At 43.7% G+C, this 143265-nt stretch overlaps 3 protein-coding genes and 2 long non-coding RNA genes across 17 annotated transcripts; 2 read left to right on the top strand and 3 right to left on the bottom strand.

Moving 5' to 3' along the window:
- The first annotated feature begins 8198 nt into the window (after positions 1-8198).
- Positions 8199-34651, top strand: HTRA3 (HtrA serine peptidase 3). 2 transcript variants are annotated; one of them, XR_008308508.1, is made up of 9 exons: positions 8199-8818; positions 14726-14825; positions 16984-17206; positions 18945-19139; positions 20324-20356; positions 22571-22685; positions 25718-25840; positions 27814-27862; positions 28795-28884. XR_008308508.1 is itself a non-coding variant. In XM_053255526.1 (9 exons), exons 1-9 carry the CDS (start codon positions 8422-8424, stop codon positions 34598-34600), a joined length of 1374 nt encoding a protein of 457 aa, XP_053111501.1. In that variant the 5' UTR covers positions 8206-8421; the 3' UTR covers positions 34601-34651. The 2 variants fall into 2 exon arrangements, 1 of the variants encoding a protein (XP_053111501.1); XM_053255526.1 differs by lacking the exon at positions 25718-25840 and adding an exon at positions 34435-34651 and having other exon boundaries at positions 8206-8818; positions 28795-28890.
- Positions 9360-25800, bottom strand: LOC128327168 (uncharacterized). Of its 3 annotated transcripts, none has more exons than XR_008308511.1 (3): positions 25420-25800; positions 14472-14577; positions 9360-11984 (listed from the first exon to the last, which is right to left on the bottom strand). It is a non-coding gene; the product is annotated as an uncharacterized LOC128327168 (long non-coding RNA). The 3 variants fall into 3 exon arrangements; XR_008308510.1 differs by lacking the exon at positions 25420-25800 and adding an exon at positions 24427-24474; XR_008308509.1 differs by lacking the exon at positions 25420-25800 and having other exon boundaries at positions 14472-14847.
- Positions 34652-37396: 2745 nt separating the features above from the next.
- Positions 37397-47253, bottom strand: LOC128328067 (uncharacterized). Its single transcript, XR_008308981.1, has 4 exons — positions 44798-47253; positions 42384-42458; positions 41420-41519; positions 37397-39626 (listed from the first exon to the last, which is right to left on the bottom strand). It is a non-coding gene; the product is annotated as an uncharacterized LOC128328067 (long non-coding RNA).
- An 11191-nt stretch (positions 47254-58444) lies between these two features.
- On the bottom strand, positions 58445-96736 carry ACOX3 (acyl-CoA oxidase 3, pristanoyl). Of its 7 annotated transcripts, none has more exons than XM_053256974.1 (18): positions 96634-96736; positions 91517-91695; positions 89142-89375; positions 85805-85879; positions 84366-84455; positions 83427-83570; positions 80521-80609; positions 76453-76549; positions 75969-76151; positions 74838-74960; positions 72736-72856; positions 71070-71192; positions 69403-69516; positions 67602-67717; positions 67020-67194; positions 64555-64622; positions 60144-60230; positions 58445-58884 (listed from the first exon to the last, which is right to left on the bottom strand). In XM_053256974.1, the coding sequence occupies exons 1-18, from the start codon at positions 96719-96721 to the stop codon at positions 58765-58767; spliced, it is 2226 nt and encodes a 741-aa protein (XP_053112949.1). In that variant the 5' UTR covers positions 96722-96736; the 3' UTR covers positions 58445-58764. The 7 variants fall into 7 exon arrangements, with proteins under 7 accessions (XP_053112949.1, XP_053112954.1, XP_053112953.1 ...); XM_053256979.1 differs by lacking the exon at positions 96634-96736 and adding an exon at positions 95237-95287; XM_053256978.1 differs by lacking the exon at positions 96634-96736 and adding an exon at positions 93614-93745.
- TRMT44 (tRNA methyltransferase 44 homolog) lies at positions 95528-137168 on the top strand. 4 transcript variants are annotated; one of them, XR_008308764.1, is made up of 12 exons: positions 95528-95999; positions 102898-103015; positions 107547-107766; positions 113152-113220; positions 115846-115953; positions 122466-122537; positions 124550-124650; positions 132175-132358; positions 132603-132981; positions 133100-133245; positions 134638-134754; positions 136649-136668. XR_008308764.1 is itself a non-coding variant. In XM_053256981.1 (11 exons), exons 1-11 carry the CDS (start codon positions 95609-95611, stop codon positions 136948-136950), a joined length of 2061 nt encoding a protein of 686 aa, XP_053112956.1. In that variant the 5' UTR covers positions 95531-95608; the 3' UTR covers positions 136951-137168. The 4 variants fall into 4 exon arrangements, 1 of the variants encoding a protein (XP_053112956.1); XR_008308763.1 differs by lacking the exons at positions 133100-133245; positions 136649-136668 and adding an exon at positions 133566-133745; XR_008308765.1 differs by lacking the exons at positions 134638-134754; positions 136649-136668 and adding an exon at positions 133566-133681.
- The last annotated feature ends 6097 nt before the right edge of the window (positions 137169-143265 follow it).

The raw sequence follows: 143265 nt of genomic DNA, 5'->3' as shown, positions 1-143265 counted from the left end.
GCACGTCACGCGATGTTGCATGCATGGGCGCTACACCCTTTCCTTTCATATAGACTCTGAAGCGCCGCCATTTACAGGCGTAGCTGCGTCTAGTCGTCTCACGCCTGCTATTTAGTAAAATGTCCTTCAGAAGTTGATCCTCCAGGCGGTCATCTTCAGTGACTGCACTTCAGGGTGTAACACCCTTCCCTGTTCTCTTTGCAACAGGTCTGGAACCCGAGGGAACCTGTAATAAGTTGACCCTGACATTTGTAGAAGTGTGGCAAACCATGGCTGGCGTGGCCACCATGGGGCCAGGAGTATGCACCTTGCCTTGTCTCGCATTATTCTTGCAATTACACGACCCATCAACGGTAGCGGGGGAAATAGGTAAACCAGTCCTGTTCTCCACGTATGCTGAAAAGCATCTCCCAGTGATCCTTGGCCTATGCCCGCACGTGAACAGAAGTTGGCACACTTTCTGTTGGCAGTCGTGGCAAACATGTCTATCGATGGGACCCCCCAGGTTATGAACACCCTTTCCAGTTGTAAGGGGTTTATCTCCCACTCGTGTCTCTGATTGAAGCTGATGTCTCTGCTGAGCCTGTCGGCCAGACAGTTCTCCACACCCCTTATGTGGATCGCCAGTGGGTGCACTGAATGCTGTACGCACCAATCCCATATCTTCTGTGCTAGCAGGCAAAGAGATAAGGACACTGTCCCCCCTTGGTGGTTGAGGTAGGCAATTGCCGTTGTGTTGTAACTCTAGTTGTACTGTTCTCCCCTGTATCATTGGTTCGAACGCCCTCAACCCCAAGAACACAGCCATTAGTTCCAAGTAATTTATATGTTGGCGACTTTGTAATTGAGTCCATTGGCCCTGGACGCAGGTCCCGGCGCAATGCGCACCCCAACCTGTCATTGATGCATCGGTCGTTATCTGTGAGGTGGGTATTCTGGACACAAATCCAACTCCCATCTCCAAATTGTTCCGATCCAGCCACCACTGTAGGCTGGCAAGAGTACACGGCGGCAGTGTTAAATGCATATTCTGGCCATCCACATTGGGTCGGAAATTTCGGAGAAACCAATGCTGCAACGTGCGCATGTGGAGCCGTGTGTGTTCCACTGTCGCGGTGCAAGATGCCATCAATCCCAACAATCGTTGGATTTGAACCACTGGCTGTCATGGCGACCTCTGAAAGAGCAGTATGAGAGTCCGTATCTGAGCAACCCGTTCCTCCGGTAAGAATGCCCTTTGCTTTTCCAGGTTCAGAACTGCTCCAATGAAATCTAAACTGGTTCTTGGTTCCAGCCTCGACTTCTTCCGATTCACATTGATCCCGAGGTCCTGTAATAAGTCCAACAACTCCTGCACCAGATGAACTAGCATGCCCTTGTCGTGGCTCACCACCAGCCAATCGTCCAAGTATGGATAGAGCCTTAGGCCCCGTGTCCTGAGGTATGCCACTACCACTGCCATCACCTTGGTGAATACTCTGGGCGCCATGGAGAGTCCAAAGGGCAGCACCGCATACTGATAAATCTGTGCCCCTACCGTAAACCTGAGATATTTGCGGTGACTCCCCTGGATCCCTATGTGGAAGTAGGCGTCTTTCAGATCCAGGGTCACCGCCCAACGCTTGTCGACCAACAGGGGAAGAATGCCCTGTAAAGTCACCATTCTGAATTTCCTGGTCCGTATGTAAAGGTTGAGACCTCTCAGGTCCATTATTGCTCTGATTCCCCCATCTCTCTTGGGAATCTGAAAATAATGGGAATAGTAACCTTTCAGCCTGTCCGTCCATTGCACTGGTGCAATTGCTTGTTTTTCCAGCAACACCCTGACTTCCTCCTGGAGAACTTCTGTGGCTGGCGTGTGAACCAGCCCCGAAAAAGGAGGCCTTTTCTCGAATTCCAATGCATATCCCGTCTGAACTATCCTTAGAACCCAGTGATCGGATGTTATGTTGTGCCATGCTTGAGCACGGCTTGCCAGTTTGATGTTGTACCTGGCAACTACAGGGCCGATGTTTTGAGTCCTGGATGTCTCCTTTGGCGGTGCCGGAATTTGAAGCGTCTGGTTGCTGGGACAATAGTGCCATGGACGGACAATCCTGTCAAAAGTTCTGCTTCGTGGTGTCCTTATCACCTTGCCGAGCAGTTTTCCCTTTAGCCTTATGGTTGAATCCCCTATTGCGCTGATAGGGTTTATATTGTTTCCTGTACTCCCTTCTGTCACGATACCTCTCAGGCTTTCACTGATAGTAAGTACGGGTTTGCGAAGATGTGCTGGACCCACTTGAAGGTGTCATGAATGTACACGCCGTGAATTTTGACTTTTTCAAAGTCTCCACTGACGAGTCTGTTTCCTCGTGGAATAAACCCTTTCCATCAAAGGGTAAAGACTCCACTTTCTCTTTCATATCGGCCTGCAGGCTCGCCGAACGCAGCCATGCATGCCTCCGCAAACTTACTGCTGTCACCATTGCCCTAGATTCAGTCTCAGACAAGTGTTTAAAGGCACTTAATTGTTGGCGTGTAACAGCCGTAGTCTTTTCAAAAGTATCATTAAATCTCCATTGAAATTGCTCTGGAGATAACGATGCCGAATCCTGCATTAAAGCATCCCAAAGAAGATGGTTATATCTTGCCATGCACGCCGCATAATTAGCTATACGTATTGCTAGACAGGAGGTGCTATAGATTTTGCGACCCATAACATCGATCTTCCTGCCTTCTTTATCTCCTGGCGTGGAATGACGGTGTGCACCCTTAGATGATGATGTGCAACTCACAACCAAGGAGTTTGGCACGGGGTGTTGTAGTAGGTAAGTGTTATCCTGCTCAGTCACCCTATACAAATTTTCAATACGTTTAGAGGTCGGGGCCCCGACTCCCACCGTGTCCCATGCCACCTTGGCGGCCTTACTTACGCCCGGAATCATGGTGAGGGCAACAGGGTGCGATGTCTTGGAGCTCCTCATCATATTATAGACGGGTTCCGCAACATCAGCATCCGGGGATTTTATGTCCATTCCTAGCGCCTCTGCAACGTCCCTTAATAGGACATGATAGGCTTTCAATTCCTCAGTTGGAGAGGTTGAGAGCTTAGGAGGAACATCTGACGGTGGGTCCGATCTGCGGCTGATATTATCTCCTTCAGAACTAGGGCCAGATTCGTCATCTCCACTATCATCAGAGGGAGACGAGGATGGTTCAGAAGGCGGAGGCGTAGCTTTTCTCTTCCTTTTACCCGCAGGCTTCTCTGGCGGCCGAGGATGGATGTCTACTAGCTGAGGGTTCACCGCAAGGTAAGTTTGAGCTTGAGTTAACTGTTGCTGTACAGGCAAATTGATTGCTGGAGCCTGAGTCGGCATTGCCACCTGAGCTGGAGCTGTCAAACCCATAGGTGTTACTCGGGCAGGAGCTGTTATCTGGGCAGGAGTTGCCACCTGTGGCTCTGGTACCACCAGCGGTTGAGTAGCATCCACTGGCTGCGTTCCTGCACGCATGCCCTGCTCTGCCTTCCAGCGTAAAAACTCTGCATAGTCATTAGGGAGATTATGTCGAAACCCACAAGTATGGGTTGGTTGAATCGACGGTGTTGGGAACCCTTCCACAGGTCCCTGCTCACGTGGCTGGTTAGGCACCGGACCCTCGTCCAAGTCCATAGACACAAACACACAAAAATTTGCAGCCGAAGGGGTGCTGGAAGTCAACTCCAAGAGTTCCCGTAGGCTGTCATCTCATCCAGCCAGCCCTGGAGTCCTCGGTGTCGAGGGAGACTGAGCTGGCGTAATTGCTGGCGATAGCAGATGAGGAACAGTTCTCAACGTCGATGCCGTCAACATCAACGAAGGAGTGGAGCCCATATTCAAAAACTGTTCCGGCATCGTCAATGTCGGAGGCGCTGTATACATCATCTGGTCAAGCGTTGTAGACTCCGATAGCGGGACGAGCGAATGCGCAGCTGTCGGCATTGACCTCGACTCCAATGTTGTCGGTCTCGGCATCAATCCCGATGTCGATGTTGATATAGGGGCCATGGAGAGTTGGGTCGGTGTCGACGTCGAAGTCGATGTTGAAGACACTGTTATACCAACCGTCGACATAGATGGCGGTGCCTCAGGAGACTCAGCCGAGTCATCGTCATAGACCTGCACCGCAGCCGGTGAAGGAGTTCGCTGACGAGGCGTCTCTCGGTGCCGATCTTCCTTCTCCAATGCACGACGATCTTTGTCTCTGTGCTTTCGCTTCCTAGAGACTTCCTTCGGTTTCTTAAATAGAGTATCCACAGCGACTTTAGACTGCACCTCGGCAGACCCGCTGGAACTCGGCTTCGGAGAGCCCGATGTTTCACGTGCCTTCGACATCGAAGGCATCCCCGACATTGATCCGGAGCTGGTCGACGTCGAAGGCCTCGGCGTCGGCGGCCGAAGAGCTTCCTCATATAACGCCGCTCGTAGCCTCAAAGCTCTGTTCTGCCTTGTCTGTTTCGAGAAGGAACAGCAAATTTTGCACGCAGCCGTGTTATGTTCCTCTCCCAGACACATCAAGCAAGCGGCATGGTAATCAGTGGAGGGCAATTTTGCCCGGCATTTTTCACAGCGCTTGAAAGTTTTCTTAGTTTCCATCCCGCTCGCAACTGTTTCAGTCAGCCACAGGAAGCGAGTATGGTAACAAACAATCCAAAAACCGTTAACAAGTCCGTTTGCCGATCCGGGTCAAAGCCGTTTAATCCTTAATCTTTCGTAAAGTTAAAGACAAAGTCCAAAGAAGCAAGTCGTTTTCCGTTCCGAGATTCAATCCGAGTTTTCAAACAGTAATCGATAAGCAATAGAGTAGTCAAAAAACAGTCCTAATTTTCTCTATGAGGAGCAACAGCCAAGAGGTGTATACGCTTTGGCGGTCAAGAGAAAACTGAAGGAGAAGCGCCCCAACCGTCAATTCCAACGGAATAAGCAGAGCACGTGCAGACGGGCGGGGCGCAAAGAGGAGCTAGCTAGTCAGCCCGGGAGGTCCCTGTGCAGGCGCAGAAACCCAGTTCTTATGGATACAATGGATCACAATCCAGATCGCCAAGTATATGCATTTACATAGATAGATCTATTCACATTGATCTATATCTATCTTTAGACTACTTAAAGATTATCTCAGATGATTATCTGAGGGTGGGATATTAGTTTGGTTTGCAAAAAAAAAGAGGGTTGTGTTTCCCTCATTGCAAGGAAACGTTGCTTTCCATAGCAAAAAAACTGCTACTGCCCTTCCCCACTTGCAAGACATAATTTTTCTCTCCTTCCTTCAATATGAATTTGGTTGCTGTGTCACTGTGGAAGAGAAAATGCTCAGCTCCCTCACAGAAATCAGTTCCATCTGATTTCCTTTTGGGGAGTGGGTGTAGAAAGGCTTAAATAATTGCAGACTGGTTTAAATTTACAGCATGATGTGATGACAGTAGTTCTCCACCCCCACCCTCCAGATGGCTTGATGCTGTAGATTTAAACCAGAATTGTGGGAAGCTGAGTCCAAGTAATGCTGGGTCTCTCAGCATCAGTCCCAGAGGGACCATGTCTGTAGATCCTGCTGCAAGTCCCAGACTTGTCACTTGAGCTAGCAAGGATCACAGCAGTTGTTGTGCTCCCTGTGGATGTCTGGTGCACTTGGGGCACCACTGCTGAGATTTAAAAAACCTTTCTGCTAGAAGCCTCCTTTCAGGCCAGTTCCATCTGATTTTCATGGAGCAAGTGAGGCAGTGTGAGGGCATGGAGTATCAATATAATGTTTGGTGGTGGGATAGGAATGCCACCATATGTGTTAAGTTTTAATTCTTCTACACACACACACACACACACACACACACACACACACACACACCTCTATTCTCAGAAAAGAGAAGTTGTCAAGGGAAGTAGGATAGTGGTTAATTTCTAAAAGAGAGGTCTTGGACCTGCCAACTGCTTGGGAAAACATTCTGCACCTTTATTCAAAGTGGGGAGGAGAAAGATGCTGCAGTTACTTACTGGTGAAGAAAAAGTACTCAGTACCTGAAAAACTGCCTGAGTGAAGACACTGCGCCACCTACATCAGTATCACTACTCTGGCTGGCAGTGACTCTCAAGGTTTCAGATGGGGATTTCTCACTCTCAGGGAAATCTTAGAGAGAAACATTTGCCCCGGGTGCAGGTCTGGGGCAAATCAGCCAGTGCAGGGCTCCCTTCCAGCTAATTTTAATGGCTGCAACAAGTGTGTGGGGCCCTGGGAGGTCACCCTGCTTGCCTTGCCCTAAAGACAGCCCTGTCCACACCTACCTGGAGTCCTTCCAGATTGTGATTTTACTTTGGAAGGGCAGGTGTGCATTCACAGATCGGCCAGATTTACATCAAAGTCCCTGTGAGGTATTAGGGAGCACTCCAGACAAGATTTGGATTTTCATTGCACCTTGGAGTTTAGCCTGATTTATATCGGGGGTAAAAAATTCCACTTTTTGCATCAGGTTTGTGGGCAAATTCAAATATTGGATATGACCCTGCTGGTCCACACTGTGCTGGGTGGCCGAGTGTGATTATGATCTGTGCCGGATGCTTTTGAGACAGAGGGATGGGAATTAAGTTGTGTGTTGAAATGTTTCTGCTAATGCATATTTGCACAAATATACCTGTTTTATCTTCTTACATGCTTGTGAGTTCAGTTGCAGTTTGTGCCCACAAGAACACATGTATTAAAAATACAGTGAGGCGCTTCACACAATCGGTGTGAAATGCCGGAGGGGGTTCTGTGGGGCGGCCAGATCAGCCGCCTGCACAACTGCCGGCTCCGTCATGGAGCCAGCGGGGGCTGTGGGGATCAGAGGCTGTGTGACCCCCGTAAGTTCCAATATGCCCTGCATGAGTGTGTGGGGCATCCTGGAGAGACCCCCGAGCCCTGCTTGCAGCCTCCCAGCCGGGGGTCTCCTCATGTGTTGCCGCACGCCGTGGCTACACACGAGCAAAAAGATGAGGTTAACGGAGCACTCGCTCCATTAACTTCATCTAAGGGGAGGGGTAATTAGGCAGGCTAGCCGCCTTGGGAACACTGGGCTCGCCTGTGAGCCTGGTGGTTCCCGTGATCCCTAGAAAATGGGCTAAGGTCCCTTAGCCCGCTTTTCAGTGATCATGAGAATAGCTTCGGTGTGTGTCATGGTGTGTGTATGTGTAGGGAATGATGCTTAACTTGCAGCAGTGGGGTCTAGTGGGAGGGGCGGTCCAAACGCCTAACGGTCCAGGCTCCCAAATTACCCAAGTGTGCATCTCTGATGCTCCGTAACTGGTAGTATTCCATCCCTCTTAATTCCAGATTAAGGCCTGCTGTCTGGGAAAGGGATCTGGAGATGCTAGTGATTGAACTTTGTAGCACCTTTTGCATGCAAAGTATGCCCTCTACCCAAGCTGTGACTAGAGGCATAGCTAGGGCAGAGCGGCTGTGTTCACCCCTCTCTCCAGCAGCCCCTTGGAGTGAGGGAAATAATGAAGAAGATAGGGAGGGGTGGAGCTTGGGGGCCCTCAGGAGCTTGGGGGGGGGGCTGGGTTCTTTAACCCATTCTCTCAGTTATAGCTACACCCCTGGCTGTGACTCTTTCTTTATGTTGTTATATTACTTCATATCTGGTTTTTCGAAGAGCTTTGACTCAAGGTGAGAGAGGTAATTAGCACAATGGGGTGGGGAGTATTTGCAAGAGTTTTTCTCCCCTAATGATCCTAGGATGAGATTGTGTTGGAACACACAACAACATCTGGCTTCCCAGATGGGTTCAAAAACCCTTCTGCAGGATATAGGTGTGCGAATGGGATCCGGAGACCTCCCTGAAGAGCATGTGTCTTCCTTTTCTGACATTAAGGGCAAAGCCGCCCTGAAACGACGGCTTAGCTAGCATTGTGCTCAGCACATGGGTCTAAGAAAAGAAGACGCTCTCCCACGTTTTGAAGCGCCACCGGCGCTCTCCTTCCTTTTAGCGTCCCGGTCCCCTCGCTTGCCTCTCTCGACCTAGGCAGACCAAAAGCTGCCTCTCTCGACCTGGGCCAGACCAAAAGCTGAGGAAGCCCGCTGCCATCTGGCCGGCCAGGCTGGCAGCCCTCCCGCCTGCTCGCTGTTGTGTTTCTTTTTACTGGTTACTGTGGCTACCGAGTAAAAAAGAAAGAAGAGCGGGGGGAAAGAGGGTCCAGCCTCACCCTGCCATTTCCGTCAGCAGCACTGAACAAACCCTGAGTAGTACTGATGGGGAAGGGGCCGCGCGCGCCTGGCCTCACGGGGCGTGGCCACCCGCTGGCTGCGCGGCACTGCGCTCCGCTGATTGGCTTTGCGCTCGGGTTTGAGAGAGCTTGACTGGGTCCGGCTGCGGCTTGGCGCCTGTCAAGGGGAGCCCAGACGAGCGTCGTGGCGAAGAGCTGCGCTGAGCTGGCCATGAGGGCGCTGGCGCTGCTGGGACTGGCGCTGCTGGTGGCGCCGGGCTGGGGCGAGCAGTGCCCGCTGCGCTGCGACGTGTCCAGGTGCCCGAGCCCCAGCTGCCCGAGCGGCTACGTGCCCGACGGCTGCAACTGCTGCCTGGTGTGTGCAGCGGGCGAGGGCGAAGCGTGCGGGCGCCCGGAGGACCCGCCGTGCGGTGACAGTCTCCACTGCCGCTTCCCTTCGGCGGGCCAGGGCAAAGGCGGCGTCTGCCAGTGCAAGCTCAGCGCGCCCGTGTGCGGCAGCGACGGCAGGACCTATGCCAACGTGTGCCGCCTGAAAGCAGCTGGGCGCAAGGCCCTGCAGCAGGGGCATCAGCCGGTCCTCCACGTCCAGAAGGGAGCCTGCAGAGCCGGTAAGAGCAAGAGGGAACCCGCGCCCACCCCGCGCATCCTAAATGTGACCCGCGCTGCTGGCGGTTGAGTCTGGAGGGGTTTTCCCTGCCTGCAGCCTTGAGAACTGGTGCGCCGCCAGGAAGGATCCAGACGTGCTTCGAGTCTCCGTTAATATATCGCAGGGTTTGCATTGGTGTCGCCGCTGGACCGTACGCCATGTGATAGTAGTGTAGCAATATACTGTGACATCGTTAAAGGTGGCAGTCGGAGACCCGGATTTCCAGTTGCTCTTGACAGACCGAATGGTTTTGGTGATGGAGGCGTGCAACCAGGCTGTTGGATGCTCAAGTGGAAGGAGAGCTTCCGCTTAGTCATAGGCTGCAGCGGGGATCCTCTGATATATTCCTCAACTGAACATTGATGTCTTCCATTTACTTACTGTTAAAGCTTTTACAAGTGTCCTGTATTGGGACCTCACTTTGATGATCTTCTGCTGTCACATGAGAAATACAGAGCAGGTTAGGGCTGGAGATCAAAGATGGTTTTTCAGAGAGCTGAAGGTTGTATGACATGGGCTATTTATTTATTTATTTTTCTATTCGATTTTTATACCGCCCTTCCGAGCTGGCTCAGGGTGGTTTACAATTAAAAGCAGAAATCATTAAAAACAATTAAAACAGAAATACAGATATAAACACCAATTTAAAAACATCTTAAAAAACAAACTATCAAAACAATTAAAACCCTAAAAACCAGGTTAGCATTAAAACAATTAAAACTAATTAAAAACCCTGAAAGGCCAGGCCATGATGTACACATTTATCCTATTCAACTTAATGAAACAGGTTTTGTAGACTTTTGTGATGTGATGTTTCAAAAACCTGCCAAACCTGTTTCCCCCTCCAGAGATTATAGCAAAAATGGATGTGCTCTGTCATACCACCTTTAGCTATCTTCTTTCCACACACACACCCCCCCAGGGGCTAACTTGTATGGAGGAAAAGGCAACAAGTTTTTGAATGGCACTGAAATCCTCCACAAGGGTCATCTTCCTAACAATGAATTATTTCTAGTTCAAAACCTTGTCTTCCCTTTAACCTACATAAGCTATTTTAGTAAAAGGTATTGTATTGATTTTGCCTTGAGGTTGGCATGACAATAGTTGTCAATACCAGTTGAACAGCATGCAGCTCCTTCCTTTTCCTTTATATAATAAAGGAAAAATAGAAGGATTGAATGGTCATGAAGGCTGTACTAGCAGTGGTTGGAGAGCAGGGAGAAAGTACATACTGGCAGAATAGCAAGAAAATCCATGTCATTTATTCTGTATTAGGAGTACCAGCCAGGAACCCCTTCAGACCTCTTCATGGTCTATAATGCTGAGCAGAAATAAACATAGAGTCTCCGATTTCACAAAAGTACTAATTTAGATAATTATATTTTTGTATTGGCCAGAGTAGAGGGAGGCAGGGACTCTGTGGTCCAGAGCAAGAAAAGGGAAATAGCATAAAACTATTCCTGTATGGCCACACTGCAGCATTGCAGCGATGTGTGATAAAGCCCAAATTATTTGTTTTCATAGCAAAGTGACCTCAAGAAGAGACACTTTCCAGAGATCAGAAAGTCAAGAGGAAACGGAGTGTTTAACTCTTTCCCTGTTAGTTGCTTAACCTAAAATATCCCCCCTCCCCAATACCAAAACTCATTTTTATTCCTGTTTGTTCTTCAGACCCTTGCTCACCTTGCAAACACATATCTTGAACACCTGGCCTGAGTATAAAAACAGTAGTCGGGGGAGGGAGGTTAGGATAAAAGTGACTGGAAGGGGAAGGACAAAGCGCTTCCTTTCCCTTCTACCTTTTCTCTTTTGTAAAAACAGTGCAAAGTTCACTTAGCAACAGAGAAGAATTATTCTCCTGGTTGCAAGTGTAATGTGTAGTTTGGGCAGTAGGTCCACACTAGAGGTTATATAGGGGGGTTGAAGAGTCTCTTAAATGTGCATTTGGAATCCTGTGGTGGGAGCAGCTGGGGGCATTTTGCGTGGAAAAATAGCCAACAGAGAGGATGAGTCTTGCATCCTTTTGCTGCTTATCTGCTGTGATTCCCTGTCTTCTCAAAGCTGCTCTTAAAAATAAAAATAAAAATGTAACATGTCGTTAGTTCCTGACTTTATAGCTTACCACAATATTAACATGTTGAATGACTTAATCCAGACTGTAACAACCAACTAAGATGCATGGCTGACAACTTTTGATAATTTCATAAACCTAGTTAATATGACTTTGGTTGATGGACAATAGTAAAGACTGAATGGTGTGATTGAGGAGATGTGACTTGTTCCTTTTTCTCACCAAGCCCATTGTTTCATGATTATGCTGTGAAAGGGGGCAAAGTATCATGATAGTTGTTTGACCCATCACTAATGAATTCATTGTCCTACATACACCAGCATCATGTACAGACATCAGGCGGTAGGCTGATACACACAATGCATGCATGCCTAAACCCCATTCAGATATTACATTGTATGTGCATACACTTGTATGTACACTTGCACACACTTTTGTGTGTAATGTACATGCATTTATTTTAAAAGTGAGCCTGGATACAGGCCTCTTCAAATGCAAGGTACAATGGGGAAATGTACTACTGTATGTGCAATGAATATAATGTGTGTGAATACATGTGTGCGCATTCAGTACATACTTATGCTGTACAGACTGTAAGTGTATTGAACATAACATGTGAATAGGGCTCTAGTCTGTAGCTATGTGCTTATTTACTATGTTCTTTCATACCCAAGAAAAAGAAAACATCTGCGTGCATGAGTCTTTGAATAATGCCCAGTATATTTTGAAAGGCTTGGTTCAACTTATAGATGACTTCTTCCTCTTGTCTGTCTTTGGACCAGCTGATAACGGAAGACTTGATTTGCTAGATCAGATCGAAGTCCCTCTATTCCAACATTCCATTTCCAGCAACGGTGCTTGAATGCCTCTGCTAACTCAGAAACAGGACATGAAGGTGGTGGCCCTTCTGATGCTGATTGTCCACAACATCTCCATATATTCCATATTCTGCCTTCTGTGTGTGGGGGCTCCATTTAGCTAACATGGCTATTAGCTGTTTCTAAGTCTGTACTCTCTGGATTGGCTCATGAACCTAAGGAAACTGATGTCCAGAAATCTGTATAAACACAAAACAATCCAACTGAGGACTTAATAAGGTGTGGGGTGCAATTCTTAAAGAAGAGGATAACATTTTTGGGGCCTATCTTACTGAATATTTGGGAAAGCAGTATCAACCACACGCAGTATCAACCACACAATCTTGATATCTCTCACTGAATACAACCACCTCTGGGCTGCAATCCTGTGCACACCATAGAGCAAGGGTAGGCTACTTTGGCTTTCCAGTTGCTGAACTACAACTCCCAGCAGCCCCAGCCACAGTAAATTGCCTCAGAGTATGCACTGTGGGCATAAGTCAAACTGAAGGCAGTAGAACTTACTTCTAAGTAGCGCTGAGACAAACATTCTAGAAACTTTTGACTTGTATTTTGGGAGGCTTGGTGGGGAGATGAAATAGGCTTTCTTGTTTTGAATTTCTCCACTGCTATCTGCCTTTTTTTTTTTTTTTGGTGATTGTGGTGGTGGTTGTGGACTTCCTGGCAGTTTCTTCTGGGAGCCCCTTTGGAACATGATGTTGTTATGTAGGGATTCTGACAGTGGGATGGGGATGATGGATGCTGCTAGGAGGAGCACTGCTGTTGTGAGTAAAGCAACCTTACTGAGCAAGCCTGCTGTTTTGCCACCATTTTGAACCCTCCAGATTGCCAAAATGCTGTTTCCAGGTTGTGAAATCTGGGGGAGGGTGCTTTTCAGGTCAGCCGTACTTCAGAGTAAACAAGCCTGTAAGACCAGGCTGTAAGGCTGCAAACCTATTACACTTGCTTGGTTGTAAGCCCCAAGATTGAACTCAGTAGAGCTTGCTTCCAGAGAAACTTGGATTGGGTTACACAGTTTGTTGATGTGCACATCTGTGTGATCTTGTGGGGCAAAAATACAGCTTAGTATATTAGCTTATTTAAATGCCCAAATTATATTTGTGTTTCTGTCAAAAGATCCTTGGGATTAATGGAGACTGTTTTGATTGGGGGAGTCCACCACAAGAAATACAAATGCTCAGACTGTGAAACATTCTTTTATTGGTTGTTCTCTACTAGTTTCAGACAGTTTCAAAACATTTATTTTGGGTTCTTTGGGTAAGATAAATATTATTTGTGATTTTTTAAAAAAGATGACTGTACTTCACAGCTCTGCTTCAGAATGAACTCATGAAAACACTTGGATAATGGACTGTGATTCTTGTTAATGTGATATTATCATCTTATAAATCAGACTACTTAATGAACCTTGGTAATGCAGAGATAGAATTTCCAATTTAATACTTGGAAGCTGGGAAGAAAAAGAAGTCCATGTATTACATTAACAATGAGCCCTGGTAATATGTATATGGAAGTATGAATGGTGGTTGAATGTGTAAGAGACAAAAAAAAAAAGATGATGATGATGATGACTGATTATAATTGGCAGGAGTTTTAACTGAGCATTTGAAATTAGAAGCTACTGATTATTCTAAGGGCTCTGTGGTCATCAGGAGTCAACACCGACTTGATGGCACACTTTACCTTTTAAATTATTCTAAGTATTCTCAAAAGTAGCAATCAACATCTTGACTGTTTTGTAGCTCCTGCCAGAAAAGACTGCATTCTAATAGTATGTCCTCTCAGTTTCAGATCTTATTTTTATTTTATTATTTATTTATTTATCAAATTTGTACATCGCCCCAAACTTTCATCTCTGGGTGGTTTACAGTGACATAAAACAGGTTAAAACACAGAATTTTTTTTTAAAAAACAACAACCTTAAAATAATTTAAAACCAGAGTCAGATTTAAAATCTTTGGTGAAGAGGTAAGTCTTCAAGTGCTTTTAAAAAGTTGTCAGAGATGGGGAGGCTCGTATTTCAGAAGGGAGCACATTCTACAGCCTTGGGGCAGCAACAGAGAAGGCTCATCCCCATGTGGCCACCAGACAAGCCAGTGGCAACTGGAGACAATCCTCTCCAGATAATCTTAATGGTAATCTCAATGGGTGATGGGGCTCATAATGAAGAAGACATTCTCTTAAATACCCAGGACCTAAGCCAAGTAGAGCTTTATAGGTTATAACCAGCACTTTGTATTTTGCCCGGAAACTTATCGGCAGCCAGTGTAGCTCTTTCAATGCAGGAGTGATGTGGTCTCTCCAAGATGCTCCAGAGACCAACCTGGCTGCTGCATTCTGTACCAGCTGCAGTTTCCTGACTACATACAAAGGCAGCACATTGCAGAACTGAAGTCTGGAGGCTACCAACATATGTACCACCATTCTTCATCTCAAGAAACGGACACAGCTGGTGTATCAGCAAAAGCTGATAGAAAGCACCTCTGGCCACTGCCTCAAGCTGAGATACCAGGGAGAAGTGTGGATCCGGAAGCACTCCCAGACTGTGCACTTGTTCTTTTTGGGGAAGTGTGACCCCCATCTAGAACAGACAGATAAAAATCATCTCTGGAGTTGTGACCCTGCACCTTCATCTTAGCACTGTTTTGCTTGGTTTGGGGATCTACCTTTTTTGGAAGTCAAGTTGTAATCTTCCTTCTGTAGTTCTAGTTCCTGATTATTTCTATTCCTACTTGAATATGTGGGCAGTGGTACTCCAGTGAGCATAGAAATCTGGTCAGAATAGAAGGCAGCATAATTAGAGGAGAAATCAATTTTGGCATTTGAGGCTCATCTTATATACCATGTAGAAATAAAGGCAAGGTAAACCCGTTGCTTTCTAATTTCTTAATAACATTTCCCATTCTCTTTGCTAGTATAGGTCATCAACAGCTGAACAGCCCAAGATATAAGTTTAACTTCATTGCAGATGTGGTGGAGAAGATTGCACCAGCTGTTGTACATATTGAACTTTTCCTAAGGTAAGTTGCTTACATTTTAGGATTAAAAATCTTCCCTGACATGCTGACTAACACAGTGTGAGCACACCTAATGACAGTGCCCATGCTGCGCTAGCCCCCATGCTAGTTCCAAAGTGCAGGACTCTTGAACAAGAATGCAAATACTTTCTGAGTTTGCCTGTGTTCCAAAAGTATTTACGCTCTTGAGCAAGAACACCCATGCCTCAAGGCTAGTGCAGAGGCTAGCACAGAAGGGGCACTGATGTTATGAGCACCACAACTCAGGATGTCAACCATGGTCCAAGTACTTTTTAACAGAATAGATATAGGTGATGCCAATGGTATTGATGTATTCTATTAATCTCTTTGTGGACTTGGTTGTACCAGGAAGGCTCCCCCCAAAATACTTCCACCCAGGAGATGTAGCAAGATTGGGGTGGGCCCTGGAACAGAAAAAGAAGATGGGCCCCTAACCCTTCTTCTTCTGAGAGGCATGAGGGGGAGAGCAAAGATCAAGCTGTCATCTGACCAGTGACCCCTTCCTTCCTCAGGGGCCCAGGGACATTAGTCCCCCACCACACACACACATTTGGTTGTAGCTATGCCTCTGCTTTCACCATACATTTAGAGAGCAGATGACTATTATATACACAGGGAAATAATGCTGCTGTCTCATTGGAGTCATAATGTTCTCCTCCTTGTGCACAGTTTTTGCAAGGGCTGACCTCTGACAAATCTGCCTAATCCTTTATCTGTGTTTTTTTGAAGTTGCAATGGGGACTTTCATTGTAGTTGGGTAGGGAACTGAAAGAATAAAACTACTAATAAGCATGGCTATAATTGCTTTGTGCATAGTTAATCTGATTTGGATCATCTTCCCCCAAACTGTAATTTTGCTTCATAAAAAAATCTTCTGTGAATCAGATTTTTACAGTTCTGATAGATTTACCCACCACTTATTTTATTTTCCAGCAATGTCAGCTGGATAAATGATTGTACTGTTCTCCCTTGAGTGATACATTTTGTATTACACATAGACATCAGAGACCTATTGGCAGAGGAAATGAGGGAATGTTCTGCTTACTCACAGTGAGTCTTAGAGAAAATTTGCAAAGGGAAGAATAGAAGAAGAGCAGGACAAATATATCTCAAATTAAAATGCAGAGTTCAAGGCTTTGATCTTTCTGTAGAGACTGTTCAGAATCTACCATCTAATCATTTTGCTCAGTTAAGGTTTATCATTAGTCATTTAGACACTTACTTAAAAATTCATTACAAGGCATAAAAGCAACCTTGACAATTATAGCCTGACCTAGGTCAAACAGAGTTGAGCATCATAAAAAACAAACAAGTGTATTAGTTCAAAATAAATTTCAGTCACCCTGGAGCAAGATGTTTTGTGTCTCTCTTGATCTGAAGCATCCATTTTTCTTAATTTGTACATGTACAAATATCCAGATTCTGTTTAAAATGAATAGATCTATTCTAGCCTCCACGCTAGTAAAGATAATTGTTTGAAACAACAATCCTGTTTTTGCTCTGACATACCTAAGGCAATCCTGCACAAATGGGTTTCCTATTTTTCCCCATGGAGTTCCAGTTGCACATACAGTTGAAGTGACTGGAAAGGTGATCAAAAGTAAGCTGCTCCTGAGGGAAGAGAGCTGGTGTTGTGGTAGCAAGTATTATCCCATTTGCTAAGCAGGGTCCACCTTGGTTTGCATTTGGATGGGAGGCTACATGTGAGTGCTATACAACAATATTCCCCTTAGGGTCCCAGGTTCACTCCCTGGCATCTCCAGTCAGGGCTGGGAAAGACCTTGGAGAGCCACTATTGTCAGTATAGATAATATTGAGCTGCTAGATGGACCAATAGTCTGACTCCATATAAGGCAACTTCCTATGAAACCTTTACCTAGTGAACAACCAGTATAGATCATGAATATTTGTAGGGGCAGGTTGGGAAGTGGTCCCTGAATTCCTACAACTTTCCATGGTTCTCTTCTTGTGTAAACATCTTTTAATAGCTCTATAGTATTTGCAGCATTTCTGAAGAAAACGTACTCCCTGCCCCCTATTGTTTATGAAAAAAGAATGTAGATTATTGTTGTATCCTGCTTCTATTTTTTGGTAAGCTGTTTTAATTAAGAGATTACTTTTTTGGCTTCCCCCACCCCAGGCATCCTCTGTTTGGCCGCAATGTCCCTCTTTCCAGTGGATCTGGGTTTATTATGTCCGATGCAGGCTTAATTGTAACCAATGCTCACGTTGTGTCAAGTAGCAATACAGTGACTGGGCGACAGCAATTAAAAGTGCAGCTACAGGATGGAGACACATATGAAGCAACAATCAAGGACATTGATAAGAAATCTGACATAGCAACAATAAAGATTAATCCAAGGGTACGTAGCAAAAAGGAATGCACCCAGTATTTGTCAAATGCTGATTCCATTTGAGCCAATCAATTTGGACATTTACATCACTTCTCGGATGCATCACTCCCATCTCTTTGAATGCAAAAATCTATTTTACTAAAATAAAGATTATACTTGAAATGAACCTAAACCTTTTTGCAGGCTTCTAATAGATTGATTTTCTGAGCTTTGGTTACTCATCATTGGTAAATGAACATATTAGATTCTTGCAAAAGACCAATTACATTGTATTCGAAGAGTGGAACTGTAAGAAACAAGAAGCTGCTGCTGAGGACCCCGTGCTCTTTCTCCCCTCTTCCTGGCAATGTATAGCATAACACAACGCATGACCTGATGTCATTGCTATGCATTTTCCTGCCCCACTTCACATACCTGGACTGTTAGTGGAAGAAGTGGGGCAACACTCAGGGTGACAACATCTCACCATATATCATATTATATTACACATTACCAGGAAGAGGGGCAGAAGAAACATGGAATGGCCCCAGCTCTGTGCCTTGCAAGAGACTCTTTTTTTTTTTTTGACAAGCTGTTGGAAACTGTTTTATGTTTTCTGTGTTGTAAATTCCTGTCTGCTTGAAGGAATTGATTTTAGCAGGGTTAATGGAAGAACTCATTCAGGTTGGTGATTAGTTACAAAATAATACCAGCTGAAGAATAATGGTTCCTTTCCTTTCAATGCTGCTACACGATTTCTTGCACTTAAACATGGTTATAGTGTAGTTCTGTGGCTTGGTTTACCTTGTTCAGAGGTATTTAGCTGTCCCTTTACATCCCTTTTAAAAATAGATTGACACTGCTCTTTTATCTTATAGTAAAATATATGCAATACATTACAACTGAAATATGACACATATGGATAACATTATTTCAAAGTTTTTAGATTGGGAATAGATTTGTTGATAAATAAGTGGTCTCTGAAATCAACACAAGTACAGGTGATATGATGAGAACATTTGTGGACAAGAAGTTAGAAGCAGGGGTGGGGAGTGAAGCGATGTCCAGTCTCTAACTACTGCTTTTGTATTGATGTTCATTACTAGAAGTTAAAAGGCTAAATTCTGTGTTGTATGGTAAAGGCACAAAGAAGGAAAGTTTAATTTCATCATTCCACTCTCCCATTTCTTCTTGAATTGGCTTGGAATAAGCAAAACCATTTCCCTCCCCAGACTGGGACAGAAATTGGTAATATGGTCCGAGGCAGGCAAGAGATTATGTTCTGAAAGCAACAGTTGTAGGGGAAAGAGGCTGGAGTTTGGTCAAGCAGGATCCTCTCCAGTGAGATTAGATGCTTAGACTGAAGAACAGGCTCATCGAGCAAAGCTGGGGCTTTATAGGGCCCGGTGGACAGGCACTGGTCCTTGAGGCTCAGCTTTTTGAGTGCTCAGTCAAATGGCAGCGCTGGTACTACAGCTTATGTAGCACTCTTGAAAGGCAAAGCTTAGTCTTCAAGACTTTGGGTAGAAATACGGCATGGGAGCTAAGAGGGGTTTCAGGGATCTGTGGTCTAAGAGAGATACCACCCTCTGAAATCAGAGTCTTCCATATGAAGACCTAATTTAAAATTTGTGGCATTACAACCTTTGATCACAGGAATATTCTTTCATCCCTACCCACAACTCCCATTTTTCCTATATATTTTTGCAGAAAATCTTAATGCTACATTTTGATTTGCTCAGCTACAAGCAGGGTTTTTATCTTTCAGAAAAAATTGCCTGTCCTTCTGATGGGCCAGTCTGGTGACTTGAGGCCTGGGGAATTTGTTGTGGCTATTGGGAGCCCTTTTGCTCTACAGAACACAGTGACAACGGGAATTGTCAGCACAACACAACGCGATGGCAAGGAGCTTGGCTTGAGGGATTCTGACATGGATTATATTCAGACAGATGCTATTATCAATGTAAGCAAGCGCTCTATGACTTCAGTAAATCTCAAAAACTATGAAAGACCTGAGCTGTTTATTTGCTACTAGCTCATCCAGAACTAGCAAATAATGGAAATACTGTTAAAGCATCTCCAGTCCTTGCAATAACATAGATGACAGTTTCTGCAGTTATTGCAACCCAGCACATTCTACTGCAGTTCAGAAGGGGTCTCCAATCATGAAATAACAATTTCATGGATATAATTGATTGTTTCTTATTTTACGATGAAGATATGTTGAATCCATGTTTTGTTCTTTTTTTAAAAAGTAGAACTTGGTGCATTGTTGTTCATTAGCTTGTCTGTTTGATGGGTCAGTGTATGTGCTTTTGAGGCAAAGGACCCCAGCCCCCAATCTTTCATTCACTGTGCTCTATTCCTGTCTTCCCGCATTTCCTGTTCCTTCCAACTTTCCTATCCCAAACTACTACTGGTAGCTAAATACTGGAGACTGCATACATTACTTGCTATAGACAAATGGCACAGAAAAGTCCGGTGGGTAATAATTTGTAATATGTGCCATAATTAAATGCAATAACATAATTTAAAAGCTGTTGGCATAAATGTAAAATGATAGATGTATTTGGATAGAAAATACACCACACAAAAAAAATAGAATGTACATGTACTATAAGGTAAGATTTTTTTCCTGATTAGAAGACAATTACAAATAATGAGAGATGTACTTATTTAATGGTAAGTACAGGCATCCGTGTGTGTGTGTGTGTGTGTGTGTGTGAGATAATATGCAAGTTTATATATGCATCATCTATATATACATATATGTGGTTTCTGTTCAACCCTGGTAGATGGGGTGTGTCTGTAGGTATCCTTAAAATATCACAACTGCATTATTTAATGAATAGTGTATCTTCATGTCACTGTGCATGTGCATGATTGAATTGAGGAATATTTTTTGTTTGGCTTTTTGCACATGCCTGTCCTTTTCTTTTGTAAAGAGTAGGGCGGATATAGAGAGCAAAATAAGGTTTGGCTTCCCTGTACCTTTCAGTCTGGCCCTTAGAGAATACAAGTCAGAAGTGCAATACTGTGTCTTTTGTGAGATACAATATATGGAATTGTTGTGTAATAAAATATAAGGTGTCTTTGAAATAAGACTTTTATTTTCTGAACTAGACACTAACGCTTTCTGTTTTACAGTATGGAAACTCAGGAGGACCTCTGGTGAACTTGGTAAGAACTGACTGCATTTATCTGTTTGCATAACGTGATAGAATAGTTGTTTTTAAAAGTGGAGGTGGGAGGAGGCAGTCATAGTTACTGAAATTGTAATCTTGATACCCTTGGTTGGGCCAAATCAAGAAACTTTTCTGTGTTTATAAAAGAAAGACCAGTAGTTTTCAGTTACAAAATTGGAGTTTGTATTATTCTGTTTCAGTAACTATTATTTATCATGTTTCAGTTACAAAATCAGAGTATGTTTCCTTTTCTTTCAAACACCATAAAAATTAGTGTGAGAAGAACAAGACCACCCAGCTCTGATTCTTCTTTTCATCCAACCCAATCCCTGCATTCTTAGCCTCTATGTCTACCCTTAATAGCATTGGCTTTCCAAGGTCTCATGCAGAGAAAGGTATTTTCTAGTCCTGCTCTTTGACTCTGAAATTTCTTAACCAAAGATGCCATGGATTGAATAAGGGGTCCTATACAGGCAAAGCTGTAGTTAAACTGTAGTTAGATGCTATGGGTTTATTTTGTGATATCTGAAAATGCTCTAGAAGCCCAATTACTAGATAAAGCAAGGCAAATGGGTTGGCAAGAAAAGGCAAGTCATGGTATTGTCTATACAGTAAAATGCTAAGGACATTGCCCTGGGGTAGAAGCTCAAGAGATGGTGCAGCTCCTTGGTAACTGCATGGTGGCGGTGGCGACAACTTGCTGTACCACACATATAAATGCACACCATGATTAACAGTGTTGTGCTTCCAAAAGCTCTTCTTCAAAACAAGTTGAATCTGGACAGTGCTGCATTTTGTACTATGACTAGCTGCTCAGGAAAAAGAACTTACAGCCATTTGTTCCATCCAATGAAAGGGGTCCATAGGTGGAAACGCATCTTAAGAACATAAGAACATCCCTGCTAGATCAAGCCCAAGGCCCATCTAGTCCATCATCCTGTTTCACACAGTGGCCCACCAGATGCCACTGGAAGTCTACAGGCAGGAGTTGAGGGCACGCCCTCTCTCTCCTGCTGTTACTCCCCTGCAACTGGTACTCAGAGGCATCCTACCTTTGAGGCTGGAGGTGGTCTATTGCCCTCTGACTAGTAGCTGTTGATAGACCTCTCCTCCATGAAGTTATCCAAACCCCTCTTAAAGCCATCCAGGTTGTTGGCTGTCACCACATCTTGTGGCAGAGAATTCCACAAGTTGATTATGCTTTGTGTGAAAAAAATACCACTGTTTGTTGGTCCTAAACTTCCTGGCAATCAATTTCATTGAAACTTCCTTCTGGATCTGCTGTGAGTCTCAGTACAATACTGCGAGGGGGAAATACTCCCTGCACTTTGGTGTGTGCACCTGTATTTGCACCATTTTTATACAACAGGCATGGTATCCCTTGCTTCCCCAACCATGCTTCAGGTTATCAGGACTGTCAGAATTGACTGTGTTGAGCATTTGCATGTGTGGATGGGATATAGTGGGGGAAGAGCTGATGCTTCACAAACATAGAATTGGGGCCAGTTCCTTGGACTGACAAATACGCATTTCTCACTGGAAAACATCTGCTCCGTGTACCCAGTGCCATGACAACAGAAAACAGAATGTAAACATTATTAGGAAAGGAACAGAAAATAGGAGATTCACCATCAGGCAGTTTCTTTTGAGCAGCTTTATCTGTTTGTGGGTGAATCCCTGGGAGATCTTGTTTGCTCCAAGAGATGTCTATGTGCACTTGGACTGAAGAGGCAGGGCTGCTAGCCAATTAGTCTACACAATATGTGTAAGACTTATTGTGTAGACTAATTGGCTAGCAGCCCTGCCTCCTTAGTGTAAGGCCACGAAAGATATTGCTATTTAGTGCCTGCTTGGACTGCTAAGGTCCTGTGAATCTCTACATATTGTTCATGTTCAAAAGTGCATACTAGATGTGGGGGACAGATGACAGGGGAGGGTTATTAAATTTAAACCCTGCTTAAAATTTAAATTTAAAACCCCAAACGCATCTGTGGCTACTAGAAGAACAAATTATGCATCAATGCACATTGGCATGAACTCCATATGTATATCATTTCATTGGTCTTAGCTATGAATTGGGTCCTGGTATGACATCATCATCATAAAATATGGCAAGTAAAGCACAAGTTGTTATGAATGCATTTCTTTTTAAAGGTAAAAATCTTTTAAAACAACAAATTAAACTTGTGTCTTTATCTTATTTCAATAGGATGGTGAAGTGATTGGTATCAATACTTTAAAGGTTACTGCAGGAATTTCCTTTGCTATTCCTTCTGATCGTATTGTCCTATTCCTGTCAGAGAATCATGACAAACAAAGTAAAGGTAAAATTTGTAAGCTACAGTGGGGGATTTGACTAGAGAAGAATGCTGTGAACCAGGCATTGTGCAGCTAAATGTGTTTCCCAAGAAATGTGCCCTAGATCACCCTGGCAGTTTCTGAAACTGCATGTGGCAGCAGTATAGTAACTTACAGAGTAATCTCTTTGAAAAGTACTTTATTACAACAGTGCTTTTCTCAGCCCTGATATGACGTGTGCGCAGCTCTATAAATAAAGTCCTCTTGTCTGACTGGAAATGCTCCAAAGTCTTTCAGACATCATTCAGGATCATGGTTTAATCATGGTTCTGTACTATGTTCCCAAGACTTGGACTCACACTCCTACCCTTTTTCATGCAAAAGGGGAGGAAAGTTTCTACTTCCTACCATGGTCTAGGTTTGTTGTGACATCCATATCTGACAATTCCTGGCTTGTTCTAACCATATTGTAGAAGTAAGCCAGGACATGAAACTGGGATTGAATCCCAGTTTCTATCCTTTTCTGTTTTTCCAAACAGAGAGAAATACAGTGTGAGTTTATAATGTAAACCATAAATCTTTTTTATATTTAGTGGGAATTACCAGCAAGTCTGACTTCAGTATTGCATAGTTTTGATGATGTGCCTAAAAATCTGAATCCCCTCCTGAACTATGATGAAAACCAAAGAAATGGTTACAACAGAACAGCAGTTGAATTTATTCCTTCCGCTGCCTTCTCCATATCCAGAGTTTAGGGCTGGGTTCAAGATGACTTTTTAGGCTTAGAAGTGAATGACACAGAATTCATGTTAATGTCAAAGAGATCAATGCTGTGTCCATAATAGGATTTTTAAGGTACTTGACGTTATCAGATTACTCGAGCAATTGTAGCCTTTTAAGCCATTGTAGCAGTAGCAACACCGGGGGGGTGGGTGGGGAGAGGGGGTGGAGAAAGAGAAAGGGCAAAGTGCATTTATGGGTGGCTGAGCTATGTCCCACATGGTCGACTTCTGAAACAGAAATGGGGGGCAAACTACTTGTTGGGAGTAATTGCCCCCACCCTGGAGCTGCTCTTGCGGTGCTGGTCATTAACTGTGGCAAGGGTTCAGTGCTACAATGAACAGGATCAGTACAGGATTAGGGGAAGCAGCAACCCTTGTGCAAAACCAGCATGGTAGCTCCATCAGAGCAGGTGTGCCTGTTTTGCTTTATGCTTTGGGGCTGCCATTGCTGGGGAAACCACAATGAGGCTCCTGTGGTCAACCACATAGTGACCTTTTTGCTTTATTTTGTAGTTGTGAGGCCTCGTGAGTTTTTCCTTAAGTCAATCTCTTCAGTTTTTATTGGAATGTTTCAACTGTACTGAGCTCTGGTGGCACACAGCAGCTGTAGCATCTGTGCAACAGACTGGTCAACAGCTAAACATTTAAAGTTAAGCTTCAGTTTGGGACTGATAATGTACCAGTTTGAGGCTTTTATAATTTAAATGGCAGATGTGGGAGTATCAGAATCAAGACCTTAGGGTGGGGGGGAACTGTAATCCTGACATGGTCCCAGTGCAGACGGGGCCTCTGCTCCTATTTCCCCCAGGAGGGAAGCTCCCTCCCAGGGCAAATAGCAAGGGGGACAATCCAGATAGGGACACTGATCCTGATTCAGATGGCCTATTTAAGTTATAAAAATGCAATCACATCAGGCCCAGTCACAGGCTTAATGTGCCATGTTGTTTGGCCCTAACCTAGGATTAAAGTTTATCATGCACATCACCTGTTTTATATTAGTGTGATGGTTGGCGGCGGCAGCACCAGCGCCGTCAGTCATCTTTTGAAGTCCAAGGAACCGCCCTCCAGGGCTTTAGAATGGAGCAGAGGGGACAGTTAAACTGTCTAACCGTTAGCTCAGGGAGAGAGAGTGGTAGAGAGGGCTTGGAGGAGCCAGGGATGGGATCTCTAGAGATGGTCTCTGGGTCAGTGGATTGGATATTGGGAGGTGGGTTGTAAGTGGTACACACCAGTTAACACCTCTGTTTAGCAAGCATGATTCTTACATATGAATGTTGGATGTTGATAGGATGTTGGATGTTGATCTTCAACCAGGGTGGTTGTTTCCAGTAAAAGGGCTAAGAGTTAGGGAACGCTTGTTGAATCCCAACACAGGCATCTCAGTAACATAAGTATAGCTTCTGTTAAAGGACCAAGTTTGATACAGTGTTATAAAAACCAATATTTATGCTTGTATAGCCCTGCTTTGTTAGAGAGAAACCTCTAAGCTGCTGTACATATATAAACTTAACTTTGTTTTATTTTGAAGTTCATTCAGTGTCCTGTGAGTTATACTTCTCCTCACACAGCCCTCAATTATACTACCAAGAGGTTGTCAGGACACAAACCTAAGCAAGAAAAGATTAGTGGTGGCAGTGAAAGCTTAGAAGGAAGGAAGAGAGAAGAACACCATTTTCTATAAAACTGGTCCCCAAAGTCCTATATAATTATTAATCTCCCTAGTTTTGGGAACAGATCCTAGTGACTCAGAGTGACAGGCAGGGGGCCTTTATTTTCTAAAGCAGCTGACTTCTGTAGTGAATCTAGTATGACTCCCAGTAAATGTGAGCCATTTATTGTGTGGACAGTTGCTGAGATCCTTTTAAACTTGTCCATATTGATATTATTTCTTCATTTGCTGTTCTGTCTGCCTTCATTGGGCATCATCACAGCTAATGTATCCTATTAACTTCAATGATTAACTTAACCTGGATTTTACCTGTTGTAGCTTTTTCCTGTCACATCATTGTACAGAAGCAAGTGCTCATTCAAGTTCTAATAGCTCTGGGGAGTGCTTAGCCACAGAACAGACACAACAAAATAAGCAGTTGTCCCAGATTCTCTTGTGCTGCTCCTGAGCCAAGGTAATTCAGTCCTTCCCTCAGAAGCAGCAGAACGTGGGGCACTGAAGTACTAAAGCAGTGTGTTGAAGTCCAGACTCTGTGCAGAGCCAAACAGCAAAGCTGCCAATATTAATTGCTCTTGAGACTTTTTTTTTGTTTTTGCTTTTATTCCAGTGTGTGCCTATGACAATGGATTAGAGTCAGACTGTGGCAGCAAAGGCAAAGATACCGTAAAGCTGACATAATTTCTGATATTATTCCAGCCGCCTCCAGAAAACTCAAGCCCCAACTGTAGAAGTAATTAAATTCCCTTATGTATATTTTAATAAGGGAAGAAAACTATAGGTTTTCTAGGGAAAATGAGAAGCTAAATTACAGAACCATAGGTTTGGAAAGGACCAACAGGTTCCCCTCCTGAATGGCTGAAGAGCAAGATGTTAATGATTTGAATGGTTTTGCACGCACACAGCACCAGCTGTTAGCCTGATGAAGGGAACAGCACACACAGTGCACTTACCTTATCCAGTTGCTGGGAATATGAGTGCAGAAGCTCATATGCAGTGCCCTAAATTGGATTGGAGAAAGATGAAATAACTGCTTGGGGACAAATACCTGATTTGGGGAAACTTTCAACAGGGAAAGCATCATGAGGAGGAAGAGTTAATCTTCCTCTCCCCCAGTCTCAATCAGAATTTATTATATGTATTTATTTTTACATTTATATCCCACTCTTCCTCAATGGAGCCCAAAACAGTGTCTGCAGTTATGTTTATCCTCACTACCCCCTGTGAGGTAGGTTAAGCTGAGAGATAAGTGACTGGCCCAGAGTTGCCCAGTGACTTTCATGGCTGAATGCGGATTAGCACTTGGGCCTATTGGCTGTGGTGGTGCAGCGGGGAAGCAGCTTGCCTAGAGTGCAAGAGGCTGTTAGTTTGCTTCCCAGACTGTGCCTAGTAAATATATGTGTAGTCACCTATATTGGGCAGCAACAATATAGGAAGATATCTCATACTGCACAGGCACTGGTAAATCACTCCTGTATTCTACCAAGAAAATCACATGGATAGACAAATCCATATTTTCATTCATTCATTCATTCATTCATTCAATTTCTATACCGCCCTTCCAAAAATGGCTCAAGGCACTTTACACAGAGAAATAACAAATAAATAAGATGGAATCCTGTCCCCAAAGGGCTCACGATCTAAAAAGGAACACAAGATAGACACCAGCAACAGTCACTGGAGGTACTGTGCTGGGGGTGGATAGGGCCAGTTGCTCTCTCCCTGCTAAATAAAGATAATCACCACATTAAAAAGGTGCCTCTTTGCTCAATTAGCAGGGGTTACGATCATTAGGAATCGATACCAACTGAACGGCACAATCTTCCCTTCCCTTCCCCAGTCCTAGTCCAACACTTTTGCAGCTCCCCCCGTTGTTGTCTTGAATGAAAGAATAAGATGGAAACAAGCATTTGGCATAGCTCTTTAGCAAGAATGTGTGTGTCCTCTAGTTTGACTCAGTGAGGGTATATGCATGTTCCAGTTATCCCTTAGGGCCTGAGTCACGCATCATAAATACTTTGTGGTCATACAGAGAAAGGAAGGTTCAAAAGCTGTGTGCATATTTTTAAAATATCAAAATTAAAGTTCATTATTTATTTAACCCATTTGTGGTTTACAGCAATACAAACAAACCAAAGAAATTAAACAATTAAAACATAAAAAGATCAAATTAAAATACCCATAAAAACTACAAGTACCTTTCTGTTAACAAACAAGTTAACGTAAGTGATCTTTGGGTGAGAGTTAAATAGATGTATATAAATCGTATAAGCCTTAAGGTTAGAAACTTGGCAGATTGTCTATATTTTCTATGAGGAAACCATATCGCTTCTCCATGCTGCTTGGGCTTTTTTTGCAAGATGATGTTATGAGTTTGTGCTGCTCCAAAAGTTAAAGCTTCATCTTAACCCTGAACAAGCAGGGCAGAGGAACTTTCTGCTCTGTCCTCGTTACCTTAAAACCTCTCGCTGCTTGGGAACAGTGGTGCATGGCCCTTAAGGTGCTGTTTAAATTCTAGCCCTCTGCCTCTCCCCCTGCCCCGCAGCTCTTAGATTTCAGAGCCTAAGGAGAGGGCCCGTGTTAGGCTTAAAAACTTGGGCAATTTATCTGTCATGTAGGGCTTTTCTTTTATTCTGTGTCATGCTAAAGTTGCTCTCAGGAATGTTTAAAAACTGTTCTTGACTAAGGTTTTCATTTTTATTCTAGATGGGAAAAAACGGTTTATTGGTGTAAGGATGCTGACAATAACACCAGAGTAAGTCTCTCTTTGTGAATTCAGACACAGAATATCCTGGGCCTACAACTCCAATTAAAATCAATGGATCTCCCATAAGCAGGACTGCAGTACTGGACTGCAATTTAACTGCAGTTGTGGACAACTAATCATCCTTATCATGGCAGACTGGATGAGCATTCTCATTCACATCAAAGCAGGGTTGGCATAATGAGTCAACAGCTTCAGGCAATTGTCAAGGCTGCAGCACTCTAACAAGGCCCAGCTTGCTCTGGAGGAGAAGCATTAGCCGCCGCCATCTGCCATTTCTCTGTGGGTGGCAATGAGGATTGGGCCCCCTTCCTCTGTGCTGTGTCAGCCTCCTGCTGTGAGATGCTACGCAACAGCAGCGTGGCTGACTGCTTGCTCCAGAGGGCAGTGAGTGAGTGATTGAGACTTCCATCAATGTGAATATTCTTGTCTATTGTTTGTACTGCCAATTGAACATGTAGTAAAGCTGTTTAAAAAAATGTTTAAGGACCAGACTAGACATGACTTAGATCACATTATTGGTCCTAGTGTTTTTTCTTCCCCCTTGTAAATAGCATACATGGGGTGGGGGATCCAGATTGGGCCCATGATGAAGGATAGGGAGACCTTAACCCTACTCCCCACCATGGCTGAGAGCTGAATTCCCCCCCTCACATATATATTTGCCCTGGAAAAATGCATAATAGGGTTTTGGGCTGACAGTCTGGAACTGTGGTGGAGATAGGGTTAATCCCCAAAGAAGCAAGAACACCAAGGGCTAATGATGTGATTTATGTGACATTTAGTTTGGCCCCAAGTTCTTCAAATTTGTTCTTGAAAGAAAATAAAACAAAATATATTTGGGGATTATATTTTAGTAAGAATAGCCACAGAAACAGTAGTAATATTTCAAAAACTGAATGAAATAATTTTTTTTCTTTTAGATTAGTGGAAGAACTTAAACTTAATAATCCAGATTTCCCAGATGTCAGTGGTGGAATTTATGTACATAAAGTTCTTCCAAATTCCCCATCTCAGAGGTATGTTGGTCCAAAATTAGAAGCAATTGCTTTACTTCAGACTTGCTAGATTCAACAGAAATCAGTAGAGGCACTGTTAGATTCAAGATTTGGTTTGTGGCTGACTTGCTTTTATTTTTGTCTTCTAAAAATAATTTTGCAAAAGAGATTTATTGTTTTATTTCAGAATCAATATAACTAATAGTATTTCATTTTCAAGAGTCAGTCTGCCATCTCTAATGCTAGAGCTTAAAGTAGAAGTCCATAATGTTTACATTTGAAGGAAGAAATAAGGATTATCTGTAAGTGAGGCTACTTTCAGCCTGATTAGTTTGTTTATTCTTGTCTGTTCCCTTAGCATAACATTGTGACTACAGTTGTGAAATATCTTTACCCCAGAATACTTTTACAAACTTTATATTATCAGAACACTTTGAAGGAGAGAAGTTTGTGTTTTTTTTTGTTATGAGTTTTTGGACACCTCTCCCCACTAAAGAAAAATGTTAGTAAGATTTCAGTATGTGTGTTGGGGCGAGGTGGTGGTGAACATTTCTGTTTAAATAGTGGCTGATAGCCAGACTAACAAAGTAAGGATGCAGCTGGAGGCTTCTCCACTACTGGAGTTTGTGCTTGGAGGGAGAGGAGCCATCTTTGCTGATCTCTTCTGCCTCTGAAAGTGCTCTGTGCCTGCCATAAATGTGCTCCTGTGTGTTGTGCAGGAAGGCCTAGTCTTTTGGGAACCAACCTAATTGTGTAAGTCAAAAAGTACTTCCAAAGGCAGGGCAGATCAGCAAAAATCACTCCACTTCCCAGTGACATAACAAGCCCAGAAAGGGCATGTGTATAAGACTTGCAAATAATTTCCCCACTTTTTTGTAGTGCCCATGGCACTGCCAAATTTTCTAAGGGCAGCCCTGTGGCAAGGATTGAAGATGGTCCCATGTTTGCCTTCACCACCTGCCTCTTGCCCCGCTGTCTGCCCTAGTTGTCCACTCACTCACCTGCCCATCTGCTGCCTCTTTCACTGCCTGACTACCTTCACCACCCACCTGCTTGCTTGCCTGCTGCCATCTCCCGTCTCCATCTATTGCTGCCTGGCCTGCCACAGGGCTGTCTGATGCCAATGAGAAAAGGCCTGCCTTAAAGGGTTTGCCTGTTGTCACAGGGATGGGGCCATACCTGGCTCATAAAGTTGAGCAAACCAAGGCTAGGAAATGCCGCCTCCTCCAAAGGCCTCATGGGTATAGGCACTTGGCCTCAGAACAGCCACAGCATGGTGCTGAGTTCTCAGCAGAGTGCCCATGGCCGCATAGTCCCTTTGTGTAGTGCAACTCGTGTGCAAGACATGCCTTGGTTCTGTTGTAGATATACCACTGCCTACGCATGTGCATGAAAAAGATTTTTGTGTTTTGTTTTGAGCTTGAAACGTTTCATCAAACAGTGGTCGAGCCAGTTGTTTCAATGAAACAAACTTGAAATGTTTCAAGTGTTCCGGACATAGGGAACAATGGGGAAACTTGAAACACCCCATTGTTCCCCACTTGCCCATTTCTTTTGTGGGTTGCGTGGTAGCTAGCACACATCATGTCCTGCTACCCAACCCAATGCATTTTGTAACTCTGCCTTGAAAAACACTGTAGAAGCACACTGTAAAAGGGAATCTCTCCCTCCCAGAATAGAACACACATTTCAAATACAGTCCAAAAATGGCCAAAAAGGAATAACTGACCCTGAATCCACTGCCAGCCAGAGTACCTGCACTGCAGTAACATCATTGGCACAAGTTGCGCTATCACACACAATTATGACTCCTTACTTTACTTCCCAGCATAAGAAGCTTTATTCCTAGCATTACTCCTTACTTTACTTCCTAGCTGCCACAGCAGCTCCCTTAGCAGCAAGCATAACCATACGCTCAACTAGAACAACTTCAGCCCTATTTTGACTGAGTGCAACTTGCAATGCAGATTGCAGAGCAGATCAGAACAGTGAGTGAAGCACAAATTAGTCTTAAGGTTAGACATGGAGCTTATCACACCAATCGCCAAGAAATATTACACACACACCACACAGATCTGCCACTGTCTATTTCTCGCCACAACACTATTTCACAAACAAACCAAACCACAGCTCAAGGAAGGAGGGCACCCAAGTTCTGCCTTGGTCAGAATTAATAACCAGCAAAACCAGATAGTTATAGCAGCAATAGCACAGGATATTATATTATTTTGGAAAACCACAAAATCAAAACTTACTTCCTTCCATCCATCCTGATCTATCCATTTCAAGAGAGACACACAATAAAGGCTCTCTTTGCCTCGCAGTCTCTTTGAATACATTTTGAAATTACCTCATTTTATGTTCCCCTCCTTGCCAATGAAGGCACAGTTACATAAGAACAGCCTTACTGGATTAGGACCAAGGCCTGCCTAGTCCAGCATCCTGTCTCACATAGTGGCCCACTAGATGCCTCTGAGAAGCCCACAAGCAAGAGAGGAGGGCATTACCTTCTCTCTTGCTGTTTCTCCCCTCATTGGCGGCCAGTGAGGCTGCTGCTGGGGGGCGGTGGCAGAAGGTACCTTTAAAACTAAATTAGATCGTGCTTACTGGTGTTACTGCTGCACCTGCAACACCATGCTGACCATGCAAATGGCCTCCGTGCATGGGCCAGATGAGTTTCAGAGCCACTTCATTGCTGCGCAGTTTGCCAGGTGGCACACTGCTGCTCACCATACCTTGGAGGTGTGGCAGTAATGCTGGTAAGCACTATCTAATTTAGTTTTAAAGGTACTTCCCGCAGCACCCTCGCCAGCTGCTACTGGCTCCCCTGCAACTGGCATTCCATAGATTAATTATACTTCCTTTCGTCGGTCTGAAATTTCCTGAACTTCAGTTTCATGGGATGATTCCTGATTCTAGTGTTGTGAGAGGGAGGAAAAAAAACTTTGTCCACTCTACTCCTTGCATAATTTTATACACTTCGATCATGTACTGCATAGTTGCCTCTTTTCCAAACTAAAAAGCCCCAGATGCTATAGCCGTGCCTCATAAGGAAGGTGTTGTTAATTATCTTGGTTGGCATCTTCTGCACCTTTTCCAGTCCTACAATGTCCTCCTTATGATATGGTGACCAGAACTACACATGATACTCCACATTTGGATGACCATAGATTAGTATGAGGGCATTAGAATTTTAGCATTTTTATTTTCAGTCCCCTTCCTAATGAACCCTAGCATGGGAATTTGTCTTGAGTCAACACTTTCAACAAGCTGTCCACCACAACCCCAAGATCTCTCTCCTGGTCAGTTACTGACAGCTCAGACCCCATCAGTGTATATGTGAAGTTGGGGTGGGGTTTTTGTTTTTGGCCCCAATATGCATCACTTTACACATGCTTACATTGAACTGCACTTGCCATTTTGTCGCCCAGTCACCCAGTTTGGAGAGATCCTTTTGGAGCTCCTCACAATCTAGTGTGGATTTCACTACCCTGAATAGTTTAGTGTCATCTGCAAATTTGGCCACTCTGCTGCTTACCCCAACTTCTAGATCATTTATGAACAAGTTAAAGAGCACTGGTCCCAGTACAGATCCTTGGAGGACCCCACTTCTTACTTCCCTCCATTGTGAAAACTATTCATTATTCCTACCCTGTTTCCCGACTTTCAACCAGTTACCAGTCCCCTTATCCCATGACTGCTAAGTTTACTCAAGAGCCTTTGGTGGGGAATTTTGTCAAAAGCTTTTTAGAAGTCCAAATTTACTATATCAACCGGATCGCCTTTATCTACGTGCCTGTTGACACTCTCAAAGAACTCCAAAAAGTTAGCAAGGCAAGACTTGTCCTTGCAGAAGTTATGTTGGTTCTCCTTCAGCAAGGCCTGCTCTTTAACAATTTATGGTTGTCCATGACAAAACTTGATTTGTATGATAACAAGGAAACCAAGAAGCAAGGAGATCACAAGACAGTCAGAAGCCAGTGCCAGAAAACCAACCAGCAAGGGGAAAACAGGTCTGCAAGATGGCACTCGAAATGTTTCGATCAAAATGGTGTTTTGTTCTGAGTTTGAAACAGGCCCTTTATTTAGAGGGCATTTTGTTTCGAGTTTGAAACACTTGAAAGGGCCTGTTTTGAATAGAAACATATCGATGTCAAAGTTCTGCACATCCCTACCACTGCCCCTTCCCCCCACGTTCACATGCTCTTTAGTGTGGAACCTTCCAGCTGCATTAAGAGCAGCTTCCCCTTTCTTGTTTTATCATATTTAGATAATATATGAATATACTCTACCGTCAAAAATAACTTGGTTTAAGAGAAGAGTTAAGGTCCTTACAAATTCATTCAGGAGGCATGGAAGTTATAAGTTAAGAAACTCACCTTAAATTCTGTGCAATGTAAGCAATAAACATATTCTATGTTTGTTTGTACACAATATGCACAATATGTTTATAACCTATTGTATTCACTTACAGCTTAGCTTCCACAACACCACTTTCCCACTGATTCTAAGATCCATTCTTTTTCCATAGCACATTTGTGAAACACTAAAGCCCTTTGCAGACATGCCAAAAAGGAGAGTGCACTGGCAAGCCCCATTCTGGCACTGACATGCTAAGAAGCATCATCTTCTTTGTAATCTCCATGCTTTTTGCATTGCCTCTTATTGGCATTTGCCTCTTCAGACAAACATGAGCATGGAGAATTTGGTGATGTGAGGCTTCTTGGCATGTCAGCTCCAGAGTAGGGCTTGCCGGTGCACTCTCAGGATGCTGTACCTTCCCCCTCCTCTTTTTTTTTTTTTTTTTGCATGTCTGAAGAGGGCTCAAAATTCAGGATCCTATGGAGCAGCTGCCACGTGGTTGCACAGAGAAGCCCTGCTTTCTCTGTTTGCTTTCATTTGCGTTAGAGAGAATGGTATACATTAGAAGAGACTAGGACCAGTGTCAGAGGTCTACAGCAGAGGTCTGGCCTGCCAAGCCCAGATTCCAGCAGAGGGAGAACTGCCAAACCCCAGGACCACCTGTTCATGTTGCTCCTCCTTCTGTTGTTGCTTTTTCACCTGCCCTCGGTAAGCAAGAAGTGACAAGGATGAAAAGAAGGAGCACCATTATCCACTCAACTTGCACTCTCCCTTTGGGCAGCAGTGTGTATTGGGCCCAGAAGGAAAAGTCAAGTGAATGGGCGATGGTAACAATCACAAGGAGGGGGTGGGCCTTTCAGGAAGGAGGGTGTATTGAGAGCATCTTGTCTAGGCACCCCCTCCCAACCTGGAGCTGGCACATCGACAAGGGAGGTTTGTCCTGTGTATAAAAGTAAATGCATTATCATTGGCCTTTACCACAGGTTGGCTATGTTTAAAATGAATTAAGTCTTGGAAATTTAACAAGCAGGAAAAAGCAAGTTTGCAAGCATGATGTTCTGATAAGCACAAATGTTTACTGCTATTTTAGTTACTAGTTTACTGCCTTACAATTTTGAGGAAGACCTGCAGTCCAGATACACATGTCTGAGAAGAAAGGGATGAAGTTTAACTTTTAACTGTTGCTCTCGTTTGATAACACAGAGGTGGGATTGAGGATGGAGACATCATTGTTAAAGTAAATGGACGTCCACTGATGACTTCTGCTGACCTGCAAGAGGCAGTGATGAATGAATCACCTTTACTACTTGAAGTTAGAAGGGGAAATGATGACTTGCTGTTTAACATAGAACCTGAAGTACTTATGTAACTCAAGTTGAGGAAAACCACTGTGACACAATTAAACTCATTTATTCTGGAACATGAGATAAAGATACCTCCTTTACAGTGACCATAATTGTACTGCTGGTTGACTAATGAGCATAATTGCCTGAGCCATTGTTGGGCCTGACAGTCAATAATGAATGAAGTTTCAACAGCACAGCTTTATATTTCAAGTCATTGCAGGTATATTTAGAGCCAGGATCCTTTTGGTAGTCCTGTATATTGAGTAACACCTAATATAAGACTGCTGTATATGGAAGCAAGTTGCCTTAAGTGGCACAGCAGGGAAATGCTTGACTAACAAGCAGAAGGTTGCCGGTTTGAATCCGTGCTGGTACTATATCGGCTAGCAGCGATATAGGAAGATGCTGAAAGGCATCAATTAATACTGCATGGGAGGAAGCAATGGTAAACCCCTCCTGTTATTCTACCAAAAGAAAACCACAGGGCTCTGTGGGGTGCCGGAGTTGAAATCGACATGATGGCACACTTTACCTTTATGAAGTAACTCACAGCAGTCATCCAATTCTGTATTTTAAAACTGGGAACATACTTCTGCCTGATTAGGTAAAGTGTGCTGTCAAGTCTATTTTGACTCCTGGTGCCCACAGAGTCCTGTGGTTTTCTTTTTAAGGATTTGACATTAAACAGCAAAATATGAATTTTGTATGTCAAATACTCTTTCAGATTAGCGTGCCCCAACAGCCATCCTTCTTGGGGATGTAACCAAGACTGCTGGCTTCTATTTGGTTTGTGGGAGGCAGCCTAAGCCAATCTGACCTAAAACTGAATTCTTGGCAGACTGGCTTAAATGTAAAATAGTATATTTGTCCTAAAAGGTCTTGTGTTACCTGTGAAGAGGGTTGATAAATTATAAAGGGAAGTAGAAAGTGATCATATGCAAGGACAAGCTAAAGATCTTGGCAGACCAAGGATGATGAGTACAGGAGCTATTGTCCTTCCCCTTGCCTTTTCTATATACTAATATCAAATTGACAATATCTGTTTGATGTACATGAAGTTTTTTAGCTTCGCAAATGTACTTGATTCAGGGGTGGAAATAAACCTATGATCTCAGGAGGTTGCAGAAAAATTCTTCTTTGTAAAAACATCTCAGGAGTGTTTCACCTCCTCTCCCCTCAAAACACTAACACTGTGACATCTTATTTGACATCTCAGAACGAATTTGTGTGTCCAGCAATTCCCAGAAATGAAAAACAGCTCATGCTGGAAAAGTTGGGTTAAAAATGTCAAGCATAGTAAAGATGGAGAAACAACTCTTAGGTAGGGATGTGAAATCTGTACCCGAAACAGCCAATTTCGAGTGATTCGGCCCCGAAACGAATAACCTTCCTAGCCCCCAAAAATGTTTTGGAGCTGAAACGAATCACCCCCATTTCGGCTCCGAGTTATCTGTTGTTTCGGCCCTCCATTTTGTGGCCGATAAGTGCCGCCTTCTTTCCCCTCCATTTTAAGCAATGACGTCTATTTGAATTTCCCGCCTTTTGCCTCCCATTGACTTCAATGCAAAAAGGTCCGATCTGATAACTACTTGAATTTCGGGTCCCAGGGCCAAAAGAGTGGGGTGGGGTGGTGGTAATAATAATAATAATAATAATTCAATTTCTATACCGCCCTTCCAAAAATGGCTCAGGGCGGTTTACAAAGAGAAATAACAAATAAGATGGCTCCCTGTCCCCAAAGGGCTCACATTCTAAAAAGAAACATAAAGACACACACCAGCAACAGTCACTGGAAGTACTGTGCTGGGGGTGGATAGGGCCAGTTACTCTCCCCCTGCTAAATAAAGAGAATCACCACGGTAAAAGGTGCCTCTTTGCCCAGTTAGCAGGGGTAGTGCCTAATGGGTGGTGGTAGTGGTAGTGCCTAATGGGTGGAGGCTACCACCCCAATTGCAGAGGGATTGTGCAAAGGGCTGATTTTTGGTGATTTGTTGAAGTTTATGCATCTATAAGATTTTTCCCCATTAGGTATAATGGAGAGTGTATCGCTTCACGACGGGGGAAAGGGGTGGCCTAGAATGGTGTGGGGTTGGGGTAGGGGCAAGGAAGCTACCAGAATTTTTTTAAAAGGATTTGGGCGGAGGGCTGATTTTTGGTGAATTGTTGAAGTTTATGCGTCTTTAAGGTTTTTCCTCATAAGGTATAATAGAGGTTTCAGCAGCCCCATAACTGCACTTGGGGGGGTGCTAGGGTGGCCCAGAGCGAGTGGTGGTATAGTGCACATAGGGTGCCAACCACCCCCATAGGTTTCTAACCCATTGGGTACAGGGTTCTGTTGTTTTTGAGGTGTTCTGAGTGTGGAGTCTATGATAGCAAATGAGAGTGGATTCATGGTGTCTCATTGAAAATCTCATTTGCTATCATAGAATCCACACTCAGAACACCTCAAAAACAACAGAACCCTGTACCCAATGGGTTAGAAACCTATGGGGGTGGTTGGCACCCTATGTGAACTACACCACCACTTGCTCTGGGCCACCCCAGCACCCCCCAAGTGCACTTATGGGGCTGCTGAAACCTCCATTATACCTTATGAGGAAAAACTTTAAAGACTCAAACTTCAACAAATCACCAAAAATCAGCCCTCTGCCCAAATCCTTTGAAAAAATTCTAGTAGCTTCCTTGCCCCTACCTTGCACTACCCCCAACCCCACACCATTCTAGGCCACCCCTTTCCCCTGGTTGTTAAGCGATACACTCTCCATTATACCTAATGGGGGGAAACCTTAAAGACGCGTAAACTTCAACAAATCACCAAAAATCAGCCCTCTGCCCAATCCCTCTGCAATTGGGGTGGTAGCCTCCACCCATTAGGCACTACCACCTCACCCCACTCTTTTGGCCCAGGGACCCGGTTTTTTAATCTGAATCGATTTGGATTTGGATTCATTTGCATCCGAATCGTATCTGGGGTGATTCGGATGGGTCAGATTCGGACCTAAAAACAAATCAGGGGTGTTTCGATTCGGATCTGAATTGAAACACCGAAAATCCAAATTGCACACCCCTACTCTTAGGGAAGTCTTGTCCTGGTTAGAAACTGTTCGTTCTGGTGTAGGCAAACTTAAGTGGTATGCTGTCTGGGTTATTCCTTTCAACTTCCCAAAGCCTGCAGGGTTTGTTAAAGTGCAGGAATGTAACTGAGATTTGAAAAATATGGTTGTGTTGCTACTGCAGAAAGGGATGTGTGTGTGCACACGCACTCATGCGTGCGTGTGTCTGCATGGACAAAATGCAAGATACGTGACTGCATAGCTAAATAGAGTGAGATATAGTGTGTGCGCTGAGGGGAATGTGGTTGAGAAAGGTGTTGCAATGTGAAGAAGTGTGTGTAAATGGAGAATGAAAACGCTGTGAGTTTAATCTATCATTGCTCCTGAAAAATGGCTGAGTTACTTATATAGTAGCCCTGTCTCTGGAATGGCCACTCTTTGTTCATTCACTTTTTATGGAGCACCCAGGTGACACTGCTATCAGATTATTTTAGTCTGTTGTTTTCTGAATTAGACCAGGGCTGCCCGGCTTCGTCTCTCCTGCAGATGTTGGCCTACAACTCCCACAATCCCTGGCTACTGGTCAATCTGGCTAGGGATTATGGGGCTTGTAGTCCAAAAACAGCCGGAGGGGGGCATAGTTGAGCAGGCCTGTCTTAGACACTTGAACCCCATCTCAAAGCCATCTCATCCCAAAGCCCAGCACAGTGAACGTTAAGCTATTCTATTGTGTCAAGCACTCTTTCCCAACAGGGGAGAGATGGGATCATAGTAATAGGTACAGATGGGCAGTAAAGGCAGTTGTCCAGAAAACAATAGCTGGGAGAGATGGCAGGAAGCTGTGCACAATATTGAAACCTCACCCCTTGATCACCAGAATCCCTTTGCTGTATGAGAATTCACTAGATGAAACCTAAAGTACTAGATACTTTATTTTAACGTTTTAATGCAGGCTGAGCAATGGCTCCATTATGCTATATGTTTAATCTGGCCCTGGTCACAGGCTAGTGTTATGCTGAAGTCATGCAAAAGTGGAATGTAGTAAATGATTCTTATAGAATTATTGCCTGATAAATTCAAACAGTGTGCAAAACAAAGCTAAAACTTTGATAAAATGCACATTTTTTCAGGGGTTTACAAATATTTTTTCAGTGTATTGGAAAGCATTATTGTACAAATTGTATACATGACATGTACTGTATGCTCCTACTGTACAAAGATTAAAGTTTACACAAATAAAAGCTTTGTTTTGTTTTCCTTCCACATATTATTATTGCATACTAGAATAACATTTCATAAGAATATATCAAAGTGCTTTGAGAGAATAAGCTATAGAACTTTTGTCACTACCTTCTTATTTGACCTACTTATAAGAGTCGGTTGTGTACAACACTACACCATATTGTATACAACATAGGGTGCTTTCATATGTGTTGCCTTTTATTGAGCCAATTGCACACAGTGACTTGACAGTCTACAAAATAATCTGCAGTTTGGAAGATTTTCTGGTTATGACCTTGCTTTTGAATGGCCAGTCTGTGGCCAGGAGGTGCACAAACTGCACCTGTTCCTAGAGAAAGAACACCTGGCCCTGATTGCACATACCTGAGTTACTTCCAAAATGTGACTACAAAGTACACATTCAGACAACTTATTATAGCTACAAGTGGAAAAACCCAGCTTGGAAAATGGTATTGGGATATTGTGCCACACTATCACATCCTTCATTCATGTTGCTTATTAAAGTTTTAGAATATTCTCAGAAGTTCTGTCACCTGGGAGATATTCAGACATGGCTTCATGCTTCGGGGTAGATTTGCAGCTGTTTAATTCGGATGATTAGATGAGCCGTTCACATAGGGTTGGTTCTTGTCAGTGTTCCCTGAAGATCATCTTCCTGTGTGCATTCCCACAGTTTACTCAGGGCTTTTTCTCTAACCAATCACATCCCAGAGGAGGAGGCGAGAGATCTTTCTTGTTGTTGTTAGTTTGACAGCTAGTTGTGGAAGACCAGGGAGACAAGATGACAAGAAGCCAGATCAAACAACAGAACGCTTAACCCGAACCTGCTGAATCTGACCCAAATCTTTGCTGGTTTTTATAATGAACTTGCCTTTGTGACTGTCTTCATGACCTCATGTCCCACCACCCCATCCCAGACCATTTAAGAGGCAATGGAAGTTTAAAGTAGAAATCATTGCTTTCTCTCTCTGATGAAGAAAAATGCAGCCTCATGGAATCCGCTCGGACACAAAGGGCTCAGGTTACATTGAACCTGTAGTCTCCATTGTTAAGTTCTAGGCATTCTCCAACAACATCTGCATATGTAAAGCCTATGTTCCTGTGGTGACCAGGCTTCAATAAGATGAAGCCAGAGACTCATAAAGACTGGAGTAGCAGCACTAGCAAGGCTTGTGTTAAAACTCAGGAATTTCTCCCCCTCCCACCTCCGGCACTCACAATTGCAAATCACTCAGAGCAGACCATACCCAACACAGCTGTCAAACTCACCTTCATTTAGCCTTGTGAAGTGTGAGTTTTGAAAAAAGCTGAATTACTGGCAATGGCCACTCCACATATTGTGGGAGAAGTGGTGGGGCATACCAGAAAACCCAGTTTTTCGTCAAAACAACCCCACCCCCAAACCAAAAAAACCAAAAAACAAAGCTGCTGCAAATAGAGGATTTTCTTACCCTGGACATAATTCGGGCCAAGCTAGAATGCGTAGCAGTAATTTGGGGGAAAGCAGAATCGGTGCATACTGGTTTCTGTGTGTAATTCTTCATATCTGCTGTTTAATTTCTTTGTTGCTGCTGCTGCTATCTGCCTAGATCATTTTGAATTTTTTTGGTTCTGCTGTAATGGACTATAATCCCTTCAAATATTTGGAATGATGACAGAAGGAAAAGGGAACCTAATTGTTCGCCCTTTACAATAAGCTAAAAAGCAAATGTTTCCAAAGCTGTTTCCGGTTAAATAATTGAGAAAAGCTTTCTAACCAAATGAGGAGCCCATAGAATCTCCTTCTCTGTATACTTTTTCAAAGGAATGTAGAATGGGTATGGACATGGCCAGAGTGTAACACCCAGCAACCTATCTGCAACCTTCCAGAAGTACCTGTGTATGTGAAAGAAGTTTCTGAGTTTTGTGATCCTAAGAGGTGCTAGCAGTGCTGTTGCTCTGGGGAAATCCACTGAATTGGGCTACGGCCCAGGCTTCCAGTCCTGAGTTGCTCCAATTCTGCTTTCTAGCTGTCGTCCTAGCCAATAGCAGCTGCAGGGAATAAAGTTAGGCTTTGGAGGAACTTGTAGGCCCTGGAGTTACCTCCAAAGAACCCTAGCCCCAACAGAGCTTATAAGGATCCTATAAGCTGTTGTAGAACTTCAGTGTTGAACATGGAGAACCATGTGGTTCTCCAGATGTTGAACTACAACTTCCATCATCCCCAGCCACAAATGATTACGGTCAGGGAAAGTGAGAATTGTAGTTCAGTATAGTTCAGTAGCATCTGGAGAGCCACACGCTGCCTACTCTTGCTCTAAAGCAGGCCTGCTCAACTTAGCACCGCCCCCCCCCCCAGTTTTTGGACTATAACTCCCATAATCCCCAGCCACAGTGGCCCATAGCCAGGGATTATGGGAATTGTAGGTCAACATCTGCAGGAGGACCGAAGTTGAGCAGCCCTGCTCTAAAGCATACTGTATTAGAGAAGAAGTTGGTATAGGTGATCTATTGGGTATTCTAGTGTTAAATTATGTTTTAATTTCCTATTTCATTCTGTTTTCTTACCATTCTTTTGTAAGCCGTAGTCTTGGACAGTTAAGTACTTGGCTGCTTCTTTAAAACAAAATGTTCAGTTGATTTTTGTAAACACCCAGTTACTAAGTTTCTATCCAAGACAAAAAAAAATAGGTTACACATTAAGTCTGGGCTTTGTATAAAGGAAAAAAACTGGCAGCAGTAACTTTTTTCGGTCAAGTTTAGGTCACAAGAATGAAAGCATTTGAAATTCATTAGCTGGCTTATTCTGTTCCCAGAAAGTAGTATCAGCCCATCACATTACTCAGAATTTGATCAGAGTCCCATCACAGTTCATGAGAAAACTTTAGTAGGGATCTGATATGAGTCTTAACATCAGATAAGCCACAGTAGGCTAATACCTTTATCAGGACCAACTAAAACATCACAAAGTCATCAGTAAGCTTAGAATTATCTCCCATTCTTGTTCAGGTTGAGTTTAAGCAAAACAAGAAATGGGGAGATATGAATGTGGGTATAATGAAAAAGCCTCAATATCTGTAGTTTAAATTGCAACATTCTTAAAACAAAGTGCTGGAGCTTTTATGCAGCCTTAATTTAACTTCTGCTGGGTGTGAGACAAATTTTGGTTTGAAACAAGCAGAGCTGGCTACAGGTTTCAGTGGTCCTCAGCAAACTACTGCTAATGGGCTCCCTCCTATCTGGGTGAGCAGTGACAGTCACCAGGGATGTACCAAGGTTGGAGTGGGCCTAGAGACAAGATTTTGAAATGGGCCCCTCACTGCCTTCCTCTCCTCCTGGCCTGATGTCTCTGCTAACTATCCCAACTAGTTACAAATATATATCTATACATACACACTCTCTCTATATATTTGTGCTACTTTTAATGCCCAGAACACACTAGAAACACTAGAGGTAAGAGTATTTATGCTGCTTAGCTAGATAGATGCTAAGCTATCATGAGCTAGATATTCAAGCTAGAATTCAAACTCACTCGTTTCCTTCTCGCCTTCAACAGTCAAATGCGGCACACTGTTGTCTTCTACAAGTTCAGCAGTTTGTAACATCTCTGCAAGATTAACCCATAGATAAATCACTGTCATGGTCCTGGAATATTATCATGTTTACATGTAAGCTTATTAGCTACACTCTTCAAATAATTGACTCTTGAGTAAAAGCATAACCTGAAGCTCAGCTCATGAGGTAAAGAAATCTTTAATAAGGCTGAATAGTGGTAACAAAAAGCATAGTTAAATAATAGTAATATGTAATATATAGGTCATATATATATATATGACCTATGTGCCACAATAAATCATCATCCTAAATTATTTTTTTAAAGGTTTTGTAAATAGTGGACGATGCAAGTCATTTAATAGTACTAGAGAAAGACTTGCTGTTCTGATATTAAAAAATATTTTGTATCAGTACTTCTGAACTGATATTTGAGCAAGAGAGTCCCACTTTATGACATTAAGAGAACGTATTTATCCCTGTTAGATTTGAACTGGCATTTTGTGTAAATGAAGTATTCTTTAAAGGGATGATTTCTATAGTCAGTATACGTATTTCATAAATGTATAGAAAGCAGAGATTCCCACAGAAAAAGAAACATGTTAGTCCTCTGTAATATTTCAGATAAAGCCTGTCCCTTTTAGAATTATAAATATTATTGGAAACTAAATACATGCTGTGAATCATTTTAATTATTTTTTAACAAAATAGGTTTTTAACAAGGCAATAGGTGAACAAATCTAAAAGAATTTTGGTTTTCTTTTGTTGGACAAGAAAGAAGTACAGCTTGATATTGCTTAGTGATAAATTCTGTACTTCACTGTGCTATGCTTTTGCAAATAAACTGGCAGTTTCCATTGCTCAGCTTTGTATGATAATTAAGTGACATATTTCAAATACCTTAAACTGAAAGGAGCACCAAAGAGAAAGGAGCACTATTTTTAGTGAAGTGCTTAACAAATCACAAAACTACACTAACAAAAGCTGGTAATGTGTCTTTCTCAATATTGTTTATTGAACATTTAGTTGTATCTTAAACATCTTGATCCTCAAAGTGTTTTAGTATGTTCATTAACAAATGAGAGCATCGATTGAATTAAACATTGATGGGATCCCTGTCTTCTAAAAAGCAAAAGAAAAGAGACTTGCTTGCCTTGGGGGAGGTGGGCGGGGGGAGGAGAGACAGAGAGAAGCATCTTCTTCCTGATCTCTGTCTCTGGGATTGGAGCCCTAGGCAGACTGGAAGCGAGTGCGGGAGAGGTTTCAAGCAGGACGGAGAGAGAGAATGAAGCAATCCCCAGTGGAGATGAGGAAATGTTGGGTGTTCTGGTTGTGCTTGTAGTACAAGCACAACCAGAACACCCAACAGCCATGTAGATCCACAGACACGTATCTCTGGTTACAAGGCATTTGGCATTTGACTCTCTTCTCTCGACAACTTTGCTCAAACCTGCTCTTCCCCCCGCCTTCCTCGCTTGCCTGTGCTGTGATCACCCAAAGATTAAAAGGGCAAGGATCCTCAGATTCTCTTTACTACCCCCGGCACCCTTATGAGGGGAGGAGGAGGGTGCTGGGGGAGAAATAATTAGGAGGTGCACGTTAAAAAAGCACCAGGAATAGCCTCCTTCCTTCTGTTTGCAGGACAGGCAATAAGGGGTATGTGTGTTGGGAGCCAAAAACAATTGTGGTGGACTTGCGCTTTCCCCACCAGATCTGGGGTGCTGCAAGCTGCATCCATGTCACACTGCCAGGGGGACATGTCTGCTCTTCCCTTCCCTCTGCAACTGCTTAAAGGGAAACACACCTGCACTCGAGGACTGGGCCAATTGTGAACGACAGGACAGGGTCTTGCTCTACAGAGATAGAGCGGCTAGTTGTGAGATAATAATTGGCGGACCTGAAGTGGAGCGGGAGGGCACATGTGTATCAAAGAGCTTATTTTAAGCTTCCAATTCACCTTAACCTATTCTGAGAATGCCAAAATTCAGCCCTGGCTAGGACCTAAAGGAAAATGTGCCGTTCTTCATCCATCAGTGAGGTTGCCCACATTCTCCTCCCCCACCCCCAGCAAGGCTTCTGTGGCTTTAACTGCTTGCATGGCACAGGAAGAAAGACAGTAAGTGAAGCTTGCTGAATCATGCAGCCGTAAAAGCCATAGTAGCCCTGTGAGGACCAAACAAAGGTTTGTAACCCTGCCAGAGAGGCCAGGCACTACTATCAGGTTCCATTTGGAGTCAGGCTCCAACTAAGCAGCTAACCTGAGGAGTCAGGCTCTGTGTCTCTCCTCACAAACACACAGCAGCTGCCCTCCCTGCCTACGACACGTTTGTAACCAGTAGCAAGGTGAGAACTGTGGCCTCGATAAACTGGGGTTCACAGTGATCTCTTGCTCACCCGCCGGCGTGTTCCAGCTGAACATGCGCCTTTCTGGACTTTTCCACATGTGGCGCTGATGCATCTACCCGCCAGCCAATGAGAGCCTCTGGATGGGGGAAGGAGGAGCCTATGAGTAATGAGGCAAAAGGGAGATGGGGAAAGGAGGAAGGGAGGGAGAGAGACAGAGAGAGAGGGAATACAGTGCGGAAGGAAGGAATACCGAAGGAAGCCTGGGCGGGTGCTGGGGAGTCATGCGACTTGCCTCTGGGAGACCCCTTGAGGCAGTGGGCCAGGAGACAACTGTCTCCCCTTGCCCAATGGACAGTACACCCATGGCAGTCACTCCAGAAACCCTGGGGTGGCAGTAATCAGCAGGGAGCTCTTTTGAGGATCTATGGTACATGCCCTGCAATGCTGACCCTGAGATAAAAGAAGAAAATGGCTGCACCCCCATGTCTTTAAACAATCTAGCAGTTGGATTTTACTTGGATCTTTTTCTACAACTGATCAGATCACAAAAGTCCCTTGCAAGGCAGAAAGCAGAAGTAAAGAGAAACATGGTTATCTATATATTAGTAAAGCTAATTTTTTTTTGTAAAGATAAATAAAATGTAATTTACTTGTGATACTGTCTACCTGAAGCAATTACTTGGAAGAAAAGGCAATTGTTCTCTCTTTTTTCTTTAACTTTCAGTCATTAGGTGGAAAGAGTACATTCAAAAACACAGCATTTTAGGAATACTTTCCAGGCTCAAGCTGCATGAATTTTATCTTTATCTTCTTCACTGCCAATTCCTTTCTGAAAAATAGCGTGGCAGGCAACTGAAATGTCACTTCAGATATATCATGCAAAGAAAACAGAGGTGAGAGGGGGAAGCAAAGGCCTTACTGATGAACAAGTCTCCTGGTGCTGTACCAAGAATTAGGCAGAAAGAGCTGGGACAAATACTTGAGAAGTCCATAATACTGGGAAAAGCTGAAGGAAAGAGAAGAGGACGACCAGTAGCATGGAGGACAGACTCAATTATGACAGCAATGAATGCACCACTGAGAGACCTAAAAGGCCAAGTTGAAGACAGATCATCTTGGAGCAGGGGTGTAGCTAGGGAAGAGAGGGTCCATGTTCGCCCCTCTCCCCGGCAGCCCCTGAGTGAGGAGCACAATGAAGAAAATAGGGGAGGTGGAGCTGGGCCCCCCAGATTCTTTGAATCCATTCGCTCAGTTATAAGCCCCCACCATCCTGGAAAGAATCTATGTGGTCACTAAGAGTAGACCGATTTGATGGCACTTAATCCTAATGACACCTAGTTCTACTTGTCCTTTTAATCAGAAGGTGAGAATGTGCTGAACCTAATAGACTGAATGAAGGCTAATAAAGCAGCCTAGTTCAGGGAAGACACAAATGCTGTTAGCTGGTGATTCAATGTATCTGGAGTGGGTATACAGTTTACTCTGTCTGGGTTACACTCTGCTGCTGCCACCCCCTGCCCAAGGAGCAGGTTCATGGCTTGGGGTTGCTGTTAGAGTCAGCTTTTAATAAATGCCTGGCTGTGGCAGGAAGTTCTTTTCACCAATCTTCATTTTTCCAACTTCCTGGTCATTACCTAAACTTGTTTGCCATCATTTTTCTTTGTGTGCCTTTATCGATCCTTCTGCATACATTCAGAAATGTTGGATACACACAGTTCCAATTTTTCAGTTATGTGTTGTCATATAATCCTTTGACTCTTAGCTTTTATTATTTTATTTATGAAAGTATTTGGGAATTCTTTAGAGTACACTGCATTTTCAGGCCTTTCTGACACTAGGGTACTGAAATGAAGTTGTTTTTCCAAATAAAACAGACATTAATTCCTTTAATAGGCAGTTATGTGTGTTGGCTGAATAAAAAGCTTGCTGTGCTGGCTTTTTTCTTGGCCAGTGTTTTTCTCCTATTTTTGATGTTCAGCTACTTCTAATACTATACTCCTTGCATGTGTTCTGTAGACTGCCTTCAATTCCAGAGGCTTCCACTGGAATTGCTGAAGTGTGCAGGCACAACCTGAGAAGTATGTATTTGGGAGAGAAGCAAGCATTTGTTTTTATCCCCCCCACCTTTTTTTACAACCTAAAACATCTCTGCTGATTGTGGAGACACCTGTTTCTCTCTTGTCATTTTACTTTGTTTTAGCATCCAACATATCCGTATGTGCAATCCCTCTTTACTAATAAATAATATTAAGTGAAGAGGCAGCAGAACTCATTATAACAGCATTTCTGGTTATGCTCCCAGTTATACTGTAAAGTTATTCTTGCTCCTGTCTGAGAAGCAACTATTTAAAACAAAGCTGACAGCAATCAAAGTTAATACAAAACGGAACCATACTCCTCCCAATAAAACCTCATCATACTTGGCAGCAAGAGATGGGAAGCTCCCAGATATAAAGTGAGCAATGAGAGAAAACTAGGAATGGAAAAGAGAGAAGCCAAACAAAATGTCTGCAGACAGAAAGACATACAAAAGAGGGCAGGGCCGGGGCAAGGTTGGGGTGAGATCAAAGGAAGAGAAAAACCATTACAAATTAAACAGACATATTTGTTATCTACTTATTGACATATTCAGGACCTAAATGGCTGCCATCTGCCCAGATCCTTTGGGAGATATAATGGGGTACAGATTTGACTAAGCAGCCAATAGACAAAACACCTATTCACATTCATGATGATGAATCATTTTGCTAACTAACAGCTCACTAAATGATCTAATAAATTGTGTTTTCCAGATAAGAACCTGAAGCTGGATCTCTCTGCCTTCCATTATAGACACAGTATTTCAGGTCCATTGAGAAAAAAAATTGAAGGCCTGGTCAAGTATTTCCATATAACACAGGTCTTCCATGGCGTTTACTAGCTCCTTTTAGTCCAGGACTGTAGTTTACAAAAACTATTTTGTGGCAAGGTTTGTGAGAAATTTATATGGGTGGTTTTTGATTTGAAAAGCTCTCTAGGATGAAGAATTATGATGGTGTCACTGTTGCATGTGGGGCGCTTGTTTGGGAGGACATCATCAAGATGGCTACTGTCACACAAATACGAAACTTAATTATCTCGGTTGTGTAAGCGGTTATTAGAAAGGTATTTTCACAAGCTACAAAACTTGACCATATAATGTCTAGTGAAACATTTTGCCTTAAAAAAAAAAAACACCAAAAAGAGAAAAATATTTTAAACAATTTTGAACCTGCTGGAGATACTAACTTGGTCAGACTCAGAGTAGAGTATACTTCATATACTTAATTTAAAAAAATGTAAATCCCATTATTTCAATGGGTCTACTCTGATTTGAACTAAGTTGTGATCCCTGCCATTGTGTATAGTAAGACTACAATCCTATATACACTTTCCTGGCAATGAGCCCCGTTCTCAACAGGGCTTACTTCTGAGTCAACATGCCTAGGATTGCACTGTTAGACAGTTACATGAGTGACAACAGGACAGTTGGTGAAACTGGGTTTTCTTGCCCCACAAGTCATTGCTAGAGTCAGTAAAACTGTTCTTAATAAGTAATAAGTTTATTGTTGTGACCATAGATCATAACATAGCAGAAAAAAATACAACATACTGGAAAGTTACATCAGTTAGGTTGAACTAAAACCAAAGCTACACTTTAGAACAGAAATGTCTTTCTGAGTTTAAAAGAAAGCATAGCTAAGGTGGCAATTTGACAACTGACATATGGAATCACATCCACAAAAAGATAGGTCAAAAGGTTCTACATTCATCCCCTTAAGTTTATCTATCACATGCTTTTTCCCTGATCACATAGTAAATAGGGCAATAAAGGACGGAGTGGATGATGTCCTCCACTTGACCAGAGCCACACATACCAAGGCGCTGTTCCACTGGGAGTCTGCGAGATCTCCCTTCAAGATATGCTGAGGGCATAGTCTGGAAACTGAAAATGGTAAAAGCCTTCCTCAGTGGTGCCCTGGTACTAATAACTGTTCATAATAAAGATATTATGTAGAATAGTTTCACACAAAAAACACTACCAAAAACTTGATGTCAGCACAATATAGCAGCATGGCAGGGTTTTGTTTTGTTTTTTAAAGCGCTAACTTTGGAATGCTGTTCTAACATGTTGCCCAGTGTTAGAATTCAATTGTGTTCATCATCAGTTTCTTCACTGTAATCTTCTTGGCGGAACATATTCTCGCAAAAGAGTTCATCTCCACTGCATGCATCTCATTATATGGGAGGTTGTATGTCAAGCATTTGCAAGATGGGTAGCATTTTTTCTTAACACATGAGCATATTCTGAACAACTACGAGATCCACTCAGGAGCACACGGAATATCACACCTTTCAAATGCAGTGTTTGTCACCATTTCCCCCCCACCCATGTTCTATTGGAGAAGGAAGGCTTTTAAGTCAGGGATTACTTTCATGAAAAGAACAACTGTAAAGGCATTTTTGGTAGGGGATTTTTGTGCGTTTATTTTACAAAACAGTGTTCAAACATGTTGGAAATTCTCTGTGGTGAGAGAATCCCTTTCTCATTACAGCAGAGTGCACAGAGGCACAAAACAGTGGATTTATTGGTCTATGACCTCAATAAAGGATGACTGACTGACACAGTGGATTTAGTTAGGCATGCGTGTATGCTGAGAGTAAAGTAACTTGGAGCTAATTCATAGTTTCAAATTAATATATAAGGCATTTATTAAGGAACTCCATTCTAGATACAAAAGTGAGGAGTTAGGATCTCTAATCTATCTATCTAGATGGATGTAGATGGATTCTGCATATTCTCTGCACACATGGTGCAGGGAGAGGAGCTTGCCATGTTGCAAGGTAGAAGGGCAGGTAGGTAAGAGAGAGAGGAATGAAGTTAATCCCTGAGATTAGCAATCTACATATCCAAAGGGATAGTGTCAGAGCAGTGCAGGAATGACCAATGTCTTGACCCTCTAGCCCTCTGACTCACTAGTCTGTCCTCCACTATCTGAGACAAGAGACAGCGCAAAGTCCTTTAACTTCCAACACCCCCTCTCGATGTCTCGTGACTCAGTTCACAAAATTCATTTTCTCTCTCAGCTTTTCAAAGTGGGGTCTTGGTAGTGGCTTAGTGAGTATGTCTGCAAGCATTTCATTTGTTGGGTAGTAGATCAGCTTGATTAATCCGTCCTTCTGCAGACTTCTCACTACATAGTACTTCACATCAATATGTTTGGTATGCCTCTTTACATCTTCTTGTTTGGAGAGTTGAATGCAGCTTTGGTTGTCTTCATACACTGGTATGGGCTGTGGTACATCTGTACCTAGATCTTTCAGTAGTTGACACAGCCATTGTATCTTGTGACTGCCCTGTGCAGCTGATACATATTCCGCTTCAGTGGTTGATGATGCCACTATGTCTTGCTTTGTGCTTGACCAGCTTATCGCTCCATCTCCATAGAAAATTATGTGACCGCTGGTGGATTTCCTTTCTGTTAGGTCTCCACTGCATCTACGTATGCTTCTAGTTTTGGTTGACTGTTAGCTGGTAGCTTGAGCTTGAAGTGTGCAGTACCCTTTAGGTACCTAACAAGTCTCTTAATTGCATTCCAGTCCTTGACTGTTGGTGATGCAGTCTTTCTGCAAAGTAAGCTAACTGCTGTACTAATATCTGGCCTAGTGAGTGTACTAATGTATAGAAGCTTACCCAATGCTTCACGATATCTATGGGTGTCAGATAGTGGCTCAGTTTGATCTTCTTGCTTTATGTAGTTCACTTCCATTGGAGTTGGTGTAGGATTCGCATTTTCCAGCCTGAGCAGGTTTATCAAGTCTTTAATTTTCTGTTCTTGGTTGATGAGGAAACTTCCATCTTTCTCTCTTTGTACTTGAATACCCAAGTAGTGTGCAATGTTGCCAAGTTGCTTGACTTCCACTTCTCTGTTCAGATGGTGCATTATTTCCTTGCTGTCATCTGGATTTTCATAGGCAAGAATAAAATCATCAACATACGCCAAAATGTAGGTCCACTTTCCATCTATGCATCTCGTATATAGACAGGGATCCGCGTTGCTTCTTTTGAAGTTTGCTTGAAGCAGCATAACATTTAGTTTTATGTTCCATGCTCTGGCAGCCTGTTTTAAACCGTAAATGCTCTTTTGCAGTTTGCATACATAGTCCTCTTTGCCTTTCTCTAAGAAACCTGGTGGTTGTTGCATATAAATGTCCTCTTCTAGTTCGCCATGCAAGAATGCAGTTTTCACGTCTAGGTGTTCAACATGCATTCCTTTGCTAGCAGCAATACTCAACAGAGTCCTTACTGTGGTATGTTTAACCACTGGTGCAAAGGTTGCATCATAATCTTCTCCATATTTCTGTGAATATCCTTTTGCTACTAATCTGGCTTTGTAGCGCTGAATCTCACCATCAGCATCATGTTTGCGTTTGAAAACCCATTTGCAGCCTATAACTTTCCTTCCTTGAGGTAACTTAGTAAGAGTCCAGGTTTTGTTTTTCTGTAGAGCCTCAAGCTCTTCAATTGCAGCTTGTTTCCACTTCTGGGCTTCTGGTTGTGGTAGCTGGGATATTTCCTCCCATGATGAAGGTTCTGGTTGTTCTGCCATTCTTGCGAGGTAGGACAGTCTCGGAGCTGGAACACCTCTATTTGAGCGCGTTGATCGCCTCGCCTCACCCTCTGTGGTCTCTTCCATTACCTCAGGTGCGTCTGGTGGATCGCTGGGGGTCTCTGTGTCGACTGTGGTTGGATCTGGATCTGCTGTCTCCTCCTCCTCAGTTCCTCTGAGATCAGGAAGCATAATCCAGTCATCAGGGTGTTTGGTCTGTTTGCTTGCTTCGGTGTAGGCCCCCTCTGAAGGTGTAGCTCTTTCATTCTCATCAAAATACACTGCTCTGCTTATGGTTATCTTGTTGGTGTCAGGATCCAGAATTCTGTAGCCTTTGGATTGTGCTGAGTAGCTTACAAAAATCCCTTTTGTGGCCCTAGCCCCTAACTTAGTCCTTTTTTCCTTTGGGATGTATGAGTAAGCTGTGCTTCCAAAGACACGCAGATGCGTCATGGATGGCTTATGACCATGCCAAAGTTCATAAGGTGTTGTTCCTATAGGTTTGTGTGCATTCTGTTTTGTATGTATGCAGCAGTCATGATGCCTTCTCCCCAGAATCTCTGTGGGAGGTGTGCATCAGCAAGCATGCATCTTACCATGTCCTGTAGACTTCTGTTCTTTCTTTCTGAGATTCCATTTTGGGACAGGCAGTAAGCTACCATGGTTTGATGTACGATTCCATGTTCTCTCAGGAACTGCTGTGTGGCGTTGGACATATATTCTCCTCCATTGCCTGTGCACAGGATTTTTGGCTTCCAGCCAAATTTGTTGCTTGCCATGGTCACATGGTCCTGTAGTTTCTTGAGCATCTGTGATTTCTCCTTTAGTAGAAATACACACGTGTATTGTGAGAAATCATTTGTTATAGTTAGAAAATATTTTTGATTACCTATGGTTGCTGGTAGTGGTTCAGATATATTGCTGTGGATCAGCTCTAGGGGTCTTCTGGTCTTCCTTTTACTCTGCTTAGGAAATGGCTTGTTAACTGCTTTGGACTCAAGACAACAAACACAGTTAGTTACAATGTCACATGGTACAAAATCAATGCCATTAGCTAATCCCTTTTCCTTCATGTTCTGGATTGACTCATAGCTCCTGTGTCCTAAGCGTCTATGCCACAGTTGCAAACAGTTTTCATGCAGGCATGACTTAGCAAGGTTCACTTCATTAGGCTGGTATGCCTCAGGTTTAGACTGGGCTGGTCTTTCTCTGTCTGTCTTCGATACAGATTGCTCCTCCACACAATAAAGGCCTTTGGATTTAGAGCCTACAAGGCAAACTTCTCCATTCTGGGTAACAACACATTGTCCTTTTTAAATATACAGTTCACATCCTTGTTTCTCTAGCTTGGATATTGCAATCAAGGAGCTTGAGAAGTCAGGGATATACAAAACATCTTTAAGAAAAAATGTTTTAACAGATCCATCCAGTAACTTGCAATACAAAATTCCTTTGCCTTTCAAGCAAACATTAAAGCTTTTGTTCAAATATCTTTCTGTATGCTTAAAATCCTGATTCACATTCTTCTTAGGAAAATCAGTCCTTCTTGTCTGATTCTTGGGACAGTTCGCCACCTTGTGGCCAAATTGGTTACACAGAAAACATCTAAAGGCATTATTCTTGGCCTCATTTCAGGAGCAGTCTCCCTGCTGGCAGTCATGTGACCTCTCTCGCTGGACTGAGTTTCCTTGGCAATGAAGCCAGATCTCTTTGTATGTAAGTGTGGGGGCCCCATGTGGTTTCCTCTTGCAGCATTCCCTCCCCACCTTGGGTTTCCTCTGGAATGGCCAATTGTTGCTTTAAGAGCAAAGTTACTTGCCAATTCGCTTTCATAGCGAGAATTCAAAACTTTCCTTCTGTTTGCTTTGGAAGATAATGTTTGTACTGCTTCCTCAAAGCTTAGATTGGTGTGGGTTTCCAATTGGCCGATTATACTGCTATAGCTGGGGGGCATGCTTAGGAACAGAGCTTCCAGCTTCTGACACTCTGTCAATTGCTCCCCTGCCACTTTAAATTGAAAAAAGAAATCTTCCAGAAATCCCATATATGTAGCAAAACAGTCCCCATCTTTATACTGGATATCCTGCATTTTCTTTCTCAAGTTAAAGATGTATGCCCACCCCTTCTTCATATGCAAGCAATCTAGCTTGCTTAGCATTTCCTTTGAGGTTCCAAGTTCACATATCGTGTAATTTTTACACGTAATTTTTACTCACAGAAGCTGCGATCAAAGCTCCAGCTTTCGCATCCTTGATCAGCCAATTTTCTTTGGCAGTTTTCTCAGCAGCTGTGGTTCCATCTGCGGGGGCGGGGGTGTCCTCCTCAGTAACTTTTTGGAGTCCTTCTGCTTTCAGTGCAAGCCTCAATCGGGTTTTCCATTCCAAATAGTTGTCTGCATTCAAGATAGTCAGCCTGAGTTTTCCCTCTAGTTTAGTAGCCATCCTCACTGGCTCCAAAAGGCAGTTGCTGCAGGTTAGCAATTCAAAATGTCCACGCTAGATCTCACTGGATCTCCTGGAACAAACCTAACTCTCTGGTTGCAGTACACGCAGCTCAAAATACTGGGCTCCCATAACCTGTTGGGAATTCTCTGTGGTGAGAGAGTCCCTTTCTCATTATAGCAGAGTGCACAGAGGCACAACACAGCTGATTCTGTTAGGCATGCGTGTATGCTGAAAGTAAAGTAACTTGGAGCCAGTTCATAGTTTCAAATCAATATATATGGCATTTATTAAAGAACTCCATTCTAGATACGAAAGTGAGGAGTTAGGATCTCTAATCTATCTAGCTAACTGGATGCAGTTGGATTCTGCATCTTCTCTGCACACATGGTGCAGGGAGAGGAGCTTGCCATGTTGCAAGGTAGAAGGGCAGGTAGGTAAGAGAGAGAGGAAGGAAGTTAATCCCTGAGATTAGCAATCTACATATCCAAAGGGATAGTGTCAGAGCAGTGGAGAAGGGGTGACCAATGTCTTGACCCTCTAGCCCTCTGACTCACTGGTCTGTCCTCCACAGTCTGAGACAAGACACCATGCAAAGTCCTTTAACTTCCAACAAAACATTGGTAGAGAACTTTTAGCATTTGAATTATTTCTGATAGAAAGTCTCTTTGCCCTTTGTTATCTCACCTCTGCCAACTGTTATTACATATTGAGTATATGACAAGAAACTTTTTAAAGGACTGGGAGAAATGTTGCAATGCTAAGTAGGAACTGTGTTTGTCAGAACCAAACCGATTGGTATCCTTTCTTTGTTCAAATCAATAGTGGCCGGTATGGGCAGACAGGGAGACTGTAGACAAGCTGCAGGTCTGGCTTGTTCTCACTCTTCTCCATCTGCCTCACTCTGTCATGTTTCATCTGCTGCCGTGTTAACCCTCGGTGCATTATTCATCCAATTCCCCAACCAGGTGAATAACCAGACTACACACCAAGGGTTCACATGGCAGCAGGTGAAAGATGGCAGAGTAAGACAGCTAGGGCAGGAGAGGACAGGGAATGAAGTACACCTGTCACTCATCATACATGTCCCCACCATCCTGCCTGTACTGGCTGCTACTGGTTCAAATGAAAAGGAGAAGCACTACAAAATATTGTACTAGTGGTATTTAACACCATACCAGTTGAGTATGATTGAGAACAATGGAAACAATAAAGGCATTCACACAACCCTGTAAGCAGGGTGGGGAGAAGGCAGGCTAGCACCTACCTTCCCAACCAATGATCCTGTCCAGTCCTTTGGCCACACAGCCATCTGGAGGATGGCCTCCATACATCCCACAGTGCACCATGCAAGGAGCATGCTGCATTGGGGGATTTGCCCATTGCTGTGTGCTCTAGCTGCCTGGCTCTGTGGATGCTCAGGCTGCAGGTAGCCTGAGCAACCACACAACCAGGGATGAAGATAGAAGAGCATGCTCATGCCCTTCTACCTCAGTAAAAGCCTGGGTAAGAAACTCTGGCTACTTGGTGGGGCAGCAGCAGGATTCAGCCCGATGCTTCATACGAGCAGCCCCAACCAAGTCAGGCTGTACAAGCTCAGATAGGGCTGCTCGTGTGAACAGCCCACTGTATTGGAAAGGTGCATAATTCTGAAGCTCGTTTTATGCATGTTTGGTGGAGCTTTTCAAAGACAAAGGTCTGGGGTAAAACTATATGTCCAGTGGTTTAATAGTTAACTATGCTATCCTCAAGTGCCCATTGTTGGTTTTACTCAGATACTCAGAACACAAAGCTAAATCTGTGGTTCCTAGAGGGCTGCAAGTGATTGCAGAGGTCACTTCCGGCTGCCATTTTGTTTAACAGAACAGGAGGAGCCACTTTGTGGCTCTTAAAAAAACCCCAACACCACCAGACTTTCCCCTGTGATTTTTCTGTGGTTTCCAGGAGCATTTTGCTCTTTGAAGGGCATTCCTGGGCACATTAGGGACCATGGAACACACCACAGTGAGCTTCAGGTCATCCCAACAACTCCTCTTATGTGATTCGACTGGATCGGTTTCAGTTTGTGACTCCTGAGGATGTGGACAAGCTGATTGGAGTGGTGAGGCCTACCACTTGTTCTCTTGACCCTTGTCCAACATGGCTTGTTCGATCTAGCAGGGAGGTTGTTGTAAACAGCCTGGTGGAAATCATAAATACTTCTCTGAGGGAGGGCAGAATGCCTCCTTGTCTTAAGGAGGCAATCATTAGACCTCTTCTAAAGAAGCCTACATTAGATCCCTCAGAGTTGAGCAATTATAGGCCTGTTCCCAACCTCCCATGGCTGGGCAAAGTAATTGAGAGGGTGGTGGCCTCTCAGCTCCAGGCGGTCTTGGAGGTAACTGATTATCTAGACCCATTTCAAACTGGTTTTCGGGTGGGCTATGGGGTGGAGACTGCCTTGGTCGGCCTGATGGATGATCTCCAATTGGCAATTGACAGAGGAAGTGTGACTCTGTTGGTCCTTTTGGATCTCTCGGTGGCTTTCGATACTATTGACCATATTATCTTTCTGGAACGTCTGAGGGTGCAGGGGGTGAGAGGCACTGTTTTACAGTGGTTCCGCTCCTATCTCTCGGATAGATTCCAGATGGTGTCAATTGGAGACTGTTGTTCTTCAAAATCTGAGCTTAAGTATGGTGTTTCTCAAGGCTCCGTACTTTCTCCAGTGCTTTTTAACATCTACATGAAACTGCTGGGAGAGATCATCGGGGGATTTGGATCTGGGTGTTACCAGTATGCTGATGACACCCAGATCTACTTATCCATGTCAACTTCTTCAGGAGCTGGTATATCCTTCCTAAATGCCTGCCTGGAAGCAGTAATGGGCTGGATGAGGGAGAATAAACTGAAGCTGAATCCAGATAAGACGGAGGTACAGTACTTATTGTGCGGGGTCCTAACTCTAGAGATGATTTTGATCTGCCTGTTCTAGAGGGGGTCACACTTCCCCAAGAGGAACAGGTTCGCAGTCTGGGAGTACTTCTGGATTCACACCTCTCCCTGGTTTCTCAGATTGAGGCGGTGGCCAGGGGTGGTTTCTATCAGCTCCGGCTGATACGCCAGCTGCGTCCGTTTCTCGAGATCAATGACCTCAAAACAGTGGTACATCTGTTGGTGACCTCCAGACTTGACTTTTGTAATGCGCTCCACGTGGGGCTTCCTTTGTAAGTAGTCCGGAAACTTCAGTTGGTTCAGAACGCGGCAGCCAGGTTGGTCTCTGGGGCATCTCGGAGAGACCATGTTACTCCTTTACTGATGGAGCTACACTGGCTGCTAATAGGTTCCCAGACAAAATACAAAGTGCTAGTTATAAAGCCCTAAACAGCTTAGGCTCTGTATATTTAAGAGAGCGTCTTCTTCATTATGAGCCCCACTGCCCATTGAGGTCATCTGAGGAGGTCCGTCTCCAGTTACTGCCAACTCCTTTGGTGGCTGCATAGAGACGGGCCTTCTCGGTCACTGCCCCAAGATTGTAGAATGAGCTCCCTGCTGAGATACGATCCTCCCCATCTCTGGTAATTTTCAAAAAACACCTGAAAACCCATCTTTTCAACCAAGCTTTCTCAGCTTCCTAAATTTTGGGTTTTTTAATATCTGGTTTATTTTTAAATTAAAAACCCGATTTCGGGATTTTAATCACTCTAATTGTTTAATTGTTTAAAAAGGCTTTTAAATTGTTAATTGTTATATTGTTTTTAATCTGTTTTAGCTCTTTACTGTTTAAGTGGTTTGGTTTAATTGTAAACCGCCCTGAGCCATTTTGGAAGGGCGGTATACAAATCAAATAAATAAATAAAAATAATAAATAAATAAGTGTCTAGAAGAATTAAACTGGTCCACATTATCAAGGATGTTCCCTTTCTGGATTTCTCCCCCTGATTCTAGTGGCAATACACTTGTAGGTCTCAGACATGAAGGACAACATGGTAAGGTTCTATTGTGATAATGTGGTAGCAGTTCAAATTATTAATTACCAGATGTTCAGTTCCTCCAAAGACATGGTCCAGGCATTCATTCTTCACTGTCTCTGCCATAATATATTGGTTGTCGAATAGCACATACCTGGGTTGGATAATGCAGTTGTCTTAACTAATTTTCTGGTGGAGTGCTTTTACCACTAGTACCCATAGTACAGAAGGAACCAGACCAAATGCCTCCAGCAGAATGGAATCTTGGTTTGGAGAGACATACCAGACCAGGGAAGCATTGGTAGCACCTAGTACTAGAGGCAGCTCCATCAGGAATGCCAGGGGCTGTCAGGCATTTAGAGCTGGGCAGGGATTAAGGCACATCTAGTCAATCTTGGTTGTAAACTAGATCTAATTCTTGCTACCTGTAAGATAAGTTCTTGGCAGGGCGCTCCATGGCAGAATGTTGGTGTTTCTAGCATTTCACGCAAAGGCTGCAGGGCACCAGGACATCACCAGGGAACTTTCAGGTCTACCAAATGTTTGAAGTTTGGCCTAAGGAGAACCCGACCCACTCACCTAGATACGAGGTGGCCATTCATACCCACTGTGAAGACTCTCTGGCTAAAATTCTTCCCTCTTTCTAATGTTGGCACAAAGCATTACCCAAAAATATTGAGCAGATGTAAGATGTTTATTTAGTAACATATATTAAGTTTACATTTAACATAATTTAAACTTAGATAATCTGAATTCAGCTGCTTCAGGTACCTGCTTACTTTCAGTTAAAATGTAAATAATATAGAAGAGGATTTACAGAATTTAAAAAACCCACCACATTATTAGCATCAGTTCAACTATAAATTAAACAAGGTAGCAGAACATCAGTTGCTTCAGAGTTGCATAAAACGATGGCTGAAACATGATCTTTTTCACACATATGGACAGATTAAGCATTCAGTCCCTTCCAGGGACATTCCTATACACTTTACCTTTCACATTCTTGACCTCAGCCTACCTACAACAGGTTTATTGATACAAAATTCTGGCCACCAGGATGGTCTCTCCAGCACCTTATTGCCTTGGAAGACTGAGTTCCACAGATTTTTATAAAGCTGGGGGGAAAGGAGAAACAGGTTAGTTTAGGTTAGAGTAGCAGTCTCCAGTCTTGTCAGTCTCAGGGATCACCTTCAACCCAGAGCTGCAAGATGGGACCCACTTTCATTCATTTTACTTTACATATCTGTCTCTTCCCAATTTCTAATATGACAAAATACAGAGGGGGGGATTTTGGCAGGTGTAGTTTGACATGCAGCTGCATAGGCTGAAAATCCCTTTTCTATGCGACTGAAAGTAAAAGAGCTCTGCACTCTTTTGCATATGTTCAGCCTTTTCCCTCTCACACACTCACCCCTTCACTATTTCATCCCTGCCAACATGTCTTTATTTCCCCATTCAGGTGAATGGCAGGTATGCTGTTTTCCATCTCTTTCCCTCTTAAACAGATGCTAAATTAAAAAAGGAATGGTGATGGTACTGCAAGGGAAACCCACTTTAGCTTATGTTACCTAATTGTGGGTCCCAACGCACCAGCTGAAGACCAAGGAAATACATACTTTCCAATGGCTAAGCTAAGTTGGAGCTGTAAGCTAGAAAGTCCATTTTGCAACCGATGGTTCTGACTGCAGCTTCATATGTGTGAGGCCTACTTCTTATAACAGCGGTAGAGAAAGTAACTTGTTTATGGGCGGTACTATTTATGACCATAGGCAGAGTTCAGGTGGTTAAATGCTCTTCATACAAAAGATTCTCTGCATACTGAAAAGCAGCACATACAGGAGAAAGTGAGGATATATTCCTCTCTGACATCTGGTTTTCTATGTGAAGGAAATATTTTTGTATGAAAGAAGAGTCAAACATGTGAGCTCCACCTGCAGTATGAAGTGGTACAGCCCAGAAGAAAGTTTACCTTCTCATCTGCTGGTTATGAGAATCAGTCCTAGAGAGCCTGTGTGGCTAATGGATAGGACCAGGGAATAGGGCCAGGGAGACCCATATTCAGATCCCCACTGAGTCATAAAGCTCACTGGGTGAATGCAGGCCAGTTACTCGTTCTCAGTCTAACCCATCAGATGAGGTTGTTGTAAGGATAAAATGGAGTGGGGGGGGAGTCACATGTGCCATCCTGAGTTCCTTGAAGGAAAGGTGAGGTACATATGAACAATAAATTCTAGTCAATTCATTCTCAGACTGCAGTTAGAAATGCAACCCACCCCCTCCAATTTTTAGTTGTAACACTCAACACTTCAAAGTATAGTATTCAAAGGGTCACAGTAAACATGTGCCAGAGCTTTACAAAGAGATACGTTTTTACCTCTCCATCTGCTCTGCCAATTGGAGAGTTTAGAATGAAGTCAGGAGGAGCAATAACATCCACCAAAGCCACGGCCTCTTGCTTCAGCTGCACAGAAACAAAAATATAAATGGAACGTTGCACTGAAGTTTCTATGGCTACCAATAAACTATGGAGCACTAACATAATTTCTATTGCAAACCACTTGCTAACACACACCAACTTAGCATCTCTAGTTTGGAGAGCTCACGATTATGTCTGATTTGGCTTTTATTTCAGAGTAGTTGATTCAAAAAGTTAAATTCATGCTTTCATTCCTAAGCTCTCTAAATTATTTTACCAAAACAATAAGATTCTCTTTTTCTCTGATAATATGATCTACTATAGAAGGGGAGAAAGAGAATCTTATCGTTTTGGTGAACCAAGTTATAGAGAACTTGGAAATGACAATAACATCTATTATAGTCATAGAAGTGCAACTTTTTATATCTATTATCATGCGTATCAACATGGCTAACATTATGGCAGGTAGGTTATGCATGAAAGAAGAGCTTCTCTGTTATGAAGATTGCTGTGGGGGTGCCCTATTCTGCAGGATACTAGACAGTGGAAGCAGGTACTGCCTAGTGTCAGATGGGAGACAGGTTTTACCCTCACTGCACCAGTGGCCCACATTCTCCACAGCGTTAGGAGGGTGGGGCTGCTTTGCCCCTGCAGGGAGCCAGGACGTTCGCTGCACTGAAGGCTTGCTATGCAGCCCAGTGCATGGGGAGGGGAAGAGGAAGCAATTTAAGCTCCTCTCTTCTCCCTGCTAAAGCCATGTTTCTTGCCAGAATTATGCCCCTGATGGCTGTGCAACCCACAGGCATTTACTTCTGACAGTAAAAAGGGCTTTTGCAAAGTGAAAAGTGAAAATGGCTTCCCCTCCCCATGCACTGGGATGGGTGGCAAGCCTTCAGTGCAGCTAATGTCTTGAATCCCTGCAGGGGCAGAGTTCTTGCTCCACCCACCTAGTGCTGCAGAGAATGTGTGCCAGGGTCTCCAAGTACAGCACATTACAGGAGAATCTCGTTACTCATGGGGATTTCATTCCTATAGTGCTATTGGGAAATTGGGGTTAGGTTCTAGGGTGGAGGGAAAAAAAATTTTTTTCATGGCAAAATAGCCCCCAAATCTATCTATCTATCTATCTATCTAATTTGTATACCGCCCCAAACTTTCGTATGTTTTTGTATGTTTACAATAACATAAAACCAGTTAAAAACATATACAAAAACTTAAACACAATTTAACAAATTAAAAATAACCAGAAATTAAAACCCCAAAATATTAGGAAGCTGAGAAAGCTTGGGCGAAAAGATGGGTTTTCAGGTGTTTTTTGAAAATTGCCAGAGATGGGGAAGATCATATCTCAGGAGGGAGCACATTCCATAATCTCAGGGAAGCGACTGAGAAGGCCCGTCTCTGTGTAGCCACCAAACGAGTTGGCAGTAACTGGAGACAGGCCTCCTCAGATGACCTCAGTGGGCGGTGGGGCTCATAATGAAGAAGACGCTCTCTTAAATATCCAGGGCTTAAGCTGTTTAGGGCTTATAACTAGCACTTTGTATTTTGTCCAGAAACCTATTAGCAGCCAGTGTAACTCCATCAGAAAAGGAATAACATGGTCTCTCTGAGATGCCCCAGAGACCAACCTGGCTGCCGCGTTCTGAACCAACTGAAGTTTCCGGACTACGTACAAAGGCAGCCCCATGTAGAGCGCATTACAAAAGTCAAGTCTGGAGGTTGCCAACAGATGTACCATTGTTTTGAGGTCGTTGATCTCGAGAAGCAGACGCAGCTGGTGTATCAGCCGGAGCGGATAAAAAGCACCCTTGGCCACCGCCTCAACCTGAGAAACCAGGGAGAGGTGTGAATCCAGAAGTACTCCCAGACTGCGAACCTGTTCCTTTTGAGGAAGTGTGACCCCATTTAAAACAGGCAGATCAAAATCATCTCTAGAGTTCTGACCCCGCACAATAAGTACCTCTGTCTTATCTGGATTCAGCTTCAGTTTATTCTCCCTCATCCAGCCCATTACTGCTTCCAGGCAGGCATTTCGGGAGGATATGCCAGTGCCTGAAGAGGTTGACATGGAGAAGTAGATCTGGGTGTCATCAGCATACTGGTAACACTCAGCTTCAAATCCCCCAATGATCTCTCCCAGCAGTTTCATGTAGATGTAAAAAAGCACCAGAGAAAGTACGGAGCCTTGAGGGACACCATACTTAAGTTCAGATTTTGAAGAGCAACAGTCTCCAATTGACACCATCTGGAATCTATCTGAGAGGTAGGAGCGGAACCACTGTAAAACAGTGCCTCCCACCCACAACACCCTCAGACGTTCCAGAAGGATACTATGGTCAACAGTATCGAAAGCCACCGAGAGATCCAAAAGGACCAACAGAGTCACACTTCCTCTGTCAATTGCCAATTGGAGATCATCCATCAGGCCGACCAAGGCAGTCTCCACCCCATAGCCCACCCGAAAACCAGTTTGAAATGGGTCTAGATAATCAGTTACCTCCAAGACCGCCTGGAGCTGAGAGGCCACCACACTCTCAATTACTTTGCCCGGCCATGGGAGGTTGGGAACAGGCCTATAATTGCTCTCAACTCTGAGGGATCTAATGTAGGCTTCTTTAGAAGATGTCTAATGATTCCCTCAGAGAAGCATTTATGATTTCCACCAGGCTGTTTACAACAACCTCCCTGCTAGATCGAACAAGCCATGTTGGACAAGGGGTAAAGAGAACAAGTGGTAGGCCTCACCGCTTCAATCAGCTTGTCCACATCCACTGGAGTCACAGACTGAAACTGATCCAGTCGAATCACATAAGAGGAGTTGTTGGGATGTGTGGTTTGCTCCATGGGTCCCTAATGTGCCCAGGAATGCCCTCCAAAGAGCAAAATGCCCCCGTAAACCACAAAAAAATCACAGGGGAAAGTCTGGTGGTGTTTGGGTTTTTTTTAAGAGCCACAAAGTGGCTCCTCCTGTTCTCTGTTAAACAAAACGGCAGCCGGAAGTGACCTCTGCAATCACTTGCAGCCCTCTAGGAACCAAATACATGGGTTTTAACCCCTTCATATCTGCGGTTACTGAAAAAGTCAATGAGATATGTGGAACTGTGAATAACGAGGTTCTCCTGTACTTTCCCCCATAGGAATGAATAGCAACAATGGCTTAGATGCTGTGCAGCTAGTCATGCACCCAAGGGCGATGCAGGTTTGTTTGCTCCTCAGAACTCACCACTCTGTCGCCGCTCCTTGTGGTGATTAGAGGTGGGCATTAGAAGCCTTGAATTCTAATTCTAATTCTCCTCTCTTGATTAGAGGGGAGAGCTGGTCTTGTGGTAGCAAGCATGACTTGTCTCCTTAAGCTAACCAGGGTCTGCCCTGGTTGCATATGAAAGGGAGACTAGAAGTGTGAGCACTGCAAGGTATTTCCCTCAGGGGATGGAGCCGCTCTGGGAAGAGCAGAAGGTTCCAAGTTCCCTCCCTGGCTTCTCCAAGATAGGGCTGAGAGAGATTCCTGCCTGCAACCTTGGAGATGCTGCTGCCAGTCTGTGAAGACAATACTGAGCTAGATAGACCAATGGTCTGACTCAGTATATGGCAGCTTCCTATGTTCTCTAACTTGGATGAAAATCCAAGCCACAGAAGAATCCCTGCTTTACACCCTCCCACTCTCCTTTTAAATCCTATTTGATTGGGTGCTGAGCTGATCATGGCAGCATGAGGATTCCAGAACTAAGGAGAGAAAAGGAGGCCAGTCCTCCTCTCTCCAGTGTCTGGCATGCAACACAGCAGGGAAACTGTATTTCCCAAGGGGCAATGGGGCCTTTCATCTTAGCACTAGAGATGAAAACTTATTCTTTCTCTCATGCATTTGTTTTACTGCAGAGAGTTTACATGAGATATATTTTTAAAAATACTATAGTGGTATTTACTTGCAGGTCAATATCAGAATGATCTCATTACATGTCTAATGAAATGCCACATTCTGAGTGTCACATTTAGGATGTGGGATATTTTGTAGTACGTTTTATGTGCCCTGCATGCTTCTGAGCTGCAAAGGCAATTCTTTCTCAGTCCTTTCCCCACCAGCCTCCATCCCTCCTTGCCACTCAACCTCTGACACTGTCTGCAGACCAACATCCCAGTGTTCCTTATGCCAGTGATCAGACTGATAGTGGTTCCAAATTTTCCTGAGTGGAAGGAGCATAAGAAAGGTTTCTGTTTTATGTAAGTGTGACGCCTACCTTCAAAGCTGCAAGAAATAAGGGTTTCAGTACTGGGGTCAGGATGAGCATACCACCTTGCAAAGATGCTACAGCAGGGGTCTTGGGCTACAACTTATTTTGAATCATATTTAACCCAGTTTGGAATGTACCTTTGAACAAAGTTCCAGAATTGCATCTTGGACAACTTGACCAGCCTTCTCACCTGAAACGTAGCCTCCTGAAATATATGAACAATGATCATGCAGTTAAATAGCACCATTTGGATTTGCAGCTATGTTAGGGATATTCAGAATTTGTGACTGGGCTAAACTGAAGATGGTGATCATTGAAGCCTGGCTTTGGTCTACAATGCCTTAGAGAAAGAAAACTGTCTCCCGTATGAGCCTCCCAGTGCATGCAAGCCTTCAGTGCAGGCCTGCTATGGATGCTTTCCCTTCCTTGTCTGAGAAGAACCATAAGAACAACCATAAGAAGAGCCTTCTTGTAAGTGGCAAAACTCTCCCCTGCAAAGCCCACATGGGTTGTTTCCTACCAGCTTTTAGAAAGGACACTGAGGGGTGTTTTTGTTCATCAGGCCTTTGAAGGTGGGGAAACATTCAAACTCTGCCTCTTCATGCTGCTTTTATGTTGATTTTAGCTTTATGTAAATTTCAGCTTATTGTATTGTTGTCTTTTCATAATACATTTAAACATCTTAATGTGGAAACAGTCTAGATGTTTATTATTCTGAGCTGCCTTGTAGGTCCATCTGACAGAGATGTGAGACATAAATGAGTAACTAAAAAGAACACAGAAATTAACAAGAGAGTGAGTGTGTGAGAAAGACAGCAGTGTTGCTGCTGCATATGTGAGATGAAGAGAAGTGTGAAGCAGAGAAATAACATCAACCCAATCATTCAGTTCCTGTCTCTATTCCTTAACCCTCTCTCTGATGACATTTTCTATGTTCTTACTATAGGTGTAGGCTGTCTTTACTTAGGAACATAGGAAGCTGCCATATACTGAGTCAGACCACTGGTCTATCTAGCTCAGTATTGTCTGCACAGACTGGTAGCGGCTTCTCCAAGGTTGCAGGCAGGAATCTCTCAGCCCTATCTTAGGGAAGCCAGGGAGGGAACTTGGAACTTAGGTGCTCTTCCCAGAGCGGCTTCATCCCCTGAGGGGAATATCTTGCAGTGCTCACACATCAGGTCTCCCATTCATATGCAACCAGGGTGGACCCTGCTTAGCTAAGGGGACAAGTCATGCTTGCTACCACAAGACCAGCTCTCCTCTCAACAATATTCCTCAAGCAATATTCTCTGCATCTGTTCTGAGATCTCTGCTACTGATAAACTAGATTTGCAATCTGTGATAAAACTGTCCCGGGTTGTAAATCACTCTGCTTCAGATCTAGCCCCTTCTCTCCAAAGGGCAATATGGGGATAAAAACAATGGACTAATCATGAAATCAACTCTCAAATTAATAAAACCCAGGGATAATAATGAAAATGGCCTCAGAGGCAATGACTGAGAAAATGTATGTGAAGTGCTTTTCAAACCTTAAAGTACAGCATGAATGTTAACTAGTACAGAGCTACAGTGAAGCTAAATCCTGTCCTCGGCCATGGATTCAAGTAATTCAGTCAATTTCCTTTTCAAAAAAATAAGGGAAGTTTTCATAATCTTCCCTGAATCAGTAAGTTTTCAAATCTAAGATAGTAGTTTAAGGTTCTGACAAATACATTCATGCACCAAAAAGCATGGAAATAATCAGTTAAGGCAATTGCCGTAAAATTATATTGTTATAAATTATAAGTAGAATATAGGAAATTGCAAGTCCAAAGTTTCTCCCCCGCCCCCTGAATTTTTGCTTTTATTAGTAATAGAAATAGAACCGGTTACATCTCTGAGATTGACATAATCATACATGAATAACAGCAATTACTCAACCACAGCAAAGAAAATAGGGAAAAGGAAAAAAGACTGGTACAGAGTAATAATATTTAAGTATACTTGAATGAATTAAGATAATCTGTAAAAAAATACGGTACGGTTTTAGACGGTATGTCTAAAAACTAAATCTAATCGTCAGAGAAAAAAATGAACCTTGAACCTCACACAGAACTCTCACCTTGGCCTCAAAATAACGATTTAAAACATAAAAATTCAATGGAGAAGAAAAGCAAGTCCAAAGTTTCAATAAAGTGTAAACTTTTCTGGTTTACTAGTGGTTAAACAAAAACAAAAACTGTGCTCTGCAGCTTAAGCTAAGCTTTGTAAGAAGTTGGTTGGCACAATTAAAGGCTTAGAATTTATAAGAGCAGATCTTATTAAAGACCAACACATTACTAATGTCAGCTTTAGCATTGCTCCTAACCTGTAGAGGAAGAGGAAGAAGATTTGGGCTAAACAACCAAGAGAAAGTGTGGGTGCATGGAAGTTGTAAGCAAACACTCTATGTCAGTATGTATGTATACTGCTTACAAGGTGTGAAAGTCAAGTTGCATGCCTTCACTTGTAATTTCCATGCTTTTTGGTTCATGAATGAATTCGTAAGAGCCTTAAAGTGTTCTTAAACAAACTGAGGTTTGTTGATCCTAGGATTTACTACAAGGCAGAATACTGATCTCACCTTGGTAAAGCACAGCCATATGCTTATTTAAAGACCACAGTCCATAGAGAGAACAGAGATGCTTCAGTACCAGCCGAAGGCTTTCTGGTGTGTCGGAACTGTGAATGTAGTCATGATATCTTTGCAAAACAGTGTGTTCAATAAAAGTTATCGCTAAAGAACGACAGTAGTACACCTTGAAAAAAGGAAAAGCAGAAAGTGAATAATATGTCAGGCAAAGATTTTGCTCAAAGGCAATCAAATAAGTGACATTTAGAGCCAAACTTTGTTCTTGTTTGATATTGTTTAGAGCAGTGGTTCCCAACCAGGGTTCCTCCAGATGTTGCTGAAATACAACTCTCATCACCCCCAGCCATGATAAACTGCAGCTGGGAATGATGCGAGTTGTAGTTCAGCAACATCTGGAGGAACCTTGGTCGGGAACCATTAGTGTAGAGTATTCCTCTCTTGTGCATTCATAATGCTAGTTCCACCAGAAGCTCCAGCTGTCCTCGCCTTGTTCTGCAGAAGTATCAAGATAGCAACACGGATGAAAACAAAACATACATACAAAAAAAGTATGGAATCCTAGAATTTGTTTACCTGGCTGTTGTTCCTTGCTTCAAATTCTGTACAACCACGTTGTTCCTGGTCCCTCAGCTTTTGAAAACTCTCCCGGAGTAAGTAACAAACTAGCCACTTGTAGGCTCTTAATGGTACTGGGAAAAGCAAAGTTGAATGTAATCTCGCAAAGATTAAATATTTAAATAAGAGAGCAAACTTCACGGACAGTTTGCAACAAAACCTGAGATCCTGATTAATTGAGTGCATTCTAGAGAAGTGCAGAATATTCCATGGTCGGAATGTTCCGCCTCGAAACAGGCCATTTTGAGACACCTTTTTAAAAGGGTGTCTGTTCCAAGCTCAGAACGGAGTGACCTGTTCCGAAGTGTAATGTCCCAATCCGTTCCAAGTGCCATTTTGGAATCCAAAATGGCACAGGAGCAGAGACCTGTTTCGAGCACCATTTTGGAGGTCAGAACCACCATGCAAATGGCAGATGCACAACTTCAGAGGCCAGAAGAGTGCCATTTTGGATTCCAAAATGGCAACCAGGACATTCTGATGGAATGTGGTCGTTTTGTTGGAATAACTGGCTCGACCGGCTGTTGTGATGGAATGTTTCGCGCATTTTGCATTCCATACCTAGCTCAGAATGGAACGCGAAATGCATTTTGTGCACACCCCCAGTGCATTCTAGAGAATCTCATACCATCCAAAGCAGGTGGGAGTGGGGTCAGATTTGCATGTGGATGCCAGGGAAAGGGACAAGATGCACAAGGTAACTGGGCTTGTCAAGCCCTGTAAGCAGGTCAGTATTTTTATCCTCACAGCGCAGATATGGTTGAGGCTGAGAGGTAGTTTGCTTAATACATATTTGAACTGGAGACATCTCTTAGCTACTCTACTCTTAGCTACTCTTTGTCCAGAGCCTTGGATGGAGCAGTAAATAAGTAAATAAGTAAAGCTACACTAACTTTGAGTAACAAAACATGTGAATGGATGGACAATCTGTACAGCAGATTGCTTGGACCATATGGATCCAATTCATATTCACCTACACGGTGCGAGGAGAAATTTAATTTTTTAAAAATTGTTTGCATTGCTATTTTCAACAAGAGCTAAAAGGTAAAATGAACAAAGAAAATGGCAGGTTAAAACAAATTAAGAGGAAGCTATGAAAATGAAGGACAGCTGAGAGGAAGTGTTTGTGTTTGGAAATGGCAGCCAGATTTGCAGTGATGTCTGGAGAAAAGATGTTTTTGAGACTTAGGGATGCTGCCGTTGCTTTGGAACTGATGGGACTCCACTATTGTTCTCCAACATACAATGAAACATCACTTCCATATCCTTTCTGCAGAGGTCATGCCCAGGGCTAACAGCTTCTCATTGACCATCATTGTTCCATCGGGTTTCTGATAGGCCCACTATACTGTATTATCTTTCCTTTAGTTCTGCACATTTAGCTTAACATAAGGAAAATTGGTCAAAGTAGTCCCACTGAAATTGAAAGGGGGAAGTTAGGCATTGTAAGGCTTTTAATTTCAATGGGGCAATTTTGAGTAATCTTCCTCATGTCAGGGTCTAGTTTTTGGTTTTCTAACATATGAATATCCATTTTGGCCCTCCTTAAATGCCCTTTTTTCAGTTAATTTTTTTGGTGGAGTCAGAGAGTCACTGATCCACCCAGATGTGTAATAAAATCTATTATCATCTTTTGCTGTACTGGATGTTTAGCTTCTATGGATGCAATCCTAAGCATATTCACTGCATCAGTCCTACTTGAGACCTACTGTATTTCCGAGAAAAGGTGCAAGAAGCAGCATAAAGTAAATATAGTTACCTGAAGAATCCATGCAGTCTTGAACATTTGACACTGTGAATTTCTGGCAAAGAATCTGGTCACAGTCTTCCAAAAAATCTACTGATCCCAGTGGTGATGTGATAGGACCATTGCCTGAAATTCCAAAGATGCCAAATCCAAATACACTGTCAGATCATATTAATATCTAGGCTGCAACAGCTTTGATAGTCAATGAGAGGTAGAAATTTGCTCATCTGTGCAGTCACTGTAGATAATCTCCTCTGATTAAGCTGTTTCCCCCACTTTTGTCCACATTTAACCAAGCACTCTCAGCCAACAATTCATCTATCTCTCTCTATTTAAGAGATTGCTCTTTTATAAGATGGCAGTCTTAAAAAACATTTTTTTAATGTTTAATTTTTTAAAAAAAGAAACAAACATTTTTTTAACAGCCATTTTGAAAATGATAAACTATGTGCTCTTCTAAGCCTAATGGTATTCTGCTCTAATTGTTCAAGCAGGGATAGACACCAAGTTCCTTAATTAAATTCACTTAAACTTACTTTAGCAGAATAAAGCCAACACTGTACTAAAACCCAGAGCTGAACAGTGGTGAGCACTCCGTGGCACCCTCACCTCTGTGGCGCACATGCACACACACACTTCTCACGATCAGTGAGAAGAGCTCGCAGGCTGTCTGCGGGGAAAGAGGATTAAGCTTACCTTCCCCGCAGACCATATCCTGTTCTTCCCTGGGGAAGTGGGTCGCCTACCCAGAAAAATGGCGGCTTTCCTGGCAGCTCTGGGGGTTGGGGTGCTGCCCCCAGGACTCCCAATAATGCACCACACAAGTGCACGATGCATTACTAGGATCCCTTTCCCCCTCCCCCCGCAGCTGACACACCATCAGCCACAGCTGATACACAATCAATAAAATGAAGTTAAGGGCGCGCTCGCTCCCTTAATCTCATTTTAGCAGGAGGCTACTTTGGTGGGTTTGCTGCTGTGCGATCCCATGGTTCACATGAGCGTGCAAAACCGGACTGGGCTCCCTTAGCCCAGTTTTGCACACTCATGTGAACAGCCTCAGTATATACTGTACATGTGAAAAATGCACATGTCCTAAAATACATGTGTATACAGACATGTGACACAGGAAACTCAAATACTTAATTGTGAGACAGCAAAATTACAGGACACTCTTACGTAAGTCCATACTACAGTCTCACTTGTTAGGAGCAGAGTAAGATCCTGCTGGAATTGGATGAAAACATGTAACAATTCCTAAATAGAAACATGCCCATTTCTGATTGGTAGGTTTCTTTTAAAAATACATTACAGATGACACCAAAATTACCATCTGCCAGTCTGACAAACTCAACCAGAGATTGTTAACAACATGGCGCTTTAGTGCCAATCAGCATTTTAGCTGAAACCTTGAAAAGGAATGATGCATTCTGACCTAGTTTCCTAATAGAACTTTAGTACAGGCAGGTTGGTAAGCCCAAAGTAAGACAGTATTATGTAGTTCAGCCCAAAGAAATACAGTATTATGTTAAGTCCAATATGGAATCACAATAGTTTACACAGCTTACAGGTAATATCACAAACATTAAGCTTCATCTAACTAACTTAACCAATTCAGACTGATGGGCACTATCTACCTTGCTTTAGAGTCAGTACAACATCAAACTCTAGACACTAACCTTGGTGCTTTCTGTTCATCCAGATCAGTAAGTAGTTGCTAGTCTGCTGTAGCAGAACATTATTATCTCCTTCATATGTGCAGTTTGGGTCATTGTCGTTACGGATATCACCCAGACGATTCACTTGTGGAAAAAACACAAACACAGCATGAAATGGCTTTAGTCAATAAGCTGGCCTTGTAATTAATAATAACAACAACAACCACCAACATCTATATATTTAATTCTCTAAGGCATACCCGTGGCTATTCCCATGTGTGGCAGCTATTGTGAGAGTTCAGAGAGCTGCTGGATAGCGTCGGGATGGGTGGGAGGGAGGAAAATGGCGGCTGACAAAGAAAACGCTGGCCAGCCATAAAGTGGAGTGGGGTGGCAAGGAACAGGGGGTGGGTGGCCAGAAAGAGGTGGGTGGGCCAACCGGCTAGAAACCAGGCAGGGGGAGAGGAAGGGAGAAGAAGCTGGCCCACTTGGCAGAAAGAAAGTGGGGGGCGTGGGAGAGAAGAAGCCGGTGCCTGGCTGACCAGAAAGCAACTGGGCGGGGGTGGGAGACAAGAAAAAAGTGGTGTGCGGGCCAGCGGGGAAAGAAGACGGCGGCAGGTGGGTGGGCCAGCCGGAGACGCAGATGCTCTGCGCCTGGCCCAGCTAGTAATTATTATTTCTCCTCCTCCTCACTACTTCAGGATGGAATATATGTATTTCAGAGTGTTGTGTCTCAATTGTGTGGTTGCAGATTGTACATATAAAAGTTGCAATATATGACTAAACTACAGATTGCTGGGAGTGTTTTGAAAAAGTCCAGGCTACTCTGTTTGGATACAAAACTGGCAGCGAATGCTTATTTATTCAAAATATTTCTACTTCACCTTTCAGCTTTATACACTTCCAAAGTCTCCAAATTCAAGGTAGAAAAAGCTAAAACCACACCCCAAAATAGAAAAGCAGTACTAAAGCAGCAGAGTAGGTAAAACAATAAAATGAGCAGACCCAAGGCCTGGGGGAAAAACATAGTCTTGGGGCTCTCCTCCTGAACTCCCCAAATGCTATCAATAGGAATCAAGATGTTGGAGGCTTTTGGCCTTGTAGGGCTCCAGGGCAGCTGCGCTCCCAGCACACCCTGTTGAGCAGATTAAGCAACACAGTTCAGGATATAGCTCCATCCAAAAAAGCAAACATTTTTAAAGGCCTGGGAAGTATTCACCTACAGATTATTACATTGGTACCAGGTACATTTCTTGGAGAAGTGCATTTAAAAAATGTAGCACTATACTTTTTTAGTCAGGCTTTTACGTTTTAGAGCTTTTATCTGTACTGCTAGCCCTCGCCAATCGCAAGGGTGGTGTCCTCACAAAACCCTGCCGTTGACAAATTCACGGTTGGCGAGCATATACAGTGAAATACCACCACTGAGAAAGCATTTTTTCAGGTCACTACATGCCTAATCTCTGCCAGTGAGGATACTTAGAGAAGGACTTCAGAAGATCATCTTAATAATTAGGCAGGTTTTCCAGGTAATAGTGAGAGAAAAAGAAAACTATGCGATGTCCCCTAGAAGACTAAGGCAGACAGATGTTCAGACTTCTGCAACAGAATGACACTTGTGGCAAAGAAACCTAAACAAAGAGATGGGATGTTCATGACTGCACAGCTGACTAAGCACTTAACTTACTGGCTAGGAAGCCATGTCCCCCACAAGCTTCTCGACATTCTTGAGCTCCTTGTTGTGCAAGCCAGGAAGACAGTGGTTTGCCTGAAGTAGACAAGGCATGTATTTCCCGCCCAAGTTCAGCCTAGTAGAAAAGAAGTTAGCAATGAGCAGGGGCATAACTATAATAGGGCAAGGGGAAACAGTTGTCTGGGGGGTCCACTGCCTTGGGGGCCCCCCAGAGGCAAGTACATGACTGACTCCCCCAGCCGCACACCCGGCCGGGCTTCCTTCAGTTGTATTCATCCTCCGAAATTGATGTGAGTGTGAAGACCTGGAGCTACCAGAACAGCATGTCTTTCTCTAGTACCATTAAATGACTTGCATCGTCCATAATTTACAAAACCTTTAAAAAAATAATTTAGGATGATGTTCTATTGTGGTACATAGGTGTTATATATGTGTGTGTGTGTGTGTGTGTGTGTGTGTGTGTGTGTGTGTGTGTGTGTGTGTGATATATCTATCCATGCTTATTGTTACCACTATTCAGACTCATTTAAGATTTCTTTACTTCATGAGCTGAGCTTCAGTGGTGGCGGGGGGGGGGGGCATTTTAAAATCTTGTCTCTGGGCCCACTCCAACCTTGCTACACCCCTGGCAATGAGTAACGAGCACAAAAGCCAACATACAGCTTTATCCTTTACAAAGACCCTCTTGCTACTTCAGGTATGCCTCCTTTACAGGGCAGAGATACGTTCTGGTCCATCAGTAAAATAAATGCACAAACATTCTGTTTTTGAACAAAGTGTTTCTAACAGCAAAGTCAAAACCACTGCTGCAATTCCATTCCAGACTTTTTTTATTCATGACTGGAAGCCAAGTTGCCACCAGTTGTTGGAAGAGGAGGGGATAAGTACAGAGGGTTGGCCTTCAGGTTCTTCATGATCTTAGGAGAGGAGAGCTGGTCTTGTGGTAGCAAGAATGACTTGTCCCCATAGCTAAGCAGGGTCTGCCCTGGTTGCATCTGAATGGGAGACTTGATGTGTGAACACTGCAAGATATTCCCCTCAGGGGATGAAGCCACTCTGGGAAGAGCAGAAGGTTTCAAGTCGCCCCCCGGCTTCTCCAAGATAGGGCTGAGAGAGATTCCTGCCTGCAACCTTGGAGAAGCTGCTGCCAGTCTGTGAAGACAATACTGAGGTAGACAGACCAATGGTCTGACTCAGTATATGGCAGTTTCCTATGTTCCTCTCTTCCAAAATGTTCCAACAACTGACAATGTCCTGTATATTGAGGGTCTGTGCTTGCATGTTTAGAACGTGCAATACTTATTAGAGAGAGCCCTTGTCAATCTAATAATTATACTGTAAATGAGTGGACAACAAAATGGCAAATGCGTTCAATGTAAACAAGTGTGCATTTTGGAGCAAAAAAACACCCAACTTCACATATACACTGATGGGGTGTGAGTTGTCAATGACTGACCAGGAGAGAGATCTTGGGGGTCATGGTGGACAGCTCGTTGAAAGTGTCAACTCAATGCTGTGAAAAAGGCCAGTTCCATGCTAGGATCATTAGGAAGGGGACTGAAAATAAAAATGTTAATATTATAATGCCCTTGTACAAATCTGTGCTGTGGCCATATTTGGAGTACTGCATACAGTTCTGGTCACTGTAGCTTAGAGGTCATTGTAGAACCAGGAAAGATGCAGAAGAGGGCAACCAAGCTGATCAGGGGCCTGGAGCACCTTCCTTTTGAGGCAAGGCTACAGCATCTGGGGCTTTTTAGCTTGGAAAAGAGGCTACAGGGAGACATAGTAGAAGTGTACAAAATGTTGCATGGAGTAGACCATATTACCTGCCATATTATTATCCTCCTCTCCCTCTCCCTCCGCCAATCCCCCCCCCCCCATTTCTTATGGTGACCTACTGAGCAGAACCACTGCTTCATCTCATGAAGTAAAGGACAAATATAATTTTCTGGGCTCTGAAATTTTTTTGGAGACCAGAGACAGTTGGGGTGGAAAAATACACTCTTCACACAGGGATGTTTTTGTAACTGTGGAGGAAGAGGAGAGGCCCTCTCGTGCGTTATACAATGTGTTATTACTGAGGGAACTCTCACCTGCTGTGGACTCTTGTCCTTCATTAGAAGACCTATGTGGAATTCCATGAAGCTCATGAACAGTGTCTTGGAGAAATAGTCTAAGGCATAAGCAGCTGCTAAATAGGGAAGCAAGCGCCATTGCTGGAATGAAAATTGAGTCTCCATGAGTGAAAATTATATACATTACTGGAACACTTTTCAAACACACACAAAGAAAGCATTTCTCTCCACAACTTCTAAAAACTGAAGCTTTTAGAGAAGTCAACAATGGCTTAAGTTCTACAGTTTTGTTTCATTCTTCCACCCCAAAGTATACATTTGCTTCGGTCTCCTACGACCCAATTGTTTCGACTGTAAATGAACAAATTTCACAAATATGAGTCAGTCTTAATAACTGATAATACATTGGAAAAATGGACAATCCTTTCATAATATTCTTTATTTCAAGCCTCCTTTATACTCCTAAAAGTGTACTCAGACTATTTCACCTCAAAAAGTCAGCTCTCCTCACACAACATGGAGCTGTGCTGAGCTGAAACCTCTTTTTTCCTGACAACTCCTGGCTATTATTCATTTTCAACCAAACAGTCATTTTTTGCTCATGAATAAGCTGGTGCCTGCAGATCTGTATCACCTATCCTCAGTCTTTGGTTTAGCAGACCAATGATTAACACTGGCCAGTTTTGCAGCCTTTGAAAGTAAAGAATATTACATGAGAATATTAGAGGTAGATCTATTGAACTATCCCAGTGTTTCATATTTACATGGGGCCCTTAATATATGAGTTATAATAGGCTTACAATTTTCTGGGCTGCTTCACATGATTAAAATAATGTCCAGTAAATATTAAATCCTAGATTTGCATAGCATGCATGCTCCTGATTTCTGGTCATGTGAACCCAGAAATTATCAGTGATGTGAGGTCACATTTACCCAAGGTAAAGTGCTATACTTCAGATCTAAGATTCATGATCCTGGGTAAATATCAGGCTGGTGCAGTGCCATCCGGACATCGCTGAAAATTTCCAGGTTCACACCCCCGGAAATTGGGAGTGGGCACACCACACAAATCTAGGATGTAATCTTAGTGGATATTCTTTTAATCGTGTGAACTATGTCAGATTTTAACAGAAAGGTCCATATTCTCACCTGCATTTGGTATTCGAGGACTGGTATTTCTTCATTGTCTGTTGGTCCAAATTGGAGTCGAGTAGCTGAGAAGCGAATTGCTATTGATATGGCAAGCTTTAAATTGACCACAGACATAACTATAATCATAACCCTTCCACTGGATAAAGTACCCAGGGAAGCTCCTAAACGCTGTCTGGAATCCTGGGGAAATAGGATAGAAATACAAAGACTTGATTTTAACAACTTAAAAAAAAAAAGTTTTACATCAACAGCAAATTCTCCCAGTATACCAAGTGTTAACATTCAAAGGATAACATACTGTTTCAGCTTCCTAATCTCCATTTACTGTAATAAGCCTTGGTGAAAATCACCCAGAAAGCATGTGAGGAAGAACTAAATGGATTAGTGCATAAAATGAACTAAATGGATTAGTGGATCTCTTTCTGATAGAGATTAAATGCGTGCATTAAGCACACAGACGTTAATTAAGCACAATACATACCTTGAATGCACTTGTATATGTTCCCTCAGCTGTGACATCTCCAATTTGGTTCAGCAAGTTTTCTTTGGGTATCCTGACATTATAAAACATGGCAAACCTGCCAATAAAACAAAAGAATTCCATCTGGGGATAACATTTCTGGATCAGATGTTTAAATACTGCAAAACGGTTCTAGATAAGCAATCTGTCTCCAATGTTCTTTAGGTGGTCTTCTGGGCCACTTGAAGTGCGTTTTGTTTTAAGCTTGAAGCAAAATGCAGGTGGATGAAACGTTTTGTCAAAACAGCAGTCGACCGGGTTGTTTCGACGCAAAAAACCCTGAAATATTGAATGTTTCAGCCACAGGGAATAATGGAGGAAGGGCACACGAAACACCCCATTGTTCCCCATGGGTAGCAATGCTCCTAGGGACACCAAAGTGGGTTGGGTGGTAGGGCATGATGGGTGCTACCTACTACCCAACCCACAAAAGAAATGAGCAAGCAGGCAATTCTCAAATGTTTAATCTTTCTCCAAAAATCCCATAGGATCCTACATTTTAAGCAGCCCATCCCTACATTTTTAAACTCTATCCTTTCATCTACCCCTCCAGTCAATGGGGACACCATTGCCCATGACATCCAATTTGTATAACAAGTCAACCAAGAAGCATGGAGATAACAATAAGAAGAAGCAAGAAGAGCCAGTGTGGTGTAGTGGTTAGAGTGCTGGACTACAACCGGGGAGACCCGAGTTCAAATCCCCATTCAGCCATGAAACTAGCTGGGTGACTCTGGGCCAGTCACTTCTCTCTCAGCCTAACCTACTTCACAGGGTTGTTGTGAAGAGAAATTCAAGTATGTAGTACACCGCTCTGGGCTCCTTGGAGGAAGAGCGGGATATAAATGTAAAAACAACAACAAACAAGCCAATTATAAGCCAGTGCCAGAAAACCAATCAGCAAGGGAAAAACAGGCCTCCAAAATGGTGCTTGGAATGTCAAAACATTTTGAATCGTAATGGGGTTATTTTATTCAGAGCTCAAAACAGGCCCTTGATTTAGATGGTGTTTTGTTTCGAGCTCGAGACAGGCTGTCTCAAGCTGAAACGTTTCTATGTCAAAACGTTTTGCACATCTCCAAGAGGAAGTGCATGCAGTACATAGTAGTCATGCTATCTACTGTAATCTGAACACTACAAATTCCCAAAGAAACAATGCTAATGCATGATGTTGCCAGAAATAGCAATGTATTGATACACATACTTCAGTCCAATGAGGTCTAAGCTCTGGGAGAGCTGTAACGTGCTCATCAGTCCCAAAGGCACATGCCTATGCCTAATGACCTCACTATCAGAGTCAGTAGCTGGGAGTAAAATGCCTTTGTAGAATTTCTGTACTCAAATCCATAAAAGCTCATATAGAGGTTCTGTGCTTAAGTTCACAAAACCAAGAAAAAAGGTTTGAGAGTTTGTATACATAAGCATGCATGACGTACTACACTACAATGGTAGTCAATAACCCCATGAGGAACTGATTTGGATTTGTGTGTTTAAGTGGAAGATGGTGGTGGTGGGGATATCACTTCTAGGAAAGGGAAGTAAATGTGACCCAGACAGGGTTCAAGATGGCTCCTTGGAATTGAACACACTGTTCGGGTTCCAATTGTGACTTGGCTCCATTTATATACAAGTCTAGAGAAGATAGTAGATAAGGAGTGGCATTGGAGTGGTCATCAACCAATTAACCAGGTAGGGACACACCATTCCACTTATCTGACTGGTACTGTAATTTTAAGAATGCTAAAAAGATTGGTGCATATATAATTTTGTATTAGGCTTGTCTGCAAACTATGGATCAGGTGGTGTGCACTGGATGGTAGTTAGCAGCATGTAGGTAAACACATAATCGGTTTCTGGCATAAAGTGGGTATTTTAAAGTTCATTGCATTGCTACTGTGGTGTTCAGAAGGAATGTCTGGTGTGTGGACTGATCTAGGCTTAGGCAGATGGTGGGACAGAAGTTGTTGAAGTCCCAGTTGCATTTTCCAAGGGCCTCTTTCCCATGAGTCTAGAAGATAGCCATCATTATTATATCTCAGACAGAAGAGAAATACGTGGAGACAAGAACTGAGGAAGTGTTCTAATGCAAATATATTGGCATTCTGTGGCACCATGTGTGTGCATCTCAATTCATGATTAGGTTTAGAGTGCCAGTAAAACTTTGTATGTTCTCTTTCGTTACTGTGCAAAACCTAGCAGCTAAGAGCTACCTTACCATTCAAAACAGACTGATATCAAATTCAAAAGTCCACAGACTACGATGACAAAGCACAAGGTACATAAAGTTAATTTCGCCACCTGCTGGCTATTAGTTGGTGAAACAACCTTATGAAAATACCTGAAAACCCTGCATTGAAGTATTTAGTAATGGAAAGGAATCAAGAGAGAAAATATACTGAAGTTTATACATTGGTATACACACATGAACCTGTGTACATGCTTGAGTCTTCTCCTCTCAAGACATATATATAAAAAGGCATATACAGAAACAGGGGGAAAGTCAATGTAATAGAACATTTATTACATGTTGGTGGGCCCAAAGAGAATCTGTGGGTAACATAGATGTTAAACAACACTGGAGACAATTTGGAGCTCTGAGAGACACCATATGAAAGTGCAGATTTAATTTATCATTAAAAGATTTCAAAAGCCTCTCTAAACAGATGAGTTTTGAGATCGTTTTAAACAGCTCTTCTCTCTTGGGAGTGTGGCCAAGTTCTTCCAGTAGGCAGAGCATTCCATATCTGAGGGGCCACAATCGAGAAAGCCCTGTCTCTTGTCCCCGCCAACTGAATCTCAGTCAATGGCAAGGCCGCGAGCAAGGCTTGAGATGATGAATGAGGCGCCCTGACAGATTCGTATGGGCAAGTGTAGTCTGACAGAGACTCCAGCCCCATGCCGTATAGGGCTTTCAGAGTCAATACCAGCACTTTGAATTGGGCCCAGAAGCCAACGGGCAACTAGGGAAGCTGCTGCAGGATAGGTGTGATGCTCAAGGAGTGACTAGCACCCACAAGCATCCTGCTAGCAGCATTCTAGACCAGCTGAAACTTCCAAACCATCTTCAAGGGCAGCCCTACGTAGAGCGCATTGCAGTAATCCAATCTGGATGTTACCAGTGCATGAGCAACTGAGGTCAGGTCCAGCTTATCCAAGTAAGGTCGTAGCTGGCATACAAGCCGTAGCTGGTAAAAGGCACTCCTGCACACCGCCACCACCTGTGCCTCCAAGGACAGCACTGGGTCCAGAAACACCCCCAAGCTGCCAACTTGGTCTTTTGGGGGATTGTGACCCCATCAAAAATGGGGGTCAGAGGAGTGAGGCTCTCTGGCTTTCAATTATTGCTTGCTGGTCAACAACATACTTTAAAGCTGTAGTTTTGAAGGCTGAAGTAATTTCTAAAATTCAAGAATGATGCTGGACTGTAGCTTTCATTGGTGAAAATGTGCGAAAGGGTGCCATGTGGAATTTCATATGGTGAAACAGTATCATGTAATTTTAGGATTAAGAAGTTAAAATGCTCCTATTGTACTCAAGAGGCGAGATTGTGAGTGGGCAAGTTATGCAATATGTTACACTGTTGAAACCTGCTTGAGAAAGGAAGAGCGGCAGAGGCATGGCAAAGCCTGCAGCTTGTGTCCCTTTATTCTGGCAGGGTGAAGTGGAGGACAATGCGGTTGTAGGAGGCAAGCTCTTATCTTAAGCATATGTCACATAGGCTCCATTCCTACTCCCAAAACTGAATTGAGTGGGGAAATTCCCTCATCACAGCACTACAGTTGAAGATTTGGGGTTGGATGTGCAAGCTTGCTGGGCATCCAAACTTGAAGAAAACTTGCTCTTGTGTGGTTTAACTCAACAGCAGCATTATACACAGCATGACCCCCTATCTTCTCATGCCAAGAGTGGGGATGTTGGGGCTCAAGCAGACCTTGGTTAAAGCACAAGGAGAACAGCTGAACTCCCCCACCCTCCATCCTTGCAGAAGCAGCATGCAAGAATATGGAGAGGATTTTGGTATACACTTACCCATTATCTAGACCATTCTGTCCAAGTTTCCTACCAATATCACCCACCAGTACACCTGGCATGGAAAGCAATGTTTTTGGATCCCGGATCTGAAACAGAAATCGTCATTACACACCCATGAAAACATTTTGAAACTGCAAAGACATTTTCAAGAAGAGACTGAATTCTTCTTTTGTTCAGGTTATGTAAATGGATGTGCATATTTATTTATTTATTATGATGAAGGTGCAGTGCATGTAACAGATGTATCAATCATACCTGTAAACGCCAGACTCCAGGCTCAATCATACTCTAGTACAGGACTGCTCCACTTCAGCCCTCCTGCAGATATTGGCCTACAATTCCCATAATACCTGGCTATTGGCCACTGTGGCTGGGATTATGTGAGTTGTAGTTCAAAAACAGCTGTGGGGCCTAAGTTGATCAGGCCTGCTCTAGTATAACCAAAAATGAAAGCCAGGGTTGGGTTAGGAGTGTGGCTATACTGGTAGGGGTTAGAGATGTGTACAGAACCAGGCAGGGTGGCTCGAGGGGGTTGGGGGGTCTCACTTTAAGGGCAGGGGAAGGGGTGGGTACACTTACCCCTCCCCCCACCGGTGCTTGGTGTCAGTAAAAGCCCTTGGAGAGGCAGTGTACCTCCTTGCCACCCCTTCCCCCTCTTCGGCCTGAAGTACTGGGTGCTCATGTACATGCCAGATGGGTGTGCGTGTGGCATGCACATGTACACCTGGTACTTCTGGCCACTTCCGGCTGAAGAGGGGGAAGGGGTGGCAGGGAGATACACTGCTGCCCCAAAGGCTTTTACCGACACCAAGCACCAGCAGGAGTGGGGGGGAAGTGGGCAGAGGGTTAAGTGCACCCACCCCCACCCTTAAAGTGAGACAACCCCCACCTTTGAACTTCGGCACACCCCCCCCCCACACACACACCCAGTGTTTAAACCTGTTCGGAGGCCCGTAAAAGGGCCTCTGAACAGATTTGTGCACATCCCTAGTAGGGGTGACTGAGTTTTCAATGGTATGTTATCCGAGACATAGTAAACAAACTACTATATGCAAGATAGGCTGAACACAGGGAAAACCTGCCCCCCTTTCCCAGACACAGGGGCACCACAGGCTGGGGACAGGCTTAGTCCCCACTCCAGTGGTTCCTCTGAGGGGACCCATTTACTTTCTCTCATATGAGGGAATGCACTTGGGGATAGTGTTGTAATAGGGGTAAAACTTGCCCACAGTTACTGACACATGGTAACCTAGCATCTACTAAAAGGGATCCATATGGGGGCCACAATGCAATTCTGTACCTTCATTTGTTTTGTCAGGAAAAATATTTATCTGAATAGGGTCTATTTAGTATAATTAACATACAGGAACGTGCCCATGTCCTCGTCCTCCTCCCCCGGAAAACATGTGATCCCGAACCATAGAGTACCATGTTCTTACATACCTGCAGTCTCCCTGAACTCACTATCTAAACCTGGATTAAAGGAGCAAGACAGATAGTAGCTTCAGGCATGGGCATCTTGGGTACAGATAGATCCACTATGACTTTTTGCTTGAGGAGAACAGATGGTAAGCTCGGCAACTAAGTCTCTCACACCCAGAAGAAACAGGTTTGTCTGAACAGGGCCAAAGACTTAATAGTGATGTTGTGCAGTTGCTATACTGCCATTGTTTTCCTCACTGCAAAGCAGCAGCATGAGTTTATCCAAAAAGCGGTAATAGTGCAGTGGCCAAGGATGACACAGAGGAGAGCTGGTCTGACAGAGGAGATCTGGTCTTGTGGTACCAAACAGGACTTGTCCCCTCAGCTAAGCAGGTCCCTGGTTGCATATAAATGGGAGACTTGATGTGTGAGCACTGTAAGATATTCCCCTCAGGGGATGATGCCGCTTTGGGAAGAGCAGACGGTTTCAAGTTCCCTCTCTGGCTTCTCCAAGAAAGGGCTGAGAGAGATTCCTGCCTGCCACCTTGGAGAAGCCACTGCCAGTCTGCGTAGACAATACTGAGCTAGATGGACCCATGGTCTGACACAGTATATGACAGCTTCCTATGTAGCATTCTGCAGTAGCGATGTGCATGGGCCTCCGAACAGGTTCAAACACTGGCCGGCTCAAAGGTTTGACAGCGGAGGGTGTCTGCCTTTAAGGGCAGGGAGGATGTACTTACCCTCCCCACACACACCACATTTCCCCCACCGGCGCTCGATTTACTAAAAGTCCATCAGGGTGGCAGCGTACCTCCCTGCCCACCATTGCCCCCTTTACTGGATGTAACCGGAAGTACTCGTCGTACCTGAATGCTGCATGTGCAGGCGCGTCAAGTACTTCCAGTTACATCTGGTAAAGGGGCGGGAGGGCAACAAGGGGGCAGGGAGGTACGCTGCCGCCCTGACAGACTTTTAGGAAATTGAGCGCCGGCAAGTGGGGCGGGGGGGGGGAGAGCAACCTCTCCCACCCTTAAAGTTAACCCCCCTGCCACCAAACCGGCCCCAGCCGGTTCCGTGCAACATCCCTACTCTACAGGCCAGTAGGCGAGGAGAAAAGGGAAAGCACAATCATTTGCAAGTTAACTGTACACCTAAAGAAGAAGGCCCAACAGAGATTGAATACACTATAGTCCATAGTTCAGTTGATACCAGCTGAACTATGGACTACAGAGAGAATAACCCTTCTACTCACTCCAGTGCTGCATACTTCAGTTAATAAATCTCACACAATGTAAACATTTGCATTTTCTACTTGTAGCAAATATACATTCCCCTGTGATAATTCTTCAAAACATGTGGTGTTATAACCACATGTTTTGAGGGAATTTAAAACATGTAAATGGCATAAATGATACAGCTGGTGGAAAAAAACTCCAAAAATCCCCAAATTCTAGAGAGCCATCATCATCTATTCTCACCTGTACAATGAAGGCATGCAGTCCATGGCACTGTCCATCTGGGGTGTACAACTGTGCATAGACAACTGCATGCGTGGCGTTCTTTCCCATGTTGCCAACCCAAAACTTGGCAGCTTCAAAATCAGGTGAATGGACAACAAATTCCTATGCAGTTAACAAAAGAATATATATGCATATAAATCTTACAAGACACTTTATATCCACTCTCAAAGTACAAAGTTGAAGGCATATATGGAAGATCTCTGTTTTATGCTGTCAGTGCGTAAACCCAGAAGAACCAGAAGTTCTCAGAACAAATCATGAACATATTTTAAGCAGTCTTTGCATATATTTCAGGACCTAAATCTGACTGTCAGAAATAGATCTAAAATGTCAGACCCCCTTTACTATCTTAGGTGCCCTCCTCTGGATTCTCTCCAGTTTATCAGTGTTGTTCTTAAAATGCAGTGTCCAGAGCAGGACACAGTGAGCAGCATCCAGACTAAACTAGAACCACCCAAGAGTTATTCTGTAGGATTACATAATTGAAGTATAATTATCCAGGAGTAATGTAGTCTGGATGCTGCCTAGTATTCCAAGTGAGGTCTCACCAGTGCAGAACAGAAGGCAACTATTCCTTCTCATGATCTTGACACTATGCCTCAGTTAACGCATTCCAAGATTGCATTAGCTTTTTAGGCTGTTGCATCACAATGCTGGCTCATGTTCAATTTGTGGTCCACTATGAATCTTAATCAGCACCATTAACACTACAGCCTTAATTCCAGGCAGTAGGACTCTTGCTTTCCCTCCTATTGCAGTATTGAGGCAATGTGACTCTTAATTCATCATAAATAACTTTGGCAGGTCCCAGTTCAGAAAGGATCAAAGTACCTGGGCTATTAAAACAAAACATTAATGATAAAATACTAAAATGTTTTTAATGGATTGTGCACTAACTTGTGTAGCGGGGTCATATTTAGCAGTAGTCCGCATATTCTTGGTATTGCTACCATGGCTAACTTCAGTCAGAGCAAAACACCCAAAAAGCTGCAAGCAAAAATAAATAAATTCAATTTTGTATATTTAACACATACACAAGTCCCTGGCAGTCCACAATCGAAACCCACAACTAAAACACCACAATTAAAACAGTTCAAAATGCAGATGAAAACTCTAAAACTTAAAGTTCCGCATGTGTAATTTGAACATGGAGTACAACAGGAATATGCTGGCGCCAACTTATAATCTTCTAGCCCTTACCACATAATGACTCAGGGTTCACCGACTGCCCTGTAGATGGGCAGAGGTTGATGTGTGGCTCCACCATGGGGAAAATGTACCACAGAGTATACGCCTCTACAGTGCTGCCAGCAATATGGACGGAGCATGGGCATTCTGTGGCTGAAAAGGCTTCATGGTGAGCCTTGAAATTGTACTGAAGGGCAGCTTATTCTCCCTCACTTCTCCAAGGGAGGAGGGGAGGGGAGGGGGCTAAATATATGCATTACACTCACATACTTGTTTGGTTACTCTGCTGTGGTTGTTATGGGAGATACTTTACTTTTAGGATCAAGACCAAGGTTAGGTTAACTGCAGTTCACTTCAGCAAGAGACAAAATCCTTATTCTAGACAGTATATTAATGGTGGTGGGGGAAACAAAAAGTAGGAAAGTAATAAAGTGGATGCAATTTCATATTAAGAAATCAGCTAGAATAAAGAGATATTTTCACTTGATCTAAAGGAACATGCACATAGCTCTTTCAAAAATGCTAAAATTCCCTCAATCCCTCAAGTTACCCCTGCTAACTTGGCAAAGAGGCACCTTTTAACGTGGTGATTCTCTTTATTTAGCAGAGGGAGAGTAACTGGCCCTATCCACCACCAGCACAGTACCTCCAGTGACTATTGCTGGTGTCTATCTTGTGTTTCTTTTTAGATTGTGAGCCCTTTGGGGACAGGGATCCATCTCATTTATTTATTATTTCTCTGTGTAAACCTCCCGGAGCCATCTTTGGAAGGGTGGTATAGAAATCGAATAAATAAATAAATAAATATAATAATAATTATTATTCCCTCAGTCCAGCTCCTTATCCCCCTTCTGATCAGCGAACTTTACTCTTTTTTGAAAGCTGCTCGGCTGTTGGATAAGGAGGGGGCATGGTATGCAAATTGAGCCAAGGTCCTTATCAATATGTGAAAAAGCTAAATAATTTTTTTAAAAAGAGTAGAATGACTGATTTAAAATGAAATAGCTCCACATTTTAACACAATATTTGCAGATTTTGCTCAATAAAATGTATAGGTAATCATCTTACATCTATTGATACTTAAGCTTGTTTTTAAAAAGAAAAACAGTAGCTTGAATTTAATTTAGAATCAGAATAATGATCAGTACCTCCATATTTTCATTCTGCGTAAGGAACTCTCTATGTCTTCCAGAACCTGAACTCTCAATTACACTTCTGAATACCTGTAAGTTTTAAGACAAGGAGCTGATTTACATGAACAGTTTAAATTAATCAAAATGCTGGTAGAGAACTAGACAAGCCAAGGAAAGAAAGGAGTCATGATAATCTGTCCAAGAAAGGCTGAATATAGTGAAGCCACACTGTCTACAGGTTGTCCCCCAACCCCTCCCCAACAGAAAGTGTGTTATATTATTCAATGGAAGATAGTTACAGGACAATAGCTTCTATTCAGATTTTATTTTTTCTAGATTCACTATACTCTGAAAGTAAGTACTTAATGGAATCAAAACACTTAAAATATTTCATAGCACTCTGGAGTGCTCTCAAGCAACAACTTTCTTTCTGTGTACAGTATGTCCAAAAGGCCAGGAAATGACTAAACTTTCCATAGCAAGTGTAAGGAAGGGCCGAAAAAAAATGAGAGGCAGTGGTATGTCAGTTACTCTGGCCCCTCCTTGTGCAGTGGGTAGTTGAGGAGGAAACTGATTCCTCTGAGGAATCAACAGGTGATAAACAGTCAACTGGCTCCTGTTAGAGGTTGCTGCCAGACTTTGGGTGAATGTGTAATGGAGAGCAAAAAGTGAAACTGAAGAGAACAAAATATATATATTGTAGGAACTAGAAGAATGTCAGAAAAAAGAATAAACTATCACCACATAAACCAAGGCAAAGGAATTGTTTTTTTTTTTTTAAACCCATAAGATGTTTATAGGTTTTTTAAAAATGGACAAAATGGCAAATGCGGTTCAGTGTTGGTAAGTGCAAAATGATGCATATTGGGGCAAACCCCCCCCCCCACAACTTCACATATACACCAATGGAATCTGAACTATCGGTGACTGATCAAGAGAGGTATCTTGGAGACATGGTGGACAGCTCATTGAATGTGTCGACTCAATGCGCGGCAGCTGTGAAAAAGGCCAATTCCATGCCTGGAATCATTACAGATTGGAAATAAAACTATTAATATAATAATGTCCCTATACAAATTTATGGTATAGCCACACTTCGAGTACTGCATACCATTCTGGTCACCATCTCTAAAGAAGGACATTGTAGAACTGCAAAGGTGCAGAAGAGGGCAATCAAGATGAGAGCACCTTTCTTATGAGGCAAAGCTACAGCATCTTGGGCTCTTTACTTTGGAAAAGAGGCGACTAAGGGGAGACATGATTATGCATGGTATGGAGAAAGTCGATAGAAAGAAGTTTTTCTCCCTCTCACATAACACTAGAACCAGAGGTCATCCCATGCAATTGATTGCCAAGAAATTTAGGACCAACAAAAAGGAAGTACTTTTTCACACAACACATAATCAACTTGTGGAATTCTTTGCCACAAGATGTGGTGACAGCCAACAACCTGGATGACTTCAAGAGGAGTTTGGATAACTTCATGGAGGAGAGGTCTATCTACGGCCTGTAGTCTGAGGGCTATAGGCCACCTCCAGCCTCAGATGCAGGATGCCTCTGAGTACCAGTTGCAGGGGAGTAACAGCGGGAGAGAGGGCATGCCCTCAGCTCCTGCCTGTGGGCTTCCCAGCGGCATCTGGTGGGCCACTGTGTGAAACAGGATGCTGGACTAGATGGGCCTTGAACATAAGGTCCAACAGGGCTGTTCTTATGTAAGGTTGCTAATACATATAAACGAAAGCTCTAATCCAAAATGCAAGTAAACAGTTTTTACTGTTTACTTTTACTGTTTGTCAGTGATAAATTATTAGCCAGACATGTTTCAACCTCTCCCTGTCTTCATCAGCAGCCCCATCAATGAGTTAGAGGAGGTGTGCAAATCTGTTGACTTGCACACTCCTGTTTGTTCTCACCATCACTCTTTGCAACAAGTTCTTTTCTATAACTAATCTCTTTCAACTGTCACTTCTTGTAATAAATTTCAAAAGATACATCAGCAGGTTCTCTCCACTGAGAGACTATTTTCCCCAGTGACTACTTTCCTTAAAGTCCCAGATTTCTTCTTTCCAAAGGACTTTAAGGAAAGTAGTCACGGGGGAAAATAGTTTCTCAGTGGAGAGAACCTGCTGATGTATCTTTTGAAATTTATTATTACACACACACACACACACACACACACACACACACACACACACACACAAAATATCTTCAGGTTTTATGGTTATATATTGGTGTGTGTGTGTTTTAAAAAACAACTCTTTTGCCTTGAGTTCTTTGGTGAGATTTTACATTAAACAAGGTTTTTTTTACATTTTAAATTTTAATAAATACTAGCTGGGCCAGGCACAGAGCATCTGCGCATCTAGCCGCCTTCCCCGCTGCCACCTCCCCCCATTTCCCCCATTGCCGTTGTTTTCTCTCCCATCTACCTCACTCAGCTTCTTCCTTCCCCTGTCCGCTGGCCCACCACCATAGCCCCCTTCTTCCCCAGACACCGTCACCGCCGTTTTGCCCGTCTGTCCTCCTGCCCGTCCCCTGCCATTTTGCCCGCCGCCATTTTGTCCTCCCACTCATCCAGCCGCTGGCCGCCTGCCCGCCACAGTTTTCTTTAGCCGCTACCATTTTGCCCTCTTCCACACTTCCCATGGCTAGCCTATCTGGCATCTCTCTGAACTCTCATAAGAGTTGCCACACATGGGATTAGCCAAAGGTATGTCTTAGAGAATTAAATATATAAATTATTGTACATTTAGTGTATAATTTTGTCCCAGTTTTGAGTGCTTCATTCAGTTGGGCCAAGTGTATATTGCTGTTGGTTCTGCATGTGATCTAGAAGTAGGCCATGAAGGTGAAACAAGGATTAGATTCCAAGTAAGTAGATGCTAACTCAGCAAAGAGACAACTTTTAAAGTGGCGATTCTCTTATATTTAGCAAGGGAAAAGCAACTGGCCCTATCCAACCCCAGCAAAGCATCCCTCCAGTGGCTGCTGCTGGTATCTGCCTTATGTTTTAGACTGTGAGCCCTTTGGGGACAGGGGACCATCTTATTTATGTATTATTTTGCTATGTAAACCACTTTGAGAACTTTGATTGAAGAGCAGTATATAAATATTTGTTGTAGTAGCTGTCTTTAGAGCAGGCAGGACAGGAAACTGGGAGGGCTCTCCTCCCATCGGGCCTTAGTGAGTTTAAATTTAAACTTAAATTGGCCTATGTCCTGCATTTAGAGTGAGTGGCTGGAGATAACTCATTCTGGATGCCCTCCACCACTAGAGAAATAATAGGATGTACATTGTTAGAGGTTTTAAGTCTGTTTAAGTATAGTGAGGATTGTACTTGCATTGCACCTACCTGGGAATTTAGCAGATATTTGGTTCCAAGAGACCAATCATACATCCCCAGGCAGCTAATCAGCACGATGATTCTTAATGGTTGTTCTGCAATATCTTCTAGTCTTAGAAAATCATATTCAAAGAGTCTTCTACAGCGAAGGAAGGTTAGCTCTCGATATTTCTCAAGGGATAGTTCTTCTCCAGGAAGACGCGCAAAGAGAGGATCACTTTCAAAAGCTGAGAATATCCTGTTCTTCATGGAACAAAAGTGTCAAAATAATGACTTTAAATATCAGAACAGTTGATAAAATCAGACCTAAACTTCTCACTAAACCGAAATATGCTTATCTTATTCATATAAGTGCTTCATAGACACTTTCTTATACAATAAGCATAGAGCAAGAATAAAAATCAGAAAACAGTTAAAAGTTACAAACAAGTATGAACATGTCACACAAACACATGCCACATCTTATATCTCTGCAGAAAATCATCTGGCAATTTGAACAAAAGTCTCAGCCAGATCATACCTCAGTGATTATAAGCTTTTTGAGAAAGGAAGGAAGGAAGGAGCCAGACTGTGGACAGAGGAAGAAGAAGACTGTCTTGTACCTTGAAGCTGCCAGCCTGGGAAAGGTGGGAAGCAGGAGACAAAGGGGAGTGAGTCTGAATGGACCAAACCGACCCCATTGGAATGTAATCACAGAACAACTCCTCGCTACTGATTGAACTGGCACATTGCAAACCCATCTGCTGTGTGTCCTGCCTCACCCATTCAGTCCTCAGAACCTACTAACTAGATTATCAATGTACATACTGTATCCCTGGCCTTTTGTCACTCAGGAAGCCTCTGTTCGGAAGCCATCCCTCCCTTTTGCTTTATTCCCAATAATTAACCTGAACCAATGCAAATTAGTGTATGTGTATTAGTGTATGCTGGTAGACACATTGCCCACTACTTGTCCTCTGAAGCTCCCAGCCAAGTGCTGGCACTCAACCCTGCACCCAAAACTCAGTTTGTTGCATATGCTGAACCTAAGCCGAGACTGGAATCTTGAAACTGGGTGCTTGGCAAACTTCCAGACACTATTGAATCCCATTGGACAGGTGCCAAAGCAAACCAGCCCAGTGATGGCCTCATTGAGGTATGGAAGCCAGACCTTCAGCCTGAGATCCACCCCTCCCCTTTCAAAGTTTCATCTCTTATTGGCAGACGTGTAAATGACTTTCCCTCCCTTCTCCCACTTTCAAACTCTACTTTCATTTTCTTCACAGAAACTTGACTTGGGTAATCCCTGCTCCCTTTCCCCATACTGACACAGCCTTCAGATCCACTCTGTTACATCTGCTCGACTACAGGCAATATTTAATCCCGGATTATGGTTCCGCCTTCCTTATGAAAGGTCCTGGCCTCCTGACTGTTTTTTTTTCCCTAGGCTGCCTTACAGTGACACTTCACTATGTAGACCCGATCAAAAATTAAACATGCTTGTTGATTCAGTTAGATGAATCTGCTCCGTCAAATGAATAGTTGCCTGCTTCCCCCGATAGTCAAAGTTGGCTGCAGAAGGGAAGTGTTCCTCTAAGCATCCAAGTAATTCCCCTAGCTTCAAAGAGTAATTCCTCCAGAAGTGATTGCTGTCTGTCCCAGAAATAATAACTAAATGCACATGTGTATAAGATATATGCATCAGAACAATTGTAGTATTACCTCCACCCTATTGCTGACCCCATGGTGATATTAGAGACACTTCTCCCAAGGCTCTGTCTTTCCTCTCTCCCTGCATTCTGAATCTATCAACCTAGGTACATCATGGGGTGTTTCCCTGTTGTCATATCTGGATCGGCTCTTTTTATGCATGGCTGTTATAGGCGCTTTATAGTCATATCGTTGCATGGTTGATGTGTGCTGGTTGTGTTGCTGGGCATTGCTGGGGGAGTAGCCGGCGGAGCTGCTGCGTGTGCTGTTGGCGTTTTCTCCATTTTTCTGCTGGAAGTGCATAGGGTTCCAACTAAATTACACTGACATGAGCTGGCTGCTGGCTTGCCAGGACCATAGGGTTGCCTGGCGAGGCTGTCTGCACACCCATTTTAACCTTACAACAACCCCACGAGGTATTTTAGGCTGAGAGAATGATTTTCTCAAGGTCCAGCCAGTGAACTTCATAGCTGAGTGGAGAATTGAACCCATCCTTCTACCACAACTTCAGCTCCCCAGGTATTGTTGGGCTACAACTCCCATCCCAGGATCAGTCACAGGATCCCTTGGCCAGGATCCATACGAAGAACCATAATTTCCTGATACATTTCATGGCATCAGCTATGCGTGAGCTTACAATATTTTTTAATTCAATTTGCAAGTTTGTTTCAACAGATACTCTTCTTAAGCCTTACCTTAAAATGGATGAGATCTTCATTTTCTATGAATAATACCATCTCCTTCCAATCGAAGGATGCTTGCTTCCGGTAGGCACAGAGCGGTCCACTAGGCAAGTCAGGTAGCAGTGACGTGTTGCTAGAGTTGACCTCTTCCAGATCACCAGTAGATGCCATCTTGATAGAAAATACTTGTTCTGGAAACAAAAATACAACATATTCATAACACGCACATATATGTTTAAAGGAGAAAGATAGCTTCCAGATCCCTATGAAAAAAGGCCAAAGCGATGTGTTTAGTGCGGAAAAGAGAAGACTGGAAAGGCATGGTAGCACTTCTCAAATAATGGAAGGGCCTCTGTATTTGACCTCTGCTGCCCCAGAAGGCAGAAATCTAACCAGCTGAAGTTGCAGGAGGATAGGTTTCAGCTAAGCATTTGAAGAGGCTTCTTAGAAGTTGACAATGGAACCAGGGAGATGGTGGCTGCTCCCTTGCAGGAGGCCTTCAATGGGAGACCGGAAGTCATCTGATGGGGATAGCCTAGTTCTGGATTTCCTGCATCAAGCAGGGGTTGAACTAGACTAGATGACCTACAAGGTCCTCTTCAACTCTGTGATCCTCTCAGTTCATCACATGAACAGCTGTTCAAAGTTTTAGAGAGGCAATGCAGGCAGTCACAGGTAAAAGTATGACTTGACCACTTTAAACTTGATACAATAACTGCTCTTGGTCTGTATAAACAACTTTGGGTCTTACCCAGCCCTTACACAAGAGGATAAAGAAATACAAGTGTGCCAGTTCTATCAAGGGGGTTGAAATTCACCAGGCTCCACCCTGGAAGCTTAAAAGATTCTGGAAGAGGCCGGGACATTGTGTCGTGACCATCCTAATTTAAGCAATTAGTGCATGGCTGTACACTCCAGAGGGCCACTTTGTAATTAGGCCAAAACAAGCTGTTATGCTTGCAGTTTGTGGGTGATCAGCACTCTGAACTCACTTAACCTGAAGTGAGGGAACAGAAGATCTCCACTCCAGCAGCTGCTAGCTCAGGTAAAGCACTAGAATCATTACTCAAGGAATGCAGGGAGTTGCTTCTTTCCACGACAGATCTAATACCAAGGTGTTTCTATAGAATGTGCAATGCACTCTTTTTACAGATGCACAAAGACAGTTCATAGGAGAGTTGTTGGATGAGAAGAGCAGCAAGTTTGCTGGCTCTGTTCTTCCTGTTCAGATTCAGGCTGCAATTCTAAACACTTGGCACTGAGATGCAGTAGGGATTATTTCTGAGTAAACCTGTGTTGCACTGACAGTTCCTCTGGCAGCCATTAACTTATTTCATAATCCAGATAACAATTATTTAGTTCAGATGGCTCCGAAGTCCAGGTTCCATGCCTCTGTCTGAGTGCCTGGCAATGCTCTAACTATGGGGGCAAATAAAGGAAGGGGGCTGCCTGGGCTCTTAATAAAGAACAGAAGCCTGACTAACCCCATTTTAGCCGAACCATGCGGCCCACCCCCAGCCCGGGGGGTCTTCTCAAAGGAAGAGCTGCTAAGACACGGGCCAAATATGCCCCCCTGTAATTCCAACACTAGCCCGTTCTGAAACAGGAACTTTGCGGGGCGTTTAGGTCCCTCTCCCCCAGGCTTCTGCGCTCCTCCCATCAAGCTTCAGAGTATTCGCCTTTCCCAAATGGTAACATCCACGGCAACGCAATACGATGAGGAACTGCGGAACCAAACGCGATTCTCCCGCACTCACCCAGCAGGGCAGTGATGCCCCCGGCAGACCTGACGCCTCTTAAGAAATGCCAGGATTTCTATGGGGAGATTTAGGACTTAAGCTGCTGGACCAACCAATCAAGCATTCTCCTATAAGCAAAGAAAAGAGACCAAAAAGCCTCTGCCTTGCTTCCTCACCACCCTCGCCCCACTTAGGCCTGACCAATTCAACGCTTTGCTTCGCTTTCACGGGCAACGCAATAAATGAACCCACAGGATGCCTCCGTCGCTGCTACCTTCTCCTCCAGCTCTCGGCTCAGCCCTGTATCGCAGCAAAGCAGCCTTTCATCCACTCGCTTCACCCTAACATAGACTTAAAAAACAAGACTCACCAACACTGTCAAGGTCCGGACTGCCTAGGAGTTTTCAAATACTGCTGTGCTCAGGGGTGACATCGCAAATACAGAAGTGCAGGCACTCACAATGCCAGCCCAAGTAGCCACACTCATCCAGCAGCCCCGCCCACGTAACCACACCCCCATGCAAAACTCACCAAGCAAATGACCACTTTATACTATTCGCGTTTTAAAATGCGGTTTGTTTTCTGCGCAAACATGCAACCTGTGGGGGAAAAACACTTTAAAAAGACACCTGTCCAAAGTATACTGGACTGTATTAGCATCACCAATCATTACTATTCTAAGAGAAAAGGATAGTGATAAAAACATAACACTATACAATTGGGTGGACAGTGACTTTTTACTAAGTCATCTGCCTGCTGATTTAAGCGGCTAAGAAAGTCGCTTTTGCCTGCGTCAGCTTTAATCCACTGGATCTTGATTCCCCCTTCCCTTTTTCGCCACTGATCTAGGATTTCCTGCCATTGTCCGAGGCCAGCCAAGCATTCTTAGCCCACAGAAACATGTAAAACTGTGACCCTTTCGCCACGTACTCACTATCAGAAATTATATCTACTGTTTGGCTGGTATTTTCTTGGCTGTCTTCCCAGCGAAGAACTTCAATCAGCACCTGGATTTATGCATCCTGTGCTGATTCCTGGCTGAGATCCCCTCATAGAGTGTGGCCTTCTGTACTGACTGCTGCCCATCTAGTAAAGTGGTGTCCCTGAACATAGAAGCACCACTGTTTCGTGGTTGTTCTCTTCAAGGAACAGGCAGAGCTGTTGTATCAGCTGAAGCTGGTACAAAGTGCTCTTGGCATAGTCTCAGCCTGAGACATCAAGGTGTCAGAATGGGGGGATTCTAAGGGGTGTAGCTAGGGGAGAGGGTGTGTGTGTTTGGCCCCTCCCCGGTGACCCCTTGGAGTGAGGGAGATAATAAAGCAAATAGGGAGGGATGGAGCTTGGAGGCCCCCTCAGGAGCTTCTTTGAACCACCAGCTCAATTTTAGCTATATCCCTGCTCCATATATAACTGCTCCTGTTTTGAAGAGCAACGGTCACCAAGCATACCATCTGAAATCTACCCAAAAGGTAGGAGTGGAACCCACTGTAACCTAAAATTGATGTGTGTGTTTTGAAGGGATTTTTTAGGCTGGAAATTCAAACCAGCCACAGATTTATGGGAAGAGAAAGTTTTCCAATACAGGGTTGTTGTTGTTTTTAAAAAGTTTAAGCCGCAACAACCCTGAGGTTCAATCACCTACTCCAAGAGGGAAACCTGGGAAGCGGAATGATTAGGAACATAGGAAGCTGCCATATACCGAGTTAGACTATTGGTCTATCTAGCTCAGTATTGTCTTCACAGACTGGCAGCGGCTTCTCCAAGGTTGCAGGCAGGAATCTCTCTCAGCCCTATCTTGGAGAAGCCAGGGAGGGAACTTGGAACCTTCTGCTCTTCCCAGAGCGGCAGCTTCATCCCCTGAGGGGAAGATCTTGCAGTGCTCTCGCATCAAGTCTCCCATTCAGATGCAACCAGGGCAGACCCTGCTTAGCTACGGGGACAAGTCATGCTTGCTACCACAAGAAAACAAGATATTTCAGCTGCGGACACACACACCCAAAAAAAGCCCCATAATATCCACATGAAATAAGACTTGGGCATGAACTCGGATCTTCACTGTAGCCTTCCGCGCGGCGTGTTGTGTGTGTGTGAGAGAGAAAGAGTTTGTCCTCCAGTATCAGGTACGCGAAAGTCCTGGATTTCCCTATTGCTTTCTATGAGTAGCTGGCTGCCACTTCCGTCCAGAATAGAAAAAATTGTGTCCAAGGAGAACCCGGAAATTCCATGCCCAGGCAATCTCCATCTCGTTAGCTTAAGTCTATGGGACTCAAGGCAAGAGACACTCCGTTAGCAGCCGGGGAAAGCGACTCGCGTTTGGAGCCAACGTCATCATGCTGCGCCTGCTATCCTGGCTTCGTTCTTCCCCATGGAGCTGCTGGGGGAAGTTCCTCTGGGGGATCCGCTGCCGCTTCCCGGGGGCTTTTGGGCGGCCGTGAGCGTGTGGCTGGAGAAGCCCCAAGTGGCCAACAAGCGGCTTTGCGGCGCCCGCTTAGACGAAACTCGGAAGGTGGCGCGGTCCGGACTCAGAGTAGCCGGGAACGGGGACCCCGGAAGGGCGACTGTAAAGCCTCTCTCTGACGCCCGGCTGCCACTGGGGGAGGCTGCCTGGGAAGCCCTCTACAGCCTCTTCCAGGACTGCGAGGCGCCCCGTCTTTGCCTGGCCGAAGGTCCCGCCGAGGAGGAGCTGGAGGTGGTGCTGCGGACCCTGGTGCCCAAAGGCAGCCCCCCCGCGCCCGCTCAGGAGATAGTAGTAAAAGGTGAGGTGACGGGGGTGGGGGGAGGCACGGCATGGGCTTCTTCCGCAGCCTGAGCGAGCCCAGCTCTTAAGAAACGGCTGCTGGAGGAGTGTGCGGGAGGAGATGGGATTCCTCTGCCCGCCACTTGCTCCCTGCTGCGGCTGCTGGGCTGCGAAGGCTGGTCGGACTGCAGCTGGGCGGGGTGGGGTGGGGTCCTTGGGCCTGGCTTTGTCCCCCCTGCCGCCGCCTAGGTCGAACTCGGCCGGCCTGCCTGCCTGGAGATGCCCTGCTGCCAGTCGCCGTCCCTTGGGGAGTGCCTGCGCACCAAAGTCCCTTGCACATTGCTGCCGCCGCCGCAGGCAGTGTCAGTCAGGAAGTGCCTCCCCTCGCCTCACCTTAAGCGCACGCGGGCTGGTGTGGAGAGGAAAGGGGCGCGCGCCTGCAGAGATTTCTGCCCCCCCCCCCACTGCCTTTCTCAGTGGCCTCCTGGGGATTTGGAAAGGGGCAGAGTGTAGGTCGCGAGCCCAGCTTCGCCCCCGCCCTCCTTCTCCTCTCCCCTTCAGAGTGCGGAGGCGATAGCAGGCAGGCATTCTCTCCAGCGGAGGAGGTGGAGAAGGGAATTGCTCAGATGAGAAGGGAATCCCTGGCAGCTCACCCGACTGCCTCAGACACCTCCGGGTCGACGGGGAAGGAGAGTGGCATTCTGCGTGCATTGCTTTGCCAACCTCCTTCCGCTTGGACATTTCCCAGGCTGATTTCCCCAGCCCCTTGAGCCCGCGAGGCGCTGTTCCTTGGGCTTAAAAAGACCCTCAGCCCCCCGCTCGCTCCAAGGGGCTAAGCAGAGGAATTAGGTGGGCTGAAGTGGTTCTGGATTGCGCAAGAGGATTCACCTCGCCGCCTCTTGGATAAGCGTTAGGTTTCTTTAATCTTTGGTTTCCCTTTCCTCTCCTCCTCGGGTCGCCCTTATCAACCGAGTAAAGCCACCGTCAAAAACTCCCCTCGTGCTCCAGCCCCTCTGGCCGAGCAGAACAAGGCCAGGTTGCCCCGTCTGCCCTGCAGGGAGGCTGGGGGTGGGTGGGTGGGGCTTGGTCACCAAGCCAAGCGTCCACTGGCCACGTACAGTTGACCCTGGCCTCGGAGCATCCCGCCGCAAGGAGGGAACCATCTAGTTAGCAGAGACATCCGGCCAGAGGAAGGAGAGGTAAGCGGTGACGGGGGGGGGGGCATTTAAGATTCATGTCTCAGGGCCCACTCCAACCTAGTTACGCCCCTGGGCATGGCACGTAACCGGTTCTGCTTGTAGGGTAGCGATGACGCACGCACTCTAGAGCGAGCTGCTTGGAGCGTGAGAGGAGGAAGGGGCCAAAACTTTCTGGGCGCCTTCCCTGTTGTTGTCAGTACATGAAAAGGTGCCCTTTATTGCGATTCAAATAAGCAATAGCACTTCAAAGTAATATTTGTCATGGCCCCTAGGTGTGTAAAAGCCAGGACCTGCATCAGCTCTAGAGGAGTGTTTTGGTATCAGTGTAGAAAGCTCACTGAACCTGTTAGGAACATAGGAGGTTGCCATATACTGAGTCAGACCCTTGGTCCATCTAGCTCAGTATTGTCTGCTCAGACTGGCAGTGGCTTCTCCAAGGTTGCAGGCAGGAATCTCTCTCTGCAGCCCTATCTTGGAGATGCCAGGGAGGGAACTTGGAGCCTTCTGCTCTTCCCAGAGTGGCTCCATCCCCTAAGGGGTATATCTTATAGTGCTCACACATCAAGTCTCCCATTCATATGTAACCAGGGTGGACCCTGCTTAGCTAAGGGGACAAGTCATGCTTGCTACCACAAGACCAGAACAGAACAGGAATGCCATATCGGCAGAGGTGCACCTAGGTCATTTTGGAGCCTGGACCTAAAGGTCTCACCCCACCCCGCTGCTGCAATGCATTATTTTTTACACCAGAATATGTTCAGGGAAAACTGGGGACACTATTTTTTATTTTAGAAGAGATTCTAAATAAGATACTTCCCACTGACTTGCAGAAGAATACCACATTTTGAATCCTCAGCATTTGGCCTCCAGGGCCTGTGCGGGACTGGACCTCTGTCTGGAAGTCCAGTCCAAAGAGCTTCACTGCATATCAGGTATTATAATAAGGAAAGGGCTTGAATTATAGTATCCTATTGCCGTGATACAGGGCCTTTCCCCACATTTGCTGTAAAAGGCAGATTCTCGCATTTCCACCACTGAGCTTTCTGGGAATCCTGGACAACTGGGGGTAGGTAGGGTTTGTACTCTTTTTTTTCAACACACACACTCCTTTCCGGTGCTTCAGAATATATTGGATAAAAATGTAGGTGCTACCTGTCGCTTCTGTAATGTGTGACACACATCAATATTTAGAATACCAAATGTGGTTTTGATTGAAAAGGAGCCAGTGTGGTGTAGTGGTTAGAGTGCTGGACTAGGACCGGGGAGACCTGAGTTCAAATCCCCATTCAGCCATGATATTAGTTGGGTGACTCTGGGCCAGTCACTTCTCTCTCAGCCTAACCAACTTCACAGGGTTGTTGTGAAAGAGAAACTCAAGTATGTAGTACACCGCTCTGGGCTCCTTGGAGGAAGAGCGGGATATAAATGTAATAGTAATAATAATAATAATAATTGTGTAAAAAGTTCTCCTCTAGCAATTAACCTATTCAAAATGTTCTCCCAATACTTTTTAGAACCATTGGTTTAAAGTAGCAATATATATTATGTTTTCCATTGGGTTCAGAATTAATGTTATGAGGGTTGTTTTACTGATTTCCTGCTTGTGTCAACTTTGTATCAATCATATTTAATTTTGTAACATTGGGACTAGTTGCTATCTCTCAGTCTAACCTATTTCAGGGAGGAGTTGTGAGGATAAGATGTGGTGAGGTAACACCATATATGTTTCCCAGATCTTGATGGATGGAGGATGAAATAAAAATATTATAATTTAAAAAGTAATCATTAGATGGACTTGTATTCTGTGGCAAAGTTAGTGCTGGATATTTCAGTATTTTGTTTATTTTATTACATTTTTATCTTGCCATTCCTCCAATGACCTCAGGGTGGTGTATATAGGCCCGTTTTCTATCTTCACAATTGCACTGTGCTGTGGGTTTTCTGGGAAGAAAAAATATGGAAAAATTTCTAAAGCTCTAAATAGACGGAAATCTGATTTAGAATGTTTGTTTATCAAGCTTTGGATTGTACTGTTTGTATGTTTTTAAATGGTCAAATTAGTTACAGTAAGTTTTAAATGATGTCATGACTCCTGCCAGAAGAGGAGGGGTGAGTTCACTGATGTTGAATCCTTGTCTGTAAGGGATTTGCGGTAGGCTGCCACCATTCACTTCATTTTAATGTAGGACAAACCACTCTTTCCACATAAGATTCCTGGGGGAGGTTAAAGTGGCAAAACCCTCCCCAAAATGGCTGAGCAGTTCTAGGTCTTCAAAGATGTTGACTAAGGCAGACTCAAAATGAAGAGTAGCACACCTCAGCAACAAGGATTTATTATTAGATTAAAAGAAAAAGCTATGCAATAAGAACAATTGTCTTTTCATAAAACAGACTGTAAAAGAGAGTTTTCATGAACCTGGCATCACAGATTCCAAGCAATCGGTTTTTTTAAAAAATGACTCCCCTGACATGTTTAACTGACTTGGTCCTAACTTAATACTTATAGGCTGTGGCCTTCCTGTGTCCAGCTCAGCCCACTGCTTCCTCGGGGCCCTCCTGATACAGACTAAGTAACAAGCCACAGGTAGCTGAGCCAGAGTCCTATGGATTGGTCCCTTTGATTTGAACTTCCTGGGCTTTTTTTCCTTTTTAGGAAAGGCCCATCCTCCCAGCAGTTGCTCTGAGGCCTACTCATCCCTCCATTTCTTACTATCACCTGCACTTGAAATCACTTTTGTTGGAACATTTGTACACTTCCAGCATAACTCAGTATGGCACACTTAGTTACATTCTTAAAATTTTAAGGCAAAGGTACTGCTAAACACTCTGTTCCATCAGGTGGAGGAGCTTGATCAACTCCCTGGTTGGGAGGAATAAATGACAGCTTGAAAACAAGTTAAGGAAAACCTGATTGGCAAGCATGACCAAACATCAATTTTTGAGTGGTGAGGAAGCTGTACCTGCTCCCTCTGGTAGCAGAAGATGATGTTGAGGGAATGCTGTTCTAATCCATGGTATTTATCATTTGGGTGTCCTCAAGGATCTACCATGTCTCCTGTACTATTTGACATATAAATGAAACTAGTGAGAGGTGACTTGGGAATTAATTGCATGGTGTATCAATATACTGATGACACACAACTCTTTCTCCTTTTCATCAAGTCCATGTGAAGCTGCAGATATTCTAAACAGGGACTAGATGAGCTGGATTGGAGTGGGGGGAATAAACTAAAGTAGTTGGGATATAAAAAGATGGGGTTTTCTTTTTGGTTGGTTGCATTGATGTGAGATGTGAAATTTTCCATTTGTGTATATTTTTCATGAAAGTTTTTCCATTTCTAAAAATACACATTTTATGAAATAATGCCACATGGGTTATCAGTACAGTGCCAGGCAAATGGGACAGTTTCAAAATCGAAATTAACTTTTTTTCTGGTGATTATGCCCAGAAAGCAAGAGGATCTTCACTCAGTCAAGACAAAAAAAGAATAGATTAGCAAATATAGCAGCTTCAATATTGCACAGTTAGCTGTGGAGCCGAAGGAGAGGCATGTTTCCTTCTTCTCAGCCACTCTGTAGCCCAGCTGCACTGCTTCTGGTGGCAGGGCTGCTCCATGGCTATTAAGGAGAGTTCCATCTCATACTAAAGAACTTCATCACACTTGAGAAGCCCCGCCATCGAAAGCAATGTGGGGGGGCTGTAGAGTGGCTTGGAAGCAACAAGTGTACCTCCTTCTTTGATCAGAACGTGGTAAGGAAGCCACTGTGAAGCTAGCTTCTATTTTTTCAATACCTCTTGCTGCTGGTTTCTAATTTTCAACATCTCTTGCTGCTGCAGAATTAATTAATCCTTCATTAGCTGTGCTTGTGACCAGGATGAAGTGTGATAAGTTGCCATTACCCATCGACTCATTGGTTGACCCATCCTTCAGTGAAAGAATGTGGTTCAAACAATTCTGAATCAAATTTGCCTCCAACCGAACCAGTAGTTCAAATGCTTCTAACAGAGAAACTAAACTCTCTTGAGGTAGATGTATAACATATCATGCACAAGTATTTGGGTGTGCTAATACTAGTATGTTGCAACCGTTTTCATTGTCTTTATCCCCTACCCCATTAAAATGTAAACAAGTAAGGAAAGTGCATGCTATTCTGTACTGACTGTGCATGTTTACAAGTATTTCAGTAACATCAATATCCACTTAAACTGTAACATGTGGTGCTCCTTTAGTTTTGTTTACTAAGTACAGAAGTCAAAGACGTGCCAAATAGATCTCAACCTATTTAGGGCATCAACATTTTTTCCAGTTTGTAACTTTCTGGGAAACGTCACTGGTGGGTTGTTTTTGTTTGCTGTTTTCTATTGTGTTGTGATTTGATATGTTGTAAACTGTCTCAAAACTGTAAGTTAAGCCCGGGTGGCTGGGTGGTAATAGTACCACACTAGGATAGTTGATTCCAGATGCAATCTTGCTTCAGTTTTAGAAAACAATAGAGAATGTGTCTGCCTTCTTTCCAGCATAATTCTAAAATATTTGGCTGCAACTGGTACAATGTCTATGCACAGAAAAGTTTTTACTAGAATCATAACAGTGTTGTTGTTCTGCTGAATCCAGACCCTAGGAATTCTTCCTCTTTTATTACTACACTGGGCAGGTTCAGCTGACTGTCTGAACCAGGAAATGAACCAGGAAATGTTGGATAGAGAATGTCGGGATGCCTCTGGCACCTATCATTGTCAAACCAGCTTCAAATATTGGTTATGAATATTGGGTTGACAGAGGGGTCCTGACATCCTCCACCCAACATTTCTTGATTCAGAGAACATGGAAATGGGTGGAATACTCGTGAGCTGTTGGAGTGTGTGCTTGCCAGGAATTGCTGCTTCCTGCCCTGTGGGTTGGCTGAACCTGCCCACTGTGTTTTAACCTCCTCTCTTGTCGGTCAGTTTTTTTTAACTTTATCTGGTGTAGCATGATGAGTAAGAGACTAAGCTATGAATCAAAGGTCCCTGCTTTGAGTCTTGTCTTTGCCATGAACTTACTAGGTAACTTAATAGGTTTAGCAAGTCATTCTTTCTTGGCCTCAATTTCCTATCTGTAATGTGGGGGTGATAGTGCTGGCCTATCATAAGCCTTTTGTAAGGATTACATTGATATTTTATTTATTTATTGAAAATATTTGTATACCACACACTACCAAAGTCTCTAGGCAGCTTAAAACAATAAAACAAAACTAATGAATGCTAAATACTTTAAACTCCAAAGTATTATACAAAACCAAGTAGTGCAGTCATCCCTCGCCAACCGTTAGGGTTCCGTTCCAGCAAAACCTTGCAGTTGGCAAATTCACAGTTGGTGAGGCATTAAAGTCAATGGGAAACAGGGGGTTAGGGGAACTACAGCTACAAAAGACCTAAAAAATAAAGGGTGGGGGGGAAGCCTGCTAAAAATCACCAAAAAATTCTGTAATATCACCAAGATGAATAAGCAGATCAAACCTCTGGAAACCCCCCCGCCCCCCCCCCAAAAAAACCCTCGCCAACCCAGGATACTCGGGTCGTGGTTGGCAAGACCTGTCACAATTTCCTATTTGCATATACTCAAAACCATAGTTGGTAAAACCGTGGTTGGCAAGGGATGACTGTATTGTATATTTTCCTTTCAAAAAACAAAACAAAAACCCAATTCAAATTATACTGCTTGTAAATGTTTACAGATATTGTTAATGGGACTGTAACCTTTTTGCCGTTGGAACAAACCTATGAAGGAACATACAAGGTCAAGAAGTGTAATGTTTATCAAATTCAGCTTCTGCACACAAAAGATAATGAATGGTGAGTGCTGTGAAGATTTTTCACTTTTCCCAATGTCTTTGTGATAAGCCTGTTGTGGAATAATTGTATTGTTTGGTTATGACCTCAGATCAGGAGAACTCAAGACAGACCATACTAATCCTAAGCAAAACACTTTGCTGACTTTGAAGTTGTGTGTGTGTGTGTGTGTGTGTGTGTGTGTGTGTGTAAATAAAAATGTTTGATAGCATCCTGAGAAGTGCTTGCACTAGACAGAGTCATTTTACCCACCATCTCTTCCTCTCTGCAGCCCCTAAAAAGCCATTCCCAAGGGCCATGGGGCCCTTGGCAATGGTGTCAGATACAGTAAATGGAGTGCATGGGGGTGGGATGGGGAGGCGAAAGTGCTCCCTCTAATAGGGATTCCCAGATGTTAAGTACAACTCCCAGAATCCCCAGCTGCAATGTCTTTTGCTTGGGGATTATGGGAGTTGTAGCCAATAACATTTGGGAATCCCTGTTAGAGGGAATATAGGAGGGGATATATGCACAGCATTTTTCTCTCCCCTCTGCATATGTGCCATTGCTGAGGATCCCTCAAACCTCAGAAACATCTTGTGCGGGGTGGGGTGTGTGGGATGCTATGGGGACTGCAGGGACAGGGGAAATGGCTTGCACAAGTGCTAAGGATGCTACCCACGGAATTTTTCTGTTTGTTTAGTTCATTTATTAGAAACAGTATCTTTGTAACCTGATGATTGGTATTTAATATAAACATGTTAAAAACAAACTCATTATACATGAAGAGCTGTTTATATGAACTGTTTATATGAGAATTGTATATCACAGTATTACTGGAGCAATACCTTTTTTTACTAAGGTCAAAATGTAACACGAGTCTCTTCAAATTATATAAAACTCTTTTTTAGGCTGGATGAACAAGATTTTAAAATTATTATCTTTAATAGTATTTTTAAAAATAGTTATTGTAAGTGTAAGACATAAATAGTGCCACAAATTTTAGCCTAACTTCCTAATTATTTGTGGTTACTACTGACCTCTTATATCCTCCATGGGGAATGGGGAGAAAGAAGAGGTGTATTGTACTCTCTCCGTTCTCATTTGGTTTTTTTGCAGAAAGCACTAAAGTGCTGTTGGTTGAAATGTTGGAAGTGTGGGCATATTGAAGGTACTTTTTTTCATATGTGGTGGACCTGTGGGAGGGCTAAGGCCTATTGGGACATGATATATAATGAATTGAAGAAGATATTTAAATTGACATTTCCTAAGAAGCCAGAATCCTTCCTGCTAGGAATAACACAAGGAGCAATTTCTACAAATAATTTAACTTTTTTAATGTATGCTTCTACGGCGGCTAGAATATTATATGCACAGAAATGGAAGACAAATGAACTGCCTTCAAAAGAAGATTGGCTGATAAAAACTTTAGAATATGCAGAAATGGCAAAACTTACAACACTGATTAGAGACCAAAGTTTAGAACGTTTCAAGGAAGACTGGAAACCTTTTTTGGTTTACTTAAAGAATTATTTTCCTACTATGGATCTTACAGCAGGATTTGAAATTTGAAATGCAGGTTGGGCAGTTTAATGGTGGTGAAAGGTTTAAATTTGTGTTTTTCTTTTTAAATTAATATTACAATAAGGGTAAAACTTATAGTTGGTATCACGAAGAGAGGTGCGCAGGAAGTCAACTTGTAATTGTGTTTATCATGATTGTTATGGTTATTATTATTGTTAAAAGTTAATAAAAAATTTGAACTTGAAAAAAAATAAATAAAGTGCTGTTGGTTGTTTCTGCAAAAGCCCAGCTTGCAGAAGATAAGCCACATCTTCTTTTCACAGTAGAGAATTGGTACAGAAAGGAGATGCAATTTCTCTCCTGCAAGCAGAGCTTTCGCTAGAAGTGCAGAAGCACGTGCCACCGGTAAGTGAGTCTGGAACCCTGGATTTGATGATAAGCTCAGTTAATACTTGGCTGCAGTGGTTGCCTCCCCACCCCCCACCTCATCTTTGGTCTTCTGATAGGATAGCTAGTAGCTGCTGAAAAGTTGTGCATTGTGCTTTATGAATAACTTCCCCTGAAGAATAGTTGTAAACAAAATGTGTCAGGATCTACCTTTTTAGTAAACTGCCAGTGCGCTGTTCCTGTTTTCTTCCTGTGTTCCTGCTGGTTGGTGCTTCTCTCCCCACCCCCACCCCCCGCTGCCCCCGTGTGCTTCCTCCATGGAATGGGACAACACCTTCAGTTTTTCCAGTGGATATATAGAACCATTATTTGACAGCCTTCTATGTTTACTTCTAGTCCCAATATATCTGGAGACTAGTGGGATGCTATATTTTGTTTGGAGAAACGGAAAATTAAACTGTCTCCATGCTGCCATTCTTCTAGATTATTTTTAGATCTAAACGTGTCCCTAGAGGACTTAGAATTGATAAAGAACCAGGTATGTTCCAATATAATCATAACTTTGTTAAAAGATGCAGTTTTGAACAAGTGTTTTCGGGACCTTATGATTCTTCTTGTAGAGACTTCACACAATGAGACCAAAGAACTCCAGACTTGTATTGAAGATAAAACATCTCTGGTCAAGAATAAGGTTGCTACTGCAGAATTTGAAACCAAATTTGCTCAGTTACAAAAAGATTTGACTGTGTTCTCAGAAGAGATTAAAGAATTCAAGTTTTTTTAAAAAATTAAGGAACAAAAATGAAAATAATAGGAGTTATCCTTGATTTTAGACAAACTAGACCTCAAAACACGTTCCATTTGCAGAATTGGAAGACACATCTGATTTGTCTCAACACAATGAAGCTACATCTTCTACAGAGAACAGAGTTGTTTCTCTACATTCTAGGTCCAGCTTGTCTTTTTTTTAGTGTCAACTTGGGAGGCATGACCCTAAAGATGCATCCTGTTATAAAGAGGCCAGAAATGACCACTCTGATTCTTACAGTCTTCAAACCAAGAACAAAAGGAAACGCTTAACTTACAACTTATCAGATATTACTCTTTCCTATCTTTTATAGTCACACCTGGATATGACCCCTTGCAGATGTGGATATATTTACATAGGTTTACATAGCTTTATGTCTCAGGGAATTATTCAAAGATCAGTCTGTAAGCAATGCCATTTCTTAAACTCCCTTTAAACCTGTTTCCATGTTCACTCCTGCTTGTGTTTTATGTCCAACAGTTCATGTTTGGGGAAAAAAATGGTGCTGAAAGAACTTGACCATTTGGACCAGGGCTCTATCTTTCCCTGGTCTAATATTACTTGGGAAGAAAAATTAGCTTTAGAACAGTTGTATAATAGTCCATTTATGATTATCAAACCAGCTGATAAAGGTGGAGCAATAGTCATTCACAATAGAAAAATTATGAACAGGAAGTTCACCATCAATGATTCTAGTTTTTATACTTTATGTCCTAAGGAACCTACTTCAGATATCAGTTCTTCTATATGTCTTTATCTGAAATTTATCTTTAGGATACGTCCTTCAAGCTGAATATATATATATATATATTTTGCTAAATAATGAACCCCGAGTTCTTGTTTTTATGCTTCCCCAAGATTCACAAAAACATTCATAATCCTCCAGGTGGACCCATTATCTCTGGCTGTAACTCTGTTTCAGAACCATTACCCAAATATGTGGAGTATTTCTTAAGTCTTTCATTGCACAGTAGCCATCTTATATTCAAGACTCCATGGGCTTTATTGGGCTTGTTTAAAGAACTATTTCTCTTTTAACAACAACAACAAAAATGTTGGCCGATTGCCATGGGTTCCCCCACGGCCCCAGAAGTAGCCAATTTATTTATGGGATCTTTTGAATCCAAGTTTACTTACCACACCCATAATCCTTTCTCTGTTTTTAATTCTATTTTGGAGCCACTGTATTGATGATAGTTTGTTTATTTGGAAGGGAAATTCTCAATGACGTCATGCATTTCACTCATGGATCAATTCTAGACACATAGTATCCAATTTGTTTTACAGGCCGATTCCTTCCTGGTTCATTTTTTAGATGTGCTGATAACATTCAGGTTCACAGATGTGTACTTTTCTATTTAAAAAAAAAAACCTATAGATTGCAACACTGTGCTTAGATTTGATAGCTGTCACCCCAGACATGTCAGATACAATTTATCATATGGTTTATTTTTAAATGTCAAGCTTGATTTTCTTGCAGAATCAGACAAGTTACAGAGAGATTTGATATGCAGAGGTTGTCCCATATCAGTCATACATATAACAAGCCAGAGTCACAGCTGCTCATCAGCAACAAGAGACATTATCACATCAGAAATCTAGTTCTGATAATTGCACTAAAGTAGTATGCAGCCTTCTGTTTAATCATAATTAAAATCTACACAGTTGTGCCATAAATATGAAAGAGCCACTTTATACAAACTACTTTTTTTTAACTTATCAATGTTCTAGTGTAAGACACAAATAGAGCCATGCTTAGCGGACCTGTGGAACTACTGAACTAAAAATATTTTTAGTGAACTACTCTGATTCAATATTTTTATTTGTTTTGTAAAGGTCTGTGTCAATTTTATCAGCATCTCCAGAAAACTATATTTCAGATGGAATCTTATACCCTAAACCAGTATGGCTTGGAAGTGAGTTGCTCTCTAAACTGGCTAAATGGTCCACAGAGGTAACAAAGCGTGAATTTAAGAATACGCTCTCTCTCATTTCTGTGGCCAGATACAGCAAAATTTACCAAGATCTAAAGGAAAAATACAAAGAGATTGTTAAGGTAAATGGTCAAAAAGATTATTTTAATTCTTTTCAGTTTTTTTACTTCCTAAGAATGCTACCTTTCTAAATCACTTGCATGTGAAAGTAGTTGTGAATGCATCCTGAAAAATCTCATTAATGCTTTTTACTCAATGGAGAGCCATAGCACACTGTTGTCAGAAGATCCTTCCATAAACAGAAAGACAGTTACAGTTGTGCCAGGATCTCTTGTGTGACTGCACAGAAGGTGCTTTTGACATTGATGTGCCACTGCACCAAAGGTCTAGATGCCACCCAGTATGTACAGATTTCTGTACAGTATGGAAATTAATGTTTGTAATATCAATTGTCACAGTTGGGCAAAAGCTCTTTGAGGCAGAGATTATCAAGCAGCTTGCCACACATTTCAGCCTTGCCAATTATAGTTAAGGCAAAGAGGGACAGGTTTCACTCACAATGTGCAACTTGATCTTTTAGTTTTTGCAAATAGCTCTGTGGTCAAAGGAAGTTTACAGAGGAGGAGGACTACTGTAGTGATCGCCCAGCAACACGGTGTGCACAGTGTCTTGTGTTGAATTGATGGGGAGGGAATATGCAGACAGGTCCAGTATTGGTTCCTGCCTTGAACCACTTTAAAATATTCAGTCCCCATGTGAGGAAGTCACTGAAAAGCTCGTGCCTGCCAGCACTCCATGTAACAGCTGTAATGTGTCAAAAGGCACTTGCATCGTCTACACATCACTGTTGGTATTGTACAGGAACCTTTCTTGCACTTCTTTTCAATTTAAAAAATGTTGTGAACTGAAATTATAAGGAGATACAGAGCTTACCTTGAGGGTACACGCATCCTTAGAAAGAGGTCTTCTGAGAGAATTTTACCAGTAGGTTTAAGAAGATGCTCTATGCGGGGGGTGGGGACGTGAGCTTGTAGATGTTGAGAAGCAAGCTACCTTGCTTCTTAACAAGCCTGCTAGATTCACATGAATCCCAAGGGCCAGACTCTTCCTAAGACTGAGAGCTCTCTAGGGGCTGAATGTTTGTTCTGTCCAATCCAATCTTTATTTCGGTCATAGACCAGACTACAAAAACACAAAAAAGAACAGACACAGAAAACCAGAAAACATAAGAACAAATATATTAAGATCAAACATTTAAAAACCTGAATGAAATTTACAAATTATATAACAGTACCTGGCCACTCTATTAATAACTTTCTCATCAGGATTGGCTAATAAAAATTTCAGATAAAAATCATCGGGATGCCCTGTAAAATCAGTCAGCAAAGGGGAAATTAATTCTAAACGGGCATCCCTATAAAAATCACAATATAAAATAGAATGCGCGCTGGTCTCCACTTGGCCTGTACCGCAGGGACATAGGTGGGCAGGAAAATGAGTGCCTTTAAATCTACTCTCCAAAACAGCAGAGGGGAGGACGTCCAAACACGCCAAGGTCAAAGCACGTCTAAATTTGGGAACAATAACAAGACGCAGATAACTTGCGGGGTTAGACCTAATTGTTTGCTTGCCCAAATGGATGTTCTTGGGCAAAAGAGCAACTTCCTCCCGAAAATCTATATCTTTAATACGTTGCTTGATTTCCTTCCTGGCCCAGTCAATAACCCATTTTAAGGATTTCCTCTGTAGAGAACCCATAATATGCTAGTTTGCCACTGATCGGGGTGGACCACTTAAACCTGAACGAATCAGTTTTTATAAGAGAGGCCAGCCCCACACAAGAGAACACACATTTTAACCAAAATAGGATGATGGTTCTCCAGTAACAGGTTACCATTCTAATCAAGCCCACCTCTCTTCTCAACACAACAGTAGGAACACAGCGGGGGAAAGATAATATTGATCTAAGAAACTTCAATTGCAAAGCTTCTAAAGACGAGAAATTTCTAGCTGTTCCTAACTGGGCTCCATACAACAATTGGGGATGAACTTTGGTGACAAATAATTTAATTGCTGCAGGGATATAAGAAGCTCCCCTCGAATAATAAAAAGAGGTTATAAGATTAGTAGTACGCTGAGCCGTCATCAGAGTGGACTTAAGGTGGGGGCTACGTGAACCTGAAGAGTGAAATACCACTCCTTGATATTTAAAGAGTTTACTTAGGCTATCCTATGACCATTAATAGACCAGTTATGCTTTCTGGGCTGTTTTGCAAAAACCATGATTTTGGTTTTTTGATAATTGATCTCAATAGCCTCTTGAGTACAAAATTTTGATAAAATATCGAGAGCACGTTTCAAGCCAATTGGTGTTTGAGATAAAATTGCCATATCATCAGCATATAACAAAACCGAAATGTGCCTATTTGCAATTTTAGGGGAGTGGATAGAAGGGATGGAGACATGAGCAACTACAGAACTGATGTAGATATTGAATAACGTGGAGGCTAATATGCAGCCCTGTCATACACCCCTGCAAGTGGGAATCTCAGATGACAAAGCCCCCAAAGCATTGCAGCGAACTTTCAGCTGGGCACCATAATACAGGGCAATTATCAATTATAACAGCCTTCTACTTATCACAAGATCCCACCATTTTTGCCAGAGCCTCTCTCGAGATATTAAGTCAAAAGCAGACTTGAGGTCAATAAAAGTAACACATAGACCAGAAGATGGCTTGGTGGAATACTTTTCAGATAAAAATTGCAGGATAAGGGCATGGATGTTCCAAGGTGGACCGACCTGCCCGGAAACCAGCCTGCTCCGGGGCCAGAATATTATTCTCATAATCTAATCCGTAAGTTTTAAAAGTAAATGTTTGGCATAGATCTTACTGACAACACTTAATAGGCTAATAGGGCAATAATTATTAGGGTCGTCCCTATTGCCTTTTATGTAGATTGGAATGATGATAGCTATGCCCCAATCATGGGGAATTTTGGCCGTGGAATTGATGTATGTAAAAAGGGAAGCCAGTAAGGGCACCCAACAACTAAGGTTAACCCGCAATACATCAATGGTGACAAAATCAAGACCTGGGGCCTTACCACGAGGAAAAGAATTAATAAGCCTTTCTACTTTGGAGCATGATATGGGCTCCCAGGTAGGAATCGTGAAGCTATGTAGTGCCCTAATAACTCTGGTGTTATGCTCCAACCCAGACTCAGATCGTCTATAGAAAGTGGACCTGAAGGGAAAGCCTGAGTGGCTGCTTTTGCAGCTTTCAGTTCAAAGTGGAGCTCATGCACCATACCCACCATAAGTCCTAGGAAGATCCAGGAACTCATGGATCTCACAACAGATGAGAACTGCATTGTACTACAAAAGAATGAGTTTCCCCACATCTATAGGATATGTGAACCAACTCTTGGTAATTGAAGAGACCTGATTACCCCAGCTTTGCTTTTCTGAGAGCTGTGCTAAACTGAGGAAATGGATTAGCATGTGCTCTTAGAGGTTGTAGTGTGTAGGATTGGAAAGGTTTTTTCTGTCTTTTTAGAGTTGCCAGATAATCTGATGGTCATTTTAACTGAAGACTCTGTAAAATGAAATGAGGCTTCATGTTAAAGTAATTTTGACCAGAGCACCATCTAAACCAGTGTTTTTCTAAAACCTTTTGAACTTGAGGGGAGGACTTATAATAGCACCCATCCAAAATGGCACCATATAATTTATATTCTTGAGGGATGACCAATAGATGCAGAGATAAGATTCTTTTTGCAATAGTGGCCATTCTGATGACCGTTATGAGCCACACATGAGAGAGTGACCTTTATGTCTCTAATGAAATCTTCTGTATATGCTTGCCACTAAATTTACAACTGAATAGGCTCTTCATATGCTATGTTCCATGACTAGAGGATGTTCAGACTGCTCAGTTATTGGCTGGAGAGGAGAGAAAGCTCTATCTGCCCCTGCATTCTTTTCTTTGCCAAAACTCTGTGATGGGTGCTCTTGTCTCCTGTTTGAGAATGTATAATTGAAGGCATTTATATACTGGGATTTAATTTCCCTTTATGAATTGTATTTGGGAAGAACTTAAAGGGTTTAACTGCTGCTATCTCAATGCAAAATTCTGGCTCTTGATTAGTGATGCTTGTTGCCTTTTCCTGTACTGATAGGTTGAAGAAGGGCCTCTGGATGGTGTGGGAGAACTCCATCTTGAGTCCTGAGTATAATAAAAGGGCCAATTTTTTGTGTGCTGTCCTTAACATTTCAAGAAATGGGACCCATCTTATAGTGGGCTTGACCTGTGTATTGTTCTCTTTTCTTCCTGCACTCACCCTCTCAAAAGTGCATCCGAATTATAGGATTTGGATATAGTTTGTTATAGGATTCTGTTATTTGCATATAAACATACTGGTATCTCTTAATTTTATCAGTATAAGAAACTAATGTCTTACAGTTCCCCTGTGTGCCTAATAATATGCCAAATAGTGTAGTGATACAATTTGTTTTAATTATGCATAGTAAAAGTTTGTAGAAGATCAGCCAGGGTTATGAGTTAATATGGCTGCAGAGGAAATAAAATGTATTACTATTGGAGATATATTTTCCCCCGTGTAGCTTAACATATTAAAATAATGGTTTCCTGTTTTTGCGTGTTAAAACAATGTCAGTTTCCTTTCATCAACTCCTTATTCTACTGCTGTTTGCTTCTATCTAGTGTTCCCTTGAAAGGAAACAGTGAGGTCATTCTCATGACTAGCTCTGCCTGGGTTAGCGCAGCCCTACCCAGGTAATACTGCTCATCAGAACCACCAGGATTGGGACAGATCCTGTTGCTCCTTGGCTGGGTAGCCCCGGCTAAAGGTTAAGTAGGAAGGCACAGAAGTGCCCTTTTCCCTCACTGTCTGGTTGTGTGGGCAGTCAGGCTGTCAACAACTATGTAAACAATGGTTGAGAGAAGAAGCGACTTGGCCTCTAGCGTTTCCACAGTGCATCATGTTGCTTGTGCAGAGCATTATGAGATATCTGGAGGCTGGGTGTCCTTCTCTTGACCTACGAATCAGCACAATGCCTGCTGCAGTGTTGATTGTATGGGTGGTGCCTGTAGGGAATCAGTGATCATGTGGCGGGGAAGGTAAGTAGGAGCCTGCCTCCCCTCCCCCCCGCCCTCCCTGACCCCAGTAGGATGGTCCTGTGAATGGCCTTATTGTCTGCTAACGTAATTGGGATTCAGTGGCGGACAACTGTTTGACCTGCAAGGCTATCTTAAACCAAACCAAGTGCTATTTCTGCTGTCTTAGGATGCTAAAAGGTGCAAATATATGGAAAGATGCCCTGTGCTCTGTTTACATCTTTGTTAGATGTAAATAGATCTTTGGGGAGGCTCTCTTCAGTTCTGGATCTACAAAGGAAGAAAATTTTCATGTTTGTGTGTTATAATCAGTAATTTTAATTACTCAGAATTAATTGTCTGGTCACTTTTGCTTGTTTATCTGTAGATATGGCCTGAAGTAACGGATCCTGAAAAGTTTGTATATGAGGATGTTGCTATAGCTGCATATTTGCTGGTAGGTTGTGGTTGAAAGTCTAGTTAAAAACTAAGAGTGCGTGGTTGTGATGACAAAGTGCACCTTTGCCAAGAGTCAAACCTGACTCTGTTCAGGACTTGACAGACTATATTTGGGGCACCATGTCTGTGACATCTTAACAGTCTTAGCAAATTGATGTCTTTAGTTCCAAGAAGTGATGCATAAACAGCTGATGTTGGCTTTTGAGTTGTAAAATGCTTACTTATGTTTATATTATGTTTTCCATCTGGGAAGGAAGCTCAGCACTGATTATACTTCATTAATTTAAAAAAAGAAAAAAAATCTTATATGCACATGAGGAAATAAAACAATAATATATGAACCAAAGTGGGAAGAGGAAGCATTTGAATAACAATTTTACATTCTTCCTAAAACAGAGCATTTGTGTTAGATCATATAAAAAGCTCATCTGTCCCAGCATCCTGTTTTCCTCAACAGTCTACCAGATGGTCTCTGGGAAGCCCAAAAGTGGAATATTCAGACACACTCCTTTCATTGTTTTTCCTCTTCAGCTGGAATTGGAGAGCCAGCATGGTGTAGTGGTTAGAGTGCTGGACTAGGACCGGGGAGACCCGAGTTCAAATCCCCATTCAGCCATGAAACTAACTGGGTGACTCTGGGCCAGTCACTTCTCTCTCAGCCTAACCTACTTCACAGGGTTGTTGTGAAAGAGAAGTATGTAGTACACCACTCTGGGCTCCTTGGAGGAAGAGCGGGATATAAATATAAAAATAAATAAATAAATAAATCAGAGGCATGCTGCCTCTGAATCTGGAGGTAGTGTCTAGCATCATGACTAGTAGCCATTGATAGGCTTGTCCTCCATGAATTTGTCTATTCCTTTTTAGAGCCATCTGTACTAGTGGCCATTACCACTTCTTTTGGTAGTGAATTCCTTAACTTATGCAAGTGTGAAGAAGTGCTTCCTGTTGTCAGTCTTAAATTACCTATCAGTCAGTCTCGTTGGATGCACCAATGTTCAACTGTTAGGGAAGAGGGAGAAAAAGCTCTCTATCCACTTTCTCCCCATTACACAATAGGAAGGGATGAACTTTGGCTGTCTGCCTTAGAGAGCATATTGTACATTTAATGGTGCCGCTTCTGAAAATGCTCTGCTGTACACCCTTATTGGAATCTGGAGCAGAGTATAACTGTTTGATCTCAAAGTTCATACTGGGGATGTGCAGAACGTTCTGACTCAAAACAGGCCATTTCGAGTCGGGATGTTCCGAGCGCCATTTTGGAATCCCAAATGGCACTCTTCTGGTCTCTACGCACACATGGCAGCCATTTGCATGGTCAGCACCACTATGCAAATAGCTGCCACATGTGTGCAGAGGCCAGAAGAGCACAATTTTGAATCCAGATTGGCGCTTGGAACATTCAGAGTCGAGACACCCAGCTCAACCGGTTGTTCCAATGGAACGTTCCGGGGATTTAGCATTCTGTCACGAGCTCAGAACAGGAATGCAAGCTCAGAATGGGAGTGTCCTCCTAAGATGTGCTGGTCCGAGCCATTTGAAGTTTTAAAGTTTTTTGGTTGTTTTTTTTTTAAAAAAACTAATAGCACCTTGAGTTGTGTCCAGAAGCGAATATAGGTGTTCTAATCAGGTATGAATCACAGCCACCGGGATGGGGCCAGTAGAAGAGTGCGCCAGCCACTATTATGCTGACTGGGGTGGCAAGAGGGTATGCATTCACCCTGCGCCTGCGATTTTGACAGCAGCGCCGGCAGGGGAAACGCAGTGGGGGAGGTAAGGACACCCTCCCCGCACCTTAAAGCAACCCCCTCCCCATCTCTGAACCAGCTCGAATGCCGGTCTTTTGAACCGGTTCAGCGGTCTGTGATAGACCATCGAATTGGTTCGTGCACACTCCTAGTGATAATGAATAAAAGGTTATCTGCAGAATCTCTGATTTGATTACAAAATCTTCACAAATTTACTCAAAGTTTGTACCACGACTGACAAATCTATTATTCCCAAACAGCAGACGCCAACTCTTTTGTTACTATAATACTCCAGTTTGCCTACCTTTAAATGTTTTGATGGGAGATTTGACTGAACTGAGGACTGTATGCCTGGAATGATAAAAATGAAAGTGTAGATATAGCAAAAGCCTGAGAGGCAGTGGCATTAGAGTACTAGTTCTGACTGCAACTCTTATATAACAAAATTAGGTTGAAATACTGATGCACAAGTTCATAACGTTATTTTCATTTAAACTTGGTAGTAAGTATGTTAGGAATTTGGATCATGTGCGCAATATACTTGAGTAAATATTTTACTGTTTCTAGTTAGAGTGAAATATTTTTTCTAAATAAAAGTTGCTTATGACACAAAAGGAACAAACATTTTAAACAATTCTTAATACCAGGAGAGTATTTAGAAACATTTAAATGATTTTGTTAAATTTCATAAGATCTCAAGAAATGTTATCATCTTGTAAAAATAAAGTGGGATGTAGTCACATATCCATCCACATGGTTCCATCATAAATAATCCTTGATTTCTGTGAATCCGTATTGAAGCCTGATTACTCTCCATGTTAGCTAATGCTGTTTGTCATTCACAGTTTCTGAAACTTGGATTTTGTTTTGTTTAGATTCTCTGGGAGGATGAAAGAACTGAGAGAGGATTCTCCAGGAAACAGTCTTTTGTGGATCTTGGTTGTGGAAATGGCCTCCTGGTTCATGTATTAAGCAATGAAGGGGTAAATAGCAGCCTGGATAGCCCTTATTTTTAGCAACTTCTATTAAGTTCTGTGCAATAAATTAAACTGGTGGTTTAATTAAACTGGAGGCAGGACTGTCCTAGGGGGCTGTTCTGCCAAAGAAACGGGTTCTCTCAGGGTCAGGTTACTTTCTCTCCCCTCCATAGTACCTTTTATATATGTACCTTTACTTGCTCTCACATGTTGTTGGCTCGCTTTTGCTTCTGTGGAGGAGCAAATATTGCTTGAATGCAAAACATCTATGCACACACACACCCACCCTTCTTGGTTGAACTGTTGCCAGGGACACCTCTGGGTATTCCTTTCTCACTAGCTCCAAGGCAGGACAGATTCAATTGGTCATAGAAGTTTCAGCCACGCCTCCTTGGTGCTAGGAGGATAACCCCTCCCAGTTCTTTCTGTCCTTGCTCAGCTCCAGGCAGCCGTGTTTTTTCTCCTCCAGCTTCTTTCTCTTCCTCCAGTGTTGGTCTTACTCGTGAGTTATTACCCGTGTGTGTTTCTCTCTCTGCCATATTTTCCCTTCGTGTCCACCTTAGCAAAAAAAAAAAAAAGAATCTGTTTGTTTGTTCGCCCCCCCTTTCCTCCCCCGCCCTCCCTTGCATGGAGTCTGAGCGTAGGGGAAGGATAGTTTTGGTCCCACGGGGGTCCCGCCAGCGGCTTTTTGGACCTGGTCTCTCAAAGCCTCTCGGATTAACTCTCCCTGTGGCTGCCTTATCGCCCGCCCGGGAGTCCGACTGCCCGCCAACGCCCCAGTCCTCGGGTGCCCTGCTGGTAGCTCCGGAGTCAGCGCTCCCCTCTCCAGACCGCTCATCTCCACAGCTGAATAGTGCAGCAGCAGCTTCTAATGCTCCGACAACAGCTATGCTACCAGCGACGGCGACGGCCGCCTCAGAGCCGCCCGCGCCGATTGCCTCTCGCCCTCCCACTGATCTCCCACCCCCGGGCCGCGAGACACGTGCTGCAGTGGCTAGGCAGGCTACCCAGGCACAAGCGGACGCATCACTACTCCGTTGTCGTAGAGTCCCCTATTCCAACCCGCCTCCCACCTCCTCGGAGATTCGGGAGATCGGACTGCGACAAGAGCAGGAAAGGGCCTTAGAAAAGGCGGGAATGGCGCGAAGAGATGGAGCGGCGGCCTTTTTGGATACCCCTGGGCAGCTTTCCTTAGAGGTACTGTGTTTGGAGCCCTCTGTTGGTGCGACTTTGGGAGAGCCCTCAGACTCTGCTCCCGTACATGTGGGCCCCACTACGTCATCGGCTGCTCCTGTTACTGCAGCCTCTGTAATCCAGATGGCTATTCCCCAATCTTTTCCACCAGAATGGCAAGCCTGGTTCCAAAATGCCATCATAAATACTGTCTCACAACTGAAACCCGCAAAAAAGGGAAAGAAAAAATCAAGGAAGCGGAAGAGAGCCTCCTCATCCTCGGAGAGCACTTCTTCTTCCTGAACAGAGCCCACCTCCTAAAAAGGCTAGGGAAAAGAGAAAGCACCTAAGACCTAAGAAGGCTCTCAGGCCAGAGAAACGTGCCCCCCCCCATCACTCTTCGGAGATTTCAGAGCACGAGTCGGGGGACCCCACTCCAGGCAATCCCAGGCCAGTTAACCCTTCACGGCCAGTGGTCTCGGATTCTGATGTGGAGATTGACCCCTCTAACCCGGGGGGGCTTCCACAAGATACCGAACCCATAGACAGGGAGGAAGGGGAATGGTCTGGCGGAGAGGACAATGAGGCAGTCTCGGTTTCTCAGAGACTGTTTGTGGCGGAGGATTTTAACCCATTAATGACACGTATTCTGAAAACCATAGGTCTTTATCAGAGTACCCCCGCTGATGCCTCCGCCTCTGATAAAGGAGAGGTGGTTTTTCCCAAGGCTAAACCTAAGGACATCCTCCTACCCCTTCCGGATTTATTCACGGAAGTGATCCAGCAGGAGTGGCTCCTCCCTGCAGCCAATAGGAAACCCATGTCTATAACTAACCGTTTTTATTCTTACCAGCAGGCTCCATCTGACCTCCTTAGGACGCCTTGTGCAGATGCTCCCATCGCCCAGCTGGTCTCCAATTCATTGGTGCCCCGGGATGGTGAGGTGACCCTAAAAGATCCAGCTGATAAAAAGGCTGAGATTGCTTTTAAAAGGACACATGACAACTCCTCCCTATCTACCAGAGCGGCCACCGCAGCATCTATGGCTGCAAGAGCTTCTCTTTTATGGATAGATGACCTCCTTCACGATACCCCATCTGACCCAGTCAAGCTTAGGCAACAGTTGGTGAAGGTCCAGAAGGCTCAGGCTTTCATAGCCGATGCCAACCTGGACTCTGTAAGATTTTCCTCTAGAGTTGCCGCCGCTGCAATGCTGGGGCGCCGTCACCTGTGGCTAAAGAATTGGGAGGTTGACAACACCTCAAAGAGCAACCTAACTGCGGTTCCATACGACGCAACCAAGCTCTTTGGGGAGGCTGCCCTTAAGGACATCCTAGTTGAATCCCATGACAAACACAAAACCATGCCTTCAACGGCACGCAAACCAGACCGCACGTTCAAAAGGCCCTCTTCCCAGTGGCAGCCTTTTTGGGGCTACCGCCCCTTTAGGGGCAGAGATAGAGATTTCAAACAACAGCGCGGCTCCTGGGGTCGCCAACGCACCCCTTACTGGGGTAGGCAATCTTACAAACCCCAACCCTCTACATCCAAGCAAAAGCCAGCCCAATGACACGCCCCAGGGCTCCCTGGGGGGCCGCCTCGGCCGCTTCCTCCCCGCCTGGGAGTCCTCTAGGAGACAACTGGGTTCTCCAGGTCATCCGAGTGGGCTACAAGATAGAAATGGTCGCCCCTCCCCCCCCCTCGTTTCCTTCCGACCCCTCGGCCCCGGTCGGCTATCAAGCACTCCGAGATGGCTCAGGCAATCTCTCATCTCCTCAACATCGGAGCCATAGAACCAGTCTCATCCTCTCAGGAGGGGAGAGGCATCTATTCTATCTTGTTCACCGTCCCCAAAAGGGACGGCTCCCGATGCGCAGTTTTGGGCCTCAATTATGTCCACAAGTGGGTCCGGCGAGAACGCTTCTGCATGGACTCTCTACATTCCATCTCGGAGGCCCTACATCACCAAGATCTTCTCGCCTCTGTGGACCTCAAAGAGGCATACCTGCACATCCCTATTCACCAGGAGAGCAGGAGATTTCTGCGATTCAAATATGCAGGCCTACATTACCAATACATGGCTCTTCCCTTCGGCCTCTCATCGGCGCCCAGAGTCTTCACCAAGGTCCTGGCCCCGCTGGTGGCCCTGCTGAGGCTTCGAGGAGTTCGGCTCATGGCGTACCTCGACGACTTGTTCCTTCACTCGCGATCCCATCTAGAGGCACAACAACACATCTCGTTGACCCTCGCAGAGTTAGAACAGCACGGCTTCATCATCAATCGAGAAAAAAGCCAGCTATCCCCGTCTTGCCGACTCCTCCACCTGGGGGTACTCATCGACACAGAACAGGATCGTCTCTTTCTCCCGCAAGAGCGATTTGTAACCCTGACTACAGAGGTGTGGAATGCCTTACAGTCTCCATCCCCTTGGCTGCTCTCTCTGGCGAGACTCCTGGGCCTAATGGTCGCTACCATAGAGGTAGTCGCATGGGCCAGACTTCACTTCCGCCCGCTCCAGTGGTTCCTCATTCCCCACCAGCAGGCCATCGCTCGGAGGCGCAAAGTAAAGGTGAAGTTGCCGCCATCGGTCCGGACAGCCCTCCATTGGTGGCTTTCACCGGATCATCTACTCCTGGGGAAGGGGTTCCTGGACCCTCCCAAAATCATTGTCACCATGGACGCCAGCGACAGGGGTTGGGGCGCTCATTGCCTCGGCTTGACGGCTCAAGGCATTTGGTCAGCCACAGAAAAACTCCACAGCATCAGCTGGATGGAGCTTCGTGCCATCAGGTTGGCCCTACTCTCCTTTCACTCCACGATTCTGAAGCGCCACGTACTGGTGAAGACCGACAACACCTCGGCGAAGGCGCATGTAAACCGGCAAGGGGGCACCCGATCCCACTCCCTCCACCAAGAAGCGATCCTCCTCCTCTCCTGGGCGGAGAAGGAGCTAGAGTCCATCACAGCTCACCACGTACGGGGAGACCTGAACGTTCTAGCGGATTGGCTGAGCAGGGAGGATGTACAACCAGGAGAATGGTCGCTCCACCCGGCCGTGTTCCGGCAGGTAGTAGACAGAATGGGGTCCCCGACAGTCGACCTGTTTGCCTCCCCGCTGAATGCTCAACTGCCTCTCTTCATGACCAGGTTCCCCTGCCAGGGAGCAATGGCAACGGACACTCTGTCAGCGGACTGGCCCCCGGGCCTTCTATACGCTTACCCTCCGACCCCCCTGATCTCCAGGGTCCTGAGGAGAATTCGCCTTGTGCAGGCCCAAGTCATTCTAATCGCCCCCTTTTGGACTCACCGCCCCTGGTTCGCGGAACTGCTTCACCTATCCACTCAACCTCCCTGGGAACTCCCGGTCCGTCCCGACCTCCTCTCTCAGGGGCCAGTCCCTCACCAGGATCCCGGGTGGTTAAGGCTTGCCGCATGGAGACTGAGCGGCGAGCCTTAAGGCAATTCGGTTACTCCACAAAAGTCATCTCTACTATGCTGGCATCCTGCAGGTCCTCCACTAACCGCATCTATCAGTGCACCTGGAGGGCCTTCCTGAGGTGGTCGTCTCGCCACTCCATTCCCAGGGGCAGTGCTACTCTCCGCCACCTTCTGCTATTCCTTCAGGATGGGCTAGACAAAGGCCTCCGCCCCAACACCTTAAAGAGACAGGCTGCGTCACTGGTCGGACTGCTTTCGGGACACTGCCCCAGTTCCTGGTAAGCTTACCCACACCTGAGGCGTTTCCTTAGGTGTGCAACTCTACTATCTCCTCCGACGGTGCACCGCTTCCCGTCGTGGGACCTGCATGTCGTCCTAAAAGCCCTTCAGAAGCCTCCATTTGAGCCCCTTGCAAGCGTTCCCCTGCGGCTGCTATCTTTTAAGCTCGCTTTCTTGGTGGCAATAACGTCAGCACGGCGAATTTTTGAACTGAGAGCCTTGTCCGTCCATCGATCGTTCTGTATCTTCTCCAAAGATGCAGTAAGGTTAATCCCAGACCCCTTTTTTAGGCCTAAAGTGGCCTCGGTTTTCCATCAGTCTCAAGATGTTTTCCTCCCGTCCTTCTGCCCAGGTCCGGTTCACAAGCGGGAAAAGCTTTGGCACAACCTGGATGTCCGGCGTTGCCTCAAAAAATATATCGCCCACACCACCTCGTTCAGAAATACGGACCAAATGTTCGTCTCCTTCCATCCGAGATCAATGGGCTCGCCTGTATCAGCACCTACTATTGCACGATGGATACGGGCGTGCATCTTGCTGGCGTATGAGACTCAACGCTTACCTCAGCCTTCAGGCATCTCGGCACACTCCACCAGGGCGGCGGCCACCTCAGCTGCTTTTTCAACTAATGCCCCAGTCCAGGACATTTGCAGAGCCGCCACTTGGGCTAATCCCTCTACGTTTACCAAACACTATAAGATCGAGTCCCACGCCGATATTCAGGTGTCCTTCGGAAGAAGAGTGCTTCAGCGGGTCCTCCCTCGGGAGTAGGCCGGAGCGCACCCTCCCTCTGCGTTGGACAAGCTGTGGTATGTCCCAGAGGTGTCCCTGGCAACAGTTCAACCGAGAATGGAGCATTGGTGTTCACTTACCGTGAAGGCTCCTTCTGGTTGATGTTGCCAGGGACACCTCGACCCACCCAGTTTGGCGCTCCTGGCCTCCTCCCGTGGGGAGTCTCTTCTCAGGCCTCCCTTCGGGGTTCGCAGAGTGTACCGATCAGTTTTTCCCCTCAGCCCAAACCCTGTGTGTGGCTCCAGTTTGTTTCTTTCACATATTTCTTGATTGTCCAGTCCGTCTTTTTGGTGTGTACCAGTACCTTTTCTCGGAAAGCAAGAACTGGGAGGGGTTATCCTCCTAGCACCAAGGAGGCGTGGCCGAAACTTCTATGACCAATTGAATCTGTCCTGCCTTGGAGCTAGTGAGAAAGGATAACCCAGAGGTGTCCCTGGCAACATCAACCAGAAGGAGCCTTCACGGTAAGTGAACACCAATGCTCCAATCTATGCACACACACAGACGTGAGTTTTGGGCAGTATAAAAATATGTTAAATAAATAAAATTAATAAAAGTGCTTTTGAATACTCTCATAACCACCCTGTATACTGGGATAAGGGATACAGATTTTACCTATCTTAGTGACATGATTTACAAGCCCTGCCACCACTTCCCACCTTCAGGATTGTGCTCCATGTATACATAGAGATGGCTGTATTTCAGGGAGTATGGTGAAATTGTGTCCATTTTTGCATTATTTTGGCAAGAGATGTATCTGAAATGTAAGGGATTATGAGATTATCACTTATCTAGTAATTTATTTATTTATTTATTTATTTTATTTTTTCTTTCAGCATCCAGGCAAAGGGATTGATATTAGAAGAAGAAAAATATGGGACATGTATGGTTCACAGACATGCTTGGAGGTATTGCTAAAACCTGTTTCTTTTCCATGGCATCTCTATCAACTGCTTCTTGCACAGATTTGTTTCTTGCATGCACGCTCCCTGAAACAATGTTTTAAATGCTTCATAAAAAGTAAATCAAGTAAATTTCCTATAAAACCAAAGGAAACTGGTGTACTGCGTCTTGCAAATCTATTTGTGTAAAAGATGTTAAAATGGTAATACTTCCAGAAAACATTGTAAGCTACCTTCACTTGCCTGAATTGGCTTTGTTCTTAACAGCAGATATTTATTTACATTTATTTACACACTATTTATTTCTTTATCATATTTATATACTATATTATATTTTGTGCAAAGAGCTGGCTAACAACACTGGCTAACAGCAATTGAGGTAGTTGTAATGGGAGATAAAGTAACTTTCTGAGTGAGCCTGAGTTGCCCTTTTTGGGTTTCCACAAAAGTGAGATGTGCTTGTTAATTTTTCATATTTTTTTTGTGATGAAAAAGGTTCAAGAAACATATAACCTTTAATATAAATGGAGAGGGCAAAAACCAGAAACCTAAGCAGCTAAAGTATATTGCAGAGACCTGTGCCTTGACATGCAGGATCATGGATACAGAGAAGATAGTTGTACTAAATGCCCTTTTTGTCTCAGGTTTTGAGGTGGCAGTAAAGCTCAGGCCCTTTGCCAAAGTGATCAGGAAGACATCCAGATTAAAATAGGAATGGATGGTATGAAAAATTCCATGGACTACAACCTAGTGTGCTCAAAAGATTCTGAGTCTTAATAATTCAGTACCAAAGCTTGCACTGGAATATAAAGAGTTTTCTCAAGGCGGGGGGACCTTCAAGGTACTTAAAGTCACTTTTTAATAGTCGACATGCATTTGAATTTTTTTTTAAATGTGGAATTGAGCAAAATGCACAAGCAGCATTAGGTTAAACAAACACTAAAGCCAGTGTGACTTGGTAAAGTGGAAGTTGCTTAGAGCTAATTTCACTGTAGGGCATATGCAGGGAATCCTAAACTATTTATAAAAGGAGACTACCTTCTAGCAATGACAGTGCTTTTTGTTCCTGCCTGCTTGTGCAAGCAGCTGTCATTGTCTAAATACTGTAGTTGGTGACATTACTAACTCACACTATTTCAGAACAACAATCAAATTGTAAATCTAATATGGACCTGTAGCGTTTGGTGTGTGTAAAGTTTTTATTTTCAGTTGTTTTTTTACTTGAGTGTTACTTTGGCTTGTACAGTACTTCTATTTCCACTGTCACCAATTATATAATGAAGCCTCTGTAGCTCTGTGTTTTTTACCATGATAACATGGCTTTGCAGACAAGGTGGGTTTGTTACAGAAATCACTCAGTCAGATGTACTTTAAAACAAAACAAGAATAATATTTATTTAAAGATGGTATCTGAGGTTTGTTTCACTACTGATTAGCAGGGCTGAAATCCTGCTTGCTTACGAAGTTGATGATTTGAACTTCTCACTGCACTTAGTTACTTTACACACAATATACAAAGCTTTTTACCTTTGAGTTCAGTTCCTTCCCAGAACTGTACTTCACAACCCAGTCTTTATTTCAGACCATTCTAACAACCCAGTTCTTTGTTTTTAGACTGTCTTATCCTTTTGAGTCTCAGAACTCCTCCTCTTTGAGACTGTTGCTACCCAGACCCAAATCACCACACTAACTAAACTTCACTTCCAGCTTCTGTCACTCTAACGGTCTCTTATGACTGACGGATTCAAAGTGTTCTAAGCCAATTTGCATACAATTAGTCCTGCACCATTTTATCGCAAGGCCATAATAGATTTCAGCAATAAAAAACTGTTTTTGTTTAATATATTAGCTTGATATATTAGCTTTTTTAGATTGTGAGCCCTTTGGGGACAGAGAGCCATTTTATTTATTTATATCTATGTAAACCGTTTTGGGAACTTTTTGTTGAAAAGCAGTATGTACATATTTGTCGTCGTCATATTCATTGATGTGCAAACAGTTGTCTTGCTTGTTTTTAGGAAAATACAGTTAGTCCCAACAGTCTCTATCCAGACATTGACTGGCTGATTGGAAATCATTCTGATGAGCTGACACCATGGATACCTGTAATTGCAGCCAGGTACTATTTAGTTCTGAGAAAACAAAAAAATAACCCTAATTAGAAATAATTAGAAAACAAGAAAATAACCCTGACTTGTAAATGAAGAGCTAGTGTGGAATTATTCATTTATTTATAAAATAGATTAAGCACCCTTCCGTCAAGGTACATAAAATTAAAAATAGAACAAAACCCATATGCATTTAAAGTTGGACAGGAGCAAAGACAGTGAGAATGATGAGTGATGGTGATAAGGCTTCAGTAAAAACAAGTCAGCTTGAAGGGGAGGAGGACTTAAATGCCTGAGAAGCCAAGGGGAGTTTTGGTTCATGGGGCATAATATAGAAAGAAACATTAAAAAATGTACCTGATAGAGCTGGATTTGCTCCAAGGGCCTTAAGAGTGTCAGTGGAAATTTTCTGCTATCCCCCCCCCCCCCCATGTTCACATAATATTATGTTAAAAAGCAGGGGAAACCCCAAATGCCTCTGTAGATTTTAGTCCTGTCCCGATGCGTTTTGGCTGGGCTTTTGCTCGGGGGAGGTTGGGGCAAGACTTGTGCTGCTCCTTGTGACAGAATTCTCTTACGTGGTTTGGTGTGTCGTCCTTCTTTGTTCCTCACAAAGTATAATGGGAAAGTGTCCATAAAAATGGCCTTGGATGGAGCACAGTGAAGGGGGAATTGATGTGACATTTTGAATGGGTGAGATATGGGCACCAGAGGGCAGCAGTAGTTCTGATATATTATGTTATTGTTAGATTTATATACAACCTTTCATAGAATTATCCCAAGGCGGTAGATTGGCTCAACTCAATTTTGATTTCTGTATGAGCTGTGGACCATTATAGTATACAAAATAATATTACCAGTAACAAAGTCCTTATCTTAGAGATTATTACGATTGACAGAAAATGAGCCAAACAAAATTATTGTAGCAGTCTACAGCAAGGCTTTGCAACTTCACTTCCCTGCAGATGTTGGACTAAACTCCCATAATCCCTGACAATGGGTCATTGCAACTGAGGATATTGGGAACAGCGGGAGGGCTGCAGTTGTGCAGTCCTGGTCTACAACATGGTACTTAACAAAAGCAACATGAGTTTTAGATAAGGCCAAAATAAAAGTTGCCAACTCTTTGATATTTATTTGCTAAAAGAGAGTTATTGGATAAGTTTGGACATGGCAGAGTGCCAGACTTTGCATGATATCCCTGAGCCTTAGAAATGTATACTCACTTCTCCCCTGCCCATATATGAGAGTGGGAAGGCTTCTAAAGTTATGAGCCAAGTGGGTTCTTCCAAGTTTCCACCTTAATTTGGAGATGCTGCTTTGAGGGCATCCCTAGGCAGTTGAGACACAGCCAGAGACCTAAAATGCATCACTGGCGCTTCTCCTGGCAAGGCACATTCTCTTCCCAATAGCTATAGCCAGAGACCTAAAGTGCATCCCAGTGAAGCTCAGTCTCCTCTGTGGCAGTAGCCAGAGACCTAAAGAGAATTGCTGGGGCTATCTCAGTGAGGTTGAGTCTCCTCGGTGGCTATGGCGCTGCGTTAGGTATTGTTATTGTTGAGTTAGAGCCAAAGTCCTCACTGACACATCACTGCAAGCCTTTAGGGCTCTCTCTCCCAGTGGGCTGATTCTCCTCAAGCTGCCTGAACAAGCCATTCCCGCCTATAGGGCCAGGGCGCTCTCCTGATGCTGTTACAATCAGGCTGTGGCCTCAACAAGGGGGCTGCACCATAAATGGCTATAGTCGCCTCATGGCGGCTATACCGTCACCACTCAGGCTGTGAAATCACCCAGAGAGCAACTTTCAGTGAGATGTCAGACTATGTCCAGGGGCTATAATACCAGGTTTAGCCTTCACTCTTGGCTACTTAGACTTAACATTCCCACCTATAGGGACCTTTATCTGTACTGGGAGTGGCGCCAAGAGATCTTTACCTGTCTAGCAGCTTCTGCTAGGATCCCTGGGAAACCGTTCACTCGATTCATGGAGCAATGCAGCATGGGGCAGGTAATCAGTGGGTGGCCTTGGTCCCAGAGACCTTTGTCTCCCCAAACAGGACCCCACTGATTACCTGCCCCATGAGGCCACTTAATTGATCCCAAGTCCTACCTCAAATGGGGCCCCAGGCCGGCTTCCAGTAGGAAGGCTGAACAGCCTGGCCCACGTTCCTCCAGATTCCCACAGAGCAGCAGTCTATTGATTTACACCAGGGGTGCACAACTCAAATGCCCTGGTGAGCCAGAACCACCCATGATGTAGTGTGTGGGGGCCAAAGTCAATTTTCAGCACATTAATCATTACATTAAAATTATTGTTAACAATATTAAAGAAGTTATAGCTCCTTGTTGATCTCCCCCATTAAGGGACTCACAATTTTTAACCAAGGATATTGGCCAGAAAATAGGCATGCCAAGTCAGTGGGGGACATGGAGTGCATGGCAGCGCCAAATAAATGTTCTTTCCTCTCCCTAAATCACTGTCACCTTCAGGTTGCAATCCTAGTCATGCTTACTTAGGAGTACGCTTCACTCAGTACACCATGGGACATATTTCTGAATAAACATGCATAGGAGGGGGCTGTAAGGCAGTTTCTAGCTCCTATGATACCGCAGAATATCCCTACCTGGGGCCAATAAAAAAGTCAATGCGGGCTGAATCTGCCCCCCGCTGGCCTGATTTACACAATTCATCACGTAAGCAGGATTCCCCAGTGGTTTATTTATTGATTGATTTGATTTGATTTGATTTGATTTCTATACCGCCCTTCCAAAAATGGCTCAGGGTGGTTTACATAGAGAAATAATACATAAATAAGATGGATCCCTGTCCCCAAAGGGCTCACAATCTAAAAAGAAACATGATAGACAGCAGCAACAGTCACTGGAGGTACTGTGCTGGGGTGGATAGGGCCAGTTACTCCCCCCCTGCTAAATAAAGAGAATCACCACGTTAAAAGGTGCCTCTTTGCCAAGTTAGCAGGGGTAAGCAGGGGTTGCGGTAAGAGAGACCAGAACCAAACCAAGTTTTCTTTTGTGAATTTTACTGAGAAAGTAGTACAGAGAAAGGCTTGGCAGCAGACTATCTGAACTGATAGAATAGAATTCTGTGGGATGGGGGGAAAGAGGAAGTGTAAGTGAGGGGGTAAATTTGGAATGGGGTGAGGAATATTGTCCAAAATTGGTGCAAGAAAGCCATCAGCTGGCCAGGCTTTGGTCTTTCCTGTGTTCTCAGCAATCAGAAGCTATAGAGCGATGCAATAGGGGTGCAGGTGAAGCTAGAGAGCAAATGAACGTGTATTGGAGAGAACCGATGGAAGTCGGGATCCGGTCCTCTAGCTATGTTATCTGGGGTCCAAATGATTGTGTTGCTTTGATACTCTTTAGGGGCAGGGTCTTCTAACACCTCTCTGGGGTGTTATCTATGCCCTCCCACATCCATTTTCAGGGTTCTGGCCTCCTGGAGTTGTCAGTCAAGTTGCCTTTGTTTCTATGAAGTTTGGCATCCCAGATCTTATCTCCTTGCACCCCACTGTTGTTCAAAATGTTCTGAAGGACAGTGTCATACAAAATATTTGGCCTTGATGATTCAGCAATAAAGTCCATATTGCTGGTTTGGCCTTTGAGCCTAAAATCCAATCATTTAGATGAGGCAGGAGATGGGAAGAAGAGAAGAAAGGAGGGAAGAAGATAAGCGGGACAATAACTCTATTCTAATTCAAACACTGAGCCGCCTTGGAAGTTGTAGCAATTAGAACTTTCAAGTGTAAATTAGTCTTGCTAATCTATGGTTTTGGATACATAGGAAGCTTTTTAGCTTGGGAGACAGGGCATCCTGTTTAATCTCACTGTGAGCAGTGTAGAGAGACAAAGGTATGCTATAGGTAGCAAGTGAGCAAGGTCACTGGTTCAACAGGATTAATTCCCCATTCCCATAATCCTTTGGTTTGAGCAATCCTGCTAATAGCCTTTTAAGGCTCAGGTAAAATATAAAAACAGACAGGTTAAGCAATATTAATAAAGCATAGTTAAAATATATAAGGCACCAGTTCATAACTTGGGCTTGCCACAGCCAACACTATTTGCTCAACTCATGCCTCATTAGGTGGAAGAATACAGGATGTAGACTGGGCCTGCTAGTTTGTAACACTACTTTGAGCCCCTGGTGGCGCAGTGGTAAAACTGCCGCCCTGTAACCAGAAGGTTACAAGTTCGATCCTGACCAGGGGCTCAAGGTTGACTCAGCCTTCCATCCTTCCGAGGTCGGTAAAATGAGTACCCAGAATGTTGGGGGCAATATGCTAAATCATTGTAAACCGCTTAGAGAGCTCTGGCTATAGAGCGGTATATAAATGTAAGTGCTATTGCTATTGCTATTGCTACTTTTGATTCTGGTTAGGAACAAGCCAGAATTGCTTTCTGTGTCCAAACCAAGCAATTCTGTCTTATTCTAACCAGAGTTCTGAACTAAACTAGGATCTGAACCTGAGAGTGAGATTCAGATCCTGGTTTATTTTGAAACTCTAGCTAAAATAAGACAGAATTGCTTGCATTGAACAGCTTTAGCCAGATTTTTTTTTTTTTTTTAACTGCTGGGGTACATGAAGATGTTCCCGAAATTGTCCTGAGGATCTTACTTTTGAATGGAGCTTTCCCCCCAAAATAGGCAAGATCTGCTTGTCTCCATAAAAGATAGATTTAGTGAAGATGCCAAACATTATAGCCCATCATGTGAAGCCCATTGTCCCATCAGAAAACACATGAGGGTACAGAGACCAACCACATTTGGAACCCTGTTGGGTCTTGTGGCAGCAAGCATGATATGTCACTTTAGCTAAGCAGGGTCCACCCTGGTTGCATATGAATGGGAGACTAGAAGTGTGAGCACTGTAAGATATTCCCCTCGGGATGGTGCAGCTCTGGGAAGAGCAGAAGGTTTCAAGTTCCCTCCCTGGCTTCTCCAAGATAGGGTTGAGAGAGATTCCTGCCTGCAACCTTAGAGAAGCCTCTGCCAGTCTGTGAAGACAATACTGAGCTAGATGGACCTGTGGTCTGACTCAGTATATGGCAGCTTTCCTATGCAGAGTTCAGGGCAAAATCTCAAACGGCTTTTCTTTTCTGCATGCTATGCGCCTTTTGCACTGTATTGCATTATGTGCATGATATTTCCTTTAAACATTTGAGCTCTTTGTAGATCTATTCAAATCATTTTGATCTCTCTTGGGCCCAAATTAGGTAAATGTGTTGGAGTTCTCTTTAACTAGCAGGATTTGCTTTGTAGAGTCTATACATTTTAATGTGTCCTGATGAACAAATTGCAGGAAAGCTTGTGGAGATTACTTAACTCATAATCTGTAGGATTTTTTGGCTATATAAATGCATAGAGGGAAGACCAAGTGTCTACAGTATTGATTATGGACCAGTCACATCCTAGGTACACATTTCTAGTTAGCCCATTTTGTCTGGCAGCATTTTATTTACAACTAGGGATGTGTCGAAATGCAATTTGGTGTCCAAATTGCGGGCACATCCCTTTAAAAACAAGGGCTTACACAGCCCCTTTAAAATGGAGGCTGACCACGCAAATGCCATGCATGTGTGGAGGCCATGTGCATGCCATCGTTGTGTGGGGCAGCTGGGAGACACACTGCTGGCACACAGTCATAACCGTGTGTCCTCTTGGGCCGCCCTGTGTCCTCTTTGGCTGAAAGTGACAGGAAGCACCCGTGTGTGCGTGCACACGTGCCAGGTACTTCCTGTTACTTCCAGCCAAAAAGGACACGGAGGTGGCAGGGAGGTACATTGCTGCCCCGACGGACACCTTTAAAATGGAATGCCAGTGGGGGAAATGCAGTGGGAGGGGTAAGGGCACCCTCCCCCACCCTTAAAGTTATGCCCCCCACCCCGCCTTTGAGGCACCCCTGCCAGTTCTGTGCACATCATTATCCAGCAGCAGTGGGTAGGGATGTGCACGGACCACGGAGGTGCGGTCCAACGCCGGTGGGGGGGTGTAGCTTTAAGGGCGGGGGGGCTGTACTTACTCCTCCCGCCGCTTTTCCTCCTCCGGTGCTCCATTTTTCAGTGCAAATTTTCGGGGTGGCAGCGTTCCTCCCAGCCGCCCTTGCCCCTTTGTTGACTGCTAAAAGCGGAAGTAACTTCTGCGCATGTGCCTGCCATGTGTGCATCACACACACTGCGTGGCGCGCATCAGCGGCGGGCACATATGTGGAAGTTACTTCCGCTTTTTGCAGTCAACAGGGGGGCAGGGGCACCAGGGAGGAAAGCTGCCGCCCCGAAAATTTCACTACAAAATGGAGTGCTGGAGGGGGAAAAGCGGCGGGAAGAGTAAGCACAACCCCCCGCCCTTAAAGTGACGACACTCCCCCCCCCCGGCATCGGACCACCAGACGGGGCCACTTGTAAACCAGTTCGCAGGCCTCTAACATGGCCTGCGGATTGGTTCATGCACATCCCTAGCAGTGGGGGAAAGAGAGGTCTTATATTCTCCCAGAGTCAGTGGTACAGTGGAGTGTTATAGAGTGAACTGTGGCTTCTGCTTCCATTTCCTTAGGAGATTGAGCTGCTGTTTATAGCTTGTTCTATCCAAGGTGATACAGCAGGCACTTTGTAGGAAGTTATCAAATTGGCAAGTTCTCTCTGAGCGTGCCCAGCAGCTAGACTCTCACAATGGGTGCCATGATCCTCATGTCCAGCAGCAACCCAGCTGCCAGGCTCAATTAAGGAGACTGTGGGGATAGCCCAGGAGGATAAGGTTAATATCCTCCCACCCCTCCAAAAGCACTGTTAGCATCCCCCCGCGTCCCGCCATCTGTTTCAAAGAATTGTGTGCTGGCAAAGCTGCCACCGCAAGACAACAACAAAAAAGAAAGGAAGATTGAGGGGTGAAATGCACAGTAACCTCCCAAAACTTCGAAAACTTGAGAATATTGGATTCTTCCAGAGATCATGGAAAAGTCTTCCTTATCAAAATAAGGTTATGGGCCATAGGCAGGCCTGCGGGTCTGGACCCCAGATCTTTTAACTATCTAGCAATGTCCCTCGTGCTCAGAGGACAGCAAATATAAGCTCTCTTATGCTTGTTTGAGGATTAGCAGGATCAGCTATACTCAGGTTGCCAAAAGGCAGTGTGGCATTTAGCCCATTTAATTTTCTATACCTTCAACAGATGATTCCTGGTTCCTGCAAAAAGCCATTCAAAAGTTTAGTAGTATTACTATTACTCTTGAATTGCGGGGGGCGGGTGGGGGAGAGAGCGGTGCAGTTTTACTAAAAATGTCATTCTTGTTAAACTACTTGTTTTAGTCCAGCTCCTCTAAGCTTTTGCATTCCATAGAAGCAACTAGGTAAGAGTTGAAGGAAAAAATATGGAAGCAGTCTGAAATCTTGTGAAAACCTACTTTTTTGTGTCATTTGTGTGCCAAATACAGGAGGTATAAGTTTGTAGGCCAACAGAAGTATTTGTAAATGCCTCTTGTACTGGTAGAGCATGTATGTTTTAACCACTCACTCTGTTGCAGGTCTTCCTATTCTTGCCGCTACCTTGTACTGCCTTGCTGCTTTTTTGACTTCCATGGAAAGTATAACCGAAGGCAGAGTAAAAAGACCCAGTACAGAGAATATCTTGATTTTGTTACAGAAGTTGGTTTAGTATGTGGCTTTAATGTGGAAGAAGATTGCCTTAGAATTCCTTCAACAAAAAGGGTAACTGACAGTTAAGTTGTCTTTTAATTCCTATTCTATGTTCTCTCATTGTACTTTTACTGTTGAGTTTTCAGCAGCCAGGGCTATGTGTTGCATCTTGCATTGTCAGAAAAAGTTAAGAGTGAAAGCAGAGTTGTAACTGTGGGTCTTGCAATAGAGAGATGTAGGTTTATCCTTTTTTGTTTGGGCCAATTAATCTTCCGCTTGGTGTTCAGCCTTTAAAAAGCAAAAATTGTTCTTTTAGGTTTGCTTAATTGGGAAATCCAGAACATTTCAAACAACCCAGGAGACTGTACTTGATAAACAGCGAGTGCAATATATCAATAGCCGCCGGTCTTGCAACATAATGGCACCAGATATAATGGATGGAGTGCATCACAGTGGCAGCCCCTCAGCTGCAAACAGTGCTACCAGCCTGATAGCAGATACAGAAGTGCTTCAAAAGACAAATGGGGAAAGAGTCTTGATATCTGGTTTTCTTCCAAGGGGAAAAGAACAAGTGAGGAACTGTACTGCGCTCCCTCATGATCTTGTAGACCAAGTGGTTTTGAAAGTAGCAAATCTGTTGTTAAGTGAAACACAAGTTAGTTCATGTGGAAATGCAAACACATGGAGTCGAGGAGGTAAGGCTTTGCTTAATATATTTCTATATAAAATAGAAATGTGTAATATATTAAAATCACACTTTAGCATGCTTTCAGTAACACAACAGTTTAGCACTAACTTGACATCTGTCCACAGGCATTCTATTGCTTTGGATGTCAACTTTTAATTCCTTGACTTTGTATGAAATATGAGATCGGAAAGTGAATTTTTGAAGAAGAGGAACAAGTTATTTGCACACTGTGCTGGTCAAGGAGATGGGGCAGTGTTTTCTAAAAAGAGAGGTACTGGAGCTCATATTTCCAGTACACCTGGATTCTTTATATGTTGGGGTATATAAGCTATAGCTGTTCAGCAATGAAGAAAATACATTCTCCACATACTCACTTCGACACACACATCCTAGGATTCGACTCTAGAAAGAAACAAATTGAAGGGATTATCCCTGAGGAGTCCTAGCACAAACACACACCTAATCAAGGCACTATTTTCTCTGGCTTCTGTTTTTGTGCAAAAAAAAAAGTCTGTGTATACTCAAGCAGATTTGGTTCCCGAGAGGGACATGAGTGGTGTTTTGTTTTTGTTTTTTTTTTTTTTTTTTAAGGTAACAAAGGCTATTGCTTTGAAGCAGAGGAGATTCCCCAAAGGAAGCTCCAACTGAATTTTGTAGAACTGAGAGAGGCAGATCTGATTGGGCTACATTAGCTTGCTTGCGAGGAACAGCTTGGAAGCAGTCCTTGTATGGAGGAGGAGGAGGGTGCATGTCTGGGAGAGGCTTAGTTAGGTGAGGACCATTTTTTTCTTCAGATAAAGTCAAATTTTCCCAAGTGTCTCTGAGCACACAGTTCTCTGCAGCCCCAGAGAGGTTCCAAAAACAACAAATGACAACCTGCTTCTCAGCTGGCTGCGGAGGTAGCTCATTCACAGGGGTGGAATTTTAAAGTTTAAGGATTTAGAATATCAGAAATAGGGATGTGCAGAACCGGTTCATTCACAAACTGGGCCCTTGAAGTGGTTTGATCACAAACCACTTTGAACAGGTTCGAGCTGGTTCATCGATCTGACTGGTCCAGCTGATCAGTTCAACCAAACCGGTTCGCCTTGGTGCAGTTTGGTCTGAATTCGAACCCAATCGAGAGCACTGTGCCAAATGGTCTGTGCACACCCCTAGTCATAAAACTGTCAGATTGTTGATCCGACTCAGCCCAGCAATTGGAGGAGGTCATGTTGGTCCTTCATGATAATTTTTCTGTTGGGTTGGATCTGATTGAGTCTGACCATTTTCAGCATGCAAATGACAACAATTCTGTTTTCAGATTATCTGTCTCCTATTTTGAGAACACAAATTTTGTGCCAAGAAAGGAACAGATGAACTTTCCAAACTTGCTGGTTAAATATAGCAGTCAAATAGGATTGCACTTGCTCAGTGAGCATATGTATCTCCTGACCTGTACCATCTCATCTGTACCATACAAGATATTACTTGCTGTGATGCTGTCTTTTGTGACAAATGAAATACAGGCATACAAGATGTTATTACCTGAAGCTGCACAAGAAGTGTGTTCTTCGGGACACTCAAATTAATGGCTCACTGCTTTCAGAAGGTCAGCACTGAAACTCTTGCTTACGACTAATAGCTTTTAACCTAAGTATAGATAAACATTGTTTTTCTGTAGGGAGTCTTGCCTTGAGTGAAATTGCAGAACATTTAGATAATGATATTTTAAAAAGATTGAAGAATGAATATGGAGGCCTACAGACCTTGCTTAGAAACAATCATCAAGTGTTTGAAGGTAAGGGCAATGGCTATACAAGTGCTAGTTCCATATATGTTGGCTTACGTACCCAAAAGATTATTTTATCACATCTAATTGCTGTTTCTCTCTTCCCAACCCCCATCCCCAACAAACGTAAGTGGATTTTCAACTGGGAATGAAGTTGAAGTTGCAACTTGTTAAGAGATTCCTTAGATATCCTGCATCAAGTTGCAAGCTCACTCTCTTGGTTTCATATCTGTAAAACAGGAATAACTGTGACCTGCCTCCACAGGTGGTTGCAGGCACAAATGAAAGAGGAATTGTTTCCTTACAAGCCCAGTGGGAGAGGATTGTTTATCATGGCAAGAATTAAGGACAGTAAATTGACAAAGTGCTGCAGAAACTGGAGAGCCTGTGCTCCACCAGGATCCTGCCTGAGTATTGGCACTCAGCTTGGGAATCTTGCTCTAAAATGGGTTAGACAAATTCATTTTTGTTTTTGTTGAATATGCATCAAAGTCAGACAAGCACAAAATAGTAAAGTCCACTGAAGCATTTCATGGAAGTTTAGACTAGAGCTAAGAAGCGGCACAGAGAATGGCAGGAGGGGAAAAGACGTCTTTGGACAAGTGACCGGTTATGTGAGGCTTGACAGATGCAAGCAGACTGCAATAAATAGTCTATACAAGCATAAACTGACTTGCAAGATATGTGGTGGGAGATTTTGTGTGTGCACATGCCTGCACAGGGCTTTTCCAGCACTGATGCTTAACAGCAGAGTGTAATTTTGCTAATTTGGTGAATTGTGTATTTAAAAATGCTGTAGGTTGGTACAAAAATTGGATTTATTAATCCATTTAAAATACTTTCCCTTATGACTCTTTAAGGCAGCTCATAAATTAATTAGAGGGACATAGCAAACATATTCGAAGAACGTGTAGGCCACCTCCAGCTTCAGAGGCAGGGAAGCATCAGGGTGGGTGTGGGGTGGCTTCAGGAGGTTCCCCAGGCCATTTGGAGGCCCACCTGGACCTTGGGGGTCACAGATTGGGGCCCCAAGGTCCAGGGTAAGAGCGCCTTTGATGCCCTCACCTCTTGCCTGTGGGCATCTCAGAGGCATCTGGTGGGCCGCTATGGGAAATAGGATGCTGGACTAGATATGCCATGGACCTGATCTAGGAGGGCTGTTCTTATGTTCTTACGTTTTTCTGTCTTGCTTCTGGATACAATGAAGTCTTAACAATAATTCACTTTCCCAGATAGGGCAAGAGAGTACTCTTGAGTCGCCAGCTTAGTTCTGTTCTCTGATCAGAAAGGCAGGGTCTTCCAGGATTCTGGGTTTTTCTAAGCCCTGATTGTTTAAAGCAGCAGCAATCTTTTCAGCTCTTAATTTGGAATAACTGAATGACTAGCCCACAGGAACATATCCTGTGCAATAGGTTATTGCTTGATTCCTGTGTATGCAGAATATGAATTTTAAGAGCATATTTCGCTTGATATAAATTGATGTTGACAATATTTAGTGTTCAAGGAAAGTACTTAAGCCAAAACTAGTATTGGGATTCAGCTTCAAGTGCTTTAGAGAATGACTTTGTGCTGATATTGCAAAGTATGTATAGAAAATGTATTTTGTGGCATTTGCTTGCCCATATTTTTAGCAGAGCAAAGTAACAATTTTGTTAGCTCATGAAAATGCCAGCATTCCCATTAATATGATTATAGGTATTATTTATATCTCTGTATAGACAAATGTAATAAGATTTTAAAGTCAATTACAAATATAGAAAGGCTATAGAAAAGTTTATTAATGTTCACATTTAATCACACAAGTTATCTATTTCTTGTGGTTTTCATACATAGATATCAAGTTGGCATTAATTCCTGAAACACTTTATTAATATTTATGTTTATGTTGTGTTTTTAATCTCAGTTCTAAATGGGAGAGTTCATATTTGTGACTGGAGAGAAGGGAAGCCATCAAGGAAAAATAAGTCTGGCAAACACATTAAACACAGACTTTCTCCTAAAGTGCTTAAAACTCGCCTATGTTGGTTTCACATTCATCATCCTCAGGGCTGTCCCCTGTCTTCAGTATCCTGCCCTTTTGCTCATGGGACTGAGGAGCTGCAGCCATCTCAGACTGTGCGCAAGAAAAATCATGCCTGGCAAAAAGGAGTTAACTGCTTAGATGGATTTCTGATTAATTTCAAGGATGGTTATGAAGAAGATTAATCTTGCTCACGTTACAGCACCTACTTTTTTTTTTTTTTGTATTCTCACTTTTCCGTGATCTTTTCTGTGGTTGCATCCTATTTGTGTTTTGTGTATGATAGTGAAGATATTGATGTTAGTTCTTGAAATTCCCATGGTTGGTTGACTTCTCTTCCTTCAGAAGCAGTTCATTTCGATATTAAAATGCAGATATGATTTACTGCTTGTTCTCAAACTAACTTGGAGTTCACAGGTTTTCTTTATTTTATACTCTCTCTCTCTCTCTCTCTCTCTCCCATGTTCCAAAACAGCTCTAACATTTAACCCTTCAAAGATATAACTTCATAGATAAACTTTGTTAATGAGACTGCACTGGCGTGTTGGCAATTTGTGCAAAGCTTCGGTCTTGGAAATCACTGACAGAGGGTTGAAGTCAGATATAATCAAGTTCATTTACGGCTTTAGGGATATCGAAAGGAAATCTTGATTAATAAGCAACAGTATATATTTAATTCTCGAAGGCATACCCATGGCTAATCGCATGTGTGGCAGTTCTTGTGAGAGTTCAGAGAACTGCCTCATAGCCACAGGTGGGAAGGAAGAAAATGGCAGTAGAGGCCTGTCGGCTGGTGGGCAATCAAAAAAAGTGGTGGGGAAGCAAAGCACCGGAAGCCCGGTGGGTGGAAAAGGAAAGCACCAGCCAGGCCTGGAAAGAAAACTGCTGCCAGAAGGTGGAGAGGGAAAGGAAAGCACTGGCCAGTGAGGGAAACCCCCGCCAGTGGGGTGGAGGGGGAAAAAAGTGCCAGCTGGCGAAGGAAGCCCGTGGTGGTGGGGCGGAGGAAAAGGAAAGCACCAGCTGGGCTGGTGGAGAACGGACTGGGGCTGAAGGGAGAGGTGGGAAGAGAACAGACTGGGGTTGAAGGGAGGGGGGGAAGGAGAATGGACTAGGGCTGAAGGGAGGGGGGAATGAAGAGCCAGGGAGAACTAGGGGCACAGATGCTCTGCACTGGATCAGCTAGTAACTAATAAAACTAACAGGACTAATTATACCAATAATGCTAAACTGAAGCTCATGCAGAGGTGTTTTTGCTTGAGATCCGAATTATAATCCACTCAAGGCTGCTAGAGAAATGACCCTTTAAACTACAGCTTTAGACTTAAAAGGGAGCAACAACCCCGCTGGTATGTTTCCCAGACTATGGGAAACACCTATATCAGGCGGCAGCAATATAGGAAAATGCTGAAAGGCATCATCTTTGTAGTGCATAGCGGATTTAAGCCCAGCCTTTGTCTCAGAGCAAGTCCATGTGGGGGAAAGAAAAATGCTGATTCATTCCCCCCATGTTTGGTCAACAAAGGCTATTGCTTTAAAACTTGACTGTTTTTTGGTAATCGCCACCACACCCTAATTACAGAGTTTAACTCCTCCCTGGATTTGGATGAGTGTCCAGAGAGACTCTCTTCTTCTTTTACCAATGGAAAAATTAAAAAACCCCTCCACATGTAGCTTCCATCTGATGGGAAAACTTGGTAGGTTGTTGAACAATTAACATTGAGACGTGTTTGCACCAGAATAAAACCCCTTTTCCTGAGTTAAAAATCCACTCAGAGGCAGGTAAGATACAAAGAATAAAAAAGAGAAAAAACTTTATTCAAAATACTACAGACTGCTTCAGTCTGAGGCTTTCCCAGCTTTTAGTTACAGGAAACAAACACCCAGTACTTGCAAGAATATTTCAAAAAGCATTCTGGCTAGTATTTGGAGTGGCACACTTTAAGCTCATGGTTAGTTGCATGGATGATTCAAAAAGTACCCCCAGTTGCAAGGAACCTTTAAAAGCCCCTTTACGGGGTTCAGAGTCTTCTACAATGCCCTAGTTGAAAGGAAAGGGCAGAGGCTTAGTTTCTCCAAGTTTGTTACATTACAAATAAAAACACACACAATTAACCAGTTGTAAGGATTTGCAATAGCGCAAAATCAAAGAAATTTGACTCAGGCTACCTAACACACAGTTCCCTGGTTAAACCTTTCCCCGAAGTGAAAGCCCTGGTTTCTTTCCTAAACTCACCAAATCCATGGTGGAGACTTCAAGCTTCCTGCAATTCTGTCTCTCAAGGATCTGCAGATGTCCTTTCCCTGAGAGAATTCTTCAGGCTAGCTTTTGACCATGAGGCAGCAAATGCTCCATTGCTGCTCTTCAGTAAGCCTTCCGCCCATCCTCTCTCATCTCCTGCCTGGCTGCTTCAAATACCCCCTTCACTTCCTGCCGCCAGGCCCTCTAGGTCCCGGTCACCATGTGCTGAGTGGCTGATCCTTAGAGGTCACTGCTTGACAGACAGGACAGGGTTCACTTCGATTCACTCTTTAGGGTAAGGGAGGGGTTGATTGCTACAATCTCATACCGTGTGGGAGATGGCAATAATAAATCCCTCTGTGGTCGCCAGGAGTCAACACCAACTCAATGGCACACTTTACCTTTAAGGAGGGAGCAAAAGAGTTTGGAGCAGAGGTTATTATACCTGGATCATTTCTGATGGTGTTTTCAGACACTTGTTGCTCAGTCAGTGCTGAGGGGCCTCTCTCTCCAGGAACAAGTAGGAAAACAGGATGCAAGAGTGGGGACCAGTGTGCCACTTGTGGGTCTGTGTTAGTGAAGGTTAGTAAGAGTCTAATGATGATCTGATCCCAGGATCCCTGCCTCATCCAAGCATTCTGCATAGATTGGGCCTGGAGACCGGGCCCATCTGGAGGCTGAGAGCGGGATGGGCACGAGTGCCAAGGCCCAGCCAGATGGAATAGCTGATGCCAGGAACATAGCTAGGAGAGAGGGGTTCCTTGGCGTGTTCACCCCTCTCCCCAGCAGCCCCTCAGAGTGAGAGAGATAATTAAGAAAATAGGGAGGAGTGGAGCTGGAGGACCCTCAGGAGCTGGCCCTGCCAGGTTCTTTGAACCCATCTGCTTAATTATAGCTACACCCCTGGCTGATGCCCAAACTCACAAACACACAATGGGTGAATTCAGGGAAGAGACACACTGCTTGTGTGTAATATGCAGAAATCTGCCTTGGAGCCAAATGCTGACCACACCTTTCTCCTGAAAAGGGTGACATCTGTGATGGACAAAATGATACATTTTGTCCTGTTCAATCCTTGGTGGGTGTGCTCTAGAGCACAATGAAGTGAAAAGGTTTAGACAACCTGGAGGTAACAACATTGAATATGAGTCCACCTAAGCTCTCTTATGTGGTGTCAAGAACACCTGGGGTGTGTGTGTGTGGGGGCGGGGGAGATAATTGATTTCTGTACTATAATGAGTGTGTTTCCCCGTACTTCATGCCAGCCATTAATGCTTGGGTCAGAGAGATGAGCCTTTTGCAGTCTTTGTCTGTTGCTTCCTGGGAAGGTGATAGCTAGAAGGCTAATTCTTTGTGCCAACACAGAGGGGAGTTCTCAGTTCCTCCTTTTAGAGGAATAACTCCTTGTTATCTTAGGTCTACTTCAGCATCCTCATCTGTGCTTAAACAGAAAGGAAAGCACAAGGAATAGTCCTCTTTCAGTCATGGTCTAGGCTTGACCGGGAGTTACCTTTCCCCACGTTGCGTGCTAAGTGACGTACCCTCGTGAGTTAGTCCATGAAAGCAAATGGTGGGCCCACGGTCAGGTGAGCCAGAATGGAAACTACAAACTTGTAGTTCCAAATCATATACAGGGGTGCTGCTGGAGCCCCCAGTCAGGCTATTCTCTCTGTGAAACTGCATCTTTGAAAGGCTGAATGAGACTGTGTAGCAGTTTATCACAGCTTGCCATTCTAGTTGGTTCTTTTTTTCAAAGTATAGATTATTAGCAGCTATGTACAGATATGCTTCCTTTGTGCTACTTACATCCTTGGTAATAGAGTGCAGCCACAAAACTGATCACTGTTGTTTTAAGGAAACAGAAAGGGTTGCTTTTACTTTTTAACCTCTGAAAAGTAGGGAGGTGTAGATTTAAACTCCTGGGCCATTTCCTAAAATATCTCTTCTCTCATACAAGTGCTGCCTGCCCTTCATTGTCTTCCACTGGTTTCCATTTAAGTTGATGCCAATAGCAGAGTAAAAGTCAGCTGGTATTTGTCCTATGATGGCAAGCCAAGCATCCTATCTTGGAAGGCATTACATTGTACTGTAGAAGTGTTAAATACCTGTAATTAAAATTTTAACATAAGACCAGCCTTGCTGTATCAGGCCCAAGGCCCATCTAGTCCAGCATCCTGTTTTGCACAGTGGCCCACCAGATGCCGCTGGAAGCCTACAAGCAGGAGTTGAGGGCATGCCCTCTCTCCTGCTGTTACTCCCCTGCAACTGGTACTCAGAGGCATCCTGCCTTTGAGGCTGGAGGTGGCCATTAGCCCTCCGACTAGTAGTTGTTGATAGACCTCTCCTCCATGAAGTTATCCAAACCCTTCTTAAAGTCATCCAGGTTGTTGGCTGTCACCACATCTTGTGACAGAGAATTCCATAAGTTGTTTATGCATTGTGTGAAAAAGTACTTCTGTCTGTTGGTCCTAGATTTCCTGGCAATCAGTTTCATGGGATGACCCCTGGTTCTAGTGTCATGTGAGAGGGAGAAGAATCTTAAGTGAAGGCTTTAATTTTATTCTGCACCGATATAACCAATATCGGCAGTGTTCCAGGCTGTGACAAAATGGGGGTTACTCTACACTTTCCTGGGATCTACCCTCAGTAGAGAGATTGTTGATCCCAATCTAGGAGCACACCGCTCATTTGAGGTAGGTTGCCACCTGTTGGACTGATCTAAAGCCCACTGACCAGGCTTAGATACGACTTCAACAACCTAGAACTGTCTGGCTTGGTACTTACAGGCACTGTACAGCCAAAGTCTACACAACCCAGCTCTAGACAACAATATATTATTCAGGAAACAACTCAACAGTAGTGAATGACCTTACAAGCAGGGTTGTCAACTGTCCCACATTGTGTGGGATGTCCCTATTTCCTGGGGAGAAATTCTCATCCCATTCAGGACTCAATTTCTCCCACTGTTTAAATTCTTATTATTTTTTACTTTTGAAGATGTGCTTTAAAAAAGATGTTCTTTTCTACTTTTGAAGATGTGCGTCATATCCCAGAGATGATAGCACTGATGAGCCTTGCTTTTGGTTTTTGGTTATACATTCATTAGAATTATGCCTAAGCTCTGAAAGGAGAGAGCTATAAAGAGCAGCTTGTGAAAAAGATCCTTATATTGTATGGGTGAAAGTCCAGTTCAAATGAAGGGGAAATATCTGCTAACTCGAGCCTGTAGGGTCAGGCGAATACAACATTCTATAAAAGCTACCACACCCTCTTCGTGTTTCAAGTTTTATTTATTGTTAGGCGATGCCTGTAATTGGTTATGGTATGTGGTTCTATGAGTTATGGTTTTATGATCAGAGTTAACTGGCAGTAATTAAGAATGACTCTTGAGACACTTTTCTTGTTCCAAATAAGGCAATTCTTAACATTCTTCTGGAAGGAGATTACTACATAATGTTTCCAATAAGCAACTATCTCTCCACTTGTAATGGTTCGATTTCTGCCCTTCCTATGGAGTATATTTATTGCTCTGCATATGTTCATTAAATTTCTGCTCTTGGAGGTGAAGGAAGGCTGTCACTGTGAGACATCAGTGTTGATTTTTAAGCAAAGCAGTATGGATTTATGGAAAAAATGCATATAACTGGACCTTGATCAGATTCACTTGATAAAGATTCACTTGATAAAGATAAAGAGTTAATGATTATATGTATCTAGGGTGCTACCTCAAAATATTTTATTCTAGAAATTCTGTGGAAGCAATTGTATAATGGTCTCTGACTTTTATAGTTTTAAATCTGATGCAGATAGCAGAAAGTAGGGCTGTACAGATGGATAGTCATGACAGTACTATTGAATTCGATAGTGCCACTGTCAGAATTAACTCCATCGCAATTTTCATTGAGCTCTGTTGTGTTGGAAGTGGCATAATTAATTCTCTGTTGTGTCAGAACAATGTGGGAATTGTTAGAGTGGATTCTCTTACTACATGTTTTGTAGCTGTTTATATCATGAAACGTTTCCCCCCCAAACCCCATTAATTGAAAGGGGGAGCTGATCTCTGTGAAAGTCCACACACTTAATACTACCATCATGTGCTACGGCCATATGCATTTCCAGAATACCATTCCACTTTTATAACGTGGGGTACAAAAAAGGGGATACAGGCAAACCTTGCTATCCACTGATCTGACATCCATGGCTTTGCAAATCTGTGGTCAGGTAATTGACATCCAAACTTGGCATATGCGGAACAAATAGG

The sequence above is a fragment of the Hemicordylus capensis genome, chromosome 5, assembly GCF_027244095.1.
Source record: "Hemicordylus capensis ecotype Gifberg chromosome 5, rHemCap1.1.pri, whole genome shotgun sequence".
In the NCBI taxonomy this organism is placed as follows: Eukaryota; Metazoa; Chordata; class Lepidosauria; order Squamata; family Cordylidae; genus Hemicordylus; species Hemicordylus capensis.
The sequence above is the reverse complement of the archived record's forward strand: the minus strand, read 5'-3'. Positions and strand labels throughout refer to the sequence as shown.

What these genes read in the sequence shown, in the direction of transcription:
- HTRA3 (XM_053255526.1), top strand. Translation starts at nt 8,422, where the DNA reads ATGAGGGCGCTGGCGCTGCTGGGACTGGCGCTGCTGGTGGCGCCGGGC. An exon ending in GAAGGGAGCCTGCAGAGCCG is followed by an intron (nt 8,819 to 14,725) that starts GTAAGAGCAAGA and finishes TTGCTAGTATAG; the next exon opens with GTCATCAACAGCTGAACAGC. An exon ending in CAATAAAGATTAATCCAAGG is followed by an intron (nt 17,207 to 18,944) that starts GTACGTAGCAAA and finishes TTTATCTTTCAG; the next exon opens with AAAAAATTGCCTGTCCTTCT.
- TRMT44 (XM_053256981.1), top strand. Translation starts at nt 95,609, where the DNA reads ATGGAGCTGCTGGGGGAAGTTCCTCTGGGGGATCCGCTGCCGCTTCCC. An exon ending in ATGTATTAAGCAATGAAGGG is followed by an intron (nt 115,954 to 122,465) that starts GTAAATAGCAGC and finishes TTTTTCTTTCAG; the next exon opens with CATCCAGGCAAAGGGATTGA. An exon ending in AAACACATGGAGTCGAGGAG is followed by an intron (nt 132,982 to 134,637) that starts GTAAGGCTTTGC and finishes GTTTTTCTGTAG; the next exon opens with GGAGTCTTGCCTTGAGTGAA.
- ACOX3 (XM_053256974.1), bottom strand. Translation starts at nt 96,721, where the DNA reads ATGTCCAAGCGGAAGGAGGTTGGCAAAGCAATGCACGCAGAATGCCAC. An exon ending in CGCAGAATGAAAATATGGAG is followed by an intron (nt 84,456 to 85,804) that starts GTACTGATCATT and finishes TTTTGCTTGCAG; the next exon opens with CTTTTTGGGTGTTTTGCTCT. An exon ending in CAGAATGGTCTAGATAATGG is followed by an intron (nt 76,550 to 80,520) that starts GTAAGTGTATAC and finishes TTTTATTGGCAG; the next exon opens with GTTTGCCATGTTTTATAATG.